Genomic DNA, 115630 nt, shown 5'->3' with positions numbered 1-115630 from the left:
TTTCAGTCAGGCACGGGATGGGTTACAAGTTTCTTGCTTTAATACAAATGAGCACACACCCTCAGACAGCACTGCTGAGGTTTTTTACTAGCTCCCCATGCTCCCCAAGCGGGGCCTTGCCCTCTCTCGGGGGGCTATCTGAGTCAGAGGTCGCGATCTCCCCCCACAACAATTACCTCTGCCCGACTTCCAACCAACATTCTGCGGATCGCAGCACTCTATCGGCTTGTCTCCTCCTGTGGCCACAACGTCCTCACCCAGAGGCTCTTTCTGCATCACTGAAGAGAACGGAGATCTTTTCCCCATCCATTCTTTGTTCCCCATCCTTCCCAAGGCTGACTCCCTGGATGAGAGGTCCCTTAATTTGTCACTTCTAACAGCTTTAGAGAGTCAGCTTGGCCTAACCTTTGTGCGCAGGTGTGTTTAACGTAGAGCTAAACACACCAAATCAGTGTGGTAACTGGGGAGCTCAGACATCTTGTCCCTTTGCCGAGCCAGCAGCCTTCCCTTAACAGAATCCCTGGACATAAACGTATATACAGTGGAATCTATACGGTGGCATCAAACGTCCGCCCAGACACCACATCCGTCCCTAAAATCCTTCCCCCCAAACAACCCTGAAAGACTTCCCTTGACCCCCTCCTCCACCCTGGCTGTTCCTGAAATCATCCCCCACCTCCACCTCCCCGCCCTGTCCCTAAAACCTTTTCCCCCAGACCCTGGTCCAGCCCTCCCCCACCCTCGGCCCGTCCCTAAAATCCTTCCCCCAACCCCCCGGTCCTTCCCTAAAGGCCTCCATTAACCCCCCGTCCGTCCCTAAAACCCTTCCCCCAGGCCCCCCAATCTGTTCTCTAAATAACACACACACCCTCAACCCCCCCCACGCCCCCACCCCCGGTTTATCAATACACACACACCCACCTCCCCCCAACCCCCACCCCCCCCACACCCACTCCCACAAACACACATCCTTGCCCCACCCCCACACACCCCGCTCCATCCCTAAACACCTTCATCCATTCCCACCCGTCCGTCCCTAAACCCCTTCCCCCCGCCCCCTCCCCTGCCCCCGTCCCTCTGTCCCTGGCACGGCCCAACTGCCCAGCACCACCAGACCACTCTGCCCCAAACACCGTAAGGCAATGGTTCCCACCTGCCAATAGCAAGTCGAGGAACATTTTTTCTTCTTAAATAGAGAGAGTTTTACTTCACACGATGCCGACTACGCCAAATTATGTTTTGCTGACTGACTGGATACACAGCAAAGCTGAACTCTACATCAAATATAATCAAATCTATCAAATCTATCAAATGATGGAATATATCAAACGCAGTTTCTTGTATTACAATAAAAGAAAATAGCATGCAATATGATAAAAGGAACCAGTAGCAGTTACTGTGAGCAATATGATAAAAGAGCAACAGAAGCGAAGCATCCAATTGTTATTCCAAAGTGTTAACATGCCTAAGGAAAGGAGACATCACCAATTCCCACCCCAATTCCCTTCGGCTGGGAGCCCCCTTGCAGCTGGTGCCAGGAGTCTCTCGGGAACTGGGAAATTCCCCTGGAGAAGGTGCCAGGAAGGAATTCTCTTGCTGCTTCCCACCGTGCATGGTAGCCATGTGAGGCACAGCGCAAGGGTTCTGCTCCCTGCTTTCTGTGGTGAGAAAACTGACCTCTCACATTTGCAATCATGCAGAGCCGAAAAAACCCTCACTATTGGTAAGTGCAGCACAGTTCCCCTGGAGAAGATGCCAGAAAGGAATTCTCTTGCTGCTTCTCACTCTGTCCTTGCAGCCATGTGAGGCACAGCACAAATGTTCTGCTCCCTAATTTCTGTGGTGAGAAAATTAACCCCTCACATTTTCAATCATACAGAGCCAAAAAAAGCCTCACCTTGACAAGTGCAGCACGGCTCCCCTGGAGAAGTGACAGGAAGGAATTCTCTTGCTGTTTCTCACCCTGCCCTGGCAGCCATGTGAGGCACAGCACAAAAGTGCTACTCCCTGCTTTCTAAAGTTAGCTAAATTGACCGTTCACAGTTGTACTCATGTTGAGACAAGACTTTCTTACTCAAAAGCAAAACCCAAGAAACCACGTACCCCTGGGAACCCCCTTGTCCTTCCGTGTGGCTGGTGACTTCCCATGGCTCTTCCACAAGGCAGGACAGATAACCACGAATTTGGAAGCCCACGTTAGTTCAAGTACACTTAGTCCTCTGACAGTCACTACTTATGGGCCAGCGGTCCTCTCACCCCTCCACAGATCTGCCTGTTAGTCCTCTAGCAGTCATTCCCCATGGAGGGACCACAAGTCCTCCACACCTACCCACCAGCTCACCAGAAAATAGTCAGACCACGCCAGAAGTGACACTGCCTGACCTGCAGGAGATCTATTAGGCCAGTAACGATGGTTTCAAGACAGAAAAGCCCACCACCATCCACCAGCACAGCAGAAAAACAACCAGAAGAAACATCATACACAAACCAAAGGCACCCATCCAAACCCCACAAAGGCAAAATAGCTGAAAAAAGGCACTCTCCGCAAAAAAAACCCACCACACAGATCACAAGATAAGATAAAAATGCCATAACCCCAGGAACACAGGGCCAACAAACACAGATTCTGTCCATAACAGTAACACACTTTGACACTAACTCGCTTGACCTCTGACATACTTGACCTTGTTGCCCCCAAACCACAGCACATCGTAGCCCTAAGGCAACACAAAACGGAGCACAAAGTCCCTGAAGATCTCCGCCAGGGCAAAAGCAAAGCACAGAGCCACACAGGAGGGGGGGTTGGAAGGGACCCGTGGAGGTCCTCTGGGCCAAGCCCTCTGCTCCAGCACGCTCGCCTCGAGCAGGTTGCTGAGAACTGTGTGCCCTTGGCCTTTGAAGATCCCCAAGGACAGAGACTGCACAACCTCCTTGGGCAACCTCTGCCAGCATTTGATCGCCCCGAGGGGGAAAATTTGCCATTTCTATCTCTCCTTTCACTGTACCGCATTCCAGAACAGCCATGAGATGACAAGCTCAGGCTTGAAAGCCAGTGCTGTGGCTGGCCTGAAATTCTGTCCCCCTTTTTTTCATCCACTAGTAGCTAAAGGAGGACAAAGAAGGATTTCTTTCAAAGGAGAACGTCTCTTTTCCTCTGTCCTTCTTCTCTACCAGTGATCTGGATTCTGAGTGCTGTGCCACTGTCCTAATGGCTGGGATAGGGATACTTCTTGTAGGACAGGGAGGAGGTGACAGTGGAGATGATCAGGCTGGGGAAGCTGAAGGAAAACGCAAGCAACTGGAGTTGCCTGGAGCAAGAGTGGCCAGCTTCCGAGCTAGGTCACCTCGTGTCCTCAGCTCCCATGCAGGAGCTGAACCAACACATGGACTGCAAAGCAGTGTGACCCATAGAAAAAAGTTTGCTTGGCTCGGGATCGCCCAGGGGCATTTAACTGCAATTCCGCCCTTGTCAGCAGGAAGGAAACATGCCCTGCAAGCACACACTGAGGCACGACACCTTGCCCGGGGCTAAAGGGTACCTCAGGAGACCTACATGGGACCCCCCAGCACCTGGATTGCTGGCTGGAGGATGCGTAGGTCAAAGGACCCTGATGGGAGCCCTGCAGGCTCTCATGCATTGGACCAACGGGCACCTTCCCTTGTCATACAGAGCATCCTCTCGGATGCTCTGGACAGTTTCTGGTAGATCTCTGGAGAAGAGCTTCTCCCCAGGCCTCTCCCATGGGCTTGCTCACCCCCGGAGCCCTTCCCAAGCACAGCCCCAGCAGGTGGATGCAGCCAGCGTTGCAGGGAAGAACAAGCAGCAGGCACCACAGTCAGCACTGCGGGAAAGCTGGGACCCCAGACACCCACCCAGGCTCTCCAATCCCAGCCTGGCCCACAAGAGTGCCTTTATCTCCCTTTCCCAGAAGTGCTGAATTCCCCTTCCAGCATTAGCCACTGGACCCACGCTGCTTCTTGCTGCAGTGTACAACAGCCACAAGAGAATTTGCTAGATGTCTCTGATTTCCTGCATTTTTCCTGAACAGGGCGGGTGTGTAACTCTCTGAATCGCTTCTATTTGAAGCAAGGCATTGCTTAGGGTCAACAGTGAAACGAGACACGGGCCATCAAAAGCTGACTACTTTTCCCCTTCTTTGCCATGGTCATGGCCTACCCCACAGACTCGCCCCTGGCCGTGTCGGCCACCGGCTGGGTGAAGGTCATGGCTAACCGGGCAGGGGCTCCTGTGTGGCGCTCATCCAGCCCTGATTGCCAAGGGTGAAGCCTTAGCACCCAGGTGGGATAAAGCCTTCCCAAGCAAGGGTGGTGCTCCAGGGGCACCACAATTCCTGCCGAAGCTCACCACACATTTCATTTCCCTGTGGCGCCTGGCAGGACACGAGCGGCTCTTGACTGCTGCTAGTCCCCCCGTCTTTTGGTAAAAAAGGAAGTTTTTCCTCCTGCTGGGCCTGCTCCAGTTCCAGCGCCTTGGGGCCTGAGGCCTGGCACGGCCTGTGTGCCAGAGGCCTTCCGACCGCTAGGCCGGCCTCCACCAAGAGGAGTCTGCCTCAGGCCACAACGGTCACCTCTAGGGAAAACGGCTTCTTTTATCGAGCAGGGCCCTGTCCAAACCCCAGGGCAAAGCGCTGGCCGCAGGCGCAGGGAGGTGGCCCTTGCCCCCTGCCCTGTCCTGCGCGGGGCTCCCCGGGGCGAGGCAGGCCCGGCCATACTGGAGAGGGCCCCAGCCCCGCCCCGCAGGCCCCGCCCACTTTCCGTTGGGCTCAGACCGTTGGTCACGGGGAGCCCACGGCCACCACAGGCAGCAGGGCAGAGCCGTGCTGGCACGCAGCGGCGCTGGCAGGAGGCAGCCTCTGGCCCAGCAGCGCTGCCACAGCACCAGCACCCCGCTTCCCAGCCTCGCCGTCGCCGGCTGGGCCCCCTCCTCGCTGCACGGCCAGGGCCCTCCTCTCCCGGGCAGGATGGGCCAGGCCAGCTGCTGCTGCGGCTCCAGGTGGGCTCCCCCCGGGCTCGGGGACACGCGGGCACAGCTGGGCCACGCAGCACTGGCGTTGCTCATGCCCGCCGCTCTCTGCTCTGCAGGGAGGCTCTCAGCGACGCCGAGCCGGTGCTGAGCGCGGACGTGCGGCTGACCCGGGGCCGCAAGAGGAGCGAGAGGCGCCTGCTCCTCCTCCACGAGGAACTGGTGGTCGCCAAGTTGCGGTAAGACCCTCAGAGCCCAGATCCTTGCCCCCAGCCCCGGCCCAGGGACACCCTGGCACCAGCCCCAGGCCCCGGCCCCTCGGTGCTGGAGGCACCAATGTCCGTCCCAAGGGCAGGTGGGGGACAGGGCTCTGCGCGTGGGGACCCAGCCCAAGGAGCCCCCCTCCAGCTCAGTGCCCGCCTCTGCTCTCTGCAGACATGGCACCAGCCTGCGCCCACAGCTCCGCCTGGCGCTGGACCAGCTGTGGGTGCTCAGCAGCGGGAAGGAGGCTGCGGGGCAGGATGGACAGGAGGAGGAGGAAGGCACCGATGAGGACAGCACCTCTGTCATCCTCGCCTGGCCCACCGGCTCCTGCATCGCCACTTTTGGGTGAGTCGTGGTCGGGCAGCAGAGGTTCCCAGCCGTGCCCACGCCATCCCATGAACACAGGCCTCTGCCTTGCGTGCAGAGCTGGGCAGGGAGCAGGCAGCCCGGTGGAAGGGAGGGAGGGATGTGGGATGTTTCCCCATCCTGCATCCCCTGGTCACCTTTTGGTCCCCAGAAGGGAAGGGCAAATGCAGCCGCTCAGGCAGGACAGAGCGACCCAGGGCTTGGACAGCGCCTCTGTCCTGCCCCACAGCACAGGGCTGTGCAGGCACCCACCTTTGCCCAGGGCTGGGGGCAGCAGGGCCTGACGCTCTCTCTCCTCTCTATCTGCAGATCCCAGGCACTGAAGGAGCTGTGGGTGGCCACGCTGCTGGGGTAAGCCGGGGGGATGCTCCAGGAGAAGCTGGATGGACGGGGGAACACAGCCCCCAGCTGGGGAAGGTGCCCCCGTGGCTGCGAGCAGCTCTCGGGCACAGCTGCCTGACAAGAGACAAGAGACGGCTTGGGGCTCACCCAGCTCTCTCCCTCTCCCTTCCCGGTGCACAGGACACCAGAAGGACGCACGGGAGCCCGCGTCACCCATCTGACATCCATCAAGCTCCTGGAGAGGGAGCTGAGCCGCCGCCACGCCGTGAGTGTCTCTCTGCTCTGGGCCCTGTCCCCAAGCACTGCTCCTACAGCCGAGCAGCAGAGCCATGGCTGCTCACCTTCTTCCCCTCCTTCTCTCCTGCCCAGTGGAGGACACTGCGCGCCAGGAGCCTGGAGAGGCTGATGGAGGCACAGGCAGAGGTGAGAATGGCTGCCTTGCACCTGCCTCTGGCTGCGCCGGGATGCGCAGGGACTGGGGTGAGCTTGTGCGGGAGGGACAGAGGGTCTGATGGTGCCACTCAGGGAGCAGAGAGTTTTGGGAAGCCAGCAGCACGCCAGCACGTTCTGACTGGTGACACTGGGAGGAACCCTGCCACATGGGGAAGAGAGCCCGGGAGGGCAGAGGGTCCCAGCTCTGCCGCGCTCAGGCTGCTGGTGGCCCTTTCTGCTGCGGGGCTGCTCTCCAAGCACAGCCCGATTCTTGGTTCTTGCAGGCTCATCCCAAGCAAGGGCCTGCGACGGCCCCATCTGCAAACGCAGGGGGACTTTGCCCCACACCAGGTGAGTTTGGGAAAGCAAGGCAACCTCCTGCAATGCTGTGCTCACTTGTCCCCGAGTGTCGCCATGCAGGTTGGGCAGCCCACGGAAGGATGTCACCTGGACGGACAAGGACAACTGCTGGGCAGTGCCTGCTGGATATGCTTCTGCGGGGACACGGAGCCTCTGCTGCTGCCCGCAGCTTGCAGGAGGGCAGGGCGAAGGCTGGCACAGGCTGACCCCGTGGCACGATGGCTCTCAAGAGCCTCTAAGTCAACACCTCCGAGCCACAGCCGCGGTTCCAGCTGCTGCCTCCCTGCCCATCCTGCCGCACCACACAGCACCGTGCTGCCGGCAGGGCAGCGCAGGGCAGGGCAGGCGCTGGGACCGCTGGCCTGGGGTCTCCATTGGTGGTGTCTTACTCTGTTTTCCTCTGCAGCAGGAGGGAGCAGCAGCGGGAGCAGCACCAGCAGGAGGAGGATGGGGCTGCCCTGGCCCTTCGCCCTGCGGCGCACCCTGGCCGCTGCCCAGGCGCCAGGGCAGGCGGGCTCCAGCTGCAGCAGGGCGCTCTTTGGGCAGCCCCTGGCAGCCCTCTGTGGGGAGGACAACACGCTGCCCCGGCCCATCCAGGTAAGCCAGCCTGGACAGACGGGGTCCCCAGCCCTCCCTCCGGCTGCTCTGGAGAGGGCCTGCGTGTCCCCAGCAGCTGCGGGGACAGGGCACTGGGCTCTGCACCCCCAGAACCTGCTTCTGGTCCCAGACCCTTTGTGGCGCTTAGGCAACCACGTCTGGGGCAGAGCTCTGGTCCTTGCCACCGCTTGGTTCTTCAGCCAAGCAAGTGGCCTCCTGCCTCTCCTGCAGGAGCTGCTGGCTGTCCTGCGCCAGCAAGGACCAGCAACGGAGGGGATATTCCGCAGAGCTGCCGGTGGGACAGAACTTCGGCAGCTGCGCGAGGCCCTGGACCGCGGCAAGGACATCGACGTAGGAAGCCAGCCTGCGCTGCTGCTGGCCGTCATCTTGAAGGTGAGCACTTCTGACGTGCAGCTGGAGGAGCTCCTGGCTGGCCTGCAGCGTTCAAAGGCTCACCTGCAGCCCTTGGCATTGCAGGACTTCCTGCGAAGCATCCCCACCAAGCTCCTCGTCGTCGACCTCTACGAGGACTGGATGGCAGCCATGGAGAGGGCCAGCAAGCAGGCCAAGGTGGAGGAGCTGAAAGCGTAAGTGTGGGCAGCAGCCTGCCTGGTGAGCAGGGACCGGGAGAGTTCTGGGACCTGCCTGCAAAGGCACGGGCTCCTCAGAAAGCTGTCTTTTCGGGCAGCTGCAAAGCTGTGCAACACGGCCGCTGGCTCCCACCCGCCTGGGGCCAGCTGCGGGGACGGCTGTGGGCACCCTCTGCTTCATCAGCCTTGTCTTCCTCTTCCCTCAGGGTGGCTGACAAGTTGCCTGCGGCCAACCTCCTCCTCCTGAAGCGGCTGATGGCCCTGCTGCAGCACATCGGCCACAACGCAGCCACCAGCAGAATGAGCTGCAGCAACCTGGCCATCTGCGTCGGGCCCAACCTGCTGAGCCCACCCAACGAGGACCTGCTCCCGCTGCAGGCCATGCTGGCGGTGACCGAGAAGGTACGCCCTACCCAGCAGCCAGCGCTGCCTTCCCGGCCCATCGGAGCTTGGCTGTTGCGAGGTCCCTGGCTGCCTCCTCCCTTGGGCCAGTGCTGGTGGGCTGGGTGCCTGGAAGAGCAACCCCCAGCCGCAGCCGCCTGCGCAGGCGAAGGGTCAGCAGTGGGAAAGGCTGCTTGACATGTCTGCAGGCACCTGGCTTGAGACCAAGGCTTTGATGTCTGCAGGTGAACGTGCTGGTGGAGTTCCTCATTGAAAACTGCGGGGACATCTTTGGGGAGGAGGTGGCCGGCCTCTCCCCTCCATCAGCCGAGGAGGTGCCAGCACCCATGGACAGGGGCACAGGTAGGAGGCGGGACTGAGGCTTGTCACAGACACTGGGGCTTGGGATGCCGGAAACCTCAACGCTGACGAGACAAGTGGTGTAGGGCTCGGCTGGGCTTTGCTTAGGTGTTCTTGACTTCCAAGAAGTCGCGCTGCTGCACGTGCTTTTGCTTTCCAGAGCTGCGGTGCGAAGAGCAAAGTGGCCCTGCAGGCACAGCAGAGACCCAGCATCCGGCAAAAGCCTTTCTGGATGCAGCCGCCTCTCTGCTGGGCATCGACAGCGGAGCTGGGGGAGACACAGGGGCAGGGCCCAAAGCGGCAGAGGTACGGCAGCTCCACAGACAACATGTCTCAGGTGGGACAGTAATTTCCCAGGAGGCCAAGCAGCCGCTGGGCCTCCTCCTGGCAGCCGCTCTCTTGTGCCTTTGGGGTTCCTCCTCTCCCCCCAGAGTGGTGCGTGCTAAGGAAAACTGGAAAGGCTGTTTCTGGAATGCACTTCATGAAGTATGATCTGCTTCATCAAACAAAACATACCTACAAAATACCCACAAAAGGACAGAAAGGAGTAGCTGCCACCTTGAGAGGGCTTTTGCTCAAATCCTACTCCGTCGCAGCTTCATCAAGTCTAGGCTGCGTTGGCTGGACTGTGCAAAATGTGCACGATGCAAACCAGCATCTCCTCTGTAGAGCTCATACAGCAATTTGGCAGTCAGGCCCTCACTACCCCAGGCTGTCACTTGCCACCCGTTACCTCCCGAGTTTCTGGTTTAGGCACCTCCAGATTTGCCTCCAGGCACCCCCGAGGGCACGGCAGAGTCCCTGGCACGCCTGCCACAACTGACCAGCCTGCCCCAGGAAACCAGGTAGGAAGAGCTCCCCTTGCCTGACCTGAGAGCTCGCTGCAGGGGCTTGGGGCTTTCCCCATCTCATCACGCTGTGGGATGGAAAGGTTTGCAGGCTCCCACCAGGAGAAGGAAAAGTCAAGGAAAAGGAAGAGAAAAGAAGCCTGGGCAGAGGAGAGGGACAGCCAAGCACAAATAAAAAGGAGAAGAGAGGAAGCGATTTTGTGGACCCAAACCTGAGAAAATGCAGGAAGGTGCAGCACGTCAGGAAGGCCAGGTGCGTACCACGCGCTGCTGCCCATCTTTCCCAGCCCTGAACACGGCCCTAACTCTTCCCAGCTGGCTGGCAAGGGCCGGCGAGGGCTGGTGCTGAGCAGGGTTTGGGATGAGCCCCACGGCAGCTCCCCGGGGGCTCCCCGTCGAGCCCTGCTGCGCGGCACAGGGGCACTGTCAGCATCCCTGCGCACGCACAGCTCCCTAGGGACATCACCCCTGGGGAGAAGGCACCGGAGCCGGCCTCGAGTGGAGGCCAGCAAGAGCTGTCCCTTCTGGGCCATGAGGAATTCCTCGGAAACAGCGTCCCCCAAAGAGGGGGGAACCAAATCCTGCCTCTTCCTGCCTCTGGGGGCTTATCAGAGCTTTCTGACTCTGTCGTTGCAGGTGCCGACTGATTTTCACCGGCTGAACCGCTGTGACTCCTGGGCCCCTGCAGCTGCTGTTGACAATAAAAGAATCTTTTCCCTCTCCTGACTGTGTCTGCCATAGGGTCTTGTGGAGTGGGGAGCGCTTGTGCTGGGGTGGACCCTCGGGGAGGAGATTGGGATAGTCCCTTGCCCCAGCACCCTTTCCAGCGGGCATTGGGGCTGAGCTGAGGGCTTTAGGAGGAAAAGCAAAGCACAGAGCCACACAGGAGGGGGGGTTGGAAGGGACCCGTGGAGGTCTCTGGGCCAAGCCCTCTGCTCCAGCACGCTCGCCTCGAGCAGGTTGCTGAGAACTGTGTGCTTGGCCTTTGAAGATCCCCAAGGACAGAGACTCCACAACCTCCTTGGGCAACCTCTGCCAGCATTTGATCGCCCTGGGGGGAAAAATTTGCCATTTCAGTCTCTCCTTTCACTGTACCACATTCCAGAACAGCCACGACATGACAAGCTCCCTACAGCTCTGGCAAAACCAAACTGGGTGGAAATCAGAAACTGGTACTGCTGTATAAGCAACACAGCCTTTAAACCCAAACCAAGGGTTTAATTCTAAAGGTCAGCTGTTGGAGCACCATGAGGCTCTGGTGGGACAGCTCTGGAAAGAGTTAAGCCTACGCATCTTCAAAAGTTCTGCTCACCTTGGAAGAGGCCACATATGCAGGGCTAGCGCTGCCCGTACCCTGGAAGGTTCATTTAACCCTAATTTCTAAATAGCACTGCAGATACCATTTGAAGGGCACAGCACTGTCTGCCTCTGTCTCACTAGGAGCAAACACTGACCCGCTGGCTAATTATTCAGCTGCTTTGGGGGGCGGGGGTGGGGGTGGGGGTGGTAATTTGCAGTAGATTTAAAAACCACCCTCTTGCCAATTCAAGTCTGCTCCGACTTCAGTGAGAGCAGCTGGGGAGAACTGCAGTCAATGCTGACATGCTCTTCAAAGCCTTCACTGCCCCCAGCCTGCACGGTTTGCTCAGAGAGCAACAGAATTGCCCGTCAGCCAGAACAAGGAACAGAATCACTAAAGCAGCATCCCCTCATCGGCACTGTTTTTAAGTTTATCTCCTCCGTGTTTTGCTGTCTCTCCATATGGCCGTTTTGTTAATAAAGGCAGTGTCGCCAAAGGCTTGAGGTAATAAACAATTAAATTAGTAAATGAAAAAAATTGTGTGCTAGAGGGGAGAAGCCAGTATGGGAATGGGAACTGCGTGTTCTGCCCTTGCTTACACCACACCTGACCAAGAGCCTTTATACATTGCCTGAAAAATCAGTTATCTGCAGTGAATCCCAGTGACAAGACAAATAGTTACAGCTTTTTTTCTTTTTTTAAAAAACAAACAAAACTTGGTCTCTTCTGCAAGGTCAGCTCCAGTTGAATGTGACAGCAGCGCATCCCTGGGAACGCCGAAGGGGATCTGCACTGAGCCACCAGGCACCCTCCTGAAGACGACGCAGCTGGCTGTACGACCGCTGCTGGAAACCAGGCAGCAGCGAGCTTCACCTGGAGCACAGGGCTCTGGATCAGGGAGGTCAGGGACCAGGCTGAAGGAGACAGGACCCCGCATTACGACTGTCATGCGAAGAGGAAATCCCAAGGAAGGTCTTCTGCCTCCTCCCTCGTTACAAGGCGCTGGGAAACCATTTGCGCCCTGTGGCAGCACATAACAGACCCAGCACGGGGGTTATGCAGGCAGAAAAAAGCTGCCACTGATTAAGAAAACTTACACCCTAGGCCTGTCTCTTCTTTCCTGATCACAGAGACGTGACATGCAGCTGCCTTCTGTGGTGCCAAGAGATGTCAGCCTTAGCAGCCACATAAAACATCTCCGAGAAGACAGCATGACAAAGAACAAGTAGGAAATGACCTAAGAATGATGCTTTTTCCTTTCTGCAGGGAGAGCAAACACTTCCATCAGTCCATAACAAGCCTTTGGCACTTGTCAATACGGCAAAAATCAGGCACTTAGGGAGGCAGGAAAAGAAGATGACAATGGAGCGAGGAGAAACAGCCACTTTTGTCAGCAGGTTACATCAGCCCCCAGCTAAGCTGCAACAGCTCCTTCATGTTGACTCATTCCTCCAGTCTTTTTTTACCCAAGACAGACACAAATCCTCCCCTTGCTGGATCCAGAGGATTCCCTAACACGCTGGGCTGCCTGGCAGCTGGGAAAGCAATCTGACAGGGAAAAGCACACCCGACAGACACAGCATTTGACAGTGTGAGCACAGGACGACACACTGGTCCCAAGGGTCGCAGATCTGCAGACACCCTGGCAAGCAGGGATAAGCCAACCGAGGACGCAGGTATGCAGTCCCTACACCCCTCTTCCAACCCAAAAAGCCCCGTCTCAACACACAGATTTGGCGGGTTTTTACTTATTTTCTTCTGGTGGCAGAGATACTCCCTCCCTGCTGCTCCCTGCAACTGAGAATAGAACAGACACAACTCACCCAGCAGAGAGGAGAGGGGTACAGGGAAGCTGGTGCCTGAGGGGGACTGCAAGGAATTCCTGAAGTCACTTTCCCAAAGTGAAGTTCACCACAAATCATGCTGGCTTGCTCAGGTAATGATCTTGTCTCCCACAAAGCCAGCAGCAAGCTTGCCTTAACAGGAAGAGCAATTATCACTCGAGGGTTAAGAGTACCATCGGGGTGGCAGCACGGCCACCTGCATTACAGCATTTTCCTTTTCTGTTTCAAACAAGACACCAGCCTTTCGTTTGCCCTGTTGCCGCCCCTTCAATTAACCTCATTCAGTTTGTCAAGCTGTCCGTCAGTCTGCATAACATTCCCGATGCAACGCTCCTGTGAAAATTTCAGTCGATAACTCGCCCTTTCAATTGGAGACCATGATCTCTGAGCCTCACAGCCACCGTTTGCAGATTGGCCAACAAATGGGAGACAGGGAAATGACGGCTCACCACCCTGCAGCAACCTCCAAGCAGGAATCAGAGCAGCGGCTTTGGCGCTTTAGAGGACACAAGGCTTGGGTTCAGGGACACGGGGGAATGAAGGATGCCCGTGTCACCCATCAGCTGGGCTAAGGCACAGCCCAGCCTGCTCCGCTCTCAGGTGGACACGTGCGCGTCACCCTGACACCCGACTGCATCTCAGGCTTTATCTCCACAATTATTCAGTCCCCTCTGCTTCCCGTCAAGGAGCTGCCAGGCAGCGTAAGGCAGCCAAGGGCAAAACTTCAACTGGGGCAGCAAAAGAGCGGCAGAGCAGGCAGCTGCTGAGGGCCAGGGCGCAGCTCGGGCACATCTCGCCCACGCCCGCGCTGCTCCCATCAGGCAGCCTCAGCAGCACCGTGCCCGGAGTCTGTCTGAAGAGCCTTTGGTGAAGCGGCTGATGGAGCAGGTTCCCAGGACCTGCCTCCTGGCACGTCTCCATGAGAGCAGCAGCTGCCCTGAAAAGCAGAGATGCTCACCATGGGGGAACTCAGCCCCGTGGAGTCAGCAGGGGGGATCATCACACACACAGAGTCACAGAGCGGCTGGGGCTGGCGAGACCTCTGGAGATCATCTGGTCCAAGCCACTGCTCAAGCAGAGCCCGTCTTTATTGCAGGGAAAGAAACCGTCCCTGAGCCGCCTCGTGTTACTGCTCTAGTGACTGATCAGCCCCAGGACTGGCAGAGATGGCGGTGAAGCACGACAGGCTTTATTGCCCAGTCCCATGGGTTAGGGCCCTGAGGCAACGGAGGGGCAGATGTACCCTGCAAGCCCCCCGGCTACACCGCGAGCTGCCCGGGGAGGAGGGAGGCATTGCACCGGGGCAGCAGGACCCGAACAGCTCTGCGGGTCACTGCCTGCGACAGGCATGCAAACCCATCATTTCAACACCAGTACCAGCCATCCCTGGTGGCTTGCTCTCGCCACAGATGGAAAGCGGGTTTTCATGGTGGATTCAAAGAAAGCTGCCCTGGGAATCCCTCCCCCACTTGGAGGTTACTGTTGTCCCCCAAACAGCTGGAAAAGCAGCAAGGAGGAAATTCGCCCCCCTCCCCCTTGGCCCAGGAGGCTGAGCCTGGCCTCTCGCACGCTGCCTGGTGCTTTACCCGCAGACCCAACCAAGCCCACAGAGCCAGGCCTGGGTGAACCAGCTCCACAAATCCAGCCCACCTAGCGTGGAGCAGAACAAACCTCCTCCCAACCCTGTTTTTAAGCCCCTCACAGATCCCACCTCCAGTGAGCGGCACATCCCACCCAGCGTCCGCACGGGAGCCCTCCCTGGCTGCACCAGCCCTGCGCCCCCCGCCAGGGCAGCGACCCAACCTCCTCCTGCCACCTGCCACGCAGCTTGTCAGCTGCAGCCTCCATCAGTTCAACGGCCTTTCCCTGCGGCTGGCCTCCGGAGATGCTCTGCAACGCGACGGAGCCCACACGCTCTGTAGCTACACAACCCTTACCGTTACATGTTTGTGCAACACCACAGCTGGTTGGGCCCCCAGCGGGTGTGAAACTCACCTCACCACAGGCAGGCTGAGGACAAACTTCACACCCCAGACTCTGTCACAAACAGCAATCTGACACAAAGCAAACGCAGACCTAATGGGGAAAGCGTCGGGAAATCCATGCCCTTCCAGGAGCAAAGGGCCACAGGGGCCTCTTGATCTCAGAGCTCCAAAGACACGACTCTCCGTTAAATACCACCCAGAAAACAGAGGGAAAACTTGTAAAGATGATCCAGACTCATTTCTGCACAAACATCTATGCAAGCTGTCTGTTTTACTGAGGGGTGCCCCAGCTAACACTGCCCCCAGAGCCAGGCTCCTCTCGCTGCGTTGGGACGGAATATCTTGCTTTCTCTCCGAGACAGCAATATGGGAACGTTGCATGTAAAAATCAGGCCACAGGCTGCTACAGACCAGTCAATTTTCATTGGGAAATAGCCCCACAGATACTTACCATCTCTACACAGAAGGAAGCAGGGATGACAGCCTGATTGGAGAGGTGGAGAGTTTTGGACGCATCTTGTAGGACTTCAATACTGCTGGAATTTATCTCACTCAGATGCACGTAGACAACCCGTTCTTCTCCAATGCTCACTAAAGACACATTCTGCTCCAGGAAGCAGGTAGGAAAGAAAAAAGAAAAGCAGGGGAAGTTAAAAAATATGAGACAGCTCTAAGTGTCCTCCTCGACTGGGCGATAAGTACGGCTGTTGGAAGTTTTCAGTGTTGCAAGGCTGACACAGAAGGCCTGGGGCAAGTGCAGGCTCGGGAGTGACCCCATCTGAAAGCCACAAGCTCCCGTTCTCAGGGGACAGAGAAACCCTGGGTCCCACGCTCTCCTTTCCAGACCTCCTCCACAGTTAGCTCTCCTTTCTCTGCCTTGTGCCTGCTCCCGCTCCTTCTGCCGCTCAGCCTTGCCCCAAACCTCCCTGACCGCTGCTGCTGCACAGCGACACTTGGACAGTTACTTCTCTGACATTCCCAAAAATGCACCTCTGAAAACCAGCACAAGCCAGAAGCGAAGCAGGCTCTTCAGAGCAGAGATCGTGCAAGTTATGGCCTCTGATGTGTGCTTATGTGTATTCCTGGTATGGCATGAATAACAGGCATTAATTATTCATTACATCATTCAAGTGGTGTTTTCTCTCTTGACAGTCAGAACCAAAAGCTTTCTCCTTGCAGAACTGGCACAGACTACTGGAGGAGGAACACAGATCCCTTTGCTAAACCACCTTCCCACATCATTAAAAACAACGAGAATTTGTCCACTCTTGCGGTGGATTTCACTGGTTCCAAACACCTCAACACTTCAACAGGATCTGAATGCATAGAACTCCCAACACTGACCAGACGCCGTATGATTCACTGGAGGGCACAGAGTACGATTTAACCGAAAAAGAAACCAGCTTCCACGATGTAAAACCTTTAATGATGTCTGGCTCAAGGAAGTGGTATTGACCGCTGTCAGAATCACCAGCCCAACTCAGCCAGAAGCAGCAGCATCCAGAAATGCTCATCCCTTGGCAGGGCACTGCTGCGTGCAACTAAGAGCCAAAAACCTCACCTACCAAGGCTGGGGCCTCCAAAATAAGGAACTGAAGCCATGCACGACGATGCATGTCTGGGCGATGCTGCCCAAAGCTCCCGGGAAGGAGGAGCTGCAGGGAAGAGCTGCGCCTCGCCAGCCAGCTCAGCTTCCCGGTGACAGCGGGACAGCAGCAGCAAAGGCAGGGCAGAGCCCTTTGGGGATGAGCGGAACAACATCTGGAGGATGCCCAGGAGAGCTGCCTTCTGTCAGCCTGTGTACTAACACCACGCATCCTCACCACCAAGGAGAGGGCTTCAGAAACGCTACCCCTTCATCTACAGGGTTCTAAAAGGGACAAGGAAAATGCCATGCAACAGCGTTACAGGCAACATGGCACAGGGAAAGGCAGCAACAAGCGATGGCAGCTCTGCCACCAGTAACGCCAGCGCTGGGATTTACCAGCTCCTTCATGCAGATGACACACGCCAGACTGGAGCTGGCACGCGTTCACCTGCAAACAAAATACCCGACAACGGAGCTGTGGAGGGACTCTGCACAGCCTGGATGAAAGATCTGTACCACGTTCTGCCTGAAACGGTGGTAAAGACCAGGCATCGACACTGGGCACCCCAGCCTAAGGCAAGAACGAGCTTTGAAGTTCTACTGGAACACACTGCAGCGATTCCCAAGGTCAGACTTGCAGCCGTACGGGTAGGATCTGCCACCAGCGCAGGACACGTAACAAGACAGCCAGCTCTTCTGCCAGCCCAGAAAGCTTTGGGTGCGTCAGCTACCAGGGAACTACTGGAACTGCACTGCAACCAGAAGACAGACCTATAGAAAATGCAACGCATCTAGTCCTTTCTTTAGGCACAGCTACGCTTCTCCAGCTGAAATGCTCGCCCTTTGGGCAAAACATTGACACGCTCACGTCCAAATAGAAAAGATTAAGGTAAGATCAACTTTCAATTTATAAATTGTTAGCCCAAGCGTAAAAGCTTTTCAAGGTACCTGTAGTTCAAAATCCAGCTGACATTTAAACAACTGGTTATTCCAGTGGGGAGAAACCCTCCTCTTTCGGGGAAGCATGCCTTCTGTTTGCAAGCAACTGTTTTGTCAAACTTGAGACTTCCCTGCAAAGCCTGCATTGCCTGGCCTTGCTGTTGACTGGTTTACATGCACATCCCCAGCAGCCAGGGTTGAGATGACCAGTGGCATCCAAGGGATTTGGCATCATCGTTTCAATTCGGTTTATAAAAAGTTTATATCCCTGCAATTGTTTTCAAAATGTCAGCCTTCCTTTCTGTTACAGAAAGCTTCACGTTCTCGGGAATCCTCTGATATCCCCTTCCGTGCTCAGGGAGAGGACAAGACATTTTAAAACAGCTGCTTCAAAAGTTAGTATCCTTTTAAATTAAAGTTTAATTAACTAAATTTGTTCTCGATTTCAGCCAGTGGAAGCCAGGACACCAGATACAACATTCTCTTGCCTACACTTTGTTGTTGCTGCTGTATATGCCTGAATGCAAATGTCCTGTAGGAGCCTTTAGTCCAGGAATGCTTTGCCTCACCCCTTTTCAAGCTTGGTAGGGAAAAAAAAAGAAAAGAAAAAAAAGCTTGTGCTCCAGATGCAAGCAGTGTGGAGTCTCATGCGTCTTTGGCTGGGGCTTTTGGCAAAGAGATATGATGGATATTTCTCAGGCGGGATGGACCTGACTTTCAGGAAAGCTTAAATCCAGCTTTACAGAAATCATCATTTCAGCAAGGTCTCTTACACCGCTCTTGCTTTAGTGGTATTCAGCGATGTCCCCGTGCGCTCCCGAACAAGAGTTCTAATGAAGCAGCGGTCGCTGCTCATCTCGTAACGCAGGAGAGCGAGAGACCCAGGAATTGCTCTGGGTTTCAGACTGGGCTTGTTATCCCGCCTCACACGTCCGTAATTAAACACCATCTCAGACACTTAGATTTCCACCTAAGAGGACACCACCCTTCTCTAGGCATTAGCTGCTACTTATGCCATGAATCCCTTCTTTCCGTGTCCGCACCAGCCACGTATTGTCACGTTCTCCTTTTCCCTGGCAGAACCCCTGTACACTTTATGCCCACCAAGATGAGTCACACAAAGGCACGCATCTCGCCTAGCACTCACCAGCGGGGATCTTTCATTCCCAAACACTGAGACACTAGCCACAGTGTCCTGCCTTCCTATCGCCTGGGCTTCCAGCGTCAACGGGATCTCCACCAAGCTGTGAGGCTGGATAATCCCACACGGCACAGGGCTGGAGTACCACACAGCAGCATCCTCCTTGTGCTCCTATAAGGGACAGAATCAAAGACAACTTCAGAGTGTCCTCTGAGGAAACTCCAAGCTCCTTAACATCTACCACAACGGCAATTCACCCACATTTTTAAAAATCCCTAGGAGAAAGCAGAAAGGCGCAACACAAGGAGCAAGATTTATATGGGCCTAATTAGCATCCTCACAGGGTCCAAAAGCTGCTGCACTCACAAACGCCCACTCCGGTGCTGGCGGCCTCCTTGCAGCAGCTTTTCACAACCCTCCAAGTTCTCCTGCATGAAAGCACCCCAAAGACTAGAACTGAAACTGCTTCCTGAAGAGTTCAAACCGCTCCTGAAGTTCATATTCAGGTAGCTTCCCGTTCTCTCCAAAACTTTAGGTTTGAATATAAAACAGCAAGGTCTTATCCAAACCCCGTTTCTTTCCTAATAAACCCCTCGATAACGACGTTTGAGGGCAGGAGGCGAACACGACGCCAAGCCTGAGGAAGGACTCCATAGCAGCCTGGAAGATCGCTGTCGTTCACAAGGGTCAGCATCCACTCGCAAGGGAACTTCAGAAAGCACCGTCCAAATGTCAGAACAGGGCTGAGCACGTGCAGCGGAGGAACGACACATCCGGGTGAAGAGATGACCAAAGGGAATTAGAGACACTGAGAGAACGTAGAAGTTGTTTACTCCCCAAACAGCATGAAACAGACACAACGCATTTGTCTCTGCCAGATAGACATTTCCTACCTCTACGGCAATCGATCACCTCTAACTTCTTCTTACTCAACAGCCTCTTGTAAAGGAGGGGCAGCCCCAGACTCCCGTGGCAGAGGCTGCCCAGTGCCCTGCCCCAGTGCTCTCTCATCAAGCTTTGCCCCTCCCTTGCCCCAGGAGGCCGGCAAGGACCCTCCCACAGTCCCAGCAAGGCACGAGCTCTGCGGGAGCCTTCCCGCTGAGGACCAGCGCTCCCCAAAGCTCAAGGAAAACAAGACTCCCGCATCTCAGTAAAAGCACCTCCCTCCTCTCCCGTACCGCTCTCGCCCTGCCTGAAACCTCAGCCGCTTGCCCCCGCGATGGAGGGCACCAGCACCGCCTGCCTCTCGCAGTGGGTGACCAGCCTCTCCCAGCTCCTGCAGCTGCCTGGGTCCTCCACACACCAGCCCACACACTGACTCTTCCCATTCCCACTCGTTTTACAAAATTGCAGCCCAGGCACCCAGTGGGTGACTCTGCCGGGGAGAGGGAACAGCACCAGCGAACTGCGTCCCTCTCGTCATTAAACTGGCACCCGCTGCGGCGCAACGGCATTGAACGTGGCTGCAGCTTTTGGCTTAAGTCTGGGAACGTTCATGCTCAAGAGAACCAGAGAAACCTGAGCTCACCTGCCACACCAAGGACTAGTTTCCCCTCACCACTCCTGCCGTAAGCCCCTTTCCCATTTGCACACGCCTTCATTAACTGAGCCAGACCCCAGCTTTCAGCAGGCTGCTCGCCGCCTTCCAAACAAATGCTGCATTTTGGGCCAACCCAGCACAAGCCCACCGCTTGCAGGGAGAAGCAGGGGCAGTCCTTTGGAGATTCATTACTCCTCAAGTCCCAGACAACAGGCCAATAGTGAATATAATCACTGCTCCCTTAAAAATAAAATAAACCAAAAAAAAAAAAAGACAGAGGCATGGCCCTGAGCACTGAGCACAGGTGCCTCTCAACATGGGCTGCTTTCAAAGCACGGCTGTGCTCACAGCGAGCTGGGCAGAACTAGCTCGTTAAGCAACATTTCTCATTTGGAGCTGAAGCCAGGACACCCCACGCCAGGCAGCGTGCTGGGCATGGGTACGCGGGGAAAGGTGGCCAGCTGCAAGGAAAGCGCCGGTACCTGGCTGTGAGAGGCACGCCAACACCTCCTGGCCAACACCATCCACGCCCACCACCAGCGCCAGCTCGTATCGCCTCACCGTGCTGGAACACAGGGTGACCTGGTAGAGGAGAAGAGCGTCAGATACTTAATCACTGCCAGAAGCCATCAGCCACGCGTGGTGTCCTCTGGCTCTCACCCACGGTCAGGAAAGGGAGCGGTATTTTGCCTTAGTTCTCCTGCTGGTCCACGTGTAGACCACTGTCTTTCCGAGTAACAAAACTCTTCTGGCGATATCCGATTTATTAAGTACGCCTTGCATACCAGGGCATATGTGAGCTAAATTAAAGCACAATTCATGTTCTTCTTGCCACTGGGACCAATTTTTACTCTCGACTACAACAGCATAAATCCAGAGGAAATCTGTTGACTTTCACAGAATGAGTCCAGCTTTACAGTGGGAAGCCGAGGGCAAAACGTGGCCCAGCAGCAGCTGTGCAGCTCACGGCTGCTGGAGCTTTTCCAGTCCTCGCTGCAGTGGATGCAACCATTCTGCTCCACACGAGAGGAAAGATAAGACCGGGAAGAATAGCAAACTGCTTTATGCAATGACATCTTTCTTTTAACAGTCACCTTCTGTCCTCATCCTTCCTCGGCCCGCTTTAAATCAAATTGCTCTAAGCAGCTCAGACACACACGCGTGGCTTCTGTGCTTGACCGTAGGGTACATGATCCTTGGCTTACAACTTTGGAAACAAAACGGTGCTCCGCCCCAGAGTACCCCAGCTCACAAAAACCTAACACGAACACCGATCTCTTACTTGCGTTATGCCCAAAGCCAGCAGCACTACAGCCCTCCTGCGCACCAGTGAAGCTTCAGCTCCACCTGCTGAAGCACGTATGGCCGGGCTCGTGCCATACCTGGATACCCAGGGCTCCTTGGGAGCGGATGGTCCCCTTGCAGGGCATTATGGTGAATTCAGTTGGCTTGATGTGATGTTGGGCTCCCTTTCTCCAGGACGGGCAAGTGTTGTCTGATATCTGAGCAAAACTGGTGACGCTGCGCTGTCCTGAGCCTTCGCCAGGGATGCGAAGGTTGAAAGTCATGGGAACCAAGGAGGTGTTAGTGAGGCGACACGGCAGGGTGCGAGGAAAGCCTGGGAAGGTGAGACAAATATCAGTCAAGTCCCCGGTTATCCCGTGATTCCTGGTGTGACTCTCCTGTTAGGATAGACCGGTGCTTGTTGTTTATCTCTTTTCAGTGTGAATGAGAGGTAATGGAGAAGCTCAGGGAGGAGTGAGTTGTGACTGAAGTTGCTTTTTCCATGGATGGCACAGCTTGCTTCCTTGGCAATGGGCAGTGCCGTTGGTGCTGAAGAGCTGTCTCTACCTGTGAGGAGCTCTCTCACCTGCCCCCAAACCAGCCCCAACTCTTTCTCACTGATCAGTGTGCACCCAGACAGAGCATTTATTCTGAAAATTCAGTCTGTAAAATCCCCCATTAACTCCACGAACATTCCCCCAGTTTTCAATATATGAAAGTAGGGCATTGTCATGTAAGGAAAAGAAAGGATGAGACCGGGCACTACAACATGATGCATTGCACTCTAATGCAGTTTCTCTAGGCAGGACCCTTAAGGCATCTCCTGTTTCTGGGCAACCAGACTGAGCACATGACAACTCGGCCCACCTCACTGCAGGCAAACCTGATGCTTCCTTAGAAATGAGCAGGAACTGTGTCTCACCTTACCTAACAAACGGGGACATCACATCCACACTGCCTTTGATTACGGCCCACAAAGCCTGACATCACTTCAGCTCTGACACTTGCTTTCCACAACGGAAAACCAGTGGTACAACCACACTGGGTGAGGGGGTGGCTGTTCTGCAGAGGCAGGACACCAGCCCGCAGCTTGGTCTGGAGCGGACACCAGCTCTGCCAGAAGACACCTCCCATGCCCTGCTTACCAAGTGCTATTTGAATAAAGACAGGGAGGAAAACCACCCGCAGACACAGCAGATAGTTCCTCTGTGCCCAGCAGCAGTGACCATTGCCCACCGCCAGCAATTACTCCGGCAGGGAGGCGGGGGTGGGGCACAGAAAGGACATGCACCGACTGACCCACTGCACAGCCCCAAATGGGACCGAAGTCACCAGATGCAGACAACAGCCAGCAGCACAGTGACAAGAAGCAAAAATACAATAGCTGCCTTCAGCTGAAAAGGCCTTGTTAATGAAATCAGATTAAAGTAGGAGGAATCTCCTATTACACAACCGCATTTCTGCCGGTGCGTTTCTTGTGGGTCTATTTATTCAAAAGGAAGCAGAGAAGTGGCCGAGTGGTGATGCAGGGAGAGGGGGAAGTGGCTCAGGGAAAGTATTGAGATTTCCTAGAAAGTCCACGAACCGCATGAAACCACAGAGGCATCCTGGGCACAGAATGATCATGGCCCTTCAATCAATCCCCAATTGATTTCACATGTAAACTTTAGATCATCTCAGTACAAAGCCTTTTCTCTGAGACTCGAGATGGAGAATCAGAATCTGCATTTCAGTGGAGATGCTCTGGGTGCTCAGCCACCGGCTCCGTCAGTGGAGCAGTGCTTCGGCTGGGGAAGGAGAAGGAGCCCACATCTCTGGAGACATCACTGCCCAAACCAATGCCGAGCTACTGCCTGGGCTTATTACCGGGCAGGTGATAACGAGGAGCCCTCACAGCACAAACAGCTCACACTAAAGGTCAAGTGGGTAAGTGGTGTCCTCACCTTGCAACAGGAACGTTCACCCTGAGCAGCCACAGGCTAGCGTGTGGCTCCAACGCCCTTCTCCTGCAGCCCCATCCCCTGGGCCCTTCTGGGACAAGGGCTTTCACCATCATTCTGCCGCCAAGGATTGGGAGGTTGGGGCTGAGCAGGCTCTGAGGGCACCAGGAAAATACTGACTTTCTATTCCTTTGGTCCTGTTTGATCTCACGGCAGCAAAATACCACCTGAGCAAGCGGCAGCCCTGGTTCTAACACCCTGAAGGCTGCTGTGGAGGAACACAAGCGACAGACGCTCCCAAAGCGCTTCATTTCAGTAAGGCACAGACCTCCCCACCAGCGGTCCAAGCCCAGGGCACACTCACCAAAGGAGACGTCGCCGAATGGAGGGAAGGTACATGGAAAGGGAAAGTCGGTCCGATGACACAGCCCCTGTAAGGACAAAGGCAGAGGAGGAACTGGCTTGGTTAAAAAGAACTGCAAAGTGTTCGGCTTTCGTTACCACCGGGACGGATAGAAGCTGGTCTCAGCAGCACGGTGGGTTTCAAACCAACCCGTCACCCCTGCGCTCGGCACAGCATCCCTGTGCACAGGAGGCAGCCAAAGCAACGTGGTCAGCAGGTGGCAGCTGCTGAGGTGGCTCAGGGCACCAGGGCAGGCAGGGTACACCCCCAGGTTGCTGCTGGCCCAGTGAAGGACCCTGAACAAGTGATGGCTCTGTGCCTCAGTTTCCCCACCTGTCATGTGACGGGCAGAGCTGTCCATGCAGAAGCAGGTTCATTGTAACTAGCCCTCTCAGCCACAGGTTCCCTGCTTTGGTATCTCTTTGCTGGAACTGGCCTTTCCATGGCCTATATGGACATCTTCCTCAGACCTTATTCCACACTACCATTATGCGTGCAGGATTTTGAGGCACGAATCCACAGGAGCCCCAGACATCTACTGAGAAACGCAGCACAAGTTCTACACAGTGGATGGTGGAATCTTGGAGGAAAGTATCAGCTTGTCACCAGTGCACCGGCTGACACATCCAAGAGCAAGACTGTTTGCACCACCAAACATGAGTGTCCTGAAGCCACCACACCAGCCCGCCCATCCCTAAATTCAGAGAGGTTCCAAACTCCCAAACTCACCAACATCCACTGAAATCAGCACTTGAAGCTGCACAACATTCATTAATTTCATGGTTGATGCCAATCAATGCCAGCTCTGCCTCTTGGTGAAAAAAACAAATACAGATCAAGGAGCACAGTGACCCGTGCCTCCTAGTTTTATTCACAGGACTGCCACCGGGTCTCTCGTACACATGAACAGACCCCAGCCTCCCGCAGGAGGGACCTGCACTCACCCGTGGTGTCCCAGTTCCAGCATCCCTTTCTAAAGAGCAAAAGAACAAGCGTTCAGGACCTCGTCAGGTCTGTTTCCAAGCAAAGAGTGATCACCTATGGTTTGGGCATCTTCTGACTGCACAATCAAAAAGCACTCAAAATCTGACTTTCAGGAGTTTCAATCCCATGCTAATTCTCGATTCCTGGAGCTGAATCCGTTCCTGAGAACAAGTTAGGTAGCAAATCCCTTCTGGCAATGAGGTTCCCTCTCCAAGGACCTCACGTAATCAGACTTAACCTGCCAAGCCCCAGCATCCTACTCTGGATGGAGCAAAGGGAGCAGACATGCTTTCCGTAATAGCACTTGCCAAAAGACAATAGAAAACTGCCTCCAAACCAGCCACAACTGGGTCTCACACTGGGAAACTGCCAAGGGTGAGCCTTGCAGCGAGGGGGGAAATAACTGCCGTTTCTGCTGAGCACACAGGAGCTGTGCTCAAGGAAGTCAGACCTGAAGGACTGCCCAGAGGGCTCGGCCAAGCAGCCAGCCCAGAGCCCTGTGCGCTACAGCCGGTAACAGCGCAGCTTGCAAGAGAACGGGGGAAGAGGGCAGTCTTTATGGCAACAGCCACATCTTCCAATAGTGCTTCTGAAGGGAGATCGGGGTCCTCGCAGAGCAGGAAGGAGCACAAGGTAGGAGAGGAACCACCTGCACTCCCACCGCTGTTCCTTCCTCTGCAGCCCCGTGTCCCACCAGCCAGCTCACCTCCACTCAAAAGAACTGGGAGTTTTTCCCTCCCTGGAGAACTAAATCCAGTGCACAACCCCCCCTGAAGAGGGAGGCTCGGCTTGCCCCGGTGGGTGGGCATCTCAAAAGCATTTGAAACAAACAGCTTGAGTTGTGGGGCTGGAGAATGAGAGATAAGGGCTGGACAGGGGTCCTTGGAACAAAGGCAAGACAGAAAGCAAGGAGGCAGATGCCATCTCGAGGAGAGGAGTCTGCAGTGGGAATTACTGTGGAGGCACCCCCCAGGCTCCTGTAACCCTCCTCACCTGACGGTCAAGGTCACGGGCTCAGGGGACCCATCCACACTGAACCGGAATCCTTCTGTGAACTGCCCCAGGGCGGTGGAACTGAAGGAGATCTGGATGACTTGGAGGCCATCTGGTGAAATGATGCCCTCCTGGGGGTGGAAGGAGAAGCAGGAGCCCAGAGCCGTCCCTGGAGGGACCAAGCTGAAGGGGGCATCGATGACTCCTTTGTTAAACAGGATCACCTGCAGCAGCAAGAAAGCAAAATGGAAATACATGAGGAATCTTCTTTCCTTACAGAAGGCTGATTTGTTTTCTAATTAAACTTCTACAAAAGGCAGAAGATGCTGTGTGCTGCTGCTTGGCTGAAGCCAAAGAAAACACAACAGGACAGTTTCTGCCTTTGGGTTTTTGCATGCAAAAAACCCCAGTGATAACTTCACATAAACAGAGTCACTCTGGGTTTATTCCACTGACACAGAGCAGTCCGCTTGGACTTGCAGGGCTGAGGATGTGCTCAGCATCACCAAGGCGATGCAGACCTGCCCCAAAGAGCAGCAAAGGGCGGTCGCAGCATTACAGCGAATCGTCACCTAACTGCTCCCGCTCCAGATGAGCCCAGTCCTGCCAAGGGCAAAACACATTCAGCTCCCGTTACAGCCAGCAAGTTTACTGGATGTAGAAAATACCTTGGGACAGCCCCATAACCAGCTTCAGCAGCACTCCCCGACTCTGCTAGGGTACGTCAGTGAGGCGCATTTTGTTCTTTTCTTTGATCTGAGAGTCTCTTTGTCTTTGCTCAACCAGACATGTCAAGAAAGGATGAGAGGGAGGGGCATAGCAGCTCCACCTGCTCTAAAGAATCTCTTTCATAAATATTCACAGCCATCATCTACTAATTTACCATTATTTACTGCTCCAACAAGCTACACAATCCTGCAGCATTTGCTGAGATTCAGCAAGAAATGCCCACACCTGCCTGTGAGTATCAGCACACTGGTGGTCACCAAACCTACCCAAAGCAAAGCTCTACAGTTTCCGAAGGCTGCAGGTGAAATCCGGCCATTTCTGTGGACTTATCTACCTGCTTGGCAGTTATTTTCCCTAAGTTTTGTCCTCGCAAAACCTGTCAGAAAAACTGAGACAGAAGCAGAGGTACAGCCCTTGTTTTTTTAATTTTGCAGCTGCTGTTGAAAACATTCCTGTATTCAAATTCTGCACTGGTAACTTGGAAACTACTCATATGTTTTACACCTTAATTACAAATTGCACTTAGGGATCCTACACTGAAGTTTACCTCCAGTCTGGCTACTTAATACAGCACTTGGAGTATCATCTACTTATTCACATTTTCTCCAGTAATGAAACCAACACATTGATATATATAGAATCAATAAAGAATCAGCATTAAAAAATGCATACATACAGTGCACAATATTTTGGCAAGAAAACACCTTAACGTGTCCTTCCCTGCAACAGTCAAGCTTTTGAAAATGTCTGGCACGATGTACTGCCTCATTTTCTACCGCCTCCAGTTGCTGTATCTTGGGGGTTTTTTTGGTTGGTTTTTTTTTGAGAAAACTTGCCGCCATCGGCGGGGGGAGGCAAATACCCAGAAAGCTCCTTTGCTTCATTTCCAGAACTGCCCTGCTCTGTTCATAGAGCCAGAGGGGCACCAGGTCTGAAGGGTGGCAGGAGGCTGGTCAGCAGGGACAGCGCTCCCGGTGCCTGCGCGGGCAGCTCTGCGCGGGGAGGCTGCCCGGCTTCCCTCCGGCGCCAGGATCCAGCAAGTTGCGCTTCACTGAAAGGTGTTTGCAACGGACTCGAGTCGGAACACAACCCCTTTGTTCCAGCTGCTTTTTAACCGCCAGGGTACCAGGGCGCAGTGCATCTAGGGCTGAAACAAAAGCCTCTGGATCCTGACCTTTTTGACCCGGTGTTGCTATCATGTGTCAAGGGCTGGATTTTCTGCATGAAGCCTCCCAGCTGGTCTCAAAGGGAGGTTGCCAAAACGCAGGGATCGGGGCTTTGTGGACAACATACACACCTTTCAGACCCCATCAAAACTATCCAGATTCTGCAAAAACTCCCACATTTAACTTACATCAAATAATGCGTGCACATAACTGCCTGTGTTGCCAGAAATCCAGCAGGTGCACAAAGCTCACTGCTGCCCCAGGGGCCATCAGGATCCACCCCAACCCCAGCAAGCCCCACTGCTCACCTCGTAGCTGGGGGCTGACGCAACAAAAACCTTCCCGATGTCCAGCTGGTCAAAGCTGAAGCGCAGCTGGGGCCCTATGCCGCTCCCTTTGATGCGCAGGGGCAGCCTGGTCTCACGGCCTGGGGAGAGGTTGCCATGTCAGTACAGAATTCCTTCGGTTCGCCTGGATTTTCCAGGCAGCCTCAGAGCCAGTCCCCGACTCCGGGCTGGGTGGCACCAGCACTAGATGCTCCGCGAGAAGATACGGGACCCTTCTCTTCCCTCAGCAGATCAACTTTGCGGCTGGTTTCTAACTTCTGACGGAGCCCTTGGGCTGGTTTGTAACTTAGCAATCAGTTTGCACCCTCAGAAAGTGATGCTGCGTATAAAACATGATTTCTGAATTCCTTCCCATGCACTTAAACGAGCTTTGAAATCCATTCAGAGAAGGCACAAAGCTCACAAAACAGAGCCGGAGAGAAAAATCTGCTGTCTGTATCGCTGCAATCGGAGACGACCGCACAGGAGCTGAGAAGTATGAGCCCAAGCAAGGCAGAGCAGCCTGCTGACAGCGATACCCCAGCAGCCTGCTGACAGCGACACGCGCACCCGAGCGCTGCCTCAAGCAGGCAGAGCATCTCAGCCACCACCTGCGCCTAACGTAGGGCTCCGTACCGGGGTGCTCCAGGGCTCACTGCCTGCAGCAGCGCCTTGTTAAGACGGGGCTTTACGGTCTCCAGAGAGCAGCACTCACCTGTTCCCACCATCAAACCAAGAGCTCAGCTTTGTAAAGACGCCCCACCTGAAGCATACTGAGCAGTTACGGAAAACCAGCCTCCTCGCTACTGAAACCAGATAAGCTCTAAGTGTACTGCTAACACACATACCCCTTGCTGCAAAGGCAACTGAGACCACAAGGCTTACAGCTGAACTCCAGGATGCTGAGTTTCTTCCTTAAGTCTGCTAAGATGGCATAGTGCAGGATCTTTCAGTCTGAAGCCTTTCTTGAACCACTGGAGCAGCCTAAAGTGCCTGAATTCTAGCTCAGATTTTGGCTTAGGTCCCCCTGCTGTTATAGATTTGCTAATAAGTTAAGATTGACTTTATTTGATTGATTATTTGATTTTATAAAATCAATCATGTAATAGAAATATAAGAGGATAAGAAAATATATTTTAATGAAACTTATAGTTATAGTAAAAAGCGGCTATAAAAAACCCTCTGTACAGCCCCGTACCAAGGCCGGAGGAATTGGTCAGAATCACCTAGTAGGAATGTTTAGAACTTAGATAACAGACTTAAGATTTGAGATGATTGTTTATATGTAACCTAGGAGGATGTACTAAAATGTCAAAATGAGAATTTATGTGAACTGGGGAGAGTCGAGTGAAGCAACCCATAGCTGCCGGCCAAGAAACAGTTACCTCAAGTGGCAGGTAATTCCGGCAGGGGGAGATCGAGACCACCGACTCACATACCACCTACCCAAATCGTACCCCAGACCCATTTCCGGACCTTTCTAACCTTTACTGCGCAGAATCGGATATGAGAGGAGAGTATGTTAATGATTTATGGGAAATCTTACGATTATGCATGAATATTTAATGAATATGTATGAATGAGTTCTATACAAGGTGTATGATTTTGAACCATGGTGTGCGTCGATCGTGAGGGGACTCACTCACGCACCCGGCCGTCCATAAAGAAATGTCTGCTTATCTACATCACATTGGTGTCGGTAAGTTCTTCATTCCGAGATTTCGGTAACAGTTTTGGCGACCCAGATGGGACCTCGCTGAAGGAGACCGGAGGAGTCGGGGACCTGATCGGTTCCAGCCGGCACCGAGGATTTCTCGGGGATACCCATCGATCCCCGATCCGTAAGGCTCTTCGCGACGTTCCCTGGATTTTGGTAAGACACTTCTTCTTGTAATTGTAGTAAGTGGGTAGGAGTCCCACTATAATAAGTGTATGGTAAGGAGTGGGTTGGAGACCCACCAGTGGGTTTGAGTCTCACTGAGTAAGTCTGCCTGTCAGACGCGGTGAAAGCTGCGCAGGCTTGGACTATAAGGATCCTTGTGGAAGAGGAAGCCTAGGCGCCTGCCCGTAAGACATAAGCGAAAGCTATTGCAGGGTTGGACAAAAGTGGAAACAAGAGAACCTACATGCTCTAGTGTTCTCTAAGGTAGTGCCTCTAACAAGAAGTTAGGAGGGGTTTTTCTTCTGATACAGAATTGTTTATTGTGTCTGTGTATCGAGAAGAAAATTAAGAAGTGTATAATATTGTGTTTTATGTCTTTGTTTAAAGTAACAATTGTGGAAAAGTGTGAGTGTGGCTGTAAGGGTGAGACGTGCAATTAAGCACGAAAGCGAGTGTGGAGCGTGGATCCGCGGATCGGGGAGACAGAGTTGAATAATTGTGTATTGTACTGTGAGTGATTATACCATGGCATCTAAGTTAACTCGGTTGTTTAAAAGTAAAAGCATGCGTAATCTTGCTGTAAATGATAAAATCCCGAAAAATTCTCCATTGGGATGTTTATTGGCACATTGGGGAGATTTATATGAGGATTTGCCAAAAAGCCAGATGATTGAGTATTGTAATAATTGGTGGCCTCTGTATACATTGGAAAATCAGGAAAAGTGGCCCATAAATGGAACACTGAATTATAATACTATTCCGCAGTTAATGTTATACTGTAAAAGGGAAGGGAAATGGAGTGAAATGCCATATGTGGATTTGTTCTTTTACCTGAGACAGAGAAAAGACTGGCAGGATGAATGCAAGTTAACTGATGGAGATAATTTTGTGATGGCTGTAACTGCTGATAACAAGAAAGTAAAAAGGTGTTGCTCAACTTGTGAGATCGGGAAAGGTTGTTTAAAGAAAAAGATTGTCACTGAGAGTGATGATGGACCAGAATTAGATATATCCCCTCTTAGGAGAGAAAGGAATCAGGGTCGAGAATCTAGGGCACGAGAACAGGCGATTGAACCGGATAGCAGTGGAACAGGAGATGTGGAAGAGAGATTATCGGAGATTGTAATTCATACTCCTGTTTCACGGAGAACTCGGCAACAGACACAGACTATAGCTCCCCTGCGACGGGGAGTTGGTAGTGATGGACCGGTCTATGTGAAAGTACCTTTTACAGCTATGGATTTGATGACTTGGAAGCAGGCAGCAGGAAATTATAGAGAAGATCCTGAAAAAGTGGGCAAGGTGGCAGATACTATAACTAGAACACAGAATCCAGACTGGAATGATTTACAGGTGATCCTGGATAATGTGTTAGATGATACAGAGAAGCAAATGGTATTAAAAGCTGGTAAAGCTCAGGCAGAGTTGGATGTGATGAGTGGAATTACAGGTGGAACAATAGAACAGAATTTTCCATCTGGGGATCCGCAGTGGGATCCAAATAATGTAACACATAGAGAAAGACTGAGACGGTATCAGAAATGGGTTTTATATGGGATTAGACATGCCATGCCTAAATCTCTGAATCGGTCTAAATTATATGAAGTAAGACAAGATAAAAATGAATCTCCCTCAGCATTTTGGGAACGATTAAAGGAAGCTGCCAGAAAACATACTGATTTGAGAGTGGAAACAGAGGCAGCACAAATGCAACTGGCTTTGATTTTTATGGGGCAATCGGCACCAGATATAAGGAAAAAACTCCAGAAACTGGAGGGAGAGAATTCAAGGAGTTTGAATACAATGCTGGAAGTCGCATGGAGGGTATATAACAACAGAGAAAGAGAAGAAAGAAAATCAAGGAGAACAGATTTATTGGCAGTAATGACAGGAACGGTAGACAGAGGAAGGGGCAGAGGAAGAGGACGAGGATTTAATGGGAGGGGAGGTTGTATGCACTGTGGCCATCGGAAATTTAATACCCCCTTAGGAGTAAATCAGTGTGCTTTGTGTAGAGAGGAAGGACATTGGAAAAAGGATTGCCCTAGAAACAAGAGTGTTTCTCACGACCTTGCCAAGATAATGATTTTAGACGACTGAAGGGGACCGGAGGGAACCCAGCTGAACCTCTGGTTAAAATTTAGCTGGGAGATAAAGAAGTTAAATTTTTAGTAGATACAGGAGCGACATTTTCGGTATTAAATACATGTAAAGGAAAAATAGGAACAAAACCAGCCAATATAATAGGAGCAACAGGGAAAGAAGAAAACCAGGCCATTCCTACAACACCTAGATTTGAAATTTGGAAATAAGATAATTACACATGAATTTTTGTATGTACCAGAATGTCCGATACCCTTGTTAGGAAGAGATTTGTTGTCTAAATTAAATGCACAAATTGTTTTTGATGAAGGAGAACTTTTCTTGAAAATACCCGAGTCAAAAACGGGAGAAACCTTGATGCTACAAGAAAGAGTAAAGGAACAAGAAATTCCACCGGAGGTGGATTTGGCAGTGATCCCTACTGTATGGGAAACAGATATTCCTGGTAAATCGAAGCTAGCAGAGCCTGTTAAAATAGATTTGAAGGAAGGCGCAGGAACAGTGAGAATTAAACAATATCCAATCAAACCGGAAGTGAGACAGGAATTGAAGAAATTGAGTGATAAATTTTTGGAGTATAACATTTTGGAAGAATGTGAATCTGAGTATAATACTCCTATTTTACCAGTCAGAAAACCCTCGGGTGAATATAGGCTGGTACAAGATTTGAGAGCAGTAAATCAACTAGTTAAGGATATTTATCCTGTAGTAGCAAATCCTTATACACTGTTAACAGCATTAAGGGACACTTATCAACGGTTTACAGTGCTTGATTTAAAAGATGCTTTCTTTTGTATACCTTTGGAAAAAGAAAGCAGAAAACTGTTTGCTTTTGAATGGGAAAATCCTCAAACCGGGCGAAAGATGCAGTTGACATGGACTAGATTACCCCAAGGATTTAAAAACAGTCCAACTATCTTTGGAAATCAATTAGCAAAGGAACTTGAAATGTGGAAACAGGATAAATCAAGACCTGGGCATTTACTTTTACAATATGTGGATGACATATTGATTGCTACAGAAGAAAGACTTACCTGTATACAGGTGACTATCGACCTCTTGAATTTCCTGGGACTAAATGGATACAAAGTGTCCAGGAAGAAAGCCCAGACAGCCTGCCAGACTGTGATATATCTGGGCTTTGAGATTTCAAAAGGACAACGACAATTAGGAAAAGATCGCAAAGAAGCTATTTGTGGTATACCTGAGCCGAGAAACATTCATGAACTCAGAGCATTTTTGGGAATGAGAGGGTGGTGTCGCCTTTGGATCATGAACTATGGGCTAATAGCTAAACCGCTGTACGAGGCCCAAAAGAATTCCCCCTTTGTATGGGGCCCACAACAACAAAAGGCTTTTGTAGAGTTGAAGCGTGCCTTAATGTCTGCACCTGCCTTGGGACTGCCGGATCTAACCAAAGATTTCCAGCTGTTTGTACATGAAAGACAACACCTTGCACTGGGAGTGTTAACTCAGAAGATAGGAAGCTGGAAACGACCAGTCGGATATTTCTCTAGACAACTGGACACAGTGAGTAGAGGGTGGCCAAACTGCCTTCGAGCAGTGGCAGCAACAGTGATGCTCATACAAGAAGCTCGGAAATGGACTTTGGGAAGAACAATAACAGTCTATGTCCCACACATGGTGATAACTGTCCTAGAACAGAAGGGGGGACACTGGCTGTCTCCCAGCCAAATGATGAAGTACCAGGTAGTACTGACTGAACAGGATGATGTGATTCTAAAGACAACTAACCTGGTAAATCCTGCAGTATTTTTAAGTTCCATACAGGAAGAAGGACGACTGGAACATGATTGCTTGGCTGCCATCGAGTATGTTTATTCCAGTCGTGAAGATCTGAAGGATGTACCACTGGAGCGACCAGACTGGGAACTGTATAGTGATGGAAGCAGCTTCATGGAACAAGGAGTCCGATACGCCGGATATGCGGTAACAACAGAGACTACAGTTATAGAAGCAGGAGCATTGGCGAGTACCACATCAGCCCAAAAGGCAGAACTCATCGCTTTAATTCGAGCCTTAGAGGTAAGCAAAGACAAGAAAGTAAGTATCTGGACTGATTCAAAATATGCCTTTGGGGTAGCGCATGTCCATGGAGCTTTGTGGAAAGAGAGGGGGTTATTGTCCTCTCAAGGATCAAACATTAAGCATCAAACAGAAATTTTATGATTATTGCAAGCAGTTCAAAAGCCAGATCAAGTAGCAATCATGCACTGTAAGGCACACCAGATTGGGAATACAAAAGTAATAGCTGGGAATAATTTAGCTGATAGAACAGCAAAAAAGGTAGCAAAGAAACAAGCATTGCAAATGGCAATAATTCCTTCTAAAACAGTAACCCTTCCTAGGGAAAACCCGAGATATTCAGAGGAAGATGACAAATTGAGTCCGTTATTAAATGCTAAGAAAAACTTAGCGGGATGGTGGGTAACCCCTAATGGACAGGTAGTAATTCCACCTCTTGTGATGAGAGAGATAATTCAAACGAGACATCAGGAATGTCACTGGGGAGCAGAAGCCTTAGTAACATCTTTACGAAAACAAGTAATATCAGTTAAGATGTTGGGAATAGCTAAAATGGTAACTGCAAAGTGTGAAGTATGTTTGAAAAATAATCCAATGATTAAGAAAAAGGTTCAAATGGGTAGACTGAAATCTGGTGTAGAACCTGGAGATGATTGGCAAGTAGATTTTTCAGAGCTACCCAGACAAAATGGGTACCGGTACATCCTGGTAGGGGTTGATACTTTTACAGGATGGCCAGAAGCCCTTCCCTGTCGCACCACACAAGCAAAAGAAGTGGTGAAGTGGTTATTACAAGAAATAATTCCGAGATTTGGAGTTCCTATTGGAATTTCTTCTGACAGAGGTCCACACTTTGTTGCTGAAGTAGTCCAAAGTGTTAGCAAAGTATTGGGTATTAATTGTGACCTACATTTATCTTGGAGACCCCAATCTAGTGGGAAAGTGGAAAGGATGAATCAAACTTTGAAACGACAAATAAGTAAAATTTGTCAAGAAACCAGTCTAAAGTGGCCTCAGGCGCTTCCATTGGCATTATTACGTATCAGGGTACAGCCAAAGAGTGGAACCTCACTCAGTCCTTATGAATTATTATATGGAAAACCATATGAGTCTCCAGAACCAAATCCAAACGTACATGTAAAAGGAAAGCAGGATGTATATAACTATTTGCTTTCTCTAGGAAAAACTTTGGCTGCAATTCGGAGTGCAGTAATTTGGAATAGACCTTTATCCCTGGAAAATTCAGTGCATGATTTCCAACCAGGAGATTATGTCTATGTGAAGACCTGGACCTCTGAACCTTTACAGGAACGTTGGAAAGCACCTTTCCAAGTACTGTTAACCACTTTTACGGCTATCAAGATAGCAGAATCGGATGCTTGGATCCATTATACTCGAGTGAAGAAAGCACCTATTCCATGGAAGATTATCAACCGTGACCCAAAGACTTTAAATTTGACTTTGAAAAATGTCTAATTTTTCATATCAGGTTATGATCGTTCTTTGGATTCCATTTGGGTTGGTAGTGTTGGCAGGATCATGGGCTGACTTGGTGGACAGGAATGAAAGACAAACAGAGACAGAACAAGTGATTGAAATTCCCAAACAAACGGCTGAGGAAAATTTGATGGTAGGATTGATTAAAGGATTTGCCAATTTACAAAATGTTATGCAGATCACTGCTTGTTTACCAATACCGAGGGCAGTAGGTGAATCTATTCCATGGGGAATCTTAACCATGAATCTGACCAAATTAGAATATGAGACAATGGATTGTAAACAAGAACCTAGGGAAACTTGGGAATTGCAAAAGGTTAAAGTTGGGGAAGAATCACCAGTATATTCAACCATTTGGGAATGTAAAGGATGATTTGTAGCTAAACCGGGATTATATGGAGATTTAGGGAACAAGGGATGGTGTTACTAGCCTAAAATGGCTACAACAAACACCAGTGTATGGATAACCGAGACAAAATGTGAGAAAAAGAATCGAACCCTACAGGAAAAGGAAATAGTTTGGGATTCGGTTTGGTCTATGACCTTATATTCCCATTTTCAGTATATGGCAAAAACTCCTTGGTGTTTTACCTGGGATGGAAAAGTGTTTTCAGTATTACCCTGGGTCAATGACAGATCAACTTCATTGGGAGAAAAGGAGAATAAAATAGTGCCATGGTGGAAATGTGAAAAAGTGTATGATTGTAGCAATGCAGACTTAATAATTCAAAGAATCCCTCCTTTGGCTGCCGCTTTAAAATATGGTTGTTTTTGTCGAGGTCTTAAGAATACTCTCAATCTATCTAGCGCCTATATACCCAGAAGAGGAATTATGTTTAGTTGTAGAAAATATACTATTCAAAGTCCAGGACATTTAATTTGGGCATTGAGTGATGGAACCTGGACAACTCATCTACCATTAGATGGTAAAGTGAAACAAATAACTTTAGGCGTGCCAACATTGTGTCCGATTTGGAAGAAATCACCGTTTAGAGGATCTCTAGAAAATTTAGAACTGAAACGAACAAAGAGATCTGAGACAAATGATGATACTTGGAATGAACCATCTACAGGAGTGAAAATTGGCTGGGCAATTGAATCACTTTTAAATCCTATAGCATCATATAGAAACAGAGCATGGCTTTATAAGTTAACTGGTCAAGTGGAAAAATTAGCAAACGTTACCAAAAAGGGGTTTAAGGAATTGAATATACAATTACAGGCGACCTCTAGAATGACTTTACAAAATAGAATGGCACTAGATATGCTCCTACTTAAAGAACATGGAGTATGTGGATATCTCAAAGATAAGCTGGACCACTGTTGCATCCCCATTTCAAACATCACACAAGATGTCAAACATGATTTGGATTTATTAGATAAAATTGAAAAAGAAACAGAATCAATTCAAGAAGATATGTCAGAAGACTGGTTAGGGAAAATTTTTAACAAATTAGGAAGGAACTTGAGCTCTTGGATACAATCCCTAATCAAAACTTTGTTTCTGTTACTGATTGTCCTTTTGATGATCATGTTGGTATATGCATGTTTGAAGAAGCAGTTTACCAACAGAATTGCAATCAATCGTATGATCATGAGAGAAGTACCAACCAGTCCACCAAGGTATAGCCCACCACCAAAATATGTTGAAACAAATGATATGTAAATAATGTGAAAGTATTGAGATAATGATTTTCAACACTTTCAAAGGGGGGAAATGTTATAGATTTGCTAATAAGTTAAGATTGATTGACTTTATTTGATTGATTATTTGATTTTATAAAATCAATCATGTAATAGAAACGTAAGAGGATGGGGAAATGTTATAGATTTGCTAATAAGTTAAGATTGACTTTATTTGATTGATTATTTGATTTTATAAAATCAATCATGTAATAGAAATATAAGAGGATAAGAAAATATTTTTTAATGAAACTTATAGTAAAAAGCGGCTATAGAAAACCCTCTGTACAGCCCCGTACCAAGGCCGGAGGAATTGGTCAGAATCACCTAGTAGGAATGTTTAGAACTTAGATAACAGAATTAAGATTTGAGATGATTGTTTATATGTAACCTAGGAGGATGTACTAAAATGTCAAAATGAGAATTTATGTGAACTGGGAAGAGTCGAGTGAAGCAACCCATAGCTGCCGGCCAAGAAACAGTTACCTCAAGTGGCAGGTAATTCCGGCAGGGGGAGATCGAGACCACCGACTCACATACCACCTACCCAAATCGTACCCCAGACCCATTTCCGGACCTTTCTAACCTTTACTGCGCAGAATCGGGTACGAGAGGAGAGTATGTTAATGATTTATGGGAAATCTTACGATTATGCATGGATATTTAATGAATATGTATGAATGAGTTCTATACAAGGTGTATGATTTTGAACCATGGTGTGCGTCGATCGTGAGGGGACTCACTCACGCACCCGGCCGTCCATAAAGAAATGTCTGCTTATCTACATCACATTGGTGTCGGTAAGTTCTTCATTCCGAGATTTCGGTAACACTGCCATCCCATTCTACTCTTGTACGGAAAGCGAGTAGCACAAGGAGCAGAAGGTAGCCCCAGAAGTTGTACACAACCGTCACTGTGGCTTTTGTGCAAAACTATTCCTCTATCCTTTGAGCTCCTTTTGTGTGACACCCACCATTAACTAAAGCTTAGGGACTGAAAGTTGATTTCTTTTTTTATAAAAGTCTGCTGCTTAGTCATTCCAGAATGTCCAAACCAACTTCTTATTGCAAAGAGCAGCCCACGTGTGACTAGATCACAACTCGGAAAAAACCCTCCTGGAACAGCCTTTTCAGTGATCCCTGACTTTGGGCTTGCAACCGTGGCACGGGGATGTTTGATCACATCCAAAGCCAGAAAGGAAGAGCTAGGGAGCTTGTGCTGAATTCAGTGGTTTTTCAGTGGATCCAGCCGAAGCCCAGCTGACAGCAGAGATGAGTTACACTTCACAGCTCAGGCACGCATCAGAGGGCTGTGTACTTCTATTGCACAGACACCCGAAAAGAGGCAGTACTGGGTGCTCGCTGTTCAGAAGATTTTTCCATCTTGCATCACATGTGGCCTAATTTTCATTAAAAACTTGACGTTCTAAACCATCAAAGCTCTTAGGAAATGACAAAGATTTCCAAGGGACAAGTTTTGCCCATAATCATGGGTGAGGCATGCCCCACGGCCACTATCATCAAAAAAAATCAGTGGCCATTCTTTCCCTTCTGCAGCAGGCCCTCAGCCTCTCCTGGAAGGTCTGCGGAAGCTATCCTTTCTTCTGCCCCTACATTGATGCTGGAACTTTAGGAAACCCTGGGAGTTTTACGCTCTCTCCTTCCAGGTGAACCTCAGAGAGTGCTCTCCTGAAAGGAGGAGGAGCAGAGTAAAATACAGACCATTCAGGACAGCCGAGAGAAAAAGAAAGAAAAAAGAGAGTATGTCCCGCTCCTCGCTAGCAGCTGGGGCTTCCAGGAGCACCCAGCCGCTGGCCAAGGCCTGGGTGCCCCGGGCTGGGACCGTGTGATGCTCCCACCACAGCATGTCCCAGAGCACATGGACCAGGGCATGGAGGGGCCGCAGCCTCCTTGTCCTCAGTCCCAAAGCCACACCTGGTTCTGTGGAGTGAGAATTCGGATCTCAGTCGGGTTAACACCTTGGCACATCATGGAGGGATTACAACTCGGCATTCAAAGAAACAGGGGTGTGGGTGGCCCAACAGCACAGAACTGTTTCCCAAGTCCCTAACTTCTGCTGCTTTCTGGCACTCATTTTTTTGCCCACGGAACGTCCCCAGGTTTTGAGGTTGGTTTTGAACGTGATTCTCAACCAACCACATCAACACAGAGATCCAGTTTTACACGATATAGGACACGGCAAGTGAAGGAGGGATCAGCACTTAGGATTTTGCTTCTCCCTGCAAAAGTGGCTTAGAAATGGGTTTTGGAAGAAATCAGATGTAACCCAGTACATTTCCATATCCAGAAAAAAACAACAAAAAAAGAATTTTAGGTGATTGAGCCCCCCCACCACGTGCTTCCTTCCAGCACTCAAGAGCCATGGCTTTATTTGCATGAATAACTAAGAAAGTTCATTTTGAGCTTAAACAAAACAAATTTCAAACCACTTCTTAACCGCTGGCTTTGCAAGTTGCACAGTGCTGATGAGTTCTGTAAATCACCTGATCCAGAAGCGTTCGGCTGAGCGATTTATGGAGGCAACTGCAAAAACACACATGGAGGCCAGCCACTTCCCCGTGGGGCTCGAGATCCAACTGCAATTTCACAGTGCTGCACTAGGGCAAAGCTTCTAAATATTCCCTGCAAGGGGCACACGCTGTCTGCAAATCGTCCTCCAAAGGGATCTGTGACTGGCATGCAAATGCACGAGGAAGGCAGTCACACTGCTCAGAGTCGTCAAGAAGCAAAATTAATGACTCCCTAGTTAAAGATCACGGGTTTCTTCTTTAAACTCTTTTTGCACCCTGGGACAGTCTCCACCCTGACGATACAGCGGCTCAGCTCTGTTTTGTGAGGGATGGGGGGTAGGTGACCTCCTTGAGGTCCTCTCCCAAGGGGCCCATGGAAGAGTTCAGATCTCCTGAGGGACCACGAGGGTTTTTCCAGAGCAGGCTCCTCTTTCTAAACACCGATCGCTTGCCCAGCTCTGTTTCCTGTAACTCCCAGGTTGCATGTAAGTAATTTTCCTATTTCTCTGCCACAACAACAACAAAAGCTCTCCAGGCACAACCCCTGGAGATCCCTGCAGCAAAGTGATGGACAGCCCCACCACCACAGCAAAAATCCCAGGGCCAGGAGCACAGCGCTGAGCCAGGATTCCCTTGGGAGCAACTTTTTAAATCAACCCTTTCCTTCCACAGCTCTAACAACTGCAGCTGGCGGCCAGGAAGGCGGTTTGTTAACACGAGCCCTGGTTAATTACTGTAGGTGGCATTTGCCAAGTAAACCCTGCGCAATTACCGTATCAATAAAAAGCTGTTTCATGGCCTTTGTATCTGTCAGCTTGGAGCAGTAAGGAATGGCTCGAAGCAGCTGGGTTAGTGATCTCAGCACCCTCCAGAACGGGAGCCTGGCTGCTGGGGACCACGGGCCTCGCACCTCCTTCCTCTTAGATGGGGAAAACCAGAGCGTTCCCTGGATGGAAATCTGACAGGGACCTCCCACTCCTGAAAAACACCTCAAGCAGCACCACACGGACGGAGAGGAAGGACAAGGTAACCTGAACCACGGAGCTTGCTGCAAGCATTCCCTGCCCCGTGCCAGCACAGCAAGGCCATCACCTCTGTAAGGGCAAAGGCGGCATAACTCGGTGGGTCAGTGATAACCGCTCCCAGAAAAAGACCTGACAGCACTTCTGTCAGCCGGGGGGAGCATAAAGCTTGTCTAGCAGGCTGCTCGCACTCTGACTTCTGGGGAGGGTGCTCACCCTGCTGAGGACAGCGAGCCCTGTAACACGCGACCCAGATGAAGCAGAGACTTGAGCCACGAGGTGACGATTCCCACGCAGGGACAGCAGCACACGTGTGGCACGTTCACAGACACCCTGCGCTCAGCAGGGCTCAGCCACTACGGTCTGGCAGCGCCTGGAGAGCGGGAGGTGACCCAGGGGCAGGGAGCACGTTTCACTCAGCTCCTACCGCCTCAGGAGCCCGATGGTGCATCCACGTAATAAAGGCTCATCCTGGAGGTCTATAGGGGCTTAGTGCTCGTCCACCAAAGCTCTTCTGCTGTGTACCTCTCTGCCTTTACAAACACCTTGCAGCACAACGAATGCATGGTATGAAAGCTCGCTGCTTTGGCTGCTCTGGGATCAGCGGTCGGAGCCAGGCGCGCTAAGCCCTGGCTCTGCACAGACCAGCTGGGAGCCACAGGGACAGCAGGAAGGTGCTGGCACTGCCCTGCTGACCACCGGCTCTTCCTAGGAATTCCGTGGGAACCAACTGGGCTGGAAGAGTATTTGTGCCTCGCCTTTGCTGTGGGTAGCAGGAGGAGGAGAAAGGAGCTGTACCTGAGATGTCGCAGCAGACTGTTGATACACTCTGGCTTCTCGGGGTTTGAAGATCACGTAAATTTCAACTGAAGAATTTGGCCAGACATCTCCCTCCTAAGACAGGAGACAACAAACCATTTACCTTCAAACGTTACGTTTCTTGTTTTCAACCACAGCCCTGTAAGCCTTTATTTAGAGCATCAATGATGAGCAAGGAGCAAACAACACTTACAAAATGTGTAAGACTTTGGAAGCAGCTGTGATAAAAATTAAGTCCCTTACCTTTACTAGCACCCGGTAAAGGCTTGCCTTTTTTTTTTTTTTTTTAATTAGGGCTATAATAAAGGAACTAAACTGGCTGGCTTCAGCATATCAAGGATCTCTTCAGAAGTGCCAGCTGACCTAAAGAAAAGATACGGTTTCCCTCCAAACCTTCCCTTATATCCCTGTGTCACTACAGCCATGTGAACACGTCTTCTCAGATCAGAAGAGATTTAGCAAGTCAAATGGATTTTTCCATTCTTAGTTACAAAGATAGAAAGAAAGAAAACCATGCCTGCCTTCATCATTGCAGAAGAGATCTGTAAACCAGCTCACAAACAAAGGCAAGGTCCCGTCAGGGCTGGCTACCCCGGCCAGGGCTCACTGTCCAAGCCTCCCTCTGCTTGCAGGCAACAACTGGCAGAAGAGGAATATCAGGGCTTTGCAATCTGCTCCAGCTGCCTGCAGGTCTCCACAGGGGGTATGAGACATTGCCCATGACACAAAGCCCTAGTTGTCCTGGCCTCCTCCCGTTCCTGCATCACCGCTGCTGTCGGAAGCGGAACCGGAGCTGGGTCAGTGCCCACGTGGCATTTCTCTGACACTAGAATGTGATCCTGGCTCAAAATAACCCAAACCGAACACCAAAATGGTGAACTTCCGCTGCACAAAAAAAATCCAGCTTCAGCAAGAACCTGGGAGAACCCTGCAAGCGTAAATCTTCAAACAGCGAGGGAGTGGCGATGGGTCCCTGCAGGTGTTATTCCCAGCGGCCGAGGACCCAGCGGGATGATTTGCCCAACACCACCGAGACCACGGTGATTGCTGCAGTGTTGCTGGCATCTCTCTGTACGCTGTATAACTCACCAGATGTCCTGCCATGCTCCAGGAAGCCAGTCAGTGGTGCAGTAAGATCCTGGTAAGGGACATATCTCCCTACACCCAGGGTGCTGCTGGATCCCAAGGCACAGTCAGATGAGACTGCTCTAAGGCATCAGAGGAGACAAGCCTACGGACGAGCAACACAACCCATCCATTCATATGCACCCGCACAGCTCTCTGCAACAATCCTAACGCAGCATTATTGATGGAGCCTTGCACTCATATCCTCACTCCCAAGAAAACCTGCACCAGCAGTTAACAGACTCAAACCTCTTGAGCTTCTGACATGAAATCACCATTCTCCAGGATTCAACGTATTTGGACAGAAACTTCAGGCAGTACGTCCACAATCAGCTTCCCTGTATTGTCAGTGAAGCTGCACGCCAGACTGTTTGACTCAAAGGGAGAGGGCAAGAAGAAATCATCAGTTACACATTATTCTACTATTCTGTGGCTAAAAAAAAAATTGTGAAGGACATGACTGTTTTGGGAAACCTTTGTCATTTCTCCCTTCATTACTGCTGTATGTCAGACCATAAAACTGGAAAATATTGTGACCTATTTCTCCTGGGAAATGAAAATAGGCTGTTGGAAAGGTTCCTCACATTCCTGCTACCCCACGGGGAAGAAAGAATTGCTGGTTAAAAGGATACACTTCACTACTCACCCTTGCGGGCTACTGCTACATAGGCGTACCAGCCCTAGGACACGGCAGGAGCCAGCGGTCTGCCGCGGCTAGCATATTCTCCGTAAGATGGCAGTTGAGTCAGATCATGGAAAACTACCGTGGATGCTTGCCAGGACAGAAATGCAACTATGCAGTGCTGTGAACACGATATTGCAACACTGCTGGCTTAATGTCAGCCTCAGGCAGGCTGCAGCTGGCAGGTGGCATAAAATACAGACGGTGGATGTATGATGATCCAGCACAAAAACTCCTGCTGTTGTGCCCTGGCTTTGCTACAGCATATGCCAACGTGATACCCGAGGGGACGGCACACCATGACTCACCGCTACAGAAGTGACCTCAATAAGGAGACCAACCATAAATAGATGCAGATCCTATTTCCCCTCCCTCAGCCCCTAAATAATGCAAATCTCCTCAGCCTCCACCAGCCTGAAAAGGAAAAAGCTGGTCTTGGAAAGCGGGGCACCACCAACTGTCGGCCTGCTTTGTTTGGTGGAGGGAGAAGGTGATCCATGGAAAAGAAATCACTGCTCAAAGCACACCAAAACCCCCAAAGGCAGAGCTGGCAACACAAGTACTGAAGTGACTCCTCAAAGTGCATCCTGTTAGTTCAGGGCACTCAGGGAAAAGGCAGCGCCAAAGCCAGTATCTGCCCCTTCCCATCAATAACCGAACCCACAGCGAGCGGAGGGATGGACCATAGCTCCCACTGGAGATGGCGCCTTCTGCCAAAAACCAAAGTGCTCTGCAGTCCCCTCTCATTTGGATGGGGACCAGCTGGGCACCTCAGCTGAGGTGGACGTTTGCAGGAACAAATATCGCTGTTATCTCCTGGCCCAACCTCTGCACCAACAGCAGTAGCACTTGCGTAACCTGCACATCTTGAAGACCACCTCCATCGGCTCAGAGCTGACACGTGGCACTGAGGAGTCGCTACCAGGCAATGACAAGACAGTGATGACTTGTCAAGGTAAGAGCAATGATTACAAATCCTTTTCCTCCCTTTCCTCTGGTTTCCATTTCCAAGGAGTCAGCTCCCACGTGTCTGTACTGTGACTTACAGCTAAGCTGTGGTGGGGAAGGTGCAGCAAAAAGCAAGGACTTTGTCCTTTGAGAGCCACCTGGGCTTCTACCACAGATGCTTCTGCTGACATACCATGCGTCTTTGCAAAAATAAATCAACTTTGAGACGCACTCAGGAAGTCAGAGTTACAGAACAGCTTGTTTCCCACAGGCTTGGACGGCTGCTCAAAACGTTCATGGTCACAGGCTGACTGCAAAACCGCTCCTCCTCTTTTCTCTTATTATTTTCATCAGCAAGTTAACCTTATACAGGCTGAAACAGCCTGCTGCAGCTTCCACTGAGAGCAACCCCTGGCAGCTAACGGCCCGCTTACACAGCAAAGCTGCTGCACAAACCCTGCAAAGCCACCCTGCCCAGAGAGCCTTTCCAAGGCTATCGTCCCTCCAGCGGCCTCCTAACCTCTAGGAACCTCCAGCCACTTGTTCCAAGGGTTTGATTCTTTCTATAGGGTGCTCCCAGGCACCACAGGTGATAGGTGGGAAGAGCAGCCGCCGCTTTTGGCCAGAAGGTCCGAGGCAGCAAGGTCCCAGCTCTGGTGGGGCCCCTCCAGCAGATTTACACGGCGCTGCAAGAAGGGTCTCTGTCCATGCTAGAAGTTACGGGACTCTCACCGGGGAGAAGGTTGTGGAAGTCAGCAGCAGTGGATTTTTAGATTTTACATTTGATAGGAAAAAAGACTAACATTTGATGTGAAGACACCCGTACGCCAGGGGGGAAGACAGACATCAGCAAAACTATGAATGTGAAACCCATTGTTCCATAAATCATGGAATTAATGGAAATCTAAAGACTGATAATGCTGAACCAGCCAGGAGGGGAACGACTCCTGTAGTATCCCACTTACACCCAGTCCTAAGCCAACTGTAACATCAACACAGCCGTTCAGGAAAGGTTTCCACTCGAGACTTGAGGCCAGGCTACACTCTGGGTCCGTACAGCGCTACACGGAGCACCAGGACTCAGCGGGCAGCCAGGCTGCTGGACCTCACCCTAATGCACTTCAGGAGCCCAAGAGCAGGTTAAGCTCGTTATGGAGACCTAGCCCAGTTGTAATGAAGCAGGAGCCCTGGGACATGCTCCAAAACCAGCTGGCACAGCTCAGGCGATCGGCTCCCGCTCTCTGCAATACCCCCGCTGCTCTGACACAGGCTCTTGGTCCCATCATGCTGCTCTCAGCTGCAGTGGTGTGAAACTGCAGCTGTGCTCACATGGGGGGCTCTCAGCCTCATTCGGGCTATGGGAGTAACCAAGAAGAGAACAAGATCCCCTTCCTTAAAAAAAAAAAATCGTTTCACCTACTACAAAAGAAAGAAGAGGCTCAGATTATTCTAGCGTTTGCAACAGGATGAGAAGGGATTTTGCATTGCTCAGGCAGCAGGCATTCTTCATCTCAGACCATGCAAATACTCAGAGTCAGGGCTCTGTTTCGTTGAAGGACATGAGGTTTTGATTGCGCAAACGCAAAAGCAAAAAGTTTTCTCCAAGTCTGCAATGAAACTCAAAAAGTTCGTTTAAAGCTGCCAGCCTTGCGTGCAGGCTCACAGACGATGCTGGGAGGGAGAGTCACACATGGTATAAATCCAGATTATATGAAGGGATTGGTCTTTCCGTGATTAAACGGGCTGAACTTGGCCTCCTTTCCATAGAGGACCTTTTCATTCTTCAATAGGTGAACTAATGCCCATGGTTAATCCCCATACGCTACGTGTAAGGCCTGCCCTTATATATAATAATCAGTACCCCTGAACACTGTAAGGACACTTATGAAGTGCCCTTAATTTATAGCCCTTGCAGCAGAGCTCAGCTTTAGGCAGGCTCTCGCCGCCTGCCAGGAGCTCACTGTTTAGAAACGCTTTTTGCAACAACCTCTCCCAGCCTCACTAGAAACCTCATGTCTTCCCTCTCGGCACATCAAGACGCTGACGCGGGTATCTGCCAAGTGACCTCATTCAGGGAGGAGGAGGAGGAGGAAGAGAGGTTCTCAGCTATCACTTACCACCGGCTCAATGGCAAAAATATCACTGGAGAAAAGCATAGAGTCTTCTCGCACCTTTGCCCTCTGGTTCTGGAAGGCACGGGAGAGAAGGGAAAGGCGTTCTTGGAGCGTGGGGTCCATTGCACGCTGCTTGAGAAAAGAATCCCTCTCATTCTCCTCCTGCTTCTGCAGCCTGCGACAGCGCCTGCAGCCATGGGGAGACACAAACCAAGCAGATCATTTAATAAACAACATATCTGCAGAGACTGTCGCGTAAGCGCAGGAGCAGCCACGCACGGGGGGAGGAACAGCAGGAGCAGCTCAGCAAGGGGCTGACCCCAAGCCACGGGGTCCCAAGCAGATCAGGTTATCACTTGTTCGCTGGCATGGCAGGTAGTTTTACGCCACACTCACGAGCTAAGAGGAGGTTTTTGAAAGCTAGCAGCCCTCAGGAGAGCCTCCTGGCTCAAAGCTACTGCCACGACTAATGGACAACCCACCAACACCCTCAGATGGCTTTTCCTCCCGTAGAGGTGCTCGGGGAGATGGATGAAGATGAAGGAGCACACACTGCAGTGCTTCGCTGGCAAGGGGAGAGCAGCTGGGATTCAGCTGCAGGTTACCAGCATCACTCTTTTTTACCTTCCCTTTTGGACTGGCAGGGATAAGCAAACTAGATCTGCTCCACTGCCTACACTGCCATCCAGCAGAGGACCCCAGAGCATTTGAAAAGCCAACTCACGGACTTTCAGGCATTGCATCACTTCAGTGAAATTAATGGGTTTATATGCATGAAGACAGAGGCCCCGAGAGGTGAAGGGACTTTGCCTAGCATCACCCAATAACGAAGGCAGGACCAGCATCTCTGAATGCAAACCCTTACATCCAGCCTTGAACCACTTCAACATTTTTCTCTTTTTGGCCTTCTCCACAGAGCTTTGACACAGGTCACCTCTCCCTCACTCGGTAGTTGTAGCAGCAATCATTCTAGTGTTTAAAGCTCGCAACCGAGAGGTGAGAAGGGAGCACTGCTGCAGAGCACTTGCTTCCCAGCTGGCACGTGGATGTGCCCCCTTCACGCTCCAGTCCCCTGGCCACCAAGGACCAGCAGGTGACTACTCGAGGGGGATGAGGGGAAGGCTCCATACACAGCACATCAGGGCAACGTGGTATAAACAGGACCGCAATCACCACCCAGCTAAATTCCAATACATTTAGAAAGGAAACACAGCCATGGACATTACTAGCAGCACGCAGACAGAGCCTCGGGCAAATGCTGTCACCAGTGCCAAAAATACTTTCTTTGGCTTGCTCCCTGTGGAGTGTCATGAGAAATGTTTTTCCACGGCTGACCTACAGCGCTGTGCATGAGGGGGGCTTCCAGGCACCAAGATGAGCAACCCTCAACTAAGCCTTCATCAACAGACAATAATTCCATTGTTGAATCCCAGAAAGTCCTGCAGGAGGGAGACAGAGCAAACCCCTGGGTAGACCTTGTGATGATCCAGGTCTTTTGGGGTGACAGCCAAGCGCAGGGTGCTGAACTGCCTCCTCCCATTGTAAAAGTCCTCTCTGCTCTGACATCTCAAAAGCTTCTGCTACAGCAGGACAGTGGCCTCGGAGCTATGACCACCCCTAAGACTGCAAGTAAGGAAGAACAAAGCACTCTGCTCAGAGTACAGAACACGAGCTGGCATAAGATCAAGTGCCATTGGAAAAAAATGGGTTGAAGTTAACTGTGGGGAAACCTGGTTGCTTCTGAGGGGAGAGAGGATCACTCAGGGTCCCATCTGAGATAGGCAGGTGGGAAGAGATGCTAAAAGAATGGCGCAGGGACGTACTAAGAGAAGGTCATGAGACTTTTTCTGTTAACACACTGATCTTGCACAGAAGTCACACACTGCGCAATTAAAAACAGAGAAGAGTGGAAAACTAGTTTTGGCCTTCAAGGCATTTCTGACCTAATTACACTGAACTTTATTTGCTCAGAAGCCCTCAAAAAGTTCTCCAGCTGAAGGCAGTTTCCTGACCAGCTCTGGGTTCAGACTAACTCCTATACACCTACAGCCATTCAACTCTGAGAAGGCACACAAGGACTCCCTAAATCACCCCAGCTTCTAAGTGTCACTTCCAGTGCATCCCCTTGGGCTAGAAGTGTTTCCCTGCTGCCCCAAACGGAATTTCAAAGCTTCAGAGACACCCTGTGGAGAGCCTGCCCCACCTCTCAGCACCACGAAGACACAGGTGCTGACGCCCAAAGGCACTTCCAAGTCCTGTGCTGCCCTGCCTTCCCCGCAGAACCCTCCACCTCCGAACTCTCCGAGCCCCGGAGAAGGGGCAGGGATACCTCGTTGTGCTGGAAGCCGGGACAGCGCAAGGCAATTCAGCATCCTACAGCCGGATGGCCTCAACGTTCGGGGCCAGCAAAGCACCCTGCCCTGCGCACTACTGGACAAGAAGGCTGAAGAAGGTTGCCATCTTATCAAAGCTGGAGGGGAAGAAACTGCAGTGAATATCACAACAGGTACGCTGCCTGCAGCTGTTAGGTGCTACCGCTCAACGCAGTCCCAGGTAAGGAGTGCCGACACCTTCCTCAGCCTCACAGACCCTCTGCGAGCCCAGGGACCTGGCCTCACTGACTTAGGGCTCCCACAGACGGGAATTTGCTCTCCGAGGAAATGCAACCTTTCCTCCCCAAAACATGAGCTGGAACATGGATGGAACCGGAATGGGAAGCACTGAGCTCCATTACCCTGAAGCCCAGGGGGGGACACCCTGGTGTCGTGGATGGTTTACTTGTCCTACGCCATTCAAAAAAGCACCAACATCCCTCTGAGGCCGTACGTTAGTTTTACCCTTGGGCAGCCTGTCTTACTGAAACGAATCTTCCCAACGAACCTCAGGTTCTCCTGATCCTCCCCTTCTTGACTAACAAAAGCCTTCCACTGGAGTGGGCTATGACTTTACTCCGATTGTGGATGACCACGGATCTGTGGTTTGACAGCGTGATGTAGGTCTTCCCAGCTGCCAAGGAGTTCCTGTCTAGCCTGATGTTGACATCTTCAGCGGCTCCATGAAGGCTTGTGTGAATATCTTCACCTGGAACAAAGCAAAAGCGAGACTTTGCTCATCGCCCTTGCTGATGGGAGTACAAGGAACAGAGGAAGCCACAGGGAACAGAAGTGTCACAGCCTTTAGCTGTATTAGCAGTTCCACAGATCAATACCTTTATCACAGCCTGATAGCTGCATGTGTACAGCACGAGGATGTCCTGGACACCACCTTAAGCACCTTATTTCTGGGTGGGCTTGTGAAGATTTATCCCCAAGGTGACCCTGTCTACAGGGGGACTTTTTCAGATGTGCCCAGGTGGCCTTTGGGTTGCCATCCCACTCGGGTCCCAGGGAATTCTGCATCTGAGTCGTTCAGGTGACTCTCAGGAGTCCCACCTCGGTCACGGCTCGCCCAGAGTCTCCTGCAAGCACGCCACCGGGGTTGTGTCTCTCCTGATCCCTTGTTGCCAACAAGCCAAGGTGCCTGGGGCATGCAGGCAGAAGAGGGAGGCAAGCAAAGTGACAGCCCACGGCAGGATGGGACGCAGATGAGAACTTCACTGTGTTGGAGCAGCAGCACCCTCACTTGCTGTGTGTCTGTGCAGACAGGTCGGAACGAGACTGGTGGGGCACGGCCCACGCCAACCTGCCCATCACAGCCCTGCAAGCCCATTTCTTCTGCCTGGAGCCTGTCGGTGCCTGTGCCTGAGCGTGCAAGTCTGCACCGAGTATTCCCAAGCTGTCCCACAACCCGAGCGAGCACGCCTTTGCTTTCCACCTCAGCCCGAAGAGGAGAGAGCCCCTGGCTGCACACAGCAGCCGATTAACGCCTGGAGTCTTGCTGGAGCACCCGCCAGCACTTCACCCTCCAGAAGAGACCCCCACCAAAGCGTCCCTCACTGCCAAAGCTTCCAAACCTTCATTCTTCCCAACCAAGCAACTCCTGGGAGTCAACCATCTCAAACTTGAGCACCGAGCCTACTCTGCCTGTTGCAGGTGAGGGTTTCCAGGTGAGAAGCAAACCACAAACACGAGACATTCTCCGTCGAAATGGCACTTCTGTGGAGCGTGTTTAAAGCCTCAGAGCCAGCCCCAGCTGAGAAGGGCAGCGACCCGGCCATCCCTGGAGAGCATCCCCCTGCCGAGGCAGAGCCTTCTCCTCGCTGCACGGGTTACAGCAAGGCAGCCAGGGGATGGACCTGCCTTTCCAAGGCGGCCACGCAACAGCACGGGGGAGAGCTGGCGGTGTCCTACACGGACTCCTTAAACCCTAAGGCAGACACAATGCGGCGAATCACAGCCGTGCCAGGAGAAAGAGAGCCCCTCTCTTGGAGGGAGGTTGGGAATGAATCACCCTTCAAACAGATCTCTGCAGCCATTCCCTCACCTCCACACATGGAGAGTTCAGCCTTCGTGCCTGTATAACCTCAACTTCTCTGCTCTTAAGGGAGCCCAGGAGGAGTGGGAGGGATTCGTGGCCAGAGATGAGTTATGTTGCGAGAGAAACAGCGACGTCTCCAATGACTGGACAGCCTGCTTTCTGGAACGGACAACTTAGCGTAGAAAAATAACTGAGGTTCAGAAGCGTTACAGAGGCAGGTGTGCTTTATAAGCACTGCCTCCCCCCTCCGCTGAATCCTCGGCGTACGTTGGCAAGCAGAGGAAGCAGGACCCAAGAAATGGGAGACATGCACAGTGCTTTGAGCATGTACAACTCGGGTTCATGGAAACATGACATGAAAAATGCTCTACGAGACAACAAAGTACTGCAAAATGAACTCCACGAAAACTATCATGATCTCCCTGTCTAAACCCATGGCCAGGTGGGTCTTGAAATAATGGGTATAGTTCTGATCTTAAAAACCAACCTGAAGCCTTTGAAATTTAATCGTTCTTTCTGCCCTTCTCCGAAGTACAGAGCAGCTTCTATACGAAGACCGAACAGGATTCCTCAACCTAGAAACCACACAGGAGATAGGTAGGTTTGTAGAAGTATGAATGGCCTGGGAAAAAGTGAACGAGGAAAAAGTTGTCACAATTTGTTGTAAAACAGGAACCTGAGGGCCTGAAATGGTATTAGTCAAAATTAGAGAAAAGTAGTACTAGTACTTTTCCAAGGAATATTCCTTCCTTTGGAACGTACTGCCATAGGTGCCTACAGGCGCTCATCGCTATAAATCCACAAAGCAACTGGACAAAGGCTTGGAAGGTAAAACCATCAGAAGCGATTAAACAAAGACGTGAATAAAGCCTCCAGCACAGAAAAATGCTGCCTCCAAGGCCCACGAGGGAGAAAGCATATGCACTGCCTGCTTCTACACGCTTTGCTAAGCATCCCCTACCGCTGCTCTCCTGGAGAGCACTTACACTCCCGGCTGCAGGCACCGAGGACGCTTCTGAAGGCTGGAGGGCTTTGCCGGAGCACCTTCTACCACAGAGAGAAGGATCTGGCATCGTGCTGACTGTGTAAACCCACAAACCTCCCGGTACAGACGAGAGCGTGCAGACGCCAGCGAGTCAGGAGGGAGCAGCAGGTCTTTCTGCCAGGCAGATAAACTGACACAGCAGAGCTGTCAGGGTTGGCCCAGGGCAGCTGCAGGCTTCATGGCCTGGGTGCCAAATCAGATGTGACATTTATTTAAGACTCTTGATGGTTTAATATATAAGTCTGGAGGAAAAGAAAAAAAACAACAACAAAACAATCTCTGTACTGTACCAGCAATGTAGCCCTAGGTATTTCACCTGATGGGGTAATGTCCGTGGGTCTGTGCTTTGGGATGCTTTGCTGCCATGAAAGCACATATACTGAATCCAGACGTACCTGCCCTATCGTTACTTACACAACACGATGATCTTATTACAGGCTGTCAGCTCTCTCATTCTTACACGCTTTTGACGTATTTCCCAGAGACAGCAGGACACAGCTCACTCTGCAACCTGAACAAAGCAACACCTGAACTTAAAATCAAAAGAGAGGCTTCTTACACAGCAGTAGAGCAGGTGCTTTGCGCTGTGCACTCCTGAGCGATGCTCTCTGAGACAGCGGGAACACCACCGTGTTTTATTCCAGCATCCATCTGCATGGCTATGGCCACCGGTATCTTAGCACATCATGGTAACTTTTAACTATCTGAAAGTAAGAAACCCAGCACTGGGTCATCCTCTGGGGGGCCTGTTGTGCAGGAGGAGAGGGAATTTACAGAGGAGCTAAAATATCTTTCCGAATATTAAGCAAACCCTTGAACAAGATTTCAAAACAAATTTCAGGTTTTATGAAGAATGCGTTCCCAGCATTCAACAGCCAGTACCTTCCTCCATCGATTACTGCTCTAAATATTAGGAAGCTGGTAGCCAGATGGATTAGACTGAAGAGAAACAAAACAGCACTCTGCTGCCTTTCGTCCTCACCGTAATATTCTCCCTCTATCCCTGTAACTCCCTCCTCGCTGAATTTGGATTTTAAACCTTTTTAGGAGTGCATGACAGTCAGGTTCAGAATATTTGGGTAACAGGGAAAGCAAGTTTAAGTTAATTTGCCCAGTTTGTCAGAAAACTACGCCTGGCTCTCACCTCTTCTAAAAGAGACAGGTCCTGCTGCTTTTTCACTGAAAATACAAGCAAGCAACGAAAGCCGAGCTCTTCACTCAGAAGTGTCATTGTACCTCCACATCGACCCTTTGAGCAGTTCTTTTGCTCCTGCTACTATCACGATACCCAACTGCCTCACCATCACCAGCATATTCTGGTTTTTCAAACAGCATGCAAAGGTCTGCTGGTACCACTTCACCACTGGAGAAGGGAGTCACTTCACCAGGCTAACGATCTCTGGAAAGCGAGAGGAGTCCCCTGCGGCTGGATCCAGCCCTCCCCACCATATGCTTTTGGCTGCACCTCCCACAGAGCTACCTCGGTCAGAGTCAGGAGCGCTGCTCTGAGCTGTTTTGCTGTCAGGAAGCTAATGGCATCACCTACAAAGTGTGCTGGGTCTCTGACAAAGGCCACCTGTCAGTCCCCACGCTCGTATTTCCAGCACTAGAGCAAAACACAGGGCAGCGACAGTCATTTTTAAGTGCTTCTCTGAGGCAGTGCTCATGAGCTACCTTCAGACATCATTAAAACCATCGTGCTAGTTACTCCAGCCCTAGGAGCAGCTTGTTTATAAACCTCACCATTAAATAACTGCTGCCAGCACAGGGGTTTCTACAGGACCATTGCCCAGGCTACAACAAAGCTCAGGGCACCCTAATCATCACTGCTGCCACAGCTGATGCTGTCAACAGCTAAAGCCCCCAGCAACGCCCCCTCTGAGCCCATGCAGCCCATCGCAAGGAAAGGATCTGCTACCCCAGAGCACTGCAAGCCACCGTGAGACAACAGATGGGCAGGAAAAGGCAGATGGAGAGCAATGACCAGCCACAGCGTCTACGGGACAGGTCGCAGGCTCTTCAGACGGCTCTCCTGCACTTAGGAGTCACCTTGCTTTCCACCAGGCTCCTTGTTGTGCATCCTCCTGTAATGGAGCACCCAAAGGATTCCCCATTACCTCCTCCGCACCGTGCTTAGGAAGGGCTGTTGGCTTTCTTACAGGATGAAATACTCCAGCGCAGGAATATCTGGGAGCCAGCACAGAGCCTTTGTGCTGCCCAGTGTGACGGAGCCTCGCAGAATGGACTGAAAGGACAATGAAACTGTTGGATAACACAAGACAGCGCTGCCGCATATCCAGGATGCCGTGGGCTATATATAATCATTATTGGTACTACAGCCATGATACGCTGGGGTTGCTGATCACTGAAACACTGCTTTTGGCCCACGGGGAAAAACAGGGCAGGAACCTTCATTCTGATTGCCTGGCAAAGACATGCTTAATACGCCACTTCATATATCAATCACCCTTCAAGCTACTCTTCTGCTTCTCAGCAAACGCTGATTGATCCACCAGGAAAGGAGACTAATGAATGGTCAGTTCTGCCCCAAAACGCATCCAGGGTTCATGGCACCTAAGAACATACTAGTGATTTCCACTGATGATAGAAGAGACAAGCTGCAGTCCAGGATGCCCTGCAAAGAGATGAAAACTACATTCTCCAGATATCCTTCACAGGCTAAGAATGGGATAGGCGGCGTCACATGGAAGTCTGCTTCTGGGGATGAACAAAACAGCCAAAACTGAGACTTTTGGCAAGTCCTGAGCCTCCTCTGCTCTGGCTGGAGTCAGTACAAACCGCAAGGGCTCAGCAATCTGAGTGATCTCAGGAACGTGAAACGCAACACAGCAAGGGCTGAACTTCAGCTAAACCCTGCTGCCTATCCACATCCATCCGTGGGTTTGCAGAGAGAAAAGACAAAGGCTTGATCTAGAGGCTAAGCCAATAGGATTTTCATTTTGTTTTCAAACAAGTTCCTGGAAGCTACTGATGGCAGTGCCAGCCTGGCAAGATGACAGGACCTTCGGTAGAAAGGGGGTTCTTAAAGGAAAGAGAAGAGAGGCATGCAGAGGTGGTTGTCTTCTCCAAAGTCTACACAAAACCACAGACTAATATCACAGCAAGGTAATGTTTTACTCTTGCGAGTAGCTGAGATGCCCACAGGTGTTCAGCCTCAAACATCAATAAACACGTAGGGCTGGGATTTAATGAGCTTCCTGCGTGTGTACAGTGGCCACTAACACACCGCCAAGCCCTTGCAGAGGTGGCCTCATTTACCAAAGTAAGCTGATCCAGCTAAGCCCAGCATCAATTTCAGCTGAAGAAAGGGATTCAGCACCCCAACACACCGACATTCCCGGCTGGGAACCCCATGCTGATCTGTGCAGGAGCTGAGCAGTCAGCAGCGCCCCTGACAATTCCCCTCGGCCCATTTGCAACGCGATGCAGCCCCTACCACAGTTTCCCACCGCGGCCGAGATGCACAGGCTGTGCTTGCCCTGCTGCCAGCCGAGCACACCCGGTTCTGTAGTTACCGTCATCTTCACCAAACCCAAATGGCTCTAACACACCACACCAAACTCTCTGTCGTGCCACAGGTGACTGAAGAGCTCCACATCAGCTCCCTAATTAATCGTGTTTCATATGCCTTGATTTTTCCTGTGATCTCATGCCTCATTTTCCCCCATTTGTGATGAAACCTCGGTGCTTTCTCAAGCTGGCGGTTATCACTCACAGCTCCAGAGGCTGCTGCAGCACAGAGAAGCTGCCTGTGGTTAGACCGAGAAGGGCAGAGGCATCTCAGGGCAGTGGCTCAGGCCGTCCTGTGTAGGGCAGAAGACCCAGATCCTCTTCTGACATCCCCTGCCACCCTGAGCATTGCTGCCGCACTAAATACAGTGATCCCCAGCCAGTTCTTCCAGATCTACCCAAGAAATTCTTTTGTTATTATTTTTTATGCTTACGTTGCCCTAAGGAGATCTTGTCTATCGTGCAAGTGTTGGTGCTGGCTTAGAGGAAGGGGAAGATCTGAGGCCAGCTCATCACACTTACTGACCAACCCAAACCACACATCCCAGTAGCTCTCCGGTGCTCAGTACCAAACCCCCCTGCAGCAGCCCCCCGCGTGCGGGCAGCCTAAGCAGCAGCTGCTGGCCAGCCTTCGGGACTGGGGGGCTGGCGGGAGCCTGCCAGGGAGGAGACGGCTCCGGCAGGGCTTGCTTCTCCACGCTGCAGGCTGGAATCACCACCCCTGACGCGTTTGACAAACACACAGATGTGGTGCTTCGGGACACAGTTTAGTGGTGGGCTTGGCAATCCGGGGTTAAGTTGGACTTGGTCATCTTCAAGGTCTTTTCCAACCTCCATCATTCTATGATTCTACGAGGCTGCTGGCATTTGCCCCACGCCTAGCAAGCAGCAATGGGGAGGAAACGGTGCTGGGGACCCCCTGCTTCCAGGGCCAGGCAGCAAAGCTCAGCGGCGGGGGAACAAGGCAGCCAGACCCCTCCCTGACCCAGGGCAAGGCAAGCTCTGCTCCACATCGTCTCCAGCTCCCAGCGTGCTGCACTGAAGAAGTCTGTTTAGCTGCTCTCTCCTGCCATATAGGAATAACCTGAATCTGGCACAGAGCAAGTTTTGCTGCCCAGGGCTCAGGAGGGGAGACATGACTTCACCCACTTCCTACGGGGACAGGAACTGAGCCAGCGCAGGAAAACTCACTCTGATTAACAACCACGGAGCCAGAATCAGACCCTGCTCGCACTTTCTACCTGCCCTTGAAGTAAGCAATTGAGGAGCCGAGGCTGAACTCCCCCATCTGTGCCCTGGGCGTGCAGAACCACAAAGGATGCTCTGAGCCTGGGTCTGCCATCCACAGCAAACAAGCCAAGATTTGCTTTAGCACAGCTCCTGCTCAGCAGCTGTCAGCCCTCCTGCAAGCTGTGTGGGAAGTTGAGGGAAAACAGGGTACTCATCTGCCAAACACCTCAGCAGGCTTTTAGCACAAGGCTGGAGGCAGCAGGACCAAAACCACCGAGAACTACTCCTGAGCCACACACGTTACCTCTCTTCTGGGGAAACCGCTTTTTGGGGCTCTGAACCAAGGGGAGACAGAAGAGTAATGGAATAGGCAGTTCTGCTTGAGGGCTGCCTCCTCTTGGGTGTGCTGTCTCCTAAAATACTCCTATGGGTATGGGTTCTGATCTCCCCCCTCAAAGAGGGTGAGATCCTGCCCCAGGCTTTTGCTTCTGCATTAGACTCACAGAGCTACTGAAAGAGAGCCATCCGCATCACTACTTTTATTACTGACAGCAATAAAAGCATCTCAATACATAGCGTCCGTCGGCCACGCACAAGCTCAGTGGTGCTTTGCTAATTACTGAAGTTTTCTGTGCTGACAAAGAGATGCCAAGGGATGCAGCAACCGATGGGGAAAAACTGCACAGAGGAATTTCAATACCGCACCACAGATCCCCTGGGCTAGAAGCGTGTTGTAGCGCCTTGCCACAAGGGCCAGTGGGCACTGGAGGCACCCACATACAGGCACAGGATCTGGTCCTACACCTTGAAGACCACCCATCATACTATACTAGTACTCGTTGGAGACAGGAGCCTAATGTGAGTCAGCATTTAGGGAGCTCTGAGTAGAGAAGCAATTCTCCTTCCACAACTCCAAGCATCTCGCCGGCACCTCCTGTCTCTGGCAGCCTTCTTCACCTGCATGGAGCACCTGCCGTAGACGTTATTGTTTTGGATGGCATTGGACTGGTGGATTTGCTTTGCACCTCTGGCACACCTCTGGGAACCCGTCATGCATCTCCTCAGCCACGTGTCCCTGAGCAAAGCTCACCTTCCCACACCAAGCTGGTGCTACGCTGCCAGGTTGCAATAAATGTTGTTACTGCAGCAAGCTGGGTTTGGTGTACAATCAGCAGCACTCAGGGCAAGCAGCTTGGGCATCATCTCACTTGAGCAGGACTTGACAGCTGAAAGAATATCGAAACTTTATGAATACTGGATTGGTTGAGACTAGGACTTACCTCCATAAACTTATTTTCCCACATCCACACGGTCCACACAGGGTGGGCTGAACGTCATCTGGGAAAGGCCAAGTGACCGACAGGACTTTCAGTGGTATTGAAACCTTTTCCAAAGCTGTACGAGTGCTTCGCACGCAGGTTTCAGAAACCCTTTCAAGTACCATAATCTGATGTTAAGGTGCTGGACAGGGATATGCTGGAGCCCAGAACATCCCAAGTCACCCTCATTTCAGTACGAGCTGGGATTTTTCACACCCAGACACATGTACACAGGCGAAAAGGAGGAGTTTAGGCATGTAAAGCACTGAAGGACAAGTTTTCATTGTAAATCATTACGCTCATAGCAGCAAACATTTTCTCCACACTCATCCATAAATTTGGAGCAACAGAACCGCCACCACACACACAGTCTATCCAGGGGACAGTACCTGTGCTCCTAACCAGCCCAAAAGACACACAATTTAAATCAACCAAATCATACGCTAAGGGAAAAATTGTGACTTGTTCACATGGAAGAGCTCCATGCTTGCTTAAGCAATGCTAGGGACAGATCTGACCCAGCTTCAGCAGAAATTTAAGCAATGTTCACCTGATCCTGCGTAAGTCACCCTAAGAAGGGTGTGATCCATTGAGAACGACTGCTGCCTGCGAGCAAGTCAGTACTGATACACAGCCAAGCGAGGGAAACGCCTCCCAACACCTTAAACTGCTGTTTTGCTCTTAGCACTTCTGTTTCTTAATAAACACTCTGTTGGCGGCTCTGAAAGAGCAACCCGGCTGCTTTCTGTACGCGCGTCACAGGGAGCCTGCCGTGGTGCCGGACACATTAGCCAGGGCTCGCCACGCGAGGTCAGGGAACGCTGTCTGGTGCTCTGCACTACTCCTGCAATAAGCTCTGCACCACACCTCGAAAGACTGATTGATTACACGTTTCTGCTTCACTTTAGCAATTCATCTCAGCAGCCTTTCACTTACCTGTACGCTTCAAAGCTAGAGAGATAATCCCTTCATTATCCCCTTGCTCTCCTTCGCAATTCGTAGTTTATTTCAAAATAACTGCAACATTGTACTGGCAGGCAGGAATGAAATCCTGGGTTCATCTCCCAGGGAGCTGCACGTGTTCCTGGGAAAACACCCATCTCGGAGCCAGCAGAGAGTTTATCCCCGTGGCCTACCCACACAAATCACTTTTGCAAAGATTGACTATGGGGGAACCAGCTGTTTCAGTAAGAACAAGACTCTCAGGTTTTTCAAAGCAAGCCACGAAGATCCTGGCCCTAATTATTCGCTCACTCTGTTCCGTCACAAAGTATAAACCCTACGGCCCTAATCTCCACTGTCACTGCTCATCTGCCCCAGAGAAATTCTAGCCCTCTGAATTTTATCCTATAGATTCTGTATAGGCATACAAATAAGGCACGTTTTTGTGCTTCCCTAGCTGATATTTCAGTCACCCGTCCTAGAAACTGTTACCCAAAACAATAAGCTCCTCTGAGTGAGCATCAACCATTCTCCGTGAATATGTCAATAACTGGAAAACATTAGACAAAGCTGAAATAAGTCGTGAGGCTACATAAGTGTTTGGAAGATACAGGAGCATTTGTAACTTCCACAAACCCAAGACAACTAAAATGCTCTTTGCCGGGCTAAAGCAGCACACAGTATCCCCTCGGTTAGGACACCACACTTCCAAGGACCAACGCTGAGGAACAGGGACAAACCAAACCTCCCTCTCAGGCGAGAGGAAACACACGCCAAGTGCCTTCACGCAACTGAGGAAGCGCCTCGTTCGGCACCACAACATACCCCTGCTGAGCCAAGGCCGACAGAAGCATTCTAACATGGCGCCTTTTCCTAAAGATATTCCCCGCTTACTCTTCAGTGAAGCGTAAAGCTGATGGTGTTTCTGTGGCCTGACCTCAGCTTCTCCTAGCCTAATATAAATGTTACACCTATCTCGGGAGGCAGCGAGCTCTTCCTGCCAAATCCCAAGAGCCCTCAAGTCCTGGCTGCATTAGTCCTGATGTCGTGAGCTGTGGGAGAAGGCAAAAAGAAAGAACAAGGCTCTGCGGCAAAACAACGTAGAAGCAGTGCAGGGGACAGATGTGTAAGAGACAGCGGCATTGGAGCGAGTCTGACAGAGGCACGCATTCCCACGTCGCGCTTCAAACATAGCACCGCCAAGGAATGAAGCTTCACACGTGCATATGCACACCGTAACGGAGAATCAAGGTTCCTCCCGCCTCCGACTCAGCAACTCCCAGCAAAACCCGATTCCAAAAAACCTCATTCCTGCTTGAGGGGATGCACTTTAAAAGCCCCCTAAACACCAACTATTTGTCACTTTTCTTTGAGGCAAAGCCGGGACAGGGGAGATACACCTGGAGAGGCAATTAAGGTGACCGGGACAACAGGGAATGATGGCAGATGGCAGTCATGGGGGGTGCTGGGTGGAGAGCACCCAGCCGACACCAGCATCCCCCAGGGAGAGACCGGCACACAGCCACACAGAACGAGGGCACACGCAGCCTTTGCCCCTTACCTGCTCACTTAAGCACCGAAACATACAGAGGTTTTGAAAGAAAAGGTTTTAGAAGTAGTCTGCAAAGCAAGCTTAACATTTTTCTGCTTTGAAAGGTCTCTGTTTTGAAGGACGCAGAGACTGGGCACCATGCAGTGCCCAGACCTTACCTGTGTCATAGTGAACTGTCAGGGGCCTGGAATAATCACCAGTCTTCTCTGGGTGGAAGTCCACCGTTACTTGCATGGCATCGCCAATCCCAAGAGTCCCAGCAGAGGGATCAACAGAGAAAGGGCTGCAACACGGAGAGGCACATCAGGATTATTGTGGGACCTTTGGGGACTACGTTCCTTCTGCCGTCCAGCTCACTCCAGCTCACCTGTATTAGCAAGGGGCCAAGAAACCACAGTCAGCAGCAGAAAAAGAGAACATACAGGGCCAGGAACTGAGCCACCGACCCAACTCCTGAAGAGCTCCAGCCCTCAGAAGATCCTAAGCGATAAAATGACCTCATCTCCCCCATACCCTGCATCCAGTTTTCTGCAGCAAGGCTCAAGAGTCTGACTGCTAGCGATACGATCGGAGGAGGGTTTTTGAAGGGCACGGAGATGGCAAGAGTTATTTGCATGCACAACTTGACACTGAGTTCCTCAGGAATCCGTCTTTTCCTGCCACCTATAAACCTCAAGAGATGCAAATGTCAAGGCAATACCTGTCCCAGTGAGATTACAGCCTGGAAATCAGACAGGGAGAACAGAAGTTTATTCTTGAATGACCGGAGAATAATTAGACTTTAATTGGCAGAATTAATCTATCTTTCCTTTTTTTTTTTTTACCTTGAAAGCATCCTGGGTTTGCCTCAGAAAGGGCACATTTTATCAGCATTTCAATGAAAGCTGTTCTAAGCAAAGAAAAATCTGTACGAGTGCAAAGGCAGATTAGAGTGATACAGAAACAAGAAAACAAGACACAAAAGGAGTATCCCATTTACAGCCTGAACAATTAAATCTCTAGCTAAATGAAGCACCGCTAGCAGGAGCATATCAAGGCACCTTCAACAGGAGGTTTTCTGCGTATTCACAAGCAATGCAGTCTGGGGCTCTGGGTTGTAATCCAGGCTTGGTAACTGTTTGCTTGGCCTACTAGAGAAATTCTGTGCAATGTGTGGGAAATAGTATGAAAATGTGTCGGTGTACTTTAGATTTAACAAGAGCAATTATGATTTGTCGCCAGGTAAACAGCTCTCAGCTGACAGACACATAATTCAGTCCTTTAATGCTCAGGGAAAAGTCAGATGCAACATGTTTCTGCACAACAGCAGCTGGGCTTTGCAGCTCTTGTACAGCCTCACTTAGAAAGCAAAAGTTATTGGATTTAGTGCTTTGCTGGTGGTCAATTTGTCACCTTAAAAATATTTTCTGCAGAGTTTTACAGTGATTGGGGAGTGCAGCCCACAGAAATAATGAGAAAAAATGGAGCCATGCGCAAGCTGAGCTTCGCTCATGGAAGCAGCGACAGCTGATGAAATTGCTGGAGTTCCTGCTCATTAAGGAGACACTGATGCAATTGGGGGCCTGACCTGCTCCCATCACGACTAGCAAGAACATCACCAGTGACTAACGGGGAAGCATTGGGCCCGCAATGTTCACGTGCTGGACCTGAGGCTTTTGAGAGGGAGGAGGAAAGCCAAGGCGCCGCCAGCCTCAGAACCGGGCTGCTCTACATGGCCCTGCACCTGCGCTGGGGGTTGTGCCTGGTTATACTGGGCAGGGCTCTGCTGGTGCTTGGCGGGGATCACTGCCTGCTGTGGGAAAGGCACAGAAAAATTCCCCCCCACCTCTTTTAGTTTGTTGTTTTTACCAGAAACATTGCCAGAACAGAAAAGCTGCCGGTTAAGGGCCACACTTCAGCACTACCTCCCATCCCATGCCCTTCCTACTCCATCCCCATGTCTGCATACCCCTGCCCTCAGATAGCTGGGATGGGAATGACACTCCTGAGGATGACTTCAGGGGATGCCCGAGAAAGTAGATACCTTCACATCTTCAAATTACCAGAGAAGAGGATCCCACCGAGGTCAGGACTCATTCTCAGGACTGAGAAACAGAGCACAAGTCAGACACCGCACCTCCTGCCTCCCACCCCACGCTGTACCCACAGGACAACTTGGTTCCTGATGTAGCAGGAGCTTGGTATCCCTCACGTAGACCTGCTTCTCCAAGACCCAGAGGGATGTAAGGTCCATGCTTCACCTGAACTCTGAACTTCAGTCCACATCACTAAGCTGTTCCCTGCAGCCTACAGATAAGAGATGCTAAGGAAACGTCCCTGACACACTAATAGCCACACGGAAACCACTGCCAACAGATGAAGCTGGCAGGCTCAACTTTGGCCTTTTAGCCATTAATTGTGAGCTGTTCTTTACGGTAATTCTTGTCCTGTTAGATCTACCCTTGTAATGAATAACTACCGCTCCTGACAAAACAGGAAAGATAAGGTTTGGAGGTTTATTAATAGCTCTTCTTCTGACATGCTTTTCAACTACGTCCATTTGTACGTTTGCTTTGTTGTACAACATCTAAACTTTCACAGGTCCAGATCTCCCAACGGTGCCTTGCAGTCCCCAGCTTGTATGAACTCATCTAGCCGCACCAATCTGAGGGAGACCTTCCCAGCAGAACCTGCTGAGATCTTGCCCGTAATTGCCCTTCAGAAAGGGAACAACACCAGATTAGTAAGCAATTTCATTGTGATCTGCCTTGGCGTTTACATCTTGCTTGCTTTCACCAGGCATCAGCTCCCCAAGCTGGGCAAAAGTTAAATCCCATGAGGATAGCACGGGCAAAATACTCCTGACAATTTAGCAACCAACTGACAAGTGAACAACGCTGACAGTTCTGTGGCTCAGCTTTCGCGACTACCGCGCTGCCTTTCCTCCGGGAACCATACGTTTAGTCAGTGCAGCGTGCAACGAGGCTGCAACATACTTCGTCCCATGGTATGTTTCTCTTCTACAACCAAAACCCCTTTACTCCTCTGGTGCCTTAATTTGCATTATAAAATCATCTGAGTTTGTGAGAATTGATTTCATTAAAAGCTGCCTCCAACCCCAAGACCGACAGTAAAATTACTGGTGATTGAATTGCCCCCTCTGTCAACTAAGACCTATTGCAGGAAAAAAAACCCAAAGATCACTTAATCTTGGCATACGTAATGTTTTGGTAATGGTATAAAAGCCAAAGTCGAGCACTGTAACCACTCCAGTAAACACAGTCTGTTAGGTCAAAGCATCCAAGACTCCATCTCCATACTGAAAAAATCCTGCACAGAGCCAGCATCTCACAAGCTCTCTCTTTCCCTCTTTCCCTGCACGTAGGCTCTGTTGTCACATCCCTGTACATCCCATGGTAACTCTCCAGCCCCACACCTCCATGTAGTATAATGGGTACTGCAGGGAGGGATGCAAGGCGGCTCCTGGCACTGTGCCATGTAGGATCATTTCCTGAGCTTCCAGAGCTTGATGGGACATTCCTAAATGGACCTTCTCAGACAGATCCTCTCTAACCCATAGCACAGCATAGCACAGTGTAACGTCAGGAAAAGGCAGTGCTGCACTGAGATCTGCTTCCAGGCACCATTTTCAACTGAAATGTACTGGAATGACATTTATCTCCGTGAATGCCGTGGAGAAGAAACTCACTAACCAGCCTTAACAATGAGAACGGCAGGAAAAGACTTTCTATATTTATACTATTATTATTTTTTTTATTACTACACTATGCAGTGAACAGCTGGGTATGGGCATGCAGGGGGAGGACAGGCACAGAGCCAAGCTGCATAATGGGGAGTGCTTTGGTGTCAGGGTTCCCACACACACACACACACACACCCCCTTTACGAAAGAGGAGTCAAAACGTGTCCATGTTTTCTGGTAGATACCACGGCAAGGGAGAGTTCTGAACAAGCAACAGCAGAAGGATGCTGAATTGGCTCCATGGATTCATTTGAGAGCTCTGCCGTGGAGTAAAATACACCACACGAGTCCTTAGATAAAGTTGTAAGAGGCAAGGAATGTCCTTATGAAGTGACCCGCTGCAAGAGCAGAGCTCGCAGTACTGACCGAGAGGAAAGGTTAGCATTGGAGATGGGCTGAAAAATGCACTGAAGGTGAAAGCTGGTAGGTTACGCTTGATGCCAAGGGAATTTTGAGAAAGGAGGCAGAGAGAAGTGATACGAGCGGCGCACTGGACTAGGAAACTGTGGCGCCTGCAGCTGCCTTGCAAAGGGGCAAGAGCCTGAATTCACCCAGGCCAGAAGACAGAAGTTGCAGCAACTAAGAAGTCTCAGTTGTGCAGAGAGAGAATGAAGGACACAGAGGCCAGCTGATGGTCCACAAACTTTGATCTCTCATTCCCTTCTACTCCACTAAGCCTCCTCCCCCTCTCACGTGCACGCATGCTTACACATAGCGGCACACAAAACTATTATGTGATATTGATGTTGGCTTTAACACAACACTACATCCGTACTCAGCAAAAGTTAAGCACACACTAAAGCTGCTTCAGTTCTCCACTAAATAGGAAGAGACTAAAACAGTCCTGAATGTAAGTCTGTAAGGCTGGCACTCCTACCACCTATGCCATAACTCTTAAATACTGCGTCTCGCATCTACACATTAAGCTCTCCAGGACAGGAAACACCACGCATTAATGTCCAAAGCACAGGTTTAAGTGTTTGTGATGCTGAACAATCATTACGGGAGTCATTCAAAAGAATGCAATGACATTAAACTAAAAACTTCCCCTGTCGTTAATAATGATGCAGCCTTGGTCACAGCCTCTAACGCAGGGAAATTAATCCCCTGACATGAGGAGGAAAACGGTCTCTCCCGCGAAAGCCTCTGTAAGTAGAGTTGTTCAAAGACAATTAACAGCTAATGACCTACTCGCCTGTGGAGCAGTGTATTGGTGAGACTCTCCAGCCAACTTGTCATGCCAGCTGGGAGGCCAGTTCTTTTCTGCTGGGGCTGCTGGAGCCACTGAGCTCACCTGGGACCTCGGGGCAGGCACCTGAGCAACTTCTCACAGCACAAGCAGCAGGGAACCCACTGTCACCCAGCGCAGTCCCCAGCACTGGCTGGAGAAACCACTCCTGGCACACCATGGCCTCATCACACAGGGAGAACGTGGTTGTTCTGCTCCCAGGCTGCAAGGGGACGTGGTGACCTGGTCAAGAGTGGGGAGCACTCGGATTTTGAGTGGAGGATACAAGCTTGGGGGAGTACAGTCGAGATACTGGAGGGCTGGGCTGCTATTCAGGGGACACAGCAGAACCGCATGCAGCCGAGGGATGGAAAATGCAAAAACCTGTATTTGGGATGGAAGAATCCCTGGCAGTGCAGGCTGGTGGGCACGAAAGCCTTTCTACAGAAGAGGAGCTTAGGGGCTGGAGCACAGCACATACAGGGAGATGCTGGGATAAATGGCTTTGCACAGCCTTGAGAAGGAAAGACGAAGGCTGGTATCACTTGGTCTTACTTTTCGTGTTGAGTGCACACCTGATCAAACTTTGACACTGGTCTTGCTCTGAGCACTGTGTTTGCTCACATGATCTCCAGAGGTCTCTTCCAAAGTTATTCTAGGATTTTATCTTCTCCAGCAGCCCAATTCCATTTCACATGTTCCCCGAATTTCTCATATTATTTCTTATACATCTGTGCATATATATAGGCAGATGGTAGACACACAGGCATTAGAGGAACTCAACCTTTAAGAAAGTTCCCAATGAGGAATTCGTTATGACATTTCGCTGAACACTTAAAGCAAAAAAAAATAAAAGAGCAGAAAGACAGGAACCTCAGAGTATTTAAAAAAGAAATCTGAATGAAAGTGGGGGCGACCTAATTAGAATAAAACGCTGCTTATATTCAAAGATCATCAGTTTGAAATTTCAGACTGGCTTTCAAAAGTTCATAACGAAATGGAAGAGATGACTGATGCCTTTGGCTGACATGGGAAATCTTACCAGCTTTTGATCTCTGCGCACACGCAATCCAGTTATTCAGAATTGTACTTTCTTGTGTAGTTTGAAATAAAGCTTTCGTAACGCTTCCCATCCCTTTGTTGCAAATCAGGACTGAAACATTCAATTGGTGAAGTTCAGCATAAAATCCATATCAAGCAGGATTCAACGTACGCCGTATCACGCGATAGAACAGTTGGCAAGGACATTGCCAAGAGATGCTACACACGACTGGGTACTTGTTTTGGTGGTGACAAGTAGATCTGGAAATCCCAGAGGGAAGCTGTACAGGGATTTACAAGTTCCTGCCTATGTATTTCCACAGTGAAAAGAAGCAGCCTGCTTGAACAGCATCCTGGAAGCCTGCTTCAACAGCCTTGCCAGGCTTTGGTAGAAGCCTCTTGGACCTTCGCATTTCCCAGGAGAAAGAGCAAAGAGCCTTCTCTTGACCCCTGTTTTCCTGGGGAAGAAACCGAAGCAACTCAGGTGCACTAAGGCAGACGGCACGTCTTTGCTGCATTCTGGACCTCAGCTCCTACACCAAAACCTCTGGGACCAAGCAACACGGAGCTAACTACCAGCCAGCTGAAGTGGTTTCCTTGCAGGTGCAGTTTCCAAAACGCATTACCCTCTCCAGTTCAGCAAACTGGAAAACCAGTGACTGTCTTCTCAGACCAAGAGGAACAGTACAGGCTGTCCACGACACAGCACACATCAGGCGCTTGACCAGGAGACTGCCGAAATGCCACGTGCTTGTGGCCTCCCAGGGAATGGGTATATTGGGTCAATAGGGCCACATAACCACTTCAGAAGGTACTGAAGATCAAGGGGGTTGCTGGTAGCTACTACAGCATGCTAGAGCACTTTCCAGGAGATCTGAGAGAGACAAAGCTCTAGAAAAGGCTCCCAACCCACGCACCAGGCATTTGCTGCACCTTTTGCCTGTGCGCCCATCGGCATTCTGCTTTGGGGCTAAAGTGCAGGTTTGAAGCCGCTGCCAGCTCATCTCCACTTAAGAGCTCATTCTAATGAAGAATAGTGGATCCCAGGGACCAGATCAAACCTACTGGAAAACCAGGTTCTGGACCCCACAGGGTTTTTGTCAGGGTCTCAATACCAGTTGCTTTGATCTATCATCTCTGATTGCACTTGCTACTATAGACAAACTGCTGGTAAAGCTGATGATAAATTCTTAAATGTCTCTTCCACCAGCTCAGAGCTTGCCCATTTCTTAACACTGCCTTTGGTCTTCAGGAACTGAGCTCCTAGAGCTGTCGTCTGCCACACAGGATCTTACACAGCCCGAGGGCAGTCCAGCTGCCTTCCTACATTTGCTCGTTCAATCTAACAGAATCAGTCTTGCACGACTGTGCACTGAAGACACCGTTGCACTATAAAACTCCACTCTGCAGCTTGCAGAGTTTTAGCAGAGGCTGCGCCATGCTTCAAACACTATAATCAACAGCAAACCCCACGTGCCCTGCCCATTTCCAGCCACGGCAGCAGTACAGCAGCTCACACGCTCTGGCTCCTTTTTGTCGCTGTTTACCAACTGTATTATCACACAACAGTGTTTTGCACAAAAAGAGATGAGCTCCCTACCTCTGAGGGCTGATGCAGTAGCGGGCCGCCCCGTTACCGATGTTGCGAACCAGCAGTGTTTTCTGGGTGCTGTACTTGACTGGACAGGCTGAGAAGTTCACCTGGTCGGGGAAGGCCAGGATAGCTCGGGCACCTATAGCTCGGAGAGGCACAACAAACTTCTCCCCTTTCTGTGATGCAGATGAGCTCGTGGAAATAATCCTGCGGGGAAAGAAACAATCTCAGCACAATGCTTTTAGTACTTTCCCCACGGCAGAAGGAAAACTGCTGTTTTCTATGGCTGTAGCAGTATCATTCAGTAACGCAACAGTACTTTTTACCTTCATGAGCTTTCATTCCAGTAGCATGACTTGCACAGGGTCGTTAACTTGCAAAGGAGAAACAACCCCATTGATTCACCTGCTTTTGCAGCAAGCTGGCAGCACCACAATTACCTGATGCTTTGATTCCGAGACACCAGAACAGTCTCTTCATGCAAGGGATCACAGCACTAACGCAACCTGCTTCGATCGCCACTGCAGACTATGGGAAGCACCACTGAGAACCCAGCTGTGCCACAGCACTAACTCCAGTGCCAGCAACGCGGCGACCTCGTTGAAGCTTGGCAGGGGATGCTCAGGTACACTTTCAAAAGGACTTCACCACACGCATAGTCAATGGTCAGTCTTCGGTGAAATACTTCACAAGCTGGACACGGTAATTGCGGCAGCGTCAGGGCAGTGCAGGGTACGGCTGTATTTCCTGCCCCTTCTCACAGCGTTATAGGGCCAAGGCTGGGGACACGCACCCTTCAAAAGCCACCTGATCCATCTCCCCACACCAGAGCTGGCTCAGCTCCAGACCCAAACTGTTTTTGCGAGAGGTTTCACAAGTACCTAAAAGCGCTAACAGTTGCACCCCTGCCCTCAGCAGCCTATGCCACCTCTGCGCTAGAATTAAAGGGTGTTAGTTCTTCCTGTGTCTGAACTCCGTTTCCCTTTACATCTCACCCAGCCTCAGGGGGCACAGGAGACAGCTCTGGCTGATGCCGTAATCACACCCCTCTGTAAGGTCTGTTCTAGAGGAGTAAGTGACGGCGTGCCTGGTTAGCACACCCACCCCAGGCAGGCGGCATCGGGAGCTGCACACGGGGGACACTCAGACACCCCACCAGAGCAAAGCCGGCTGTGCAGTCCCAGCCACTGCCTTCTGCAGAACAGAGCCAGGCAATCCCCCCCGCGCCCCGGCTGTCTGGCGTTTAGCAGCAGGAAGGCAAATCAAATTACCAAAACCATGTTACTGTAGAGATGAGCAGAGCAGTCTCCAGATGTATGGCGTGGCATCGCTGCGCTGGAACTATCACCTTGCCCCCACTGAAATCAGTGGTAAATCTGCTGCCATAGGGCCAGGAGCCATTACCCCCAGCAGCGCTCTTATGGATGAGCTGATAAAAACTCTGCTTCTCGTCACTCACTGGCTGCCCTGATTTTTTCCTCAGTGCTTTTAATTAATTTGATATTTTTATCACTGTTGAAGCAGCAAGCGCTTTAGGATTTTAATGATTTAGGAATTGCATACAGCAGCAAACTCCCTTCAGCAGAACCGATCCAGCCTCCGCCACAGCTGGGATTTCCTGCTCCTGTCCCCATCCCCTCCTGGAAGGGCCCTAAGGCAGCCAGCCCAGGCACAGACACGCACCTATTGCTCTAACCCAAGCGCTGACAGCCAGCGCCTCACCCACCACCCAGCACCTCGCCTACCACCTGCTCAGCTGGGGTTTAAGCTTGTCAATACAGATGCTGCCCCATCCAAGACAAAAAGAATAATCTCCTTTTCTAGACATCTCAAATATTCGCCCTAGAAACTGCAGAAGGGCTTTTGCTTTTCCTATTTGGAAGGTAAAATACTAGGAAGGGAACTGCAGCAAGCAACCTGCATGATTTAATACCGCATTTCAGGAAAGCGTTTCATCTTCAGCAAGTCGTTCTGAGTTAGCAATTTTGTACTCAATCTTGCAGCCTAAGCCCTCTAAAATAAAAGCTATGGGCAGCCCATATGAATTTAAAGCACCTATTATCTGGCTACTTCACGTCCTGCACTGTTTCGATCCTCAGAAACTCATTAGCAAATGAAGAATGTTATTTGCTTTTGTTGTTGTTGTTCTTTTGGCCACACTACTGTAACAAAGGCATTGCAAAGCCAATTGAAAGCTACCTGCCTTATTAAGTCTTGGCATGCCATATTTACTTAGCTCCCTCTTCCAGGTGCCAGGTAGGCAGAGGAGGATGCAAGTTCAGATCAGCAGGAGGATAAAGAAAAAAGGAACTTCAACAACTGGAGCTACTTGGAGCAAGTAAAAGGAAGTAATTGTCAAGGTGTTGTCATTGCTAAGGAGCAAATGGATCAACAGCAATGCAATTAAGAGCCCAAGAAATAAATCCCCCCCAAAAGCAAGCACAGGCAGCCTTCCCAGCTCCGTTGCTGGTGAGGGGCGCTGGGACCACCTGCACAGCAATGCACAAGGGATTTCTCCAGGGACCTGAGGGCAAGGCTAAAGCAACAAGGATTTGGTTTCACAGAGACAACCACGACCTTGAGAGAGAAAGATGCCTCTCGCCATTCATGCAGATGCACATTATGCTCCAAGCCCCCTCTCCAGGGACACCGTGGGACATGGCATCCCGTGCAAGGCTTGACTCAGCACTTCAGAGCGGGCTGACCCTTCAGCCACGCTCTACCACCCCACCAACGTGGGACCTTGCACCAGGCTGAATGCAGCGCCAGCCCAAACAGGGGGAAACCCAAGGCAAGAGGGGTGCTAGGCAGAAGCTGGCTGCTTGTGCCACTGTGAACCCATGGTCCCTTAAGCTTTTGAAAGCTGAATTGCCCTCCCTTGGGGGCAACAGGTTGCAAAGTCTCTACTTCAGCACTGCCTCGTGTTACCAGGGCACTAACCCTGCTACGCACTTGCTTGCAGCCTAGGGGCACAGTTGAGACCAGTTCAAAATGTTGTTCTGCTTCGCAACTGCAAACCCTTAGCAGACTGTTTAAGACCAGGTTTCTAAATAAACGTGCCTGGATGACAGAGGGGTTGCATCCCATCTATGCTTTAAAGTTTGCTGTGTTTAGACACAGCTTCAGGCTATAGGTTTTCATGAAAACACGACTTCATCCTGCATACAACTCCCCTCTCAGTTTCACGGAAGATACAGACAGTTGTACGATGGCTCCCCTTCTCGTGCTCCCCTGTGACAAGCAGTAAATTACAAGCTCTGGCCTTCCAGGTATCACCACTGGCGTCTGAACTGGCACCCACTGAGACTGAAGCAGCTGCTCGTCTTGGGTGTTGTTTCAGGCTCTTTGTAAACTCAGGCTAACAGTAATTACTGTCGCAGCAATATCAAGCCTAACTGCCCAGAACCCCAAACTCAGATGTCAGTTTCCCTGCATAACCTATCCCAAATGCTTCACTGAATTCCTTGCAGCAGCCAACCTGCAAAGAAAAGATCCTTGTAGCATGAGGTAACACAGCAAGCCAAGCAGGGAAAGCTCCCGCTGAAACCCTGATATAAAAAAAGGCTGGAAAATAAGGGCCGTGACAACAGAGGAGAGACCAGAGGATGAAGATCCGTTCGCAGCAGAGGGGGTGCCCCTGCGCCTGCCCCCCTCAGCCGCCGGTTCGCAGGAGTCTTTGAAATGAGTCACTTGGCTTCAGGTTCCTGTGGCGCCGCGCCATTTGCCTTGGTCTTCTGCCCCTTTCCTCCTCACAAGAGTCATCTTAAAAGTATTCTTGGAATAGCTTCTGTGCACAACAAAACATCTAGCAGGGCTGGGCTGAATTTTAAAGGACTTCATTTCAGTCATGCAATAACTCACCGTCCTGTCATATTTCAGAGTAATCAATGTGCATTAATTCAGTCTCCACTGAGCATGAGCAATGAATTTCACAAACCTCACAGACTGAACTTGCACTGCCTGAAAACAGTGCACTGCTACAGTGAAAAGAGCAAGAGGACAACACAGAATAAGCTCTGCTATGTTTTTATGTGCTTCTTGCTTCCTTCTTCCTTTACAATAAACTACTAATAAGCCTGAAGGACGCACAAATGGAAGTATTTCTGTCTGTTGTTTATCTGCCGGTCAGTGCCACAATGGTTTCCAGTTCAGCAGAGGCCGTCAGACCATAACGCAAGAACACACGGGAACAGGGGCTGGCACGAGAACACCCACGCTGTACAATGGAGCCATAAAACAGAAACGTGCAAATCAGAAGCAGCAAGAGTAACAAACTGGAAATGTTGCCCAGCAGAAAAATTAGCAGTTCATTTATAACGCAAGTGCCAATAAACCAAGAGGCGCGTCAGCTATTCCTTTTCTGACAGTCTGACCACGTGGCACATTCCCAAATGACTGCGAGACAGTAGGAAACTGCTCATTTTCCAAGAAAGGGCTACGTGGCATTTCAGCCACTAACAACTCACATGGCCCTATTACTTAGGGCTGAGGCACAATTTTACTCCTTTCAATCAGGAGTGACTTCACTGAAGTCAGACTTACTCCAGGGAAGAACAGATTCAAAGCAAGAGAATGACACAAACCGGCTCCTCATCAGGAAGACCCAGACCCCACTTCACTGGGTTACCCACAGTCCCTGTGGATCATGCAGTATCAGAGATGTAGGAGTTATTCAAAGGCAGCACTCCTGAGCCTTCCACAACTAACACACAGATACTCTGCAGGGAAGCAACTGCAAGCCCAACACAGGTGGCTTTACAGAACCATCTCCCAAAGCCTGCCTCTTGGCTAAGGGCTTTTCAAGGTGCTCTGCACATCCTGACCATGCTACTGATGCATTTCTAGCTGAGCGACAGCACTCCGGCACTTTCCTGACTCACACTCCATCAAGTACGAGACAAAAAGTTCGATTTATACAACATTCTGGTTCTGCTGTAGAGTCCCCATGTGCTCCTCACCAAGCAGACCACATCCCTCTCCCAATGCCCTGCAAGGAGCACAAAACCCAGGTCGGCAGAAACCACCAGGGTGTCGCTCGAGCTGTGCAGAGGACCTCGCTGGCACAGCTCCCTAATGCCACACACTCACCAGTTCAAGGGCAAGACAAGGGACAAAGTACTGGACATGAGTGGTCCTGGGAGTTACCTCACCCTACTTCTATTTGGGGTGATGTTCATGTGTTGCTCTGCTGCTTCTCTGTAGTTGAAGAGCAGCTCTTTGCCCTTCATGGGAACCGATTTACTTCCATCCCAAAAATGAATGCTCATGAATACTAGTCAATCACATTTTAAAGGAAGCAGTGTCCCCTGCAAAGCCTACCTCGGTGGGATTAAGCTCTTATGTCACTTGGGCAGTATGGAGAACTGCCCTAAGCCAACATCATTTTAACCTTCCATACGAATGACGTAAAACAATTTCTCAGTCCCTCCGCAAAGCAACAGATCATTTCACAAGCATGGGGAGCCAGGCACCACAGGGCATTTCCTCTCTAGTTTGCTACAGCCATGCTGTTTGAGGATAGGACAGGGTGTTCAACTACATCTAAGCAGCAAACGGAAGATGAGAGAACAGCTGTGCCCAAAGAGAGCCTGCACCTCTGGCCTGGCACAGAAACACCAGCTGGCTCAGAGCGACCCCCTCACCTTGCATCACCCACAAAGTCACGCAAAGAACTGTGCCAAGAGGCAGCAGAGTGCTGGTGTAAAGAGTCAGCCTGTCTGTCTGTGTTCCCCTGCAGGGCTTCCTCCCTTCCATGCCAGGTACTAAACCCTTTTGCGTTAACAAGCCTCCAGGTAACACCGCCGCCCCTTCACATCACGGCACAGTGCCAGACTTGCCAGGGCCACAGCACCGATGTTCCAACCTCCGAGCAAAAGCACGGCACACGGGGCAGGGAATAGGTGCCAGCTGACACAGCAACCACAGCCCCATGCACGCAGGCACAGCCACACCAGCGTGACTGCCCAAAGGCTCCAGGCTAACACTCTGCCTGCAGATGCTACCTGCCCCTTCACTCCTGTGTGCGCTCCAGATGCCTCAGTCCTCTGCAGCACACCAGCCTCCTGCTGGTTAAAGACATCTGGAGCTCAGCGTGTCTGGGCCAGGCTGGCTCCCTGCCACGAGCACAGCGCATCTTCTCCCCTAGAATCACAGCTGGAGCACAGGTGGGCAAGTATCCTCAGGGGCAGCACAGCGGCAAGGCTGGAACACAGAGGGTATGAAAAAGCATCACCTTCGCTCCAGCCCAGGGTGAGGCAGGGAACTGGTTGCCAGACGGGAAAGGGGAAAGCTCTCTGGATCTAGCCATTCCCCTAGCGTTTTCCATCATAATTAAGCCCCTAACATCGAGTAGAGAGGTGCGATGGCTAAACACCTTATCAGCACCCCTCCCTGCCATTTCCCTACTGTCCCACGTGCGCCTTCCCCTGAAAACGCCCAGGAAAGCACAGGGAGGGAACGCACAGCTCGTCAGTCCCTGCTGCGGTGGCATCGCATGGTGCTGCCAGCCAGGATGTGACCAGCTGCAGGCTGCCTGACCACAGCCTAGAGCAAACCTCGCAGCACGGCATGGGCTATGACCGGTGTGCAAGAAAAGTGCCGGCTTCAGACAGAACGTTCCGCCGTCTCACTACTGCGGCCAACACGATATGCATTCAAGAAGCAACTCCAGTTTTCAAAGGTGGTGGTCCTCACTCTGATCAGGCTCAGCTTTGGGTCCTCCAAACAACAGGTTTGTATTTATGCAAACAGGCTTTTGTATTTATAATTATCAGAGCAAACCCGTAATTATGCAGCAATAGTCAGATACTAGAAACCAACACCATGAGAGGCCACCCCACCACACAGTGCACTCTTATCCCTGAAGCCAACAGACATGGCATTAAACGTTCCAGCACCAAAGGATAATCACAGTCTGAAGCATAGAAGAGCCTCCAGCCTATGACAGCATCATCTTCACCACAGGAAAAGTTTCCCCCAGCTGCAGATCCAGTGCAATGCCACCGAAACCAGGACAGTGCCTCAAAACCCACAGCAGATGCCCTGTTCTGAACCCAGCCCCGCAGGTTCACCTCCCACTGAAGGCACACACCTCTCGGGACCTCCAGTCTCACCTTGTTCTCATCAGGGGAGAAAACGATGCGGAAAGTCGCAAGCATGCCAGGCAGTACCTTGCGGCACACAGCATGGTGGCTGATCAGCTTGAAATAAGGTGAGCTCTCCAAGATGACCTTCACCAGCCCAGGAACCTGCAGAAAAGAGAGGAAAGTATGATCTTGCAGCTTGTGGAAACAGGGGGAGAGAAGGCCTGGTGATACCACCTTCACAAAGCACTTTTAGCTCTGGAGGTACATACACGTAACACATAAGAGTGAACATTAATCCCTTCTGCCTGGGCAAAACAGCTCGAGGCCAGAGGCAGCAGGGCGATGAAGGAAGGGCCAAGCAGGGAAGACACCAGCAGCACGGCGGTATAATATCTGAATCAAGTCACCCGTGTATTCAATAAGCCCAGAGAATCTGCTGGCTTCTGCCCGTACACATCCAGGCAGACATGCCCCTAGAAGGGGCATGTATTATCTGAACGCCAAACAGTACGTGTTAATCCTGGCGGAAGGAAGAAATTCACTTTAACGTGCTGGGTTTGAGCGGGGCAGTCAAGCTGCGGTGCTACAGTCATGTAGGCAGACCAGCAAGAGGGGACCACAGATACTGTGGCCTTACTGGGAATAAAAGCAGCAAATGAAGAGCAAAAGGAGGAAACACAGGAAGACAAAGAGACAACCCCAGAAACAGAGAGATGGCTGGGAAAAACCAAAGGGAGCTGGAAAGAAGCAAGGGAGAAGCACAATATGCTACAAGGAAAGGCTGATGCAGAGGATGAGAGCCAGCAACCTGGCCAAGTGATGGAAAGCCAGGCGACCCCCCAGGCTGTGCCTATCAACTAGGGGCTTCAAAGGCATTTTCTGCCCCGAGATACATGACTGGCACTGCCTGGCGGTGGTTTCATTATTAAAAGCCAACCTCTGCTCTCCGGAGGCTCCTGCTGCCTGTGACTGTAGCCAGGCAGCTGCCAGCGCAGGCAAGCCAGATCCCTGGGGACCCCTGCCCACCCCCAGCAGTCCCTGCAGGCACCCTGCTGCACGGTTCTGCCCTCTGGGGCACCACCAGCACACAGACAGCACACAGGCATTTCCCTAGCACATAGAGAGCAACCCCTGAGCGCCAAATCTCAAAGTCTGAAGCAGGTGATTTGGACTGGTGGGCAGCTTCACGGATCAACAACAACCCCACATGAGGCTTGGAAAAAATGGAGGCTCACTCTGCACCACCCACCCGAGCCTGGTAACCCGTGGCCAAGGCAGTCCTGAACTCTCCAAACGCCCTTGGAACCCAGCAATGTCCTGGGGCGGCGAGTTCCAGGAGCCAACTTCACAGTGCAGACAAGCATTTTGGTCACCATGTCCCTTAGAAGGGGAGCACGTGTGGCTCAGACCTTCAGCAAAAGCCACCCAGAACATCTGAGGGTGCTGAGGAACAGCCTGAAAATAGAAAAGCAATTTTACAACACAGGTAAGAGCAGGAAGTATATAGTACAGCACTTCTGTAGTTGCATGATTACAGAGCCTCTATGCGGAATACATTTTGCTGTCAGCTGGATTTTTATGGGGCAGACAACTTCAGGCTACCATGCAGTGTAACTCAGTATGATTCAGGGGAATGTGGGAAACTGGCACGAAAAACTTGAGACGGAGCACAACGTTGCTTTTCTCCAGGACATCGCCAAAAGCCAACCAATTTAGAATATAACACCCTCGCAGGATTATCCTCTCTGTCTTTCTGTATTTAAAACATACCAAAGATTTTCCTGGAGCTTATCTTACTTTTACACCCATGCTCTCCAGTGGTTGAGCTCTAACTAGCTTCACAACTACGTTGTTTTGGGAAAAAAACCACAGTTCACACATTGCCTCCCCCTTCACAGGGCACGTAAATCCCAAGGTGCAGCTTTACACAGTACAAGTTTATTATCATTTACTGGGAATGGCAGAAATGTTAATGCAGATGATCTTTTCCACTTGAGGAAGCATGAATAGAGCAAATTAACTGTTTGCCTGTTGGCTGGTACTTGGCAAAGATAAACATTTTGAAGTGCTGCATGGATAATGGAGCAGGTGAAGCCAAAGACTCAGTGGGAATGAAGCAGAGAGTAGGAAGAGAGAAAGTGAGGACTGAGGCACATTTTAATCAGGGACGAGGATACCTACAGCAAAGACTGCCCAAAATTCAGCGCAGATCACACCAGTGGCATCCCCCGGGTGCAGGCACACATGCTGCATCTTATCAATGTTCCCAAGTTAAATGCCAGACCAGGAATGGTGCAGTACTCTCCCGGAATAACTGAGGGAGCACACCCGCATCCTTCCTTGCCAAAGGGTCTTCCATTTTCACCCACATCCCTGTCACAACCTGTTATCTCAGGAGATACTTGGACTTGCTGTTCTTCCACCTGCAGTATGCCTCGACAGCTTTTTTTTGTTGTCCACCTGTTTGCCCTCCCCAACAGGGAAATTTGGAAAGGAGGCGAATTCACTGTCTCTTGTGCACACTTCCATCTTCCCATCCCACCCTGCCCTCACGCATACCCCTTCCTCTTCATTACAGAAGAGTATCCTTAATTACACCCCTCTTTCTGACCTGTCTCTACTGCCCATGCACTTACTGCTACGTATCAAGAGAAACCCCTGCGTGTATGAAAGTGCGCAGGGAGAGAACACCGAGCTCAGCTCCTTTCCTCCCTCCTGCCTTTTCCCACCAGCTTGCCCTTGGCACATGCCTCATTCCAGCAAACGTTTCCCCAGCTGAAGTTCAAAAGGTCCCAATTTCCCTCCTGACAGTGGAACAAAACTGCTGACATTTTTCAACTTTTCCATTCTCAACTTTCTTGGGAAGTCTCAAAATGATCGTTTTTTTCAAGTAAAGGTGGAGACCTTTGAGGGCACTTTACTCCAAACAGGCCGTGGCTCTCCAAAGGGGAAGCAGAGCATCACGTTGTCTCAGGAAAACCTGAGCAGAACCCAATTAAGCTTAGCAGGAGCCTGAAGGGGCACCTAAAGGCCTCCCGCTGCTGCTGCTAAATCAGCCTGCTTCCACTGCTGTTTCAAAACACCTTTCCTGAAGCGCTGTTACCACTAATTATAACTTACTCCAGCATAAAGTGGAGAAGACCCCACCCCGAGCTCTGACAGCCCGTTCAGCTCTCTGTGCAGCTCACCCAGAGGCAGAGGTGCCCTGTGGAAACTGGGATTAACCACGGAGCCACCAGGACGCGGTGCACACGCGAGGGAAAGCACGAGGGCAGGGAAGAACTGTACAGCCCCCAACATTCCCACCCGTGCAGGGCTTCCACGGGGAAAGGTGCTGACCAGAAAAGCTCCTTTCAGCTAGGTACCACCAACACACAGCCAAAACCAGGGGGAGAAACCTCAGCATGGCAAGGTTTCCACCGTCTTGCAAAATAAAGGCGGTGAGACGTTTTATTCTGGATGCGCTGTGCTGCAGCAGGCGACTGGCTGTGCTGTGCACCGCACGGATGACACTGCTCTCCAGTTCCAGCACAGGGTTAAACTTCCACATCCCAGCACTTACCTTGTCCACGTTCCTCAGAATCAGTGGCACTTCATAGACCTCATCGGGGACGTAGCTCTGAAATACCACCTCTGATGGGAAAGGCCGGAACAAGCTCTGTTCCAGGGCAACTGCCGAGAACTGGAGATGCAAAAGAGAGCAGAGAGTTTCAGCCGCGGGGAGAAAGACTCATCGGTGAGAGAATACAACACTGGCCTCCAGCAAAGGACAGTCCCTTGGTGAGTACGCCTGCCCAGCTCACGCTAGGGGAACAGAAGCTCACCCACCTGTGTTCTGAGCAGATCAAAAGTTTCTGGGCCACACTAGAGCAGGCTCAAGCGAGCAGCTCTTTTGGCAGGTGTTTCTCCAGGTCGCCTTCTCCAACAGGCAAGGCAGCACTTACCTCCGGCAGAGCCCTGGGCTAACACGGTCACACAGCTCCAGAGCACTCACTGCAAGAGCTGTAAGCACTCGTGGAGCAAGGGAAAGCCAAGAATTTACAGGAGACCCCATGGGAAACAACTTGGGGATCATCTTTACTTTGAGACACAGAGACCGAGCCCAACACATCCTCAAATCTCTTTTTTGACACACAGCCCAGAAACCAGGAAGAAGAGAAGACAGGCCAGAAAGGAACACCGCCGTTAAGAAAGCGACAGATGAGGTGGTAAGTTCCAGGTACTTTCCCAGCATCACTGGGCAATCTGAGTAAAGCTGGACTTGGCATCTCCTTTTCCCACGAGCTTTAAATGGATGCTTCATTATATTCTATTATTGCCATTTTCTTTAATACCACTACAGAAGCAGGTCTGAAAACATACAGAAACAGCAAATGCTTACAGCGCCGAGGCGTTACTTTGAGAAAACTCCTCCCTGCTCTGCCTCCCCCCTTCCAGCTGAACTCTTCACACTCACAAGACACAGGCACGTCTCCTGCTTCTCCACAGGAGTCAGGGTCGTGCTGAAGCCAGCGGCCACAGCACACGGCCAGTTCTGTGTGCGCTCGTCCGAGGCGTTCCCAACCTCACGCGCTGTCTAGGGCAATCCTTAACCAATTTGCTACAGGTCTCTCGCTGGCAGTTTTCCACTCAACAGCCTACCTCAGTCATCTACCCCTTTGGAACGTGTGTTATACTAAGCAGATCTGTAAGAAAAGCAGCTTTAAACACACGTGTAAATAAACACTGATCCAGATAAAGCACACCCACTCCCCTCTGCCCAGGGCCATTCCCCTGTGTACCCGGCAGCCTGAAAAATCTAACACCCTGTACGGGTCCCACTCGTTGTTCCAACCCAAAGCATTCATGCAATTGCTTTAGCTACACCTTGAGTAGTTACCGTAGGCCCTCAGCCCTCAAAGGCCAACGCTGCCACCACTGAGGGCATCCTATGACCCCAAGTGTTCGACAGAGACTACACCAAACCAAGGGCTGGCTATTTCAGCAGGAAGGTGGGAAATTGCAAGCTTGCATCCTTGTGGCCCGCCCCAGCCTTCCCCCAGTATCATGCTTTAGCCGCAGTAGCTCATCTCCAGCAAAAGCCACCAACTTCAACAGAGGTTGTTTATATGGGCTTAGCGCAGGTCAGGACTTCAACATCTCACTGGGGAAAAATGTTTTACCTTTCCCCCAGCAGAAGGAACTCCACACCGGCAGCAGTCTGAAACAACAACAGGACTTAGTCACCAAGGCATTTAGATAAGCTGGAGGCAAGCCTGTCACAAGCACGCGCTCTCTTCAAACGTCACATCAAACAGCAAGGAAAAGGGCAAGAAAAGGCTACCTTACGATGGGAGGCTTCGCTCATGTCTAGAAACTGGATAATCTGGGGTCGCCGCATCTCCCGAGTGCTGGCCAGCCTCTGCTTGGTGGTAAGAGACATCTCCTTCAGGAGGGCAGAGGGAGTCAGCTGAAATGCAAAACACCAGCAAGAGCTACAGAACTGCCTTTATTCAGAAAGGCTTTTCTTCTTCAAGAGCCACCGATGAATAATTTGTGATCATAGCCGCTAGGATAGTCCTGGAAGTCCCATAACTACCTGTTGAAATATTTACCATTAGTAAATTAATGATAGAGAGTGCAATACACATGCTCCAAACAAGTAGCTTTGTCCCGTTAGCTTCTCCTTCGTGATTTGATGTGACGTGTTGGGGGTTTTGCTCTTCGGGCATTTGTTTCCTTTCCAGTTTGGCCGGAGTGAGCCAGTGACCTTTGAAAAAGGTTGGGAGGAGTTACCAGAAATCCCTTAACTCCACCCTTGCACAACGCTCACAACCACCACACATGTGGAGATGTCACTGCTGGGTGAGTCAGGAAAGCAGAAAATCAGTGTTGTGCCAAGACTGAGGTGGAGAGGAATGGCTCCAAGTTTTAGTTATCTCTTTTGAATTAGCACTTGTTTTCTCTGTTTGGGCCTCCGAGACCCCTCCACAGAAGTATGCAAAGGTATCTCCTCGACAGAGCTTCAGCACCAGGTCATCTTCAGCCAAGTGAGCTCTGGTCAGCAAAGGGCTGTCTGAGGATGGGGAGGAGGAATTTCCCTGACTCCGCTGCTGTCTGCAGCGCTGGATCTGTGCTCCACACGGGATACGGGACAGAACAACTGTTTTGGAACCTGTTCCATCTGGGACCAGCCATACCTCTCGAAACCTTCAAGCAGAGTTTGAGCAGCCCACCACGTGCCCAGCTGCCTGGAGGGCAGGTATGGTCAGAGCAGCGCTGGCAAGCATCCCGAGGTGACAAAACGTTACTGCCCACACAAAGGGGGCGGAGAGAAGCACACGCTCACGCTTCAGCTATTCCGGTGCAATGCCCGGTACGTTCATTTAAATGGCTCCAGTGGCACATCCAGACACAACTCTGGACTTCCCCTGAAGCAGCACACAGTCCATCCCCTACCGCACCATGGTCACCACCTCCGACAGAAGCATGGCAGCAGAGAGACGGGGAGGTGGTGTCCAGCTTCACAGTGCTGCCAGACAACAGGAGGGGCAGGTAGAGGAAGGACGCGGGGGCAGTTTCCAGCCTTACACAGCTCCTACCTGGCCGCAGCAGGTACTTACAGTTGCAGGCTTCTCTGTCCCTCTGGCTAGCTTCGGCTTACGAGGCACTACCACTTGGCTCGGGAATCTACCAGCCATCCTGGAGGACCCCGTGAACCAGCGGGGCTTTCCAGTGGCCATGCCTCAGTTGACCTGCAAGGAACAGCAACGGGACTTGGAAAACCCAGCATCCCCTTCCATGGCAGACCCAAAGGAGACAGCTGTGTCTCCGGGCTGTGGCTCCTTCATAACTGGAGAGCAGCCGGCATCCCCACCCTGTTTCATAACTAGACCATATTTCAGTGGCAGAGTTAAGACTGATAGAAGTAAAAGCCCAGAACAAACACTCCAAAACAGCCTTTTGCTGTGGGCGCAGTCCCACAAGCCACAAACACGCATCAAAGACTGCTGCCACTTCTCATCTTCTCCCCCTCTTCCATGTATTTTGGAACTATTTGCTGGAATTATTATCCAAATCTCTATTAATACCCAAACTGTCCTTTATTACTCTTTAAAAGTTTTTTGGTGGGAACAATGTCACTTCACTGCTTCATTTTGCAAAAACAGCTGACCCGATGTGACTTTGTGCCTGACCCTACTAAGTGCTCAGACTATTATGAACAACCTTACACCCAGGGATCGCTGCTGCCCCAAGCATCAAAATCAGACTGCTCTCCTACTTTGCAAACCAAACGCCCATCCTTTGTGCAAGGAGCTTGGTGATGTTTTTAACTAAGGGACCATAGAGTTCAACACTCTGATTAACAACTATGGTTTCTCAAAGCTAATTTGGTTAGGTTACAAAACTTATCCAGCAAATACGACTCCTTCCAGGCATGAAATTACCATGCCCAAGAGCCTTTCTCCATGGAGAATGAGGGCCTTATTTTTTTCACTTACTAACACCCAAACTCTAGGCTCCCTACAGGCATGAAAAGCTGTAGCAGCAGAAATAAAAGCATGAAACCATTAAAGTCGCATGAGCAATTAGCTCAAATAGAAATACAACAGATGTGACAGCTTGGCCACTTCAGGCTATCCTAATGGCAGTTCCTCTCAAGCATCCTTATCCTGCAGGCAGCGTGGCTTAACAGGTCCATGGGCCATCCTTCTTCTATCACCAGCCTGCTGACAACCTCCCCATCTGTCTCTCAAAAAGTGGGTGTGCAAGAAAGGGAAAGAAAACACCCCCAGAAAGTGGGTCTCAAGCACCGACAAAAGTCAAAGGTGAGTATGTACAGCATTTACTAAGCACTACTTTGGACGAGAAATCGTTTCCCCTCCCTTTCTGGCTAACTGGACCAAGGAACAGATGGATGTCCCCACCTCTTTTTTTTTCTGGGACTTGAAAGACCAGTGGCCTCAAACCCAGCTCTACCCTAAAATTATTTTACATCCTGACAATAAGTAAAAAATCACAGATCCTACCCCCTCCTGCTTCCTCCTGTTCCACATCATTTTTCTTCATGTGGACTTGCTGTACACAGCTAGACACCATTCTATGCAAAGACCACCATTCCCTTCCCCTCAAGTTTGACCCACATCCTGCAAACGAGGCAATACTTTCAGCTCATTACTCCCGAAACAGCTACAGCATTGCGCATGTTCACGGTACCAGGCCCTTCATAGTTTCAGGGAACAACAGGGTTGCCATTTCCTTTTGTCCTTGCCGGGAACATGAGAGAACAGCACGGTCCTACGGACACAAGGGCATGCTGCAGCTGGAGCTCGGATTGAAAGCCAGAAATAACTATTCGTTAAGAGAGAAATCTAATGGGGATGATACAACACTAATCTGGGTATCAGTGCTTTATTACTGGGTCTTGGGAGTAACTGGATTATTTGTTTCAATTTTCTAACTATAATTTCACTTCACTTGAAACTAATCCTGCTCATCATGCCCACACCAGTTATTTCCAGAGGGCTTCCAGTCTGCATGCCCCCATACCAGTCCAGCAGCTTCCCCTACCCTCTAGCCCCAGAGTTAGGCACTTCCACAGCCCCACTTCCCTGGAGCCTGCAGGGACCAGCCTCCTGCATTAGGAGGAAAGCAGCAGAACTAAGAAAGCAGCCACATTCTCCTGCGGGGGCAGGACAAAACAGCAACCGCAACACAGCCCACCTCCAGCCACCACCCCTGGCTGCTGCACGGGGAGCTCCATCTTCCCCACCTCAGAGAGCCCTTCACCCCCCCCAGAAATTAAGGACAGACTGCAACTGCCCCTCTGCTCCAGGCTCAGGGCACAGACGGCTCGGGCACCTCGACTGTGGGTTCAGAGCATGAACGCCCCAACCCTGGGCAGGGGAACCAGCTGCGCCAGGACACAACAGCTACCATCACCTCAGAAAAGCAATGAGGAAATATACCCAGGGCTGGGGTACAATTCCTGACGTGTCTCAGGAAACCCAGGTGTGCCAGAGCAGGGTGCCAAGCTCCAGCCCCCTCCCCCACGCTCCCTTTACTCCAGTACCTACTACTATGTACTGCTCTGCTTTTGTGCTGTGCCTCACATGGCTGCCCGGGCAGGGTGAGAAGCAGCAAGAGAATTCCTGCCTGGCACCTTCTCCAGGGGAGCAGCGCTGCACTTTGCCAAGGTGAGGTTTTTTGGCTCTGCATGATTTCAAATGTGAGGGGTCTGTTTTCTCACCACAGAAAGCAGGGAGCAGAAATATTGTGCTGTACCTCACATGGCTGCCAGAGCACGGTGAGAAACAGCAAAACAATTCCTTCCTAGCATCTTCTCCAGGGGAGCAGCGCTGCGCTTTCCCAAGGTGATTTTTTTGTTCTGTGAATGATTCCAAGTATGAGAGGTCAAATTTCTCAGAACAGAATGCATGGAGCTGAACTTTTGTGCTGTTCCTCTCATGGCTGCCAGGGCACGGTGGGAAACAGCAAGAGAATTCCTACCTGGGATCTTCTCACCATGTCCTTGCAGCCACGTCAGGCACAGCAGAAAAGTTCGGCACCCTTCTCTCTGTGGTGAGAAACTGGACGCCTTTACATTGGCAATCATGCAGGGCCCCAAAGAGTCACCTTGGCAAAGTGCTGCACTGTCCCCCTGGAGAAGGTGCCAGAATGGAATTCTCTTGCTGCTTCTCACCCTGCCCTGGCAGCCATGTGAGGCACAGCACTCAAGTTCTGCTCCCTGCTTCCTGTGGTGAGCAAAACTGACCCTTCAAAGCTGCAACCGTTAAGAGCCCAAAAAAATCATCTTGGGAAAGTGCAGCACTCCTCCCATAAAGAAGGTACCAGGACAAAATTTTCTTGCTGTTCTCACCCTGCCCTGGCAGCCACGCGAGGCACAGCACAAAAGTTCTGCTGCTCCCTGCTTTCTGTGGTGAGAAAATGGAACCAAAGTTTGTGCACTCCTGTAGAGCCAAAAGAAAAAAATATATCTTGGGAAAGTGCAGCACTGCCCCCCTGGAGAAGGTGCCAGGCAGGAATTCTCTTGCTGCTTCTCACCCTGCTGTGGCAGCCATGTGAGGCACAGCACAAAAGTTCTGCTCCCTGCTTCCTGTGGTGAGAAAACTGACCTCTTTTCAGTGGCAATCATGCACAGAAAAAAAATAATCACCTTAAAGCGCAGCGCTGCTTACCTGGAGAAGATGCCAGGCAGGAATTCTCTTGCTGCTTCTCACCCTGCCCTGGCAGCCATGTGAGGCACAGCACAAAAGTTCTGATCTCTGCTTTCTGTGGTGATAAAATTGATCCTTCAGAATTGCAATGGTTAAAAGCCCAAAAAATCACCTTGGGAAAGTACAGCACTCCTCCCATAAAGAAGGTACCAGGAAAAAATTCTCTTGCTGTTCTCTACCCTGCACTTGCAGCCATGTGAGGAACAGCACAAAAGTTCTTCTCCCTGCTTTCTGTGATGAGAAAATGGACCCAAAGTTTTTTCACTCATGCAGAGCCAAAAGAAAAAATATATCTTGGGAAAGTGCAGCAGTGCTCCCCTGGAGAAGGTGCCAGGCAGGAATTCTCTTGCTGCTTCTCACCCTGCCCTGGCAGCCACGTGAGGCACAGCACAAAAGTTCTGCTCCCCGCTTTCAGTGGTAAGAAATTTGACCCAAGCATTTTGCACTCATGCAGAACCAGAGCTCACCTCAGCAAAGTGCAGCACGGCTCCCTGGAGAAGGTGCCAGGCAGGAATTCTCTTGCTGCTTCTCACCCTGCCCGGGCAGCCATGTGAGTCCCAGCAGAAAAGTGCTGCTCCCTGCTTTCTGTGGTGAGAACATTGACCCTTCAGAGTTGCAGTCGTTAAGAGCCAATAAAAATCATCTTGGGAAAGTGCAGCCCTGCCCCCCTGGAGAACATGCCAGAAAGGAATTCTCTTGCTGCTTCTCACCCTGCCCGGGCAGCCATGTGAGTCAGCACTAATGTTCTGCTCCCTGCTTTCTGTGGTGAGAAAATTGACCAAAACCTTCTGCACTCATGCAGAACCAGGGCTCACCTTGTGAAAGTGCAGCACGGCTCCCCTGGAGAAGGTGCCAGGAAGGAATTCTCTTGCTGCTTCTCACCCTGCCCTGGCAGCCATGTGAGGCACAGCACAAAAGTGCTGCTCCCTGCTTTCTAAAGTCAGCAAAATTGACTGTCCACAGTTGCACTGATGTAGAGATAAGACTTTCTTACTCAAAAGCAAAACCCAGGAAACCACGTACCCCTGGGAACCCCCTTGTCCTTCCGTGTGGCTGGTGACTTCCCATGGCTCTTCCACAAGGCAGGACAGATAACCACGAATTTGGAAGCCCACGTTAGTTCAAGTACACTTAGTCCTCTGACAGTCACTACTTATGGGCCAGCGGTCCTCTCACCCCTCCACAGATCTGCCTGTTAGTCCTCTAGCAGTCATTCTCCATGGAGGGACCACAAGTCCTCCACACCTACCCACCAGCTCACCAGAAATGAGTCAGACCACGCCAGAAGTGACACTGCCTGACCTGCAGGAGATCTATTAGACCAGTAACGATGGTTTCAAGACAGAAAAAACACCACCATCCACCAGCACAGCAGAAAAACCACCAGAAGAAACTTCGTACACAAACCAAAGGCACCCATCCGTACTGTACAAAGGAAAAAAAAGCTGAAAAAGGCACTCTCCACAAAAAAAAACCACCACACAGATCACAAGATAAGATAAAAATGCCATAACCCCAGGAACGCAGGGCCAACAAACACAGATTCTGTCCATAACAATAACACACTTTGACACTAACTCGCTTGACCTCTGGCATACCATAACCTTGTTGCCGCCAAACCCCAGCACACTGTAGCCCTAAGGCAACACAAAATGGAACACAAAGTCCCTGGAGATCTCGCCAGGGCTTTCAGGTGCTCCCTGACCTCAAGTATCACAACCTTCAAGAGAGAACAAGATGGAGGCAGCAGGACAACACCGCCATGCGTCTTCACACCCTGGAAAAGGGCCTGAGATAAACGCTCCTGGGCAGAGAGGCTGAGGCACTCGGAGGCTTTGAGCCAGCCCTCCACCACCACAGGGCTTCAGCTCATCATTTCTGTGTCAGAGCCACCAGGCAGGTGGCCCCATCCTCCCTGAGAGACCGCTCAGGGCACCTGTACCCAGCTCCAGGGGGCTGGACACACAGCCTCGGATCCATGGGGGGAGGGGCGCTTTAATCCTGGGAGCAGGATTTCTGACAGTGCCCCTGAGGAGGAAAGCCTCCTCAGGCCTGGAAGCCTGAGAGACATCCCTGCGCTGCTCCACATGTCACCAAAAACAGGGGCTGAGGAAGGCTGCTTTGGGGCCCGTCGAGGGAACCAGCTCCCCTGGGCTGCTCTGCGGCCACCGGCTGCCGTTGCTGTCGCGCGGGTCTCAGTGCTGCTCTGCAGTCGGCCGTCACCTCCCCGCGGGACACTCCCCAGCGCAGCACACGTCTGCACTGGCTCTCCCTGGGGACAAAGATCACAAGCGAGGGATGGGCTTGGCTTTGCCCCCAGTCCCAGGCTGCCCCCAGAGAGACCTGCCACCCCCCGCCCCAGCTGTGCGATGTGGGCACCACGTACAGCTGCAGCTGTGGGTCAGGGCAGCTGTGGGCAGGGGGCAGGCCCCGTGGCGGTGCCCCCGGCGCTGGCAGCAGGCAGAGCTGGGGAGAGCGAGGGGCAGCCCAGGGCAGCCGGCAGCCGGCGGCGGGGCCCGGCAGGGTGCAGCACCCTCAGCAATGCCCGGCTCCTTGCGCCTCGGCCCCAGGGCTGCAGCGCAGGGCTGGCCCCAGCCGGGGCTGGGCTGGGAACAGCCAGGCAGGGCCCCTGGCACCCCGGCACGCACCTGCTCCCTGCGTGGGGCGGCCTGGTCCTTTGCAATCGACCCCGTGGCACCCAGAGAAGAGCCCTGCCCTGGGCCTGAGCCATCGCTGCAGGGATGAGGCCTTCCTCGGCGTCCGTCCCTCAAATCCCTCCCTCCGGCCCCCACGGTCCGTCCCTAAAACACTTCCCCTCGCCCCCGGTCCCTGCTGGCCCTGAAGGCTGGCCACAGCACTTGGTTTCAAGCCTGAGCTGGTCATGTCATGGCTGTTCTGGAATGTGGTACAGTGAAAGGAGAGACTGAAATGGCAAATTTTTCCCCCCAGGGCGGTCAAATGCTGGCAGAGGTTGCCCAAGGAGGTTGTGCAGTCTCTGTCCTTGGGGATCTTCAAAGGCCAAGGACACACAGTTCTCAGCAACCTGCTCGAGGCGAGCGTGCTGGAGCAGAGGGCTTGGCCCAGAGGACCTCCACGGGTCCCTTCCAACCCCCCCTCCTGTGTGGCTCTGTGCTTTGCTTTTGCCCTGGCGGAGATCTTCAGGGACTTTGTGCTCCGTTTTCTCTTGCCTTAGGGCTACGATGTGCTGTGGTTTGGGGGCAACAAGGTCAAGTATGTCAGAGGTCAAGCGAGTTAGTGTCAAAGTGTGTTACTGTAATGGACAGAATCTGTGTTTGTTGGCCCTGTGTTCCTGGGGTTATGGCATTTTTATCTTATCTTGTGATCTGTGTGGTTGTTTTTTTTGTGGAGAGTGCCTTTTTCAGCTATTTTGCCTTTGTGGGGTTTGGATGGGTGCCTTTGGTTTGTGTACGAAGTTTCTTCTGGTTGTTTTTCTGCTGTGCTGGTGGATGGTGGTGGGCTTTTCTGTCTTGAAACCATCGTTACTGGTCTAATAGATCTCCTGCAGGTCAGGCAGTGTCACTTCTGGCGTGGTCTGACTCATTTCTGGTGAGCTGGTGGGTAGGTGTGGAGGACTTGTGGTCCCTCCATGGGGAATGACTGCTAGAGGACTAACAGGCAGATCTGTGGAGGGGTGAGAGGACCGCTGGCCCATAAGTAGTGACTGTCAGAGGACTAAGTGTACTTGAACTAACGTGGGCTTCCAAATTCGTGGTTATCTGTCCTGCCTTGTGGAAGAGCCATGGGAAGTCACCAGCCACACGGAAGGACAAGGGGGTTCCCAAGGCTACGTGGCTTCTTGGGTTTTGCTTTTGAGTAAGAAAGTCTTATCTCTACATCAGTGCAACTGTGGACAGTCAATTTTGCTGACTTTAGAAAGCAGGGAGTAGCACTTTTGTGCTGTGCCTCACATGGCTGCCAGGGCAGGGTGAGAAGCAGCAAGAGAATTCCTTCCTGGCACCTTCTCCAGGGGAGCCGTGCTGCACTTGTCAAGGTGAGGCTTTTTTTGGCTCTGTATGATTGAAAATGTGAGGGGTTAATTTTCTCACCACAGAAATTAGGGAGCAGAACATTTGTGCTGTGCCTCACATGGCTGCCAGGGCAGGGCGAGAAGCAGCAAGAGAATTCCTTTCTGGCATCTTCTCCAGGGCAGCCGTGCTGCACTTACCAATAGTGAGGGTTTTTTCGGCTCTGCATGATTGCAAATGTGAGAGGTCAGTTTTGTCACCACAGAAAGCAGGGAGCAGAACTTTTGTGCTGCGCCTCACATGGCTGCCCGGGCAGGGTGAGAAGCAGCAAGAGAATTCCTTTCTGGCATGTTCTCCAGGGGGGGCAGGGCTGCACTTTCCCAAGATGATTTTTATTGGCTCTTAACGACTGCAACTCTGAAGGGTCAATGTTCTCACCACAGAAAGCAGGGAGCAGCACTTTTCTGCTGTGCCTCACATGGCTGCGCGGGCACGGTGAGAAACAGCAAGAGAATTCCTTCATGACACCTTCTCCAGGGGAACAGTGCTGCACTTTGACAGGGTGAGCTCTGGTTCTGCATGAGTGCACAAGGTTTTGGTCAATTTTCTCACCACAGAAAGCAGGGAGCAGAACTCTTGTGCTGTGCCTCACATGGCTGCCAGGGCAGGGTGAGAAGCAGCAAGAGAATTCCTGCCTGGAACCCTCTCCAGGGGAGCAGCGCTGCACTTTCCCAAGCCATGTTTTTTGCTTCTGTATGAGTTCTAAAGTGCTGTGTCAATTTTCTCACCACAGAAAGCAGGGAGCAGAACCCTTGCGCTGTGCGTCACATGGCTGCCATGCACAGTGGGAAGCAGCAAGAGAATTCCTTCCTGGCACCTTCTCCAGGGGAATTTCCCAGTTCCCGAGAGACTCCTGGCACCAGCTGCAAGGGGGCTCCCAGCCGAAGGGAATTGGGGTGGGAATTGGTGATGTCTCCTTTCCTTAGGCATGTTAACACTTTGGAATAACAATTGGATGCTTCGCTTCTGTTGCTCTTTTATCATATTGCTCACAGTAACTGCTACTGGTTCCTTTTATCATATTGCATGCTATTTTCTTTTATTGTAATATAAGAAACTGCGTTTGATATATTCCATCATTTGATAGATTTGATAGATTTGATTATATTTGATGTAGAGTTCAGCTTTGCTGTGTATCCAGTCAGTCAGCAAAACATAATTTGGCGTAGTCGGCATCGTGTGAAGTAAAACTCTCTCTATGTAAGAAGAAAAAATGTTCCTCGACTTGCTATTGGCAGGTGGGAACCATTGCCTTACGGTGTTTGGGGCAGAGTGGTCTGGTGGTGCTGGGCAGTTGGGCCGTGCCAGGGACAGAGGGACGGGGGCAGGGGAGGGGGCGGGGGGAAGGGGTTTAGGGACGGACGGGTGGGAATGGATGAAGGTGTTTAGGGATGGAGCGGGGTGTGTGGGGGTGGGGCAAGGATGTGTGTTTGTGGGAGTGGGTGTGGGGGGGGTGGGGGGTGGGGGGAGGTGGGGGTGTGTGTATTGATAAACCGGGGGTGGGGGCGTGGGGGGGGGTTGAGGGTGTGTGTGTTATTTAGAGAACAGATTGGGGGGCCTGGGGGAAGGGTTTTAGGGACGGACGGGGGGTTAATGGAGGCCTTTAGGGAAGGACCGGGGGGTTGGGGGAAGGATTTTAGGGACGGGCCGAGGGTGGGGGAGGGCTGGACCAGGGTCTGGGGGAAAAGGTTTTAGGGACAGGGCGGGGAGGTGGAGGTGGGGGATGATTTCAGGAACAGCCAGGGTGGAGGAGGGGGTCAAGGGAAGTCTTTCAGGGTTGTTTGGGGGGAAGGATTTTAGGGACGGATGTGGTGTCTGGGCGGACGTTTGATGCCACCGTATAGATTCCACTGTATATACGTTTATGTCCAGGGATTCTGTTAAGGGAAGGCTGCTGGCTCGGCAAAGGGACAAGATGTCTGAGCTCCCCAGTTACCACACTGATTTGGTGTGTTTAGCTCTACGTTAAACACACCTGCGCACAAAGGTTAGGCCAAGCTGACTCTCTAAAGCTGTTAGAAGTGACAAATTAAGGGACCTCTCATCCAGGGAGTCAGCCTTGGGAAGGATGGGGAACAAAGAATGGATGGGGAAAAGATCTCCGTTCTCTTCAGTGATGCAGAAAGAGCCTCTGGGTGAGGACGTTGTGGCCACAGGAGGAGACAAGCCGATAGAGTGCTGCGATCCGCAGAATGTTGGTTGGAAGTCGGGCAGAGGTAATTGTTGTGGGGGGAGATCGCGACCTCTGACTCAGATACCCCCCCGAGAGAGGGCAAGGCCCCGCTTGGGGAGCACGGGGAGCTAGTAAAAAACCTCAGCAGTGCTGTCTGAGGGTGTGTGCTCATTTGTATTAAAGCAAGAAACTTGTAACCCATCCCGTGCCTGACTGAAAATGCATGTGTAATGCGCTATGAGTGTGCAAGTGCTCTGCTGTCCATAGTGCGTGCCCTCGAGTAACTGGGTGAGCACGCTCAGAGGAAACATTCCCCCGTGCTCCCAGCACTGCCATAAAGAATGCCTGCCTTCTGAAACTTGCAAGCAAGGCTTAGAGGGTTTCTCTCCATGACCGACTTTATGGCATCATTCCCACCATACTGCAGAAAGCAAATCTTTTATTGTTTGGTGGTGAAAGCAGCTTGGGCAGTGTCACTGATGTGCAGCACTTTTTTAACCTCAGGTCTAAAGTGCCACCGCTCCCACCGTGGGGTACATCCTTCCTCAGGCTTTCACCAAACGGAAAGGATGCATCAAACCCACCCCACAAACACGTCCTGCACTTTTTTTATCTTTCCTGGAACGTGGGGACATGACCCTGCTGGGCCATCAGTGCCACCTGCCTGGGAGCCAAGATGGTGCCTTTGCATTCCAGGCTAGGAACTTACCTTCTTTTTTTCCTTTTCAGTGACTTTAGAGCCATCCTTAGGGAGGCTGGTTAAGCTGGTTTACTGCACAGCTGGTCGCCAGTGGAGGGAAATGGTAAGCTCCGCTGTTGCCTTTGGTGTTTACTTGTTACTGTGTCGCTCATTTGAGTGATCTTCTCATGCCCCGGCAAGCAGAAGCTATCACTCCACTTTAGGCCTTGGTCTAATAGTCATGCAAAGCAATATTGAAAGTCATTCTGAGGTCTGGAACAGGCCCCAATATGCATTTTATAAAAGTGCTTCTTGGCTGCTGTTTCTCTTTGTATGGGTTTTTTTCCCATTTCCCCAGACTGCTGAAGCTCTGAAAGGCGCCGATGAGCTGCTCTCCCTCAGTTTGCTCCTTTGCCTTTGGGGACTGCGGTTCATGTTTTCTTCATGGCCTTGCAGAGGAGAATATCCATGAGTACACCACCTTGGTTTTTTCACCTAAGCTAATTTCAGAAACTGCCTCCTTTAACTTAAACATGAAACTCTTCTTCACCTCTTTGTGCACTTGTAGAAAAGCAGGGTGGGGTGGGGGGTGGGGGTGTCTTCAGGAAGTGCCTGCAAAAGAGCCTTTGGGAGATCCTGTCCCTTGACTCACATGTGGGGTAGTGAAGAGTCTGAGAAAGTCATGGGTGTTTTGGTGTTCACCTAAGCAGGTTTTCGTTTTGGTTTTTTTCTTTTTTCTTTTTTATCTTATGTAGCTTATGTCACCAGGTAGTGACAGCCTGGGGATGACAGGAGGGGACAGCAGGCAGTGGCAGTGTGGAGTGTGACCAGAGGGGACAGTAGGCAGGGACAGGCCTGGGGGTTACCGGAGGGGACAGCAGGCCGTGACAGCCTGGGTGGTGACAGGAGGGGACAGCAGGCCATGACAGCCTGGGAGGTGACAGGAGGGGACAGCAGGCCGTGAAAACCTGGGGATGACAGGAGGGGACAGCAGATTGGGACAGCATGGGGGTGACAGGAGGGGACAGCAGGCCGTGACAGCCTGCGTGGTGACAGGAGGGGACAGCAGGCCGTGACAGCCTGGGGGTTACAGGAGGGGACAGCAGGCCGTGACAGCCTGGGGGGTGACAGGAGTGGACAGCAAGCCGTGACAGCCTGGGGGGTGACAGGGCACGGGGCGGTGACAGGCTGGGGGACAGCAGGGACACCGGCGGCCCAGGCGGGGCTGATGAAGGCCCCTCCCCCAGGGGTGCTGAGTGGCCCCCTGAGCCCCTCTGTCACAATGCGGAGCCGCCTGGGTTGCCATAGCGAGCAGCTTGGCCTGGCAGCGCTGGTGCGAGGAGGGAGCGGAGGCCGAGCCAGGGCCTGTCCCCATCGTCCTCCCACCGGGGCTGCGAGGAGGAGCCGGCGGGCTCAGCCCGCGCTGCTGGCCCCAGCCCCTCGGTGGGCCCTGACCTGCTGTGGGGGCCGCGAGGCCAGCTGCTGCGTGAGGTGCCATCGCGGAGCGGGCACCGCCTGGCCCCGGCCATGTCGTGTGTCCACTACAAGTTCTCCTCCAGGCTGAACTCCGATGTGGTCACCTTTCACGGCCCCCACATCTCCCTGCGCAACCTCAGGTGCCAGATCATGGGCCGCGAGAGGCTGAAGGCGACCCACTGCGACCTGCAGGTCACCAACGCCCAGACCATGGAAGGTGCGTGGGGGCGGCGGGCGCGGGGACCGGGGACCGGCCGGCTGGCGATGGCGCAGGCGGCCAGTGAGGCGGTTGGGCCACGGCCGGCAGCGGTGACTTGTGCTGGGGCCTCAGAGCTGCTCTTCCGTGGTTGTGCGCTGGCAGCTGCCGTCAGGGCTGTGTGCGCAGCCAGGCACAGCAGCGTACGGGGTCCGTGTGCGACACCGCGCGTGGAAGAGGTTTGGTTTCTGGGAACCCTTCTAGCTAAAACGATAAGGGAATGTGGGACAATGCCTTGTCATCACAGACCTGCCAGATTTCTTTGAAAGCCGGCAGAGAAGGCTGAACGTGATAGAAAAGGAGTGGGTGGCTAATTTAAAGGGGAAAAAAAAGTGGGTTTGGTGACTGAAATTTGTCTTCAGCTACTTTTACTCCACCGCATTGGAAAAGCGGTGCTTGGCTGCTGCAGAAACTGCTCAGTAGCAACGTTTTGGATCAAGAGTGTATCTGTGAGTGAGAATCTATGCAGACCCTGGAAAGCCATCTTGTAGACGAGTGTTCTGTCTAAAGTATACTTGGCATTTCTTGCTAATACAGCTTCTTTGCTGCACCATGCTACACATTCATTCAGATGCTATTGAGCATCATTTCTTCATTTCTTTCAAACGGTGCATTTTTGTCGTGGTACTGCGTGTTAAACGGTGTCAGGGCAGTACTGAAGTTTTATGGCAGATCAGTTATGGTGAATATACCTAGAAATGTTCTTAGAGAAACCCTAAGTTCTTTTGAATCTGAGAAATGGTGCTTGATTCTCAGAGACGGTAATGGTTTTGTATTACTTAGTGTGCTGTTTCAGTTTGGTAATCTACCGTCTGGCAAAGCTTGCATGTGATTAAAGACTTTGGATATGACTTGTCAGAAATACAAAGACTTGGAAACCATCTCCATTCCTTAAACATTCAAATTTTATCGGTTGGGTTTTTTTTTCTTTTTTCCTGTGGTTCTGTGACATTCCCACAACAGTCTTGTCGTTACAATGTGTACTCATAGGATTTTTTCCTCTCCCTGTTTGATGTATTAAAACTTAAACAGAATAACATGCCTGCTGCGGTAACTGTAACTTTGGCCCCAGCCTTTCAAGTGGTTGGACCTAAACATGCTGTTTACCTACAGATAGGTAAAGCATGTTCAGGAGAGTATCTGTGAGCAGACTTAACAGCACGGTGTTAGGGGTCTTGGGGGTGTTACGGGATCGCGTGTCATATACAGCAGTAGAGACAGACATGCAGGTAGAGGCAGACGTACAGGTTGTGACACAGATGCTTACTGGAACTTTTGTAAGGGTGTTTTCCCCGTGAAAATGCAAAAATCCCCCAGCGGTTGTCAGAGCAAAGCTAAGGAATACATTTCGGTGTCATTTATGTGTATGCCAGATTTTGGGGTTTTATACATAACCGTGACTTTCCGTTTTTATTGAACAGCATCTACGTGCTTAAAGTCACCTTCAGAAGATGAAGGAAAGAACTAGGCCTGGATGTCCTGCCTAAAGGGGGTTCTTGGAGATCCTCCCTGTGGAGATATGGTAGTGGGTTTTATAACTTTGTGCAGGAGTCCTGACTAAATGTTGGCATGATCTTGGAAAGACCCTTCAGTGAACCTTGAGTGAAGATGGCCAACTTGTTCAGAGTTTTCCGAGCCGCGTGATCACGGAAATCTCGTAATAGAAGCAATGCTAATAGAAGCTAAAAGTAAACAGGATTTTACACATCACTGGGGGGAAAAAAAAGAGATGGTGGACTCTTTTTGAAGATGGTGGGAAGGCAAAATGGATGGTTGGGATGTGTTTTAAAAGGTGGGAGGCGGCGTGGGGGTGTCCTCTTCCGTGCTCGCTATTATAGAGACATGTTCTAGGGTTTTGTAAGCTAACAGGAGCAAAAGCAATGAAAGTTAGATCAGGAAAGAGCCTCATGTTTTAGCAGACTCTGCTTTAGTGACTTTAGAGACCATTTTGCTGTTGGCATTGAAACGATTCAAAACAAATGGAAAAGATTTTGCTGCTTGTGTTTGACTATCAGACCTGAAGATTTCTGGAAAGGTACCGTGAGTGTGTGGACATGATAAAAGCATGACGCTGTGTGTAAAATGTTGCTTTTCTATCCGTAAAGAGTTCCCTGAAGTGCTATGTCATGACATATTAATATCACTCTTACGAACTGACTGATGCTTTCTCTGTATTGATGTTGTTTTCAGAATACACAGATGACAATGCCCTGATTCCAAGGCACTCATCGGTAACTGTTAGGAGAGTCCCTGTTAGAGGAGTTAAAGCTACCGGCAAGACAGACCTTGGGTAAGTAGCCATAACGCGTTGTGTTCTGTGGGAGGGGTTTCAGTGTGTTCACCTTCTTTGTGGCTGTTGGGTTACGGAGGCATTCCGGTTGTCTCTTTCTTGTTAAAGCTGCTGTTAAATTGTGTTGTGACAGGGCAGATTTGAATGTATCTGTCCCAAAGCAGACTTAGATTTTTCAGCCCGCTGGGACGTGGCATTCAAAGTCCAACAGTGGTAGCTGTTCAGACGTTTGAATTGGGTTTGTTCTTGGGGTTGGCTTTTCTGAGAGTCAAGTTCTCCATCCTGTTTCCTCTATGCAGAGAGATTCCTTATTTCATGCTTTTGCTTGTATTGCTTTTAGAGTAAACGGAGAGACACATTGCAGTGTGAACTGGTAATTGGTTCCCATCTGCCAGCAGTCCGAGTCCCAGTGTTTGACTGCTTCCTTTGTTTGGGGGCGGGGGGGCAGGGTATTCTTACACCCCAGAGGGGTGGGGGGTGGCGGGGCTGCATGCTGTCTCCAGAGGAAAGACTGAGAGTGGCCAGCTGGCAAACCGTGCAAACAAGAAGTTTCATTCTTAAGTGATTCCTATTAGTTTCCTAAAGACAATGCCTGTGTCGGGCAAGAGAAAAAGAGCAACGTCCTAAAGCGTATTGCCTTTTGTGCCAGGACGGTGAAGGAGCAGTTGATCTTTTCCAAACCTGAAGCTCAGAAAGCAGTTGAGCACGTTCCCAAATGTTAGTAGTTACCTTTCTAAGTTTGATTTCACCCTAAGCTGCTCTCTGTGCTCCAGGTATTACTGCTGTATTCCTCAGATTTATGGAGGACAGAGAATCTGATTACAATTGCAGATATTCAAATGTAAGCCTGACTACAGCATTGTTGCTGTCATCGATGTATTCGTCCAGTCCAGTTCTGTATCAGCTGTATCAGCATGGTTTGAATGGTCATGTTTTCCAGCCTTCTTCAAGACAGACCTCTCCTCCACCATTAGTAGATATTATTGACTTGTGGTTTTGCCATGTCTTTCTAATGTTAGTTCTCAATAAATAAAGTATACCGGCAAGTTTCAGCGTGTCTCAAACAAACAGTACAGCAGCATCCTAGTACCCATGAAGCATCTGCAAGCAAACCCCCCTGAATTTATGTGGCTCTCCTGTAAGCTTTGGGCATATTAGTGCTTTCAGGCACTACCAAGAGTTTCTGGATGCCACAGCACTGTGCTGCTAAGCATGGCCTTGTTTGGGGGGTTAATTTAGATGGGGATGCTTAGTGCTGTCAATATAGCCTCCATTTCTGGTTGGATGACGCCCTCTCCTGGTGTTGGAATGCTGCCCTAAAATGAGAGGCTAGGTGCCACTAGCATCAAAGATCCAAGAAGCACCTGCACGTGGGGATAAGGGATGAATGCCGCTGCTCTGCTAAAGTTGCAAATGGATCAGGCAGGTCAGCTTTCTATTCCTTCAGCTGGAACCATTGTGGAAACAACTGGTAGAGCTGTTAATGTTTGGGAATGGTGAATGCATGCTGTCATGGTGGAGAGGCCTTCAGGAATGTGTTAGTCACCTTGTAGTATCTTCCTCAAGGCAAGTGGATGAAGAAACCATGGTGTGGTAATCTAAAGCTTTTCCTCGCGCTTCCTCATCTTCAGGAGGTACGTGGCTGTACTCGCGAGCCTGGTGGTGGTGTAGCAGTGGCAGGAAGTATGAGCCTTTCTATTTGTGCAGGACTTGCACAGCAGCCTTTGGGTTGCCTCTGCTCGTGGGACGCTTTGGATGAGGTATGAATTGTTTGTTAACTAGATGGGCGGTTGCATGTTTGATTCATGAGTAGCATGCAGGTACAGACCAATGAGTATGTGGAATCTCGGCAAGGGCTTGTGTGTCATAAGTGTTCCCTAAAATATTGTAGCATGTTCAAGATGATCTTAAAGGAAGTTCTGGTAATCAAGACTTTTTTTCTTATTTTTTTAACACAGGCCTCCTCGATCTCAGAAAATCCTAGGAACTGCTTTCAGGTGATGTTTCTACTGCTATTTGTAGTCACTTTAGGCTAAGTATGGTAGGTACCTGAACACAGTGCTTGGGCTTCCACCAAGAAACACTTTTCTACAGACAACTGTTCTCGTTTTGTCAGAGGAGTGTAGAAACCAAAGTGCTCTATCTGGTACCTATTTGTGGTAGTGGGGCTATACAGATTGCCTGAAAGTGCCTTCGTATTTGGATGGCTGACTATTTAAGAACAGAAAAATGTAGCACAGTCTTCACAGTTTTGGTACTTAGAGAGCAGAAAGAAAATATGTGAGGACTTCTTCTTGCACTGCTGTATTCTGTATCTTAGAGTCATTGGGGGCAAAGAAGGAATGGGATTTGGGGTTTTATTTCAGTTGCACTGAAGGTACCAGGAGAGCACACTTTATGTATAGAAATAAATTTCCGTATTCATAAGACTACCAGTACACAATGTTTTGATGTTCAGGTTTTATAAACTGTTTTCCCTGCTTTATGTTGGTTACGAGTGCTTTATTTTAAGTTCTGATCATCTTTCTTTCTTCTTCTAGAAGTCGAACTGGGCCAGCGAGTAGAACATCAAAAGAGGTATGTAAAAACACAAGCTGAAACTTTTTGCTACATGCTGCACCTAAGTCTAAGAAATGTAGCCTTGTACTAATTTTTTAATATATATAAAAATATATAAAATATATATGTTTTATATATAATATTTATTATATATATATCTCAAACATATTTTCCAGTGAAACATAGTGTATGCTGTAAAACCAATGTATTTGATTCAGCATAGTGAAAACTGAGCAATGCCAACATTTGCGCGGTTCTAATGTGAATAATGGTATTTGTGCCTAGTAACGCATTGCATTTCGTACTGAATAGGCTAGAATATTTCTTGTGTGACTGTGTGTTGTACCGATAATGTATGCTCATTTTTAGAGCTTGTAGGTTCAAGGTTTGCACCACTGAACTTGGTGCCACTCTTCAGTACGCCACCACTTTGAATTTACATTTGGAAAAGGGGCAGCATTTTTCTTCCGGTCAGAAAACACTGTTGTTCTGCTGCTAAGACATGAATAAGTAACTCGAGGAGACACTTGACTAGTAATGGCCTAGATCTCCACTTGGCCCTTGGGGGGTATGCTACGTGCAACGATGCATTTCAAAATAGCCCTCATAGTACAAACATTACTTTGTGGTGGTGGTTGGTTTTCATCTGTAAGTATAACTGCTTGTTCTTCGCTAGAATGGAGTGAGGCATTACATGAGCTCTAGGTCACTGGATCTGATCACTTTGTAAGCTCTTAGGATAACTTAATCTAGAAATTCGTGAACTAGGGGTCTAATTAAAGTAAATGAAAGACAGCGCAAAAACTATACTGCATTCATGAATCATACTTGTGTGCATTTAGTAGATGATGAGCTATTAACTGATTAATTTATAAACTGCACTGACAATGTTTCCTGTAGTGACACTTCCTACTCAAATAAACGGAAATAATTTTTTTAGATCCTTTCGAGCTGCAAATGGACAGCTTCCTTAACCCTCCGTCTTTTAAGCAGTTGTGAGCATTTGACAAGGGTCCCCCTCTGAGGTATTCTGAGCAATAGGTTGATCTCAGGAGGGGTTGGTTGCTTTAGTTTCTTCTCATTAACAACGTAGGCATACTTAAGCTGTTTAAGGTTTGGACTTTGTTTTGAACAAGTATAAATTCCACTGGCTTGGAGGTGGCTCTTCCAGTGACACTCAGAGGATATAGCGCAGGCTTTCATACAGCAGTAGGGGTGAACTATTGCTCTGTTTTGATTGTAGAACTTGAGTATGTGTTTAATTTTTCTGAATAGATTGGCGACCCTTCCGCACCTCTTTCTCTGGCCCAGCTTATTAAGGTATGCTTAGATGTACTTGCTTGTGAAATAGTGTTAAAAAGAAAGGGGTGGGTGTGGGTGTGTATCCTTGTATTTTCAAACCTTACACTGTGCTCTCTAGCTGGATAACTGCTGTAATATGAGCAAAACATTAATTGTTAATAATTCAGAGTGTTTCTCCTAACTTTAAAATGTTACTTTGATACTATCCTGTAGAGAGTAGTTCCCAGCTTGGGAAGATGGAAGGGGAGCACCTTATTGGCCTCAGTGTAATGCTGCAGTGTTACTCATCTGCGAGACACAAAGAAGCAGCACTTCAGAAGCTGTTTACCATTTTTCATACGTCCCGCTCATTGTTCATTGGAAACTAACACCATTTTTACAGCAGGATTTAATTGGCTGTAAGTCATGGACATTTCTAGGGCCTTTGCAACAGCCGGAACAGACGTGTTTCTGGAACATGGACAATTGCATGGCTGTTTTTGAATTTTTAGTCATTACAGTTACAGATCCATTCTTTGAATGGTGCGGGACTGCTTGAATTGTGGCATACAGATAGAGGACGACGCAACCTAATTTGTTTACATGCAGACTGTGAAAAGTGTGCAAGTGCACCTAATTGTTGATAGGACTGTGCCAGTGTTTATGCGAGGCACATCAGCAGACGTGACCGCCTGAAAGCATATTTTGTAATGGAACTGCTTGTATTTTGTGCTCAGCAACGTGTAACGTTGTCTGGGGAAACACTAGTGATTGCACTTGGTGAAGAGGCGTAGTGCTAGCCACAGAAGTGATTAAAAGCATAGTCTTTAAAGTTACAAAGACTAGAGAAGGCAGGGCCTAACGCAGAGGAGCTAGTTCTTTCCTCTGAAAATGAAGGCCAGAGCTCATGTCCAAGAGAAAGAAATCCTTCCCACTGGGAACGTCTTCCCTCGCTCGCTGCATTTATTTATTTTCTTAATAAATTTAATTGTGTTAATTAACATTTTGCGGCAGGGTGGGGGTGGGGGTGGAGGTGTGTGCAGAATTAGTTTGGGAAGCAGCCACCAAAAGACATTGGTCTCCCTCAGGGCTGTCCCTTGGTTCTGTAAAGTCATGTGAAATTTACTCTAAAATGTGGAAAACTGTCCAAGCTTTTGAGAAATTCAAAGATTTCAGAAATACGGAGATAGGTAACAAAGCAGCTCCGAACTGTTACCCTAGCCTCTTTAGTGCAGGCTGGCACAGGAGGCAATGTGTAGTAAGAACTTCTCTGCTTTGTTATGACTATGTATTGAATGCCATATTTGAATGGTGGTCTGTTCCTAGAAATGTGTTGTGGGTTTTGGATGTGTTTTGTAAACCATTTGGGTTCAGACAAATCAGTCAAGTGTCTATAAAAGTTCTCTGCAAATGTTACTGGAAATGATTTCATAGATGGAGATCTGGATTATGTTCCTGCGTATATGGAACAGCTAGATGAAATAACATGTGGAAACTAGTTGGTTGCTTTTGTGAGTGAATGCATGTAAAAAGGAAAACATGAGCAGTTGGTCTGTAGGATAGGTGCTTGAAGTTCCAAATAATTTACAGTCACCCCCTTTGACCCTGCTTGTATCTGGACTAGTGTGTAATAGAAACATTTGAAGAAGTACTGTGTAAAAAAACCATCTGGCTTCCATAGTTCGTAGATCTAGTTCTGCGTAAGGTTTATATTACAATTTGCGTGTTAAAAGGACAGTGCCAACTGGAAAAAAATTGTAGTTCAGTCACTTCCTATGAAGAAGCGAGTGGCGGTGGGGGAGGGGGCGGAACCGTGCGGTTTGGACTGCCTACAGCACATGATGGTCAGATGTCTGCTGAAAAGAATCTTTTCTCTTGCTGAGGGATTATAGAAAGCTTGATTCCTTTTAATGCTTCTGGGTCTGAAGCTGAATTTCAGCAAGCAAAACCAACTGCCACGACTCTGAAGTTGTGTGTCCTTTTGACACTGCAGAATGTAAATACTGCTACTTGCACACATCTTTCTCAGTTAAATGTACCGTGGCTAGCTTCTTTGACTAGTCTGGAGCTTAAAGACCAGCTTCAAAATGCTGGCTGGTGGGCTTTTTTCTACACATAGCTTCAGTCCGCTTGGACAAAACTTGGATTGGCTTCACAAGTCTTTATGTAAGGTACAAAGAGAGCCTATTTGTAGCCTAATGTGTGTGTCAAATAACCATTACCTGTTAAACAGACTGCCAACCTGGCTGAAGCCAATGCTTCCGAAGAGGATAAGATAAAGGCGATGATGATACAGTCCTGCCATGAATACGATCCATCCAAGTAGGTATCAAATGTGATCTTCAAAGGTTATGGAAAAAGTATGGAGATGTTTCTTTTAAGAAGAGAGACACATGCATACCTTTTCCTTTTTTTCCCCAAACCTTCTAGTTACTTGAGGGAACTCTTGGATCTGCCTCCACCATCATCCAGTTGCTTTTGCTGTGGAAAACCTGGCCACTATGCCAAGAACTGCCCGGTAAATAGGGTAAGATTGGGGCAGGCCTCTGGTGTTACCGAGCTTTTAGGGTTTTTTACCTTGGCATTTATGTGACAAAGACATGAACACTCCCAGTAAGAATTGTTTCTCTCGGGGCGAAATGTTACATGGCAATGTTGCAAAGCCCTCCCAAATTCAAGGGAAACTTGGAATTCTAAATGTGAAACTTTTTTTTTCTCTAGGTCACAGACATTAAAGATGTCCATAGATCTTTCTCAGTGAACTTTCATAGATATTTGTATCTATTTCAATAGTACTGGAAATGTTCCTGGTTCTAACTCTTTCTAATGACAGTTCAAAGTTGTTGGTATTTCCTCTAAAAACAAGAGGTTTCTGTCGACCCCGTCTATTGAGTATCTGTCAGTTTTAACTACAGAAGCCTCTGGCTGAATATTCATGCCGTTTAACATCAGTCCCTGAATGTACGTGCAGGAGGGATGAATTCAGCCTTCCTATATAGATGTGAATGTAAGTTTCCATGGGGGCTGATTTGGAGACCCTGAATTAAGCTCTCACACGTTGCCCAGGGGCTTTGGAGGGGGAACAGGTTTGTGCCTCTGCTCTGAGCGGACGGTGAGCAAAGGGCTGTTTCACCCGGAAGGGTCCTGAAGTTAAGCCAAAGAATGACGACTGGGTTCAAAACTCTGCTCAAACCTGTGGTACGTCCTGGCTATGCTCGTTGGGGAAAGCAGGAGTTTGAGTCGAGCAGCCATTATGTTAGGTAAAAGGAAGGGATTAAAGGCTTTCGCTGCTTAAAATTATCTCTGAAACGTCATTTTAAGTGTGCGTCTGAAGAGGAGAGATGTCTGCATTTCTGTTCTCAACAGGACAAAAATGTGGAGCCTGTTCGCAGAATTAAAAGGAGCACCGGAATTCCAAGGAGTTTCCTGGTGGAGGTGAAGGATCCCAACACAAAAGGTGCCATGCTGACAAAGGCTGGGAAATACGCGATACCAACTATTAATGCGTAAGTATGGAATTAATCGGACCGACCAAAATGCGAATGAGAGCAACCATGCGTAAATGTCTGAGTGGCAATGCAGCCGAGGTGGCCAGCCTCTAATTACGAGGGAGGAAGCACTACCGTCGTATCTTAACCTTAAAATCTGCGATACTTTCCCATATTGAAATAGAGTAGTCCTACTGTTCATGCCCCGGGAAGCTGGCTGACCTTGGGGTATGCTAAGAACCTGTATTTCTGCAAGGCATTTCAGTAGTGTTTCCAGCTGGCATCATTCTCTCTGAATGCTCATTTTGCTTCTGGTTTATGTTTCAAAGGCTTCTTGCAAAATTTAACAAATAGCCCTTGGACTGAGATTTCCTCCTCCTCTGACTTTTAACAAATCTCATGTGTGAAACGGGCTGAAGTGTTCCTGTTGCTATAAACTAAGAAATTACTGCTGTGTGCTGACAGGAGTGGCTGTTGGAAAGTGCACTCGGTAGCACTTCCCTTTTTCTGTCATGGATCTCCTGTTGTAGAAGCTGTAGCACAGACTTCTTTCATTTACAAAATGAAATTACTTGGGGACGAACTTTACCCTGATCCAGCAATTTGCACTTACCCTCTGGCAAAGGAGAGGTGGGATTCCTTTCCCCTGCTCTCTAGCTGTCAAGCAATTATTTTTCTAGTCTGAGCTCATTTCGTAGTTGATCCAACGGATGGGAGAGTTCTGCAGAAGGAAAAATGTTCCCCCCTCCTTCTTCTTCTGATAGTGTGGCTCTAGAGAAGTCATTTAGCGTAAATGCCTACGTTGTAGAAAGCTAATGTGGAGTGAGAAGACTTCCATCTATCACCTTAGTTTGATAAAATCCAAAGCTTGGAAAATTTTTCCTTTCCCATCTTTCACTTTTTTCTTTTTCCTTCCCCACCTGCCCTCCAGGGAAGCTTATGCTAGAGAGAAAAAGGAAAAGCCACCCTTTTTACCAGAGGAGCCCTCCTCCTCCTCCGCAGACAGGCCTGTTCCAAACGAGTTGTTATGTCCCATTTGTAAAGATCCAGTGACGGATGCAGCGCTTATTCCATGCTGTGGAGCAAGTTATTGTGACGAATGTAAGTGCGTAATGTAATGTAAGGAGTAAACTCCCCTCCCGTGTTTTTTAATCCAAAACACCACATCAGATCTTCTGAAAGCAGGAATAGGAGATCACCTGTGCTACCAGGTCTATTTCATACTTCAGTACGCCCGGAGTAGGAAAGGCCTCTTCTCCGTAATGGGGGGGGGGAAAAAAAAACCCCAAAGGCCAAAGAGCTTTTTTCCCTTTCTGTGTATCTAGTCAAATCTTCTTCACATGCGGAAGGTCGAGTACGAGAAGAGTGCATAATTGTGCAGGTGAATACAGTATTAGATATGGAATGCACGTAGTTTGTCCACAGCTCTTTCTCTCATACACAACTATAGAGCCAGCTCTGGTGACTGACTCTGCTCCGCCACAAACAGGCAGTCGGGCATTTAATCTACATTCTTTGCCACAGGAGTTGGTTAAACCTTCAAAACTCGAACCGACTCATGGCTTTTTGAGATGTGCTTTGTTCATTAGCCTTGATGTTGGTGGCTTCTTGCTGTACTCGGTAGTAGAAAAAAGACTAGTCCAAACATCAGGACACAGCCCACTCTATGGTCTTCAGCTGTTACAACAGGGAAATGTCAAAACTGTATAGCGATTTGCTGCATACTGGGCATTTTTTACACTAATGACCATTTATAGCTTCATGCTCTCCATTCAAGACCATATCCAGCCATTAATCGTCTGTGTGTTCTTATAATTGATGAGAACCCCAAAGAGTTCCCTACTTTGGCTGAAACCTATTTTGACGCTTCTAATTACACACAGGTATTAGAACAGCTTTACTGGAATCGGAGGAACATACTTGCCCGGCGTGTCATCAGACAGGTGTTTCTCCTGACGCTTTAGTTGCCAACAACTTCCTGCGCCAGGTAACGTGGTGACTTTTTCATCAGCTGTTTGTAAGGAAAGTCTGTTTGTAAAAAGCTGAAAGGGAGGGAATTATTGACATCTCCTTAAAGAAGGATAAACTGAATAAGGCTGCATTTACTTTTCAAATGCATTGTCTGTTGTTACAGAAGCTGACAACTCTTTAGAGATAATCAGGCAAACTCAGGTCAAACTTTTGTCTAAACATGCTTGCCTGCCTCTCAGAGTCGCTGTTAACACTGAAGTCCTTTAACTACAGATACTCTGAGCTACCAGTCCTTAATAGCAGTGTTTCATGTGATGTGTTCCTATCTCTGTGTGCTGCTTTACTCTAGGCTTGATAGCATGTACAGGACTATACAAGTCATTTTACCCTGTGGAGGCTTTTCTTCATCTATTGTCATCATAATCTGACACTTTGATCTTTTTGTCCATGTTCTTCTGCCTCTAGGCTGTGAACAACTTCCACAATGGAACCGGCTACACAACAGGGCTCCATAAGGAGATTCAGCAGCAGCAGCAGCGACAGCCGCCGTCACCGCCTGCACGACCACTTGTGACTGTGACACCTGCTGCTCAGGTGACTGCCACCAAACTTTCTAAATCTTCCTCTCTGTCAGTCAGCGGTCTGTTAAGTTTTATTTCAACATATGCTTTTGAAATACAGTATTTATTAGAGCTTATTTTCCAACTGTTTGCATTTATTCACAAGGGCTTTCCGGTTCCTGTAGCAAGACAACCGGCAGTACCATGTCTTCTGGGCCCCCAAGAGCTAAAAATACCCACACCTGGTGAGTGACCGTAACTTTAGAATTTCTTCTAAAAAAATTATCTTCAGATGAACTGAATGGGATTTATTTCTTTTTCCTCTCCCCACTCCAAAAGGTCATCCGATGAGAGCCAGTGCAGTTCGCTCAGCAGGTGGCAGACCAGGCTGGGGACTGTAAGTATTTCACCGAAATTCAGTCTCTGACGACTTGTAACCTGTTAAACCAGGCTGTAACACCTACATTACTTCTACAGTAGCTGATTTATAATGAAATGCGTGTGCACAGATAGCTGTGGAGAATACAAGTGGCAATTCATTTTTAAGTGGCTCAGCTTGAGTTGGCTCTAACAAAGTGCTTGCAGTAAAACGATTACAAATAAAACTCCAGTATGTGACCCAAAAGTAGACTCTGAAAAAGAAACGCTTTTGGAGGAAACCGTAAGTATATATCAAAATTAAACATAACGACAGGATGAGGTGCAAAGCCACCCTTTTGAATTACTTACTGGCTGGATAGGGCTGAAGAAACTGATTTCCCAATTGAAGTCAGCCTCCAACATTTGATTCTTAATGACTTAGTGATGGAGCAAATTGTTGGAAGAGTCAGTGCTGTTTTTTTATGACCATTTTGAATTTCTTTAGTCTAGTCATCTCAAATAGCCAAGCTGCTTTCTCTCCGTTGGAGAGAGAGGAATCTCTTTTTGCTGTTATTGCCCTACCAGTTAGTTCTTCCTTTTGGTATGTATTTGTTATGGATAGATTATAAGTGTGCATCGTGTTTATAAAATCTTAAAGATAAATCAAAAGAAAACACAGCAATCCGTCCCAGAGATACCTAAAATTCTCAGGTTCAGTAAGCAAGGAAAGAACAGTTCAGGGACAAGACCAGGCCAAACAGATCATCACGAGGCAACAACCTAGGAAGTTTGTGGGGAAGAACTGAAAGGAAGTTGGAGAGAAGCTTGGTTAATATCTGTGCAGTACTTTGAAGCTCGGAAGTGTGAAGTAGGAAGTGTATCGAGGAGTGGCAGAGGAGCCGTGGGCACCTGGCACCTGGGAGATAGGAGTCTCCTTTAAGCATGGGCAGCCTCTGCCCACAGTCACAAAGCTGAATGTAGGGGGAGAAGCCTGAGGCAACTACTTGGGGTGAGGATGTGGAAGGCAAGTGTGAGGATCCAGAAATGAGGGTAGGCTCAAATGGACAGGAAGCTGCCAGAAAAATGCTCAGGTTGAGAACAAGAAGGGCTCGCCACCGTGCTCCCGCTTCATTCACATTCCTCTTTAAAATCAGGGCAGAGTGTGACAGTGACACGCGGGTTTGGGTTTCTCTGGAAGTTCAAATGGAGGACATCCACGTAGCACACGTACCCAGAGGACTCAGGCCCCGACACTGCCATCATCAACAGCAGCCTCTGTACCTGTGCCTCCACCTCCCTTGCATCCTCCCACACCCCAGGCGCTTCCTTTCCCGCTGGCGGTACCACCACCACCACTACCTCCTCAGTTTCCACCTGGTCAGCCTCCATCTGCTGGGTATACCCCCGCCCCGCTCCAGAATATCCCCCAGCTCCTGCAAACATGTCATCAGCCAACAGCACGGCCAGCGACTCATTCAAATACCCTCCCAGCGACACCAGCACTTTCTTTATAGAATCACAGGGTCATTTAGGTTTAGTTGGAAAAGACCTTTAAGATCATTGAGTCCAGCAGTTAACCTAAACCTACAAAGTCTGCCATGACAGCAGGTCCCTAAGCGCCACCTCTACATTTCTTTTAATACACCCAGGGATGGTGACCCAACCGCTTCCTTGGGCAGCCTGTTCCAACGCCTGACAAACCTTTTGGTGAAGGAATTTTCCCGAATATCCCATCTCAAGCTCCTGTGGCGCAACTTGAGGCCATTTCCTTTCCTCCTATCAATTGTTACCTGGGAAAAAAAGAGACCGACCCCCACCTCACTGCAGCTGCCTCTCAGGTAGTTGCAGGGAGCAGTGAGGTCTCCCCTCAGCCTCCTTTTCCCCAGGTTAACCAACCCCAGTTCCCTCAGCTGCTCCTCACAGGACTTGTGCTCCAGAGCCTTCAGCAGCTTTGTTGCTCTTCTCTGGACACGCTGCAGCACCTCAGTGTCTTTCTTGTAGTGAGGGGCCCAAAACCGAACCCAGTGTTGGAGGTGCAGCCTCACCAGGGCTGAGTACAGAGGGACAATCCCTTCCCTGGTCCTGCTGGCCACCGTATTTCAGGCAGAAGCCAGGATGCCGTTGGCCTCCCTTGTCTAGGGAGGAGTTTTACGGGAACAATGGAGGCTTCAAAAGGAGTAAGTGTTTGGCTCCAGGAAGTTGCACGGGTTTGCGCTTTGGTATTTCGTTAGCACCTTGGACTGCAGTTACACTAAAGTGCATCTGGCAGAAGCAAAAATGGCATCGTGTTTTATCCAGCAGACCTTTTCATTGCAGATGGTAAATGTGCAAAACTCAAGCAAGACAAATGGAGTTGTAGAACTTTCCCTGAATCCTGGGGGAATTCTAAACTCGTTTTGCTTGACTAGGATGTTCGTGTTTGGCATTACATGCAGTAACCATTTTCTCATCTTGGCCGTGTTTTGTATTTTGGTGTCTGTTTGGAATAAATATCCAACTATAATTGTAATAATGGTCAAACTGATTTTAACAGGGAAGAGAAAAAGCCCAGACCCGAAGTGTTCACAAACACTTCTTCTATGGAATTGGTGGCACGTGAGGAGTTTCAGGAGGAGCGCAGGCATTCATTTCCCAGGTAATTGCGTTGCATGTCCCTAACGGAGAAGCAGATTGTCTAGAAGAATCAGGAGGAGTTCCAGTCCACCTCTCTATCCTGAGGTGGGTTGGATGGTTCAAGGGACGAGCAGTGATGGGAGCTCCACATGTAGGTCACTAGCTCAAAGATGGCAGGGATTACAGGTGACTGATAGTTATAACTGGGCAGCAGTTGAGAAGGAACGGGTGTCTCTTTTGCCAAAGCTTCTCTGTAGTGACATCCTTCGCCTCCTGACAGCCCTGAGGAGGCTAGAAACTGGACAGGTGTGGATTCCTGCGCCTCCGTGCTCTGACTGCAACTGTTACCTCAAAGCACTTTGGAGGAGATACGTGAGAGGAATTGCCTTTGTTGCCTCTGTCGTCTAATCTCGCACAGACGGATTGCAACCTGGACTGCAAACTGGCGCCTTTTGCTCAGATTCTGCTGACATCCTTAAATTTTTCTTACAAATTAAAAGATCAGACTTGCGTAAGGAAATCTTAAGTTGGAGGAGGAATGAACATACGTGGAATAACTCGTGAAGAAAAATCTAAAGATAGCTGCTGTCTTCTGTCCTTAAAAAGCCCTTGGGCAGGAATCTGAAGAGCTCTCTGTAGTAATGCTGTCAGTATCTTTCCCAGAGTAGTGGCATTCCATCAGCTTACTGGAGACTGAGTTTAGAAGCTTTTAGCTAGGATTTTTCTTGAAATGCAGTCACCGGCCTTGGTTGGAGCTAGAGGTATGTGCAGAATTTGGCTACCACTGGCTAGAAGTGGGGCATTTTGCATGCTGTACAAATTGCCAAATACGTAGTGAAGTTAAATAGACTAAGCTGGCATTTTCAAATGGAGCTTTACTGCCTCCAGGCTAAACCCTGCTTTCCTGACAGTTGATACTGCGCTGTAGCCATTGAGACTCACTTGTTTTGCATCTTACGGCAACAAGAGTGATTTGCGCTGCAGGTGGATGCTGGGTAGTGAGACATCTGCATGTCCATGTACCAGCAGAGACCAGTAGACACCCCTGAAATCCATCCATAGCTAGGGCAGTCCATGCGATAGAAGTGAGTGGGAACAGACTTACCCTTCCTGCGTGTTTTTACACTACCACAGCAGCAGCCGTTCTGGCTCGTAAGCAGAAACCTTTACACGCCGCCATGCTCTTCGGTTTGCAGCAGCAGTATATCAGCAGCTGAAAGAAGCTTTGACATAAGCGTATGGAGAGGAAAAAAACCCAAACCCAAACAAATTTGGGAGAAAAAAAAATGGTGTGAGTGACTGTTTTGAATTAACTTCATTCATTTCCTTTGTGTTGCGTTTTGTTTTTTAAGGTCCAGGTCTCCCTATGCCAGTTCTTCTCGCTCTAGAAGTTGGCATACCTACTGCAAGTCAAGATCAGGTCCTTCCCACCCTCGCTGCTGCTCTCAATCATCTAGTCATGCCCCCTCTCATTCCTACCCACGATCAGCACCATATCCAAGAAGAGGCAGAGAGAAGAGTCGGGGCTGTCATTCTAGGTCAAGGTCACGTGGTTATCCCCGCTCAAAGTCAAGGTCGCATGGTTCTCCCCGCTCGTGCTAGCGGACTCACCCTTTCTCTCGTCTTCCCTTAACTGAACATTTTTGGAAAAAATACTGCAGATACAGAATTTAAATAAAAGCTATTTTATGAAGCATTACAAAAGATGACAGTCAGTGTGCACCGCGCCCGTTGCGACTGGACTGCGCCCTTTTTCCCTCTTGGCACTGGTTCTACCAGAGGAAGCCCCGTCAGACAGAGTGAATAAAAGCCAGTTACAAAAGGAACCATCATTAATACCATGGAGGAGTACAACAAGGACAACACTGCGACACCCCGAGATGTCCCCTCCCTGCGCTGTCCCTGCGGTGCAGGCAGCCAAGTGCCACTCGGCAGAGCCCCAGCATCTCCCCCAGGCTGCCTTGGGACAGGAGGGGACAGCAGGTGGGGACAGCCTGGGTGTGACAAGAGGGGACAGCTGGTAGTAACAGGCCTGGGGGGTGAAGGGAGAGACAGCTGGAGGGGACAGCCTGGTGGGTGACAGGAGGGGACAACTGTTGGGGACAGCCTGGGGGTGACAGGAAGGGTCAGCGGCTGGGGACAGCTTGGGGGTGACAGGAGGGGACAGCAGGCAGTAGCAGCATGGGAGTTGACAGGAGGGGACAGCAGGCCATGACAGCCTGGGGGGTGACAGGAGGGGACAGCAGGCTTTGACAGCCTGGGGGGTGACAGGAGGGGACAGCAGGCCGTGACAGCCTGCGTGGTGACAGGAGGGGACAGCAGGCAGTGGCAGCATGGAGGGTTACAGGAGGGGACAGCAGGCCGTGACAGCCTGGGGGTTACAGGAGGGGACAGCAAGCCGTGACAGCCTGGGGGGTGACAGGAGGGGACAGCAGGCCGTGACAGCCTGGGGGTTACAGGAGGGGACAGCAATCCGTGACAGCCTGGGAGGTGACAGGAGGGGACAGCAGGCCGTGACAGCCTGGGGGTTACAGGAGGGGACAGCAGGCCGTGACAGCCTGGGGGGTGACAGGAGGGGACAGCAGGCTTTGACAGCCTGGGGGGTGACAGGAGGGGACAGCAAGCCGTGACAGCCTGGGGGTTACAGGAGGGGACAGCAGGCCGTGACAGCCTGGGGGTTACAGGAGGGGACAGCAGGCCGTGACAGCCTGGGGGGTGACAGGGCACGGGGCGGTGATGTGCCCAGGGCTGTTGGGAGAGCCCCCACAGGCGCAAGGGCTGACAGGTGACGCAGGATGGTGAAGGCCCCAGGGGGTGACAGCAGGGACACCGGAGCCCTGGGGGGTGACAGGGCACGGGGCGGTGACAGGCTGGGGGACAGCAGGGACACCGGCGGCCCAGGCGGGGCTGATGAAGGCCCCTCCCCCAGGGGCGCTGAGTGGCCCCCTGAGCCCCTCTGTCACAATGCGGAGCCGCCTGGGTTGCCATAGCGAGCAGCTTGGCCTGGCAGCGCTGGTGCGAGGAGGGAGCGGAGGCCGAGCCAGGGCCTGTCCCCATCGTCCTCCCACCGGGGCTGCGAGGAGGAGCCGGCGGGCTCAGCCCGCGCTGCTGGCCCCAGCCCCTCGGTGGGCCCTGACCTGCTGTGGGGGCCGCGAGGCCAGCTGCTGCGTGAGGTGCCATCGCGGAGCGGGCACCGCCTGGCCCCGGCCATGTCGTGTGTCCACTACAAGTTCTCCTCCAGGCTGAACTCCGATGTGTCACCTTTCACGGCCCCCACATCTCCCTGCGCGACCTCAGGCGCCAGATCATGGGCCGCGAGAGGCTGAAGGCGACCCACTGCGACCTGCAGGTCACCAACGCCCAGACCATGGAAGGTGCGTGGGGGCGGCGGGCGCGGGGACCGGGGACCGGCCGGCTGGCGATGGCGCAGGCGGCCAGTGAGGCGGTTGGGCCACGGCCGGCAGCGGTGACTTGTGCTGGGGCCTCAGAGCTGCTCTTCCGTGGTTGTGCGCTGGCAGCTGCCGTCAGGGCTGTGTGCGCAGCCAGGCACAGCAGCGTACGGGGTCCGTGTGCGACACCGCGCGTGGAAGAGGTTTGGTTTCTGGGAACCCTTCTAGCTAAAACGATAAGGGAATGTGGGACAATGCCTTGTCATCACAGACCTGCCAGATTTCTTTGAAAGCCGGCAGAGAAGGCTGAACGTGATAGAAAAGGAGTGGGTGGCTAATTTAAAGGGGAAAAAAAAGTGGGTTTGATGACTGAAATTTGTCTTCAGCTACTTTTACTCCACCGCATTGGAAAAGCGGTGCTTGGCTGCTGCAGAAACTGCTCAGTAGCAACGTTTTGGATCAAGAGTGTATCTGTGAGTGAGAATCTATGCAGACCCTGGAAAGCCATCTTGTAGACGAGTGTTCTGTCTAAAGTATACTTGGCATTTCTTGCTAATACAGCTTCTTTGCTGCACCATGCTACACATTCATTCAGATGCTATTGAGCATCATTTCTTCATTTCTTTCAAACGGTGCATTTTTGTCGTGGTACTGCGTGTTAAACGGTGTCAGGGCAGTACTGAAGTTTTATGGCAGATCAATTATGGTGAATATACCTAGAAATGTTCTTAGAGAAACCCTAAGTTCTTTTGAATCTGAGAAATGGTGCTTGATTCTCAGAGACGGTAATGGTTTTGTATTACTTAGTGTGCTGTTTCAGTTTGGTAATCTACCGTCTGGCAAAGCTTGCATGTGATTAAAGACTTTGGAATATGACTTGTCAGAAATACAAAGACTTGGAAACCGTCTCCATTCCTTAAACATTCAAATTTTATCGGTTGGGTTTTTTTTTCTTTTTTCCTGTGGTTCTGTGACATTCCCACAACAGTCTTGTCGTTACAATGTGTACTCATAGGATTTTTTCCTCTTCCTCTTTGATGTATTAAAACTTAAACAGAATAACATGCCTGCTGCGGTAACTGTAACTTTGGCCCCAGCCTTTCAAGTGGTTGGACCTAAACACGCTGTTTACCTACAGATAGGTAAAGTATGTTCAGGAGAGTATCTGTGAGCAGACTTAACAGCACGGTGTTAGGGGTCTTGGGGGTGTTACGGGATCGCGTGTCATATACAGCAGTAGAGACAGACATGCAGGTAGAGGCAGACGTACAGGTTGTGACACAGATGCTTACTGGAACTTTTGTAAGGGTGTTTTCCCCGTGAAAATGCAAAAATCCCCCAGCGGTTGTCAGAGCAAAGCTAAGGAATACATTTCGGTGTCATTTATGTGTATGCCAGATTTTGGGGTTTTATACATAACCGTGACTTTCCGTTTTTATTGAACAGCATCTACGTGTTTAAAGTCACCTTCAGAAGATGAAGGAAAGAACTAGGCCTGGATGTCCTGCCTAAAGGGGGTTCTTGGAGATCCTCCCTGTGGAGATATGGTAGTGGGTTTTATAACTTTGTGCAGGAGTCCTGACTAAGTGTTGGCATGATCTTGGAAAGACCCTTCAGTGAACCTTGAGTGAAGATGGCCAACTTGTTCAGAGTTTTCCGAGCCGCGTGATCACGGAAATCTCGTAATAGAAGCAATGCTAATAGAAGCTAAAAGTAAACGGGATTTTACACATCACTGGGGGGAAAAAAAAGAGATGGTGGACTCTTTTTGAAGATGGTGGGAAGGCAAAATGGATGGTTGGGATGTGTTTTAAAAGGTGGGAGGCGGGGTGGGGGTGTCCTCTTCCGTGCTCGCTATTATAGAGACATGTTCTAGGGTTTTGTAAGCTAACAGGAGCAAAAGCAATGAAAGTTAGATCAGGAAAGAGCCTCATGTTTTAGCAGACTCTGCTTTAGTGACTTTAGAGACCATTTTGCTGTTGGCATTGAAACGATTCAAAACAAATGGAAAAGATTTTGCTGCTTGTGTTTGACTATCAGACCTGAAGATTTCTGGAAAGGTACCGTGAGTGTGTGGACATGATAAAAGCATGACGCTGTGTGTAAAATGTTGCTTTTCTATCCGTAAAGGGTTCCCTGAAGTGCTATGTCATGACATATTAATATCACTCTTACGAACTGACTGATGCTTTCTCTGTATTGATGTTGTTTTCAGAATACACAGATGACAATGCCCTGATTCCAAGGCACTCATCGGTAACTGTTAGGAGAGTCCCTGTTAGAGGAGTTAAAGCTACCGGCAAGACAGACCTTGGGTAAGTAGCCATAACGCGTTGTGTTCTGTGGGAGGGGTTTCAGTGTGTTCACCTTCTTTGTGGCTGTTGGGTTACGGAGGCATTCCGGTTGTCTCTTTCTTGTTAAAGCTGCTGTTAAATTGTGTTGTGACAGGGCAGATCTGAATGTATCTGTCCCAAAGCAGACTTAGATTTTTCAGCCCGCTGGGACGTGGCATTCAAAGTCCAACAGTGGTAGCTGTTCAGACGTTTGAATTGGGTTTGTTCTTGGGGTTGGTTTTTCTGAGAGTCAAGTTCTCCATCCTGTTTCCTCTATGCAGAGAGATTCCTTATTTCATGCTTTTGCGTGTATTGCTTTTAGAGTAAACGGAGAGACACATTGCAGTGTGAACTGGTAATTGGTTCCCATCTGCCAGCAGTCCGAGTCCCAGTGTTTGACTGCTTCCTTTGTTTGGGGGCGGGGGGGCAGGGTATTCTTACACCCCAGAGGGGTGGGGGTGGCGGGGCTGCATGCTGTCTCCAGAGGAAAGACTGAGAGCGGCCAGCTGGCAAACCGTGCGAACAAGAAGTTTCATTCTTAAGTGATTCCTATTAGTTTCCTAAAGACAATGCCTGTGTCGGGCAAGAGAAAAAGAGCAACGTCCTAAAGCGTATTGCCTTTTGTGCCAGGACGGTGAAGGAGCAGTTGATCTTTTCCAAACCTGAAGCTCAGAAAGCAGTTGGGCACATTCCCAAATGTTGGTAGTTACCTTTCTAAGTTTGATTTCACCCTAAGCTGCTCTCTGTGCTCCAGGTACTACTGCTGTATTCCTCAGATTTATGGAGGACAGAGAATCTGATTACAATTGCAGATATTCAAATGTAAGCCTGACTACAGCATTGTTGCTGTCATCGATGTATTCGTCCAGTCCAGTTCTGTATCAGCTGCGTCAGCATGGTTTGAATGGTCATGTTTTCCAGCCTTCTTCAAGACAGACCTCTCCTCCACCATTAGTAGATATTATTGACTTGTGGTTTTGCCGTGTCTTTCTAATGTTAGTTCTCAATAAATAAAGTATACTGGCGAGTTACAGCGTGTCTCTAAGACTTATCTCTAAGACTTAACCTTGAGACATA

General features: G+C 50.3%; 1 protein-coding gene and 1 pseudogene across 1 annotated transcript; one reads left to right on the top strand and one right to left on the bottom strand.

The window, feature by feature from the left end:
* Nucleotides 1-13349: 13349 nt before the first annotated feature.
* LOC101911161 (hydrocephalus-inducing protein-like) lies at nt 13350-81584 on the bottom strand (annotated as a pseudogene).
* An 11920-nt stretch (nt 81585-93504) lies between these two features.
* Nucleotides 93505-112205, top strand: LOC129785622 (E3 ubiquitin-protein ligase RBBP6-like; the record flags this gene model as incomplete). The annotated part of the gene is given in 9 exon segments (XM_055818548.1): nt 93505-93670; nt 99802-99878; nt 102073-102161; nt 102270-102366; nt 103206-103345; nt 104259-104428; nt 105211-105314; nt 105764-105892; nt 112073-112205. Coding segments are annotated over 9 exon segments (1105 nt in total), but the record flags the coding sequence as incomplete, so codon positions are not given.
* Between the last annotated feature and the right edge of the window lie 3425 nt (nt 112206-115630).

Source organism: Falco peregrinus, chromosome 14 (genome assembly GCF_023634155.1).
Source record: "Falco peregrinus isolate bFalPer1 chromosome 14, bFalPer1.pri, whole genome shotgun sequence".
Lineage (NCBI taxonomy): Eukaryota > Metazoa > Chordata > Aves > Falconiformes > Falconidae > Falco > Falco peregrinus.
The sequence above is the reverse complement of the archived record's forward strand: the minus strand, read 5'-3'. Positions and strand labels throughout refer to the sequence as shown.